Genomic DNA, 144,179 nt, shown 5'->3' with positions numbered 1-144,179 from the left:
CCTTTTCACCTGTGAAGAAGAAGCAGGTTTGTAGAGCAGCCACCTTGTGCAAAAGACAATATCGAAAACGCATTTAAAGACGTGAACACTTTGTGGGTACCTCTAGGCGTGTAATAAGCATATTTCCACATAAATTAAGGCTCACGCTATAAATCAAAGGCTATATATGTGTCCTGACCTCATGAATGGCAGCATAACATTATGAGAGAAACTGCATCTTTTAATGTTCCCTTTAAACACGTATGCAAGCGTGCACACAATCCAGGCAGGCAAACAACTTCATTAGAAATACTGTAAATGTTATGTGCGTGCACCGAGAAAACAAAGTGGTGCCTCAAAGTTCTGGTAGACACCTGGGCAGGAGGACTTAAGCACAGAATGTGTGAGCGAGGCTGATGTTAGATCTACAGGCCCTGTGCTCATTGGCTTACGAAACTGGAGGCCCCACCCTGCAAAGAACATGGAAGGCCTCACTCAGGAACTCTGGTGCTACTGTGCTGTGCTGAGGAGGACACCTGGAGCTAGCGTCGCCCCACCCCGTTGCACCGTGGGGGTTGCGTTGGCCTTTGTCACGCTACTTCCTGTGTTGCTTCTCCTTATGTACTGCATTTTTTCTTTCAACTGCTCGGTTTCTTCAGTTTTCTGGTTGCCACATTAACCTAAACACACTGCGCTTTTGTAAAAAGAGACCTCCTTGACCCTATCCACAAAAACTTCTCCTTGTTTCGGTTCCACCCACCTTTTCAGAAGCTGAGACTGGATAAGAAGCTGTGTCAGTCAATGAAAAGCTGGACGGGGTTCTGTGATACAGTACCCGATTCAGAATATTAGAATCTGAAGTCTTGACATCATTATTAATAATATTGCACTACACCAGTATGTGTTGAAAGCGACTGTACAGCATTCATCCCCACAGTCACACGTGTATCAATCTGCATTGAAAAATTAACAAATCCATGCCTGGGACTCGGCAACTATGGCACAGAAACTGCTTACAGCTCATTTTGTGTTTTTTGGGATTCCCATAAACGGCCTCATTCACAAAAAAATAAATACATTGTGGCAGCAATGCAGAAATGCCTCAAAAATTTTAATGCACGATACGACAGATCCTAATGATCCTAATGCTGTGCTCATGCGGAATTTACAAAATAGTGCACCATGGTGTTAGGATCCTTGCTGCACCGGAATAAAAAAATGAAGCTACTGATGAAAAGTGATGCTAGGCTGAATTGTGGCATGTAAGTTGACTGAAGACATCTTAGCATCACTTTTGAGCACCAAAAACATCAAAAAACAGTCAAAATACACACCTGTTTGTGCGTCAGTCCTTATTAAGTAAACATACAAAGGAGATGCAAATAGGCCGATGGACCTTTTGACTACGCTTTGAGTTTTTCCCACCACATATCCTGTACAGATACAGATCAATAACATCAACAATCAATAACATCAATAATCAATAATCAAATCAGTAATTTCCACTCTCCATGACCTCTCGGCAATGAATAACCACACCTTTATGTAAAAGTTAGAATGTTTCTTTCCCTATATTAACAATGCTAATGTCACATAACTTAGGGCCAGTTGTAGGAAGCAGTTTGCACCATGCAAAATGCCCCTCGCGATGCTCATTCACAATTTGCGAGTCGGTACCGACTCGCAAATTGTGAATGCGACTCGCAAATAGGAAGGGGTGTCCCCTTCCTATTTGCGACTCGCATAGCTATGCTAAATTGCTTTGTGACCTCGAATGCGGTCGCAAAGCAATTCGCAGTTACCACCAGTGTCACACTGGTGGTAACCCATTCGCAAAAGGGAAGGGGTCCCCATGGGACACCTTCCCCTCTGTGAATGTTGCCCAAAATGTTTTTTTAGAGCAGGCAGTGGTCCAATGGACCACTGCCTACTCTGAAAAAATGAAACCAAATGGTTTCGTTATTTTTTTTTATTTTGCAACTCGTTTTCCTTTAAGGAAAACGGGCTGCAAAATTAAAAAAAAAAAACTGCTTTATTTAAAAAGCAGTCACAGACATGGAGGTCTGCTGTCTTCAGCAGGCCACCATCCCTGTTACTGCCGGGACTCGCTATGGGGTCGCAAAATGCGACCCACCTCATTAATATTAATGAGGCGGGTCTTTGCGACCCCATAGCGAATCGCAGACGGTGTCTGAGACACCGTTCTGCATCCGATTTTGCGAATCGGATCTTCCTACATCTGGCCCTTAGTCTCAAAATGAAATAATAAACATACAAAAACAATACTGGCTGAGCAAAGTGGCAACAGAATTGCAATCTAATCAAAGCTTGAGCTACTACACATTCTAAAGTTACAGTACAAATTAATAGCAAGAATAACTGTGCAAATGATATAATATACATTTAGATTCACCAAAGAAAAGACGCCAACGGTTACTACATGTAGAGAACTTCATCAGGGAGAACGCTAACTAACATCAGATTAGAATAGCATGTTTGGGCTTCATGCAAAAATATTTAATCACACAAATTTGGTAAAACATCTAACTATGGCTCTATAAAAATAGCGGTTGGTACCTAGAAACAATAGCAAATAGACATAACAATTAGTAATGTCATTACAGTATATACATGTCCTCAATATGGTTCAGCAAGCTATGACAGTCTTCGTCAACAAGACATCAGTTCGGTGAGCAATACATCAGGATTCAGCATCAAAGTTCAGAAAAAGCAAAGTATTTTTAAGCATTGAAGTTAAAGACGTCTCTTCTCAGGACGGTCAAGAAAAAATAGCCTATCTTCTCTCTGTGCAGTCCGGCTAAGTTAGATTTCCTAAAACTACTTCCCACATCCTAATTGGTTAGGGGATCGCATGGTCACACTTAGTCCAATGAAACTAAATCCTCAAATCTACAATTTTACTACTACATGGTTCACATGTCGACGATTGGTTCCTCTTCTCCCGCTCCCGTCATTCAGCTCGTCAGGTATCAATATTGTTGCAGCTTATACTCTAGTCAGTGCATCCATTGTCTTCTCCTGGGAAGGCCAGTCTTACACGCATTACATTAAACATTGTTTCATTAGCAAGTACAGCATTTTCTAGCAAGCAGTTTCTCACGAGAAAGAACTTCAGCTACGAGCATGCGGTCAGTACAGCTGAAAATCCCAATATAATTCTTTAAGCATCCATTTCATAAAAAACCTACGAAATGCAGTTTGACATGAGACCGTGCAACTAGACCAAGACCTCGCTAACATAAGTCCTACAATTAATAAAGCTAATACATAATGCATAACCCTCAATATGACAGTAATCAAACATAGGCTCAACATTTCATATTAATAAGCCATTAATAAGTACACGTTGTGAACATTGACAGCCACTCTGGTAGGCACACCTTCAAATGTGTGCATTATTTTTCTCTAAGTTAATACCTTTTCTACGCAAATGCAACACTCAAAATACATGAATATTCATTAATAAATTAATTAATAACTCAGCGTTAACACACCCCTGAAGCCGACATGCAGAACACAGGAGACAAGAGACCCCAGCACAGCCTCAACAACCCCATTTCCAGTCAGGATGTCCAGACAGACTCCCAGGAGGAAAAGGGGAAGAGGAAGTGCAAGTTTAGTGAGAAGGAGAATATCATCCTGATCACTGAGGTGACGGAGTACCAACAACAGTTGCTTGTCACCTCAAAATTGCCTTTGGGAGGAAAGAGGCCTTATGGCAGTCCATTGTGGACAAGGTCAACAGTGTGACAGAAGTCAAGAGGACAGTCATCGACGGTAAAAAGTGCTGGCCTCATTGCAAGCTCAGGACAAAGGAGAAACTGACCAGCAACTGCAAGGCAGCATTGCAGGCTGGAGGTGGAAGTCCAGCACTCCAGGAGCACCTGGATGACTTCGAGGATATGGTGGCAGCCATCATCCCTGAGGAGTTGGTGATAGGAGTCCCAGGATATGAGGAGCAACAAGAACCACAAAGTAAGTCAGAGCGAGGGGCAATGTGGCAACTAGGCAATGTCATAAGGTGCAGGCAGCTATGTTCCAGTGCTGAACCTCATTGTCGGCAGGCCAAAGAGTAGTATGCTACCATGTATATGGTTAAACAGCAAAGACATTTAATGCACACTGACCACCCCCAATTTGCACATCCCAGTCCAGAACCGTCACCTTACTCCCTTCATTGTGTGAAGTGCAGCATCAGTGCATGTTTACCTTACTTTCTGTTCTGGCACTTGCAGTGCAATGTACAACAGTACTCACCACAACTACAACTCCCAGAATACACAGAAAAAACATAGACTGGAACAATACACCAAGTATGCACACTGCTACCTTGCACAACCTGACTGCTACTATGCAGGACATCATGCAACATGTAGCCACCTAGTCCCATTTGGGCCTATGCACACTAGTCTAGAATTTTAATCCTCAGAATGGAATGGCTGTGCCACATGGAAATCAACTCCTCAGAGAGGGGGGCCAGGTGTGGGCAATGAGAGTTATCCACACATAGAGATATGGCAAGATATATGCCTATCAGACACTGCAGAAACTATATTGCACCCAGCTGACCTGGCATGCAGGGTGAGTTCACACAGGTGTCAGCTGCCATGAAAGGGACCGCAGGAACTCCTCACAAATAATCATTTGGAAGAGGGGAATGTAAGAGATGCATACCACAGGACCATGTGTGTACAAACTAATGATGATGTGTGTCCATGGTCGGCCACTGCTACTGCTGTGCATCGTGGATGCTGACCATGCATGTTGAAATGAAATTCGGTTAGAATGGTGAGACTGTGCATACTGGGGAGGTGGAAATGGACATGTGTACTGCATTGTAGCTACACAAATACACATGCACTGCTGGGTCTGACTGTGCAACACTTGTGGTACACCTGAGGAGGGATGGTAGAGAACTGCCCATTGGGGGACTACAACCTACATGTCATGTGGACTGAAGGGAACATGTAGCACATTCCAGAAGGGAGTCTGATGCAACATTGTCTCACAGTGCCACATGGAAAACTTTGAGGATGTCAAACAGGGAGTTGACAAGGGATACCAAGAACAACTTAGCCATCACAAATGAGAGGACTCATGGAAGAACCCAAACTGAAGTGGGTGGGCCTATTGATGTGAGAATAATTTGTAGGTACTTGCCACTATTCACACCACACTAATACCATGTGGGGTGAGGCCTGACCAATAACTTTCCATAACAAAGCAACATGTAGTGCTATTGGATATGGTCATGCATAATCCACATGTGGTAGGCATGTGAGATGTAAAGTATGATCTGGGTAGGATCACTGTGTGGCACTTACCTGTATATCAGGGCCCAAATGTGGGTAATCAGAGGAGGCATGTACACATACAATGGTGTGGGCCTGAGTCACATGACGTGTGACAATCCTGGGACAAACAACTCTGATCATGATGAAATGGGGAATGTCAGTGAGCTGAATATACCCAGTGAAACATATGAATCAGCAACTTAGTACTTTTGTGAAATCTGTCTGCTACATCCTTCTCAATCAGCCTTTAGCGCAGAGCATAGTATTGAGTCTGCCATCCTTGGTGTAACAAAATATTTGCACTGTCAACTAGACAAAGGAGGCACAGTGGCACTGATCCTTAGATCTCAATGCTGCATTTGATACTGTTAATCATGCAATCTTGTTGTCTAGATTGAGTAAAGTAGGGATACAGGGAACAGCCCTAGGCTCTTCTCTATCTGGATGTTCCTTCCAGGTCCATTCACAACAGCAGAGGTCCAAATCACACCACTTACCTTATGGGATGCACAGGAGTCCAATCTAAGCCCTCTCTTCTTCAATCTTTATATGAGTCCACTAGCGGAAATTGTTGAATCCAATGGGCTTACCCTGTTTTCCTATGTAGGTGACACCTAAATTGTTGTATATTGAACTTCTCAGGACAAATATCAGAAAAAACCTCTAAACATCTGTCTTGACCAAGTGACAGGTTGGATGAATGCAAACTCATTACAATTAAATGGAGATAAGATGGAGGTTCTATTTATGGGCAACCATCCCAACTTCTGGGGTCTTCAACTGTGGGCAGACATCCTGGGTTGCACCCCATCACTGATATATGTTGTCAAAACCTGGAAGTGTGGATAGACAATAAACTGAATGTGGACCATCAAATCAATAAAGTTACTGGCACCTACTGTGGCATCTTGAAGTGGCTAAAGAAGATCCAACTGCGCAGACAACCTTGCTCCCCTCAGACGCACGCATCAACAGGCCACCACCAAAAAACCTCTCTGGTTCTCTGACACCCTCAAGAATCGAAGAAAACATGTCGCACCCTCGAGAAGGCCTGGCGCAAGGACCACACCGCTGACAACATGACCGCCCTCAAAAAGCACCTGATCCGCGCAGCCAAAAGGAACTTTTTCACCGACAGACTGGACAAAAACAGCCACAACAGCAGAGAACTTTTCAGCATCGTCAAAGAGTTCTCCAACCCCAACGCCAACGCCAACGCCGTCACGCCCTCACAAGACTTGTGCAACTCCCTCGCCACCTTCTTCCATCGCAAGATCAGCGACCTCCACGACAGCTTCGGACACCAGACCCAACCAATTATCACCGAACCCACACCCCCGGCCATCACCCTCAACGACTGGACCCACATCAACACTGAAGAAACCAAAACCACCATGAACTCTATCCACTCCGGCGCCCCATCGGACCCCTGCCCTCACTTCATCTTCAATAAAGCCGACGACATCATCGCCCCGCACCTCCAGGTCGTCATCAACTCTTCTTTTTCTTCTGCTACCTTCCCCGAAAGCTGGAAACATGCCGAAGTCAACGCCCTACTAAAGAAACCTACGGCTGACCCTAGCGACCTGAAAAACTTCCGCCCCATCTCGCTCCTCCCCTTCCCTGCCAAGGTAATAGAGAAGACCGTCAACAAACAGCTTACCACCTTCCTGGAAGACAACAACCTGCTCGACCCTTCACAAACCGGATTCCGAACCAACCACAGCACTGAAACCGCCCTCATCTCAGTCACAGATGACATCAGAACCCTGATGGACAACGGTGAAGCAGTCGCCCTCATCCTCCTCGACCTCTCGGCTGCCTTCGACACCGTCTGTCACCGCACCCTAATAACCCACCTCCGCTCCACCGGGATCCAAGGCCATGCCCTGGATTGTATTGCCTCCTTCCTCTCAAACCGATCTCAAAGAGTTTACCTCCCACCGTTTCGCTCAGACCCCACCAAGATCATCTGCGGCGTACCTCAAGGCTCATCGCTCAGCCCGACACTCTTCAATGTCTACATGAGCCCCCTCGCCGACATCGTACGCAAGCACGACATCATCATCACCTCCTACGCCGACGACACCCAACTTATACTCTCCCTCACCAAGGACCCTGCCAGCACCAAGACCAACCTACAAGAGGGCATGAAGGGACGTCGCAGATTGGATGAGGCTCAGCCGCCTAAAGCTGAACTCGGCCAAAACGGAAGTCCTCATCCTCGACAACACCCGTCCGCTTGGGACGTCTCCTGGTGGCCCACGTCCCTCGGCACCGCACCGACCCCCTCAGACCACGCCCGCAACCTCAGCTTCATATTGGACCCTCTTCTTACCATGACCAAGCAAGTCAACGCCGTGTCCTCCGCCTGCTTCCTCACCCTCCGCATGCTCCGCAAGATCTTCCGCTGGATCCCCGCCGACACTAGAAATACCGTGACCCACGCCCTCATCACGAGCCGCCTGGACTTCGGCAACACCCTCTATGCTGGGACCACCGGTAAACTCCAAAAACGCCTGCAAAGTATTCAAAACGCCTCGGCCCGCCTCATCCTCGACGTACCCCGCAACAGCCACATCTCCGCACACCTGAGACACCTGCATTGGCTCCCAGTCAGCAAAAGGATCACCTTCCGACTTCTCACCCACGCACACAAAGCCCTCCACAACAAGGGACCGGAATACCTCAACCGTCGCCTCAGCTTCTACGCCCCCACCCGTCTCATCCGATCCTCTGGCCTCGTGCTCGCTGCCGTCCCTCGCATCCGCCGCTCCACGGCGGGTGGGAGGTCCTTCTCCTTCCTGACAGCCAAGACCTGGAACACCCTCCCCACCAGCCTCAGGACCACCCAGGACCACTCCGCATTCCGGAGACTCCTCAAAACCTGGCTTTTCGAGCAGCAGTAACCCCCCCCTTCCCCCTAGCGCCTTGAGACCCGCACGGGTGAGTAGCGTGCTTTATAAATGTTAATGATTTGATTTGATCTTCCAGCCCCAGCTGAAAGAACGGTAGTCAAGCACTGGTAGTTTCCAGATTAAACTACAGCAACGCCCTTTACTTGAGCATTACAACATTTTTATTAAAACTACTAAAGACTGTTCAAATTGTGGCACCAAGGTTCCTCCTTCATCCTCCTAGATATACTTCTTCTGCCACTTTGCTTCATGCTCTTCACTGGCTGCCTGTTGAGCAGTGCATACAATTCAAAGCGCTTTGCTTTATGCATAAATGCATTTTTAACACAGACCCTTGTATATGTGTTCTCTGGTTTCATGGTATACCCCCAGTCATTCGCAATGATCTAGTTCTCAGGCCCTAACTAACGTCCCAAGAATCAAGAAAGCCTGCCAAGGCAGTCGGTCATTTGCTTTTCTGGGACCTAAGCTGTGGGACATTCTACCCTATTCTCTAAGAACTTGTAATTCCCCTACAGCCTTCCGCAAAGCTCTTAAAACCTGGCTGTTTCCTTTCCTTCCTCCACACTAGCTCCGGTGCTGAACACTTGGCAGGTCCTGTAAAGAGAGCAGCACTGGAAAACTTTGTTTGGTAGTCATGCACTTTATAAATTTCAAAATCAATCAACCAATCATTAGGACAGAGCCCATCCTTTTTGAGCAGGTACACAGTGCTTGTGAGAACAATGCAGTGATGCTGCCATTTGTAATGGAAATACTGTGAAATTTGGCATCAATACCCATGACAAATAGGATTTCTACACATCACTGTTGAACAGAGGGCCACATTTATGAGGAAATGATGCAGCGTGGTGCTGCAGCCCAGCTTTTCTGTGCAGCGCTGTGTCATTTTAAAAGTGCAGGGATGCATTGTATTTACAGATATACAACACATCCCTGTACTTTCCTTAGTGCTGGTGCACAATTTGATGCTTAGCGTCAACACAGGCACCCTTGCACCAGGGTGCAAGGGTGCCTGCGTTGAGGAATCATTGCATAAATAATCATTAATGGTGTCTTCCTCTTGCTGTTTGTGCTGCAGAATACAGCACTCGTAGAAAATGGTAAAAACTGGATGAAAATGATATTCCTTCCTGTTGCACTACTTTAACAACACCCCTGAGGTGATGTAGGAATCGGATGCATTCCCAGGCTTGTAAATCTGGAACACATTAGATTCCTTTGAATTCCATGGGAGTTGTGTGGGAACATCCATAGCAACACCCATGGAATGTACCTTTCACACGGTTTTATGAGTGAAAGGGTCCATTATTACGAGGCCATGAAAAGCCATGCAAGATGGCTTTGTGTGGTCTTGTAAATATGGGCTGGCACGCTGCACCACTGGAGTGTCAAAAACAATGAATGAATAAATGAGGCACTGAAAGTGCTACATCTGAAACCTTGAATGTCAACCTGATTACTCATGTCAACATCTAGCAGAGATCACCATTAACATATGAATCCATACCTACTGGCCAGCTGACTGTCCTGAACTTTTCTGATGATGTGGATGTCCATATGAAAACCATACATCTTTACACACCCAGCAAATGCTGACTGCCATCCAGACATGATCTCTGGTCGCAGGGAGGCTTGACAGTATTGTGGGGTCTCCAAGTGATCCACCCAATACACCTCCTGCCAGCCAACCCAGATTCCTGGACTGCCAGGAGCCAGAACTTACATTTCAATAGACTGCAGTAGGAGTCCAGCATGACCTGGTAGATCAGGTGTGGGTGGGGATTTAGACCATGGTGGGCACCCTAGGGGATGTCCATAGGTGAGTAAAGACAACTCAGCTGCTATAGGAAGCACCTACCCTCCGCTCTGTGGCCTCCAGCAGACCCTGGTTGATATCGCTGGTGTCATGAGGCAGAGGCATGAGCAAATGTCCTGCCAAAGTGGCACCAGCAAGGTTGACAGTAAGCTAGGGGCAATCTAAAACATCTTGGAATCCATAGAGCAGAAGCAGGACTCCCTCATTGCCACCATGGGTGCCTACCACCATGACGCTGCTGTTGTGTTGCAAAACCAGCAGGTCCTCCTTGCTGCTGTGCTGCCTTTTTACTTTCCACAGATGACAGCTAACGTGGACATGGGATCCACATCTTCAGCCCCTGATGTGTGTGTGCCTCCCTCTACTTTAACACCTACAACACCTCTGTTATGGGAGGCACCACATACATCAGAGGAAGAAAATGTGAAATGCACATCCTTCACCAGGAAATGCCACTGTAGCATTTCTCTGTAACACATACCCACTTTCTCCTTTTCTCTGTGCTTACAATCATGTCAGTGTGCCAAAAAGTTGGCACTGTCCTCAGTTTGATTCTCACAATGCTGACCTCTGACATTTGTGAACTGACATTGTGGCCAATCAACCCTAAGGGTAATGTGGTCGTCCTCCTCAGTGGAGCACTCCTCTCCTACATATGTCTCATGACATGTTCCGCCAATGGACTCAGTCTGGACATCCAATGGCTTGATATATCTGTTGAAGTTGCTGGCTCATGAAATGTACATCAGTACATCACATATTTTTGCACTTGTGTCTGAAGCTGGAACAATTTGAACATGTTGCATTGTGTGAAGTAAATATACTGACTACTTACCAAAGGGACATGTGTGGATTGGAGCCAGAGACAAAGCCACACATACTGAGCGAAACATATTTGATGACTTTGTATGCAGGTTGACTAGCAAGCAGTTTCTGATGCTCCCAAGTGTGTAGTGCAACAGGTATCATGCAGTCATTGAAAAAGCTGATGTAACTCACACTGCAAGTGGCTGGTCAAAGCTTGAAAATGAGCAACCAAACAACATTGCTGTAACAACCAATTGATGCAAGTATGAATCTGTGAGGGGCAGGCATCAGTGTGTGACTAAACAATCCTTTAACTAGGGTGAGTGCAATAACAACAACATTCCACCAATGCATGCCCCATAACTTACCTTGGCAGGTCAACTATATACGAATACCTGTGTTGTGTAGTGTGTCCATTTAAATCCAGATTGTCACAAGTACTGCTCAACGAGGTTTGTAGATAGCATATGTAATTCCAGGGTCCACCTGACAAGTACCTGCTCATAGGGAATTCACCTAGTCACACATGTAGCCAAATACTGCTGGCAAAGCCAAAGGCATGTACCCTAACATTACCAGACCAAACATGCTAATTCCTACACTGTAAATGATGATGGAGACTCATATGTAGCAAGTAACAAAATTTAATAAAACCTTAAATATATGTCACTAAAAATACCTAAACTACAAAACTCAACTAACTTAACCTAACCTACACTATATTATATTAATAAATACTTACAGCTATCTTAACTTAACCTACCTTATCCTATACATCGCCAGATTATAAACAACAACCTCCCACCCAACTTAAAACACATCTACAGACAAGGACAAGAGTAACTACAGCTATATATAGACTAACAAAACAGCTAAGCCTAAACAATGTATCTATCTATCTATCTATCTATCTATCTATCTATCTATCTATCTATCTATCTATCTATCTATCTATCTATCTATCTATCTATCTCTCTCTCTCTCTCTCTCTATATATATATATATATATATATATAAATATATATATATTATTTTTTGAGGAGGTTGTATTTTACAATGCAGAGTGCGAGGGGGCTGGATTTGGGTAAAAGGAAAGGAGGAGGTGGAGCCAGGAAGGAAGGGGACCCTGCTTACTCCCTGAGAAGTGGCAAGAGGAGTCCTAGCTCAAAGGGGTATCCGGTCTCTAAGACAGGGCCCCCCTCCACAAAAAAATTGGAAATCTATTAAATCTTCTGCTGTGCACACTCAGGAAATCCATGATAACGATAATAGCAGATATACAGGGTGGCTTCGCCGAATTCAAGATGCAGCAAATCTGCTTCTAGAAAGTCAAAGATTACTTCGTCTCTAAGGACATATTTTAAAGTTTTGCCTGGAACACGGGAAATGGGGATGGAGGGAAAGGGTCACGGGAATCCTGATTTAAGTTCAGAAAGGAGTGCAAAGGGTAGTCAGGTTTCACAAATAGAGTGCTCTCCTAATACGTTTCAAATGTTAGATGTGTAGAACTTGTACCAGATTATTAACAGTGGGGCTTCCAGTCAAGATGATGTGATGAACTTCACAAAAAGGGTCTCTATCAGCCATGAGCAGGAGTAGTTAGAGAATGAGGAGAGACAGGGTGGAGATAGAGACTTACAACAGCAGGAGGAGGGGCAGACCCCCCGGTGCAGGCATCGACAGAGGTAACTCTTACTCAGTCTATTGCAGGAATGACACGTGACCTGGTGGTGGAGGTTGGGGGTAGTTTCGAGATTTCAAACAGGACCCAGAAAGAGATAAGAGGTTTATGTGAAGCCTTTGGGCAGAAGTTTGATGATCTCGCAGAAAGGACGGCTGCTCTGGAAGTCAAAGTCTGTGATTTGAGGAGAACTACAGAGGATAACAGGGAGGCAATCCACCATGTGAAACTGGGAGAGAATAAGGTACAACTAAAGCTTGAGGTAATGGAGAATAAACTGAGGAGGAATAACTTGAGGTTTTTAAAAGTGCCAAAGGACTGGAACATGGGGATGTGAAGCGTATGGTGGTCCGCCTGATTAAACAAGGGGTTCAGGTCGATGAGGAAGAAGAAGACTTAGGAAAAGATAGTCAGAGGGTGCATAGTGATCCTTTTAGATAACCCCCCAGTAGGGACAAACCTAGAAAGATTCTGGTCTGCTTCCATACTTATGCCATTAAGGAGCGAATTTTAGCTGCTGCATAAAAAAAAAAAGACTTTAACGGCTGAGGGTATTAATTTTGAGATTAGATCTGATCTATCTAGCCATTAAACAAACAATGGGAATTGGGGAAAAGAATCAACTATTGAAGTGGTTAGGGTCCACAACCCAATTGAAATTCCCGGCTTCCTTGAGAGTGATGGCTAATAATAAAATGTATACCTTTAGTGATGCCAGAGAGGTAGATGTCTGATTAGGATGTTAGACAAGGGCAATAAGCCATTGGGCTAAGGAGCGTGGTTTCATTATTGTTGATACTGATGGACCTGGAGGAGCCCTACTAAGGCGATCTTGCCTAGTGAGGAGATAGGGTGGTTTCTCTCAGGGAAATGGAGGTTGGGTTAAGAGAGTGTAGAGGGGATTTGGGGGTTGGGGGGTGTACAGGGTGTGGAGCAAGGGGAAAAAGCAAAAAATATATATCCTTATTCTTATGTACTTGATACAATTTGTTTTTTGTCAATCTCTAGGGTGGTTGTGGGCAGATTGTGTGTAAATGCAGAAAATGAAGATGAAGGGTAATGAGGAGAGTATTAAGTTGTTTAAGCCGCATCAATGGATCCAGCATACTTTAAGTTCCATACACGCAGGGGGTAGTAGGGGGTTGGCTACATTAGTTAAAAATCACCCTGAATTTTTTTTTCAGGGAGGAACAGTGGATTAAGCAGGCAAGTGGGTAATAGGGAAGTTGGTGGCTTTCAATCAGGCGTTTACTTTAGTGGGTTATTATGGCCTGAATAGGGATGATGTTCAGCCCCTGCAAGAATTGTACCAGCACTTGTTACAATTTTCAGATCCAATAATATAGGCGGGAGATTTTAATACAGTGTTAAACTATGACCTAGAAAGGTCAGAGGGAAGTAGGGCGAAAATGAATGAGAAGATGCGATCTCAAGTATGATGTCTCATTTCGGGTTACATGGTATCTGGAGTGAGATGATGGGAACAAGGCAGGGGTACACATATAATAGTAAGAAGTATAGACATCAATCTAGGATTGATTATGTGTTAGTAGATGGGAGGTTGAAAGAGGGTGTTGAAGAAATTGCTCATGTTGGAGTGCACTTATCAGATCATTTAGCAGTAAGTGTGAGCTTTAGGCTCAGCGGGAACAATGCTTAGAGTAGGTGGACACTAGACAGAACCCTCCTTCTAGAGGAAGCTATTGTGGTAGGTTTGAAAACAGATACAGAAGAATTCCTTAAGTGGAACGCTGGCTCATTATCACGAGAGATGCTGTGGGATGCTTTTAAAGCTTTCTTGAGAGATAGATTGATTAGAGCAGCCTCCTTTAAGAGGAAAATATATAAAAATAAGATTAGCTCCTTGGAAAAATGTATGCAATCAGTGAAAAATGAGCTGATAGCCAAAAAGGGCCAGGTAGAAGAAACAGAAAGATTAGCTAGGGCACTACAAGAATTTCAAAATGAGCTTGCAGCTGAATCAGATAAGAGAGTTAAGGAAAGATGTGAAGCTAATAGGATGACTATTTTTGAATATGGGGAAAACTGGGGGAAATAATTAGCTTGGCAAATACAGTCAAAACAGGTGAGGAATAAGGTGGTGGAGAACCAGAGCAGGAACTTAGGGGATACCTGTAGGGAGAATGAGGAGACTGGAGAGTCGTTTTGAGATTTCTTTTCAGGATCTCTATACAGAGAGGGTAGGTCTGGAAATGGTTGAAAGGTGTAGATCTCACCACCCTGGGGGACGAGGATAAAAAAAATTTGAATGAAGGAATCGAGTGAGGTGAAGTGGAAGATGTGATTCGTTTTTGGAAAATAGGGAAGGTGCCAGGTCCAGATGGGTTACCCCTTGAAGTCTACAAAATTTTGGGGGACAGCATAACTAATGTTTTTGCAGGGCTATGTGACAATATGTGGATGGAGGGGGCCATACTTCCTCCCTCTTGGAGGGAGGCAACGACTACTCTAATATTAAAGTCAGGAAAAGACCCCACACGTTGGCAAATCTCGTTGTTGAATAGCGACTATAACATTTTTGTAAAAATTCTGATGAGAAGATTGGGTATGGTGCTGGGTAAATTGACCCATGTAGATCAAAAGGGGTTTATAAAGGATAGATACCTGCATGAGTTAACTCAAGGCTTGATAGGTGCAATAGATCTGGCAAGCACATGTAAGGCACCTTTAGCAGTGGTGATGATCGATGACGCTAAGGCATTTGATATGGTTAACTGGTCATATTTGACCACTCTTTGTGAGTCTCTCAACTTGGGAAGAAGGTTTATGAGGATATTACCGTCAATATATCATAACCCAGTGGCCAGAATTTTAGTTAATGGCTCCTTTAAAATTGGGAGAGGAACTAGACAGGGATGTCCATTATCCCCTCTATTATTTAACTTATATATCGAACGAACCCCTGGCTTGTAAAATCAGAAGTGAGACGATGATACTCCCATCCCAGTGTGGGAATTGGAATAGGAAAGTAGCCATATACGCATTCGACATGATAGTTTATACAAGCAATTTAAAACAATTTTTGCCTGTTTTGGAAGATTTGATGATGGAATTTGGGGAAATTGCGGGGGTATGTGGTTAATAAATGTAAAATAGAAGTCATGACTTGGAATATGCACGAGAATATGTCAGCGGGGAGTGTTACGAGCAACAGAGAGTTGAAATATTTGGGCATCACAATAACATGTGATATGGGGGAATCGCAGAAATACATTTTGAGATAGTTGTGACTGAGTCCTGTAAGCAGATGAAGAGCTGGGCCAATCTACCTCTTACGATCGTAGGAAGGGCTAACTTGGTTAAAATGATGATTCTACCGAAAATGTTATTTATTTTTAATGTACTACCTTTGAAATTTGATAAAGAATGGATGAGTACATTTCAAGGCAAGATTAGTAGTTTTATATGGGGCAACAAAGGAACATGTATAGCATGGAATAAGCTGAGGCAGAGGAAAGAGAAAGGTGGGTTAGCACTACCGGATATACAACTTTGTCTGTGGGCAACATTTATAGAAAATATGAGAGGGGCTTTGGGTGGGTCCACTATCTCTGAATTGAGGCAGATTCTAAAAGTAATGATGACATTTGAGAAGGTTTCAGAGGTGGGTTTTTGTATAAATTTGGAGATCCCAAATTTTTCAAGAAGGTGAGATTTAGATTATTGTATGACTCAGCAAAAATTTGGTATGAGGTGAGAAGGGTCACTAACTTGCCTTATTATTGTAAATATGCCCCCATATGGAATCCACTGAGCTCGTCAGAATGGACAAAAGATGTTCTATCTGTACCACTGAAGGAGGCCAGGTTTTGGAAATGGGGGCAATTGTGTAAAGCAGAGGGCTTGATTCCCTGTGAAGATCTTATTAGGGAATCAGCAGGAAATTATCTCTAAATTGAAATACTTGCAAATAAGGAGCTGGGTGAAAGAGATCAAAGGGGGAGTGGGTGGCTCGAACGAGGTGGAAAGGGTGCTTCAGAAGGTCGACATGGATAAAAAAGAACTATCGAGATTGTACTGGTCACTCCTGGACATGATAGACGGTGAATTCCTAATGCTAGAAGAAATCTGGAAAGAACATCTCCCAGGAGCACAGATAAGAGAGGTATGGCAAGTATCTATTGCTTTGGTGTACTCTACAGTTAAACCGGCCTGTTTAAGAAGGAATTGTTAGAAATTGAGTCTTTGGCTGGCAGTCAGGTTACCGCCTGTCCAAGCAAGGACCCTCACTCTAATAAGGGTAAAGGAGAATCATCCTAAGCTAACCCCCGCTCACCCCCTTGGTAGCTTGGCAGGAGCAGGCAGGCTTAGCTTCAGAGTGCTAGGTATAAAGTATTTGTACCAACACACACAGTAACTCAATGAAAACACTACTAAATGACACAAAACAGGCTTAGAAAAATAGAAAATGTTTATCTAAACAAAACAAGACCAAAACTACAAAAATTCAACTTACACAAGTCAAGTTATTAATTTTAAAAGCATAAGAGTCTTAAATCCTTGAGAAAATAGGCAAAGCACTGTTAGCGTTGAAATGTTCCTGGGCAGCATCAAAATGACAAAAATGTCGAAAAAGGTAAGCGGTGCGCCGATTTCTCACCCACAAGCGAGACCGTGCGCCTTTTCTCCTTCTCCGGTAGGGACGGCGTGCGTCGTTTTTCCTGTCCGCAGGAGAGTGATGCGTCGATCCAGGCAGCACTCGGGTCCGGGCAGCCTTTGGGTTGTTTTACCACGCCCAGCAAGGTTTGCCTCAAAAATCCTGCCACGCAGGATCAACAAAACCACGCAATGTGGCTTGCGACGTTAACAGCCTCCGTCAGTGGGTGTTGGCCGTCGTTCTTCCAGCTACGTGCGTCGATTTTCCAGCCGCGATGCCAGTGGAGCATCGATTTCTGCCACGAAGCAGAAGCACGTAGTTTTCCAGCCGAGTCTCCGAAGGTGTGTCGACATTTTCCCCGCACGGCGGTCTGTCCATGGATTTTCAGTCTTGGTCTGCCAGCTTCATCTGTCAAGGCCACAGGAACTAAATAAGGCACCACTTGGCAGGGCAGGAGTCTCAGGAGAGAGTCCAGGTGTTGGCAGGAGATGTCTTTGATAGCTCTGAGACTTCAACAACAGGAGGCAAGCTCAGGACAGGCCCTTGGAGATTTCTTCACAAGCAGGAAGGCACACAAAGTCCAGTCTTTGTCCCCTGGCACAGACAGAAGCAACACTGCAGGATAGCTCCACAAAGCACAGTCTCAGGCAGGGCAGTACTTTTCCTCAGCTCTTCTCCAAGCAGAGGTTCCTCTTGATGTCCAGATGTGATCTAAAGTCTGTGGTTTTGGGTGCCCTTCTTATACCCATTTTGCCCTTTGAAGTGGGTTTACTTCAAAGGAAAGGCTCTCTTGTTCGTGAAATCCTGCCTTGCCCAGGCCAGGCCCCAGACACACACCAGGGGGTTGGAGACTCCATTGTGTGAGGGCAGGCAAGGCAAGGCAGGCCTCTCTCACAGATGGCTCATCAGGATATCCGGGCTACACCACAGCTCCCTTTGTGCCACTGTCTAGAGAGAGGTGCAAACAGTCCAACTGTCAAACTGACCCAGACAGGGAATCCACCAACAGGCCGAGTCACAGAATGGATTAAGCAAGAAAATGCCAACTTCCTAAAAGTGGCATTTTGAAACACACAATCTTAAAACCAACTTTACTAAAAGATGTATTTTTAAATTGTGAGCTCAGAGACCCCAAACTCCAGATGTCTATCTGCTCCCAAAGGGAATCTACACTTTAATAATTTTAAAGGTAGCCCCCATGTTAACATATGAGAGAGATAGGCCTTGCAACAGTGAAAATCGAATTTAGCAGTATTTCACTGTGAGGACATATAAAACACATTAGTATATGTCCTATCTTAAACATACACTGCACCATGCCCATTGGGCTACTTGGGGCCTACCTTAGGGGTGTTTTACATGTAAGAAAAGAGACGGTTTAAGCTTGGCAAGTGGGTACACTTGCCAAGTCGAATTGGAAGTTAAAACTGCACACACTGTCATTGCAGTGGCAGGTCTGAGCCATGTTTACAGGGCTACTAATGTGGCTGGCACAATCAGTGCTGCAGGCCCACTAGTAGCATTTGATTTACAGGCCCTGGGCACCTCTAGTGCACTGTACTAGGGACTTACCAATAAACAAATATGCCAATCATAGAAAGCCAATTACATACACATTCTATACAGGAACACTTGCACGTTTGCATGGGATAGCAGTGGTAAAGTGCCCAGAGTAACAAAAACGGCAAAAACAGAGTCCAGCACACATCCACAACCTGGGAAACAGAGGCAAAAAGTTAGGGGAGACCACGCCAAGGACGAAAAATCTATCAGGAATCATCTGTTTTTAATCTACAGGGTTTTCTGGACCGCCGAGAAGTTAACAAGATTGAAGCCCAGTAATAGGGTTAGCTGCCAGAAATGTGGCTTGGAATCCGCAGGTGACTTGCATATGTTCTGGGAGTGTCCCCGTTTCAGCCAGTTTTAGAGCGAGGATGGTGATTGTATTAATAAGATTTTACCTATGAAGTGTAAAATAAGTCCCTCTCTGATCATCTTTGGTTGTACACAGGGAGACAACAAGGTAAAAAAAGATAGCGCCAAGTTGCTGTTTCATATTATACTGTTGGCTAGAAGAGAGATATACAGGAAATGGGCTAGTCCGACCCCCCCAACACTTGTGGAATGGAAAGACTCTTTAATGTACAACTTAGCATGCAATACAAAGGGGAAGGAAAGAACTGAGAAGAGATGTGAGTTCTGGGGACCGTTAATTAACTGGCTTGTAATGAAGTAGTGCCTGTCCTATGAAAAAAAAAGGAAGGGAAGAAAGGGTCCACTTGGCTCACCCTACCCCTCACTGTCTCTGCACCACCTGCTTGATTTCCTGGAGCAGGATGAACATGCTGTCCATCTTGTGCTCCAGGCTGGAGACACAAAACTTTAAGTCTGCAACTTCCTGTAGCATGTCCTGTTTCTGTTCAGTCATGGGACTGTGCTTGTGTTGGAGTATAGGAGACTGTTTGGCCATGTGACTGCTGGTGGAGGTAGATGGTCCTGCTCCTGCAGACCCACCCATTTCTGCACCCTGAGCATTGATGGTAGTAGCTGGTCCCATTGCAGGTATACCTTAGGGAAAGGCCCTCCAGAACACTGATGCCTCTTCCTTCTGAAAGGTATTGCCCATCTTCTTGAAGGCCTTGTGCACTTGCCGAATGTGCTTATAATATTCCTCCCTCAGCTGGTGCTGTTTTTCTCTGGGCTGGTTTCATGCTCCCAGTGTAATCAGAAAGAAAACATGTCATACAAAGGTTAACTTGGTAAACTGACATCAGGCATGCCATGGAAATACCATCTTCAGACATCACATGTTGCACTTTCCATATCCCAAATACATCTTAAAGGTCAAAGTGGTCCTACATTTGCACAATAGCCATCATCTCATAATTTACTATGGTCAAAGTACCAAGTCTAGGCTAATGTTGCATACTAGCATTGCACTGTCTGGAAACATCTAGGCATGACCATGTCAATATTGGGTATGCTTAGAAACAATGCTGTTTTGTGACCATGGTATGGCACACTTTTCATGTTGTGTTGATCATCAGTGTCCCTTCTGCATCCTGCAATGCCCTTAATTCCATTGGCACTAGCCACAGCAAGTTGAGCAAGCACTGTAAGTTACATGTATTGGGTCACAACATTGGGTGCCTGATATGGCAAGGACACATATCTGGACACATTGTTACATAGAATCCATATGTGCCAGGTATCATATGTGATAATGGAGGGTGGATAGCTCACTCACATCATACAGAGATATATGAAACAAGTCCTATATCAAAACCTCTTAGTACATGGTGGGCTGTGCCAAGACTTCCTGCATACTCCCCAAGTAACTGAATGAGTACATCTATGCAGCCCATTAGCTGTACATGTGTGTCTGATATTCATGTCACCTTGTTGCACACCAGCACTTAGCACAATCATTTGATGGGTCTGTACATGCATGGCCTACATCTCATCTGCACAGGGATCTTGGGATGGCAATGGCTAATACTGATCCTAGTACGATCTTGTTTGCAGTACATTTTAGAGACTCTAATAGCCAGCCCTATCTGAAGATGGATTGGGCATTGGCATGTTCCATGACAATAGGGTGCAGGTATCCCTCTGGTCCAACACACATTGCCATACCTGTGAAGATGACAAGGAATAGCAATGATGATCCATCCAACATAGAGTATGGGGCATCACACCACATGCATTGGCAATTCACCTGCAATACGAAGTGTGGAATGTTGACCTCTGTCCTGCTGCACTTAGAGCCTTTTTCACAAGTCCCTCAACCTTTTCTGTGATGCTCCTGTGACACACAGCAGGAACATAATTTTAAAACTACATGATGCCACCCTGCATGGATTGTTGGGATCCTGCAATTCTAGCACATGTCCTTACTGTCATTACTGTGTTGTGGCTCATCCCTCGTGTGGGTTAGACATACACATCGGACATAGATCGCACCATGAGTAACAACAGCCTATCTGTGCATCTGAAATCATTTGTTACGTATACCATTTCAAGTCATGTTCACCTACGAATCCACCCCAACACATGTTCACAGATCCTGGCACTGTGGTAATTGTTCTTTGTTCATGCTAGCAAACATGTGGCCCCTCAGTGCCAGCAATCAGACACTCCTTGCCATTAGTCAGAGGCAACTGCACATCCAGGACACAACCTCTACCTACCTGACCATATTTGTGTATAATATATGGAGTTTGATATGGAATAGATGCACTTTGAACATGGCATTGCACACAACATACAACATCACACACAACCCTTACACTAAATATTAGAAAAACAGAATGACACTCACTGGTAGCATTCGGGCCACTGAAGCTCTCAACCTCTCCAGTGGTGTAAGGCATGAGTCCACCTACAAAACATAACATGAGACATAGCACTGTGATTGTTGAAAAAAACACTGTGGTCAAATATTAAACATTACACTTGACTTGCAAATGGCCATAGAACCCTTAAATGGCTCAGTTGACATGGCTCGATGATATACACTGGTAGGGCAGGCTAACATGTACCCACATATGATGAAACTATACATGCATCTCTTAGGCGCATTGTTGAACTATTTCAAATGACTCACTAACCCAAAATTGTGCAAGGGTATTTGAGTTTAATGATAGACTGCACCAAAATGACACACACAAAACACTCAGCCAGGACTAGCAATACCCCTGGCTTACTCTATTCATCACATGTACATGACTATGCTACATGCATCACTAGTTAGACATCCTTGTACCCTCATTTTACGGATCTCAGATTCTGTCATTGCTGCATAGTCATTGACACCGAACATACATGTCATATCTATCCCCAAACCTTGATATTTTAAAATCAGACACACACACATGTGAGATTTATTCAGATGTATGCCAGTCAGCATGTTAGAACAGAGTCACATACATCATGCCTCATTTACATGAGACATGATCAAATGGAGTGTCACAAAATAAGACCGCTCCTGCAAAAACACGTACTCCAGGGCAGCACAAGTTAGCAAATGTCGTGGCAGCAGGCCATGTATTGTAAAGGTACACACTTCCCCAGGTTGGGTGCATGACAGCCCAGTATTCTAGAGCCTCTGTGTCATGCTTTGTTTATGAAAAATCTGTCTTGTGTTGTGATGGCATTTGCGCCCTGACATATATGAACAACTGACACTAGGGGCCTCATTTACAAACACAAACAGCACTCAGCACCACTGGAGCATCATTTTTTTGAAGTTTCAGTGAGCCTCCCCATAATTACAAGACTGGGAATGAATCAGATTCTTACACTGCCTCAGGAATGATGCCACAGTGGCACATTGGAAAGTAATTATATTATTTCTCCACATTTTTACTCCTCCTATGTGTGCGACATTCTACAGCACACATAGACAAAGAAAAATCCCATCAATGATTGTGAATGTGCAGGAAGGTGTCCCTTCCTACACATAAACAATCATCCCTATATACCATGCACCCTTGAACCATAGCACAAGGGTGCCTGCGTTGGTGCTCAGAAGCAGTTTGTGCACCAGCGTAGGGTACAAGGGCAGGAATGTTCCATATGTCATAGATATGATGCATTGCTGAACTTGTTGTTGGTGCAGGGCAGTGCAGCAACACAACTTATGGTCCTGCCCTGAATCCAAACTTAGTAAATGAGGCCCTATGGCCACCCGACATTTAAATGCAGGTGCAATCCAAATCATTATTCACAAAGTATGTGTACTTACCAACAGTTTCAATGACTTCTATTTCAAGGTAGTTGAGGATGTCATATTGCTTGCTGATAATGTCTACCCAGCAATGTTTCAGCTGTTGGATTGTCTGCTCCACCTCAAATATTGGCTTAATGTGGAGACAGACCTTCTCCCACCGCAGCTTGCGTACCTCCATCTTATACGCCTGTATAGCATGTCCTCCCATGACCACCACGTTTGGCAGATAGTGTGTCACCAGCCAGGGGAATCCTCCAAACTCCTGGGCACTCAGGTTTTCCACCCATCCCTTCCCCAACATCTCCCACCCCAAACGCACAATGAACAACCCACGCAAAACAACCCAAAACAACCCCCAATTACCCCTAAAAACTATAATACCCCAAAGACGAACACCCGGCAATGCACAGTACAATACAATACCAAGGAAAATTGAGACATGGGGGACACGAAAGGGACATCAGACAGCACAACAGATGTCAAAACCAGCACTCCTCTCTCAACCAACACCAAAACACAACCTCTCCCAAGCACAGGCACAAGGAATGTGACTTGTAGAGAAAGTGAAAGTAACTTCACAGTTTCTGATTTGCAGCATGGCTGATTATTGCATCACTTCCTGGGCGGATGCAGCATGTTTTCAGCCTATGATCATTTTGTTTGAAGCTTCAGGCCAATGCGTGGATTTAACAGATGGCATGACAAAGCACCATGAGGAAATTCTGATGCAATAGATAGAAAGCGTCATTTTTGGCTGACGCGATCGCTGAAAAAAACATGCATTGGGCCCATGCATCAATTGTTTTGATGCAATTAGGAAAATATGTGGATTTATGTATAGTGTGATGTGGAATGAATGTAAAAAGTTAAAGGGATTGTTGTGTTGCTTGTGAAGAGTCAGGTTACCTGCTTCCTGTCTTTCTATGTGTCCAATGTGTGTTGTTAGTGTACATATGTGAAAGTGCATGCACTATTAGGATCAGACTGTGCATAAGGCACATCAACTATGTTTGTGTAATGTTACACCTTAGAATGGTTGCTCCATGTGCCAACTATGTCTTGGCACCTGATTTCATTGCTTAAATTACCCCTAGAGATGCCGTTAACTTGAACTGGAATGGGATCAGAACACCCATATCTAGGACAGTGCAGCCATCTGCCAATCTGTGCTGTGTCCCAAAGTGCAGACAGCAGAGTGTCAGGCAACTGGGGATGTTACAATCTCCCACAGAGGCAAGTGTTGTGATAGCCTAGACACAGATGCAAAGGGATGTATGGATGGGGCCATATGCCCATGTTCCCCCCTCCAGAGGGCTCCCATCAGGGGATACACTGCCAGTGCATGTACGTAGATTGAATTTGACCCTGAACCCACATCTTACATGCAGTGTTCAGTCCAAATCAGAGTGGGGTTCTAATTAGCAGGTGCCTACGCACCTCCGCTCTAGAGAGTGAACCCATGTGTTGATGCCACAGCCACTGTGAGTCTCCCAATGCCACAGCTGTGTCATGAATGTCTGTACATACATGCACAGCACCTTGAGGCATTTCCAGGGACCCCTGGGAAACACAAAGTGTGTGCAAAGGTCTATTGTGCACCTGCAGTACTTATACACACATAACTTGGTGAGGATACTGCTGCACTTAAGGTGCCATTTCCCAATGAGGTAGCGTGTGAAGGTGCCCTGACTAGTCCGTTTCACATGATCTGCAGTGCACATGACTTTCACTCATGCTGCATTGTTACCACAGCATGCATGCCTTTGCGTGACCTGTGACATACTTAAGACAGCAGGGCAGCATACGTCAAACCATTACTACACTCTGCATCAAGGTGGTGTAGCTTTTGCATAGCAATCGGTGTACACATGCCATACCCATGTAGTTTAACACTGTGACAGGTAATGGGACTCACGTAGACCAGGCTCAGTCCCAAACATGCCAGACATAAACAAGGATATACCAATTGATGTGACCTTGGCCCATCTGTTTCAATATGTACTGCATTATGTAGCTCACATTGGACACGTTGAAATAGGCCATGGATGGTACATGTGCATGAAGGTGTTGAGTGAACTGTGATGCAAAAGATGACAGTAGATTGTGTCGATATGTGAGCCTCTTCTACAGCCCCATGTTGACATCTATATGTTTACATTGGTCTTCCAGGTTATCCATGTGAGTTGTCCAGCACTGATGCACCAACAATGTCCCTGCAATACACCCATCACACTGAGTGACACTTGAGAGCCTCTTGGGGTGAGTACAGTTACTCCATAGGTCTTAGTCCACGATGAGCCACACAGCTGGACTGTGCATGGCCTCATGGATAGTCCTGAGAGGTTTGTGCCAGCAGATGGTCCATGGGAGGGGTGACACCAGTGTCATTGGCCTGTCGTACCTAGGCTCATATCTATATGACTTGCCATCCTAGAAGAGGCCACTAGCAGCATGAGATTGGGCTTACAAGAAAGGAAGTCTCATTTGTTCTTTCCGGTATTAGTTATGATAAATTCAACAGTGGCAGGTTGATGGATTTCTCATTACAAATCTTTGGAGTCCTTTTATAACACATTTATCTGCTTCCTAGCAATATTTGTGCTTATGTGAGTTATTTCCATGTTAGTCTATAGAGCTACGTTTCTACATTGAGAAAAGCATTGATGTGCAGTTTTCCTCTCACCAGGGCATATCAAACATCTTTTGAATTGTCCCTGCTTTTAGATACAAGGAACGCCACCCCTGGGGCAACTAGGGGAATCCTTAAGGGGTGAATTGTATATAAAAATAAGATAGAATAATACTTTGGAAGTACAATTTCTTCTAAAGTCGATTTGGCACACATTTAACTTTTTGAAGACAGTGTGCAAGACTGGCTGCCTTCAAAAAGGACAGCAGGCAACACAGCAGTGCACACTCCAGTATCGGAAATCAACTCTAACCTTCCCTACCCTAATATATTCTAGAGACTCAGAGGTAGTTTGAATCCCCCTTGCCCTGTTAGCTACTGGGGACTTACAGGAGTCTGTCATTGGCAATTGTAATTGTACCACTTTACCATATACCTTTGATTCCAAGGACTGGCCCTGGGCCTGGCTAGCACACCCAGGATATAGTCAGGGTCAGTTACACCCAGTAGCAGTCATAAAAATTAGGGTGAACATGCTAAAAGGATGACTTTCCCACACTGTGACTGGGGAGGTAAGTTGCCTACACATTAGTTGTGCTTTTGTCATAATCTTGTGATATTGTGATAGGCATTCACACATGTGCCACAAAAATTTTCTACCATATGATGTATCAACCTTGATGCCACTAATGGTACATTTTGAGCTTGCTCCTCATCTTCCTCATCCTCATCGTCCAGTTCATCATGCACCTCGTCGTCATTGGGCTTGGGATATTTGGCCATGAACATATATTCTGCAATATGCAGCACACTAGTATTAGTTTAGTAACCATTGGTGGTGAGTTGAGTAATTGAACCCCAAACATATTCAGACTCCTGAAATAGTACTTGTGCACTCTGGAAGTCCCCTCCACAATGTACCAGGTCCTATTTAGGACATTAATGTGTGTCTGCTGGGCTTCCGTATGGGTGTATGTTAAAAATAGGACCTGTAGTGGGCAGTAATTTCCACCCTATCCAAGTAGGGACCCTCACATTGGTTAGGATAAGTGAGTTACACAGCTTACATATCCCCTGCTCACTCCTTTGGTAGCTTGGCTCAAACAGTCAAGCTTATCTCAGAGGCAATGTGTAAAGTATTTGTACACATACACACACAGTAACACAGTGAAAACACCATAAACGTCCTCAGGGTGGTTATATGTAGTGGTGTTGTCATGCACTTCTCCCAGTTATGATCACATGATATGTGAATCAAGCATGTGTCATGACATTTACAGGGGCCTGTACAATCAATCCATGTGTTGTCAAATGCAGTGTATGAGAAGATACATCATGCAATTAAACATCCTGACTGTCATATTTCTGCAGCAGATTTTGGTGGTGGCTATTTTCCATCATTCTAGTGCACTCAATGTTATGTGTTCACACTATATGTGTGGAGAGCCAGAATGTGGATGTTATTCTTTTTCGTAGGTCCTGCTTAGGTAGGTGATAACATACCAGATGTGGCTGACACAGACACGTGCATGGGCCCATGGTCATCCCCAGATTTTGGTGTTAACCTACATAACATTGGCTCAGGCCTTTGATTGCCCAATATTGTCCAGTCAAGGTGACATGATGTCATCTGCACAGTATGCACTCCTACATACCAACAGAGTGACATTGTGTCACAACTGCCATTTTCCGATCCATGGTTGCATGTCACAGTGGGGGAACATTGTGCACATGTGTGATCACATTGTGCCCAATTTGTGCACATAACACATGGATCCTGAAGATTTGTGAGTAGACCTCTGAAGTCCAGCTACACAACTCCCTGCACTGTATAACTTCTGTGAGAAGGGGAAATGGTACACAATAATTGGGGCCTACTGCACTTTATGGTCCCTTCTAACTAGACTTGCACACAAGCTACCTGGCAAGTATACATTCACACTTGCATCAGGGGCAGTAGGGGTTCTTCTTTGCTTGCAAGATTGCATTTGTATGTGAAGGTGAACCTTCCAGCCAAGGCTGCTGTCTCAGAGGCCTGGTGAGTGATGAATGTGTGTAGCATTACACATCATACATGTGATATGGGAGTGAATTTGTTGATCATTATACATCTGTACAGTTCCATGTCACCTTCCCATGAGCCATTCTTTGTCACTTTGCACCTAGTTCCTGGTGTGGAAGCCATGACACGGCTTCTGGCTTTGCATGTGAACACCCCTGAGTGGACATGGTTCACCTCACTTGCACATAGTGATGTTGGCCAGCTTTAATGCCTTGTTTGCTGTATGCCTTTACATCATGCACCATCTGCAAAACTGACTTGAGATGTATTCACATGTATGTCAGGATGATTTGCATTCCATATGTAAATTGAAGCAAGATGCATCTACGTGGAACCATCCTCATCCTGCAGTCCATGTCTGTGTAGGCAGACACTGAGCTGTGTATTGTGTCCCTCATATCTTTTGTTATTGTGTCTGTTAGGTACTTGCTGTTTGCATATCTACAAGTAGGCTATTCCCTTACTGTCCATCCTGGAATCATTGGTAGATGATGGAGTGCCGGAATAAAAATGCATCATGCACACTGCCGGGATATTTTGCCACCACATTTGTGATCAACCCACGATGGTCAACAGTGGCCTGGATGTTGATAGAGTGGCTATGTTTCCTGTTGTGGTATAGATGGACAGTTGAAGTAGGAGGAACAAGTTGCACATGCATGTAGTCCATTGCACCTAGCACGTGTGGGAAGCCAGTGATGGCATAGAATCTCAGTCTGATCTCCTGCTGCAGTTGCTGGATGTTGGGGAAGAGGGTGTGGCAGGGTTTGAGCCAGATGATGGCATCAAGGACAGAGGGTAGATTGATGAGAATGATGACTGTGAGAATCTGGCCACTGGGGCTGCGGTTGTCGGGAAGGACCCTGAGAGCAGCACGTGAGGCACAGCTATGAGCTTTGTCTGTGGTGGGATATTGGTGACCCTGTTGACTGTTGCCCGTAGTCTTGGCACAATCAGGTGTAGCAACTGTACGATGGACTCCCCCCTCACATGGTAATAGGTGATAGCCTCTTCCTCCCTGAGTCTAATTAGTGAGGTGCACTGTTGATATATGTGCACCCTTCTTTATTTTATTTTTTTAAATCTGTTTATTCAACGTAATTCAAAACATAATTCAAAAACAGCAGTACTTTCCACTTAACTTAGTGAGAGAATACACAACTCCTCTGCACATGTATATCCTTGCGTATTGGTAGTTTTTTGTACAATACGGGTACATTTTAGCATACTGGCATACAACTTAACATTGTGTAACTTTTAACACTAGTCATATCAATTATTATGCTTAGGTATATATATCGGTATCGGGAATAGTGATGGTAGCATTAGGCTATTTAGGCACGGGAGGCATCTATACTTTGCGTGTGCTTAGTGTGGTTAGTTAGTAATATCGGAACAGGGCTATCGAGTTAATGGTGTGCGAGCTCGGCGCTTCGGTTCACCTTTAGGTGAGGCTCCGTTTGATAATTGCTTTTATGTTTTGGTTGGGTATGACGGTATCCTGCCAATAATATGCAGAGGTATGGGGGATCGGGTGCTATGTTTACTGAGTGACAGACAGGGGATCCTCTTCCGGATGTCCTTTACTTTGGGCATCTCAGGGAGGGTACATGTCATCTCTGGATTCTATTTTTACTACTAAAAGATCCCAGCTTTCAATGCCTTCCTGTATCTGAACCTTACGTTGCAGTTGTCTTAATGTTTGAGCCTCTGCTAGTGTGTAGCTGTGCAAGTCTCTCAGCCAGGCAGAGTGAGGAGGGACATTTGGGGCCTTCCAGTGTGTGGCGATCATGCGCTTGTATATCACAAATGCCAAGTCTATAAACTTGTGGATGTGTTTATCTCCCTTAGCCCGGTGTCGTATGCCCAGCAGGCAGGATTCCGGAGTCGGGGTTAGCGCGTGATCTACTATGTCTGCTGTGGTTTCAATGATATGACACCAACCAGTATTTATTGAGTGACATTCCCAGATCATGTGTTAGAAATTAGCTGCAGGGGTGGCGCACCTTGGGCATATTGGTTTAGAGTTTGGGTATATTTTATTGATATGGACCGGGGAGCGATATGATTGGTGTATGTAATTAAATTGCGTATATCTTAGCCTAATGTTATGGGATACAGGCTTAATTGTGGCGAGGGCTGCTTCCTAAGATTTCTGGGTGGTGGGTGTATTAAGGACGGAGTCCCAGCGGTGTTTGACCAGAGTTAAGGCAGTGCAATTACTTGATAGGAGTATTTTATATAATTTAGTGATGACGCCCTTTGCGTTGCCCATGGAGAGTATTGAAGTAAATAGAGGGGATTCGTTAGGTTCATTGGGACTACATCCCCAGAGGTTGTGTAGTAGATTGGTGATGGCACTGAATGTCAAGAAGGCCCCAGGTTGCATTACATCGGCAGCCACCAATTCTGCGAACGTGCTTGCTTTGAAGCCCGAGTAAAGGTCTCCCAAGTTCAAGGTATTAGTCACGTGTATATCATGATAGGGGGAGAGAGCATATATGCCCGGCACTTGTGACAATGGTAGCAAAGGGGAATAAGAGGGGGTCAGTGTTCTGCTCTGTACATATCTCCACCAGCAGTGTCTGGCCGTTTCCAATAGAGGTGATTTATTTGCTGGATAAGGGGGTCCTGTTAGCAAAGATGTCAGTATCATTTGTGGTGCTGTGTAGGCAGTTATTGCTATACACTCTGGGGTGGTCGGTTCGTTAAGCCACATTGTGACCCATTGAAGTTGGGCTGCTGCGTAATATAGTTTGAGATTCGGCATGCCAAGTCTGCCTTCTTCTTGTGGGTATTGTGTGATGGCTAGTTCTACTCTGCGTCTATCCTTGCCCCAGAGTAAATCAGTCAATAATGAATGTACTTTGTGAAAAAATGAGCGTGGTAAGGATATCGGGAGCACATTGAAGTAATATAAGAATCTCGGTAGTATTAGTATCTTGGCTATGGCCGTCTGGCCCATGGGTGATAGAGGTAACGAGCTCCAGAATGATAGGGAGCCTCGGGTTGAGCGGAGTAGTCGGTCTAGGTTGCCTTCTCTAAGGTCTGACATAGAGTGATATATCTGAACGCCCAGGTATTTGATGCTCCGGTGTGCCCATGGTAGTTGGTGGATAGGAAGTGTCATTTGCTGTTCAACAGTTATACTAGTAAGAGGAAAGATACAGGATTTAGCCCAATTAACATGCAAGCCAGAGGTGAGAGCAAAAGTATCCAGGATTTGGATTACCCCCGTTAGGGAGGAAGTGTAATTGCACAGATATACCTGGGCATCATCTGCGTCTAAAGATATAATATGATATGCATTAAATTCTTGGATGCCCCATATTTGAGCATAGCTACGAAGCTTAACTGCAAGTAGTTCCATGGCTATTGGAAATAATAACGGAGAGAGCGGGCATCCTTGTCTGGTGCCTCTACCAATGGGGAATGCCTCCGATATTACTTGACCTGTTTTGACACGGGCTATTGGTTTGGAGTATAATGTTGCAATCCAGCTGATGAAGCCGCTCTGGAAGCCAAACGCTTTAAGAGTACGGAAGAGATAATCCCAACCGAGCGTATCAAATGCTTTTTCCATATCTAAAGACATGGCCACAGTTTCTGTTTCTGTGGTATTGTGCATGATGCGGATTAACCGTCTAATATTTAAGAAGGTATTCCTTCCCGGGATGAATCCTGATTGGTCCGGGTGTATGAGGTTCGGTAGATGGGGGAGTAATCTGTTTGCTAAGACCTTCCCTAAAAGTTTGCAGTCAGAGTTCAGAAGGGAGAGTGGCTGTAGGATCTGACATCCAGTGGGTCAAGGCCTGGTTTTGGTAGGACCACTATTAGTGCTTCACACATGGAGTCTGGCAGCTGTTTTCTATTGCGTGCTTCACTGAACACCTCGAGCAGGGGTTGCAGGAGGTGAGTGGCTTGTGAGTTATAGTGTTCTACTGGTAGTCTGTCTGATCCGGGGGTTTTGTCGCGTGCCATTTGAGAGAGAGACAAGCGGAGTTCCTCTATAGTGATGGGGCCGTCTAGTAGGTGTGCTTTGCTGGTAATGTTGTTGGTCTTTTGGGGTGGTGGTGGATTGATATAATGAACGGTAGTACATGTAGAAGGCCCTGTTTATGTCAACCTGAGTATTAACCACATCTCCTGATTGTAGCCTAATCGCACCAATTGGTAGAGATTGGGATGGTTGACGAACCAACCATGCTAACAGTTTGCCTGATCTGTTTCCTTCTGCATGCTGCCTCGCTTTAAAGTGTCTGTAGTCGTGCCGGCTAAGTCTATTATCAGCCTCTCTATATTTCGTCTTCAGTGAATTTAGTATTGCTAATGGGGTGTCACTTGTTGAGGCTTTGATCTCTGCCCTATGTATACTGGCTTCCAGCGTTACTAGCTCCTTAGTAAGCATTTTTTTCACCCCCACGGAGGCTGCCAAGCAGTGTCCCCTAATTACTGCTTTATGGGCATCCCATTCGGTGGCGCGTGTAGGTGTTGAGTTTTTGTTTAGAGAGAAATAGTCCGACAGACACTTGGTTATCTCAGCATTGAAAGGAGGGTCAGTTAGGGCATCTGGCTGTGAGCACCATGTTGGGATGCAAGTGTCTGTGTGGCCCCATAAGAAGGTAGCATAATGTGGATTATGGTCTGATATGGTGCAGGCCAGATAACCTGATGTGCTTATCTTTGGAATTATGTTGGTTGATGGGAAAAACATATCTATTCTGGTGTAAAGTTTGTGTACTGGTGAGTAGAAAGAATATTCACGTAATGTAGGGTGGCCGGTTCTCCAAATTTCACTTAGCCCATTGTTGGAAGCCCAATCTGCCAGGTCGAGCAACGCTCGTTTATCTGGGGCACTGGCTAGTGGGGTGATTGAGCGGTCTTTCTGAGTGTCTAAGACACAATTAAAATCACCTCCCCATAAGGCGTCTGATGCAGGGTCTCCGAGCTTACTAATGTTAAGTGACCAAAGGAATTCCTGCTGATTCACATTGGGAGTATATAGTGCTATTAGTGCTGTTGGGTTACCGTCTAATGTTCCTTCTACTATCACGTACCGTCCATTTGGATCACTTTGTACGTGGGACATAACATATGGGACCCCGTGGGCTATCCAAATTGCCACTCCTCGGGCATATGTTGAGAAGGTGGTGCCATATAATTGTCCTTTCCATTTTGTTTTTATATTTTCGAGCGAGGGCACGGCCAAGTGTGTTTCTTGCAGCATGGCGATATGTATTTGGTGTCTCCTGAGATGTGCATAGATCCGTTGCCGTTTACTTACGGATGCCATGCCTGTTATGTTCCATGTGAGTATTTTATAATGAGGGGTGTGTTGTTGATTTTGAGAAGCCATGGGGTGTAAGTGATTTTGCCCAGGTGCGTAACGATTTCGCGGACCTAACTCCACGTATGTTGATGATGTACTGCGTGCCTATTGTGCCTAGCCATTTTGCATTAGAATTACCTAGCATATTCCTTAAGTTTACATTGTGATGGACCGTCTTTCTAGTGACGTAGACCAACTTGTGTAACAGGGAAACGTCCCATTTAGTTATAACAATAACTTTTACTATACTGCACATTAACTGTGGTTGTGGCAAGAACAGGGTTGATACAGAACTTGCCAACCTGGTGTAACAGTCCATATGGAGTGGGGGGTGCTTCAGATTAATGGATACGAAATAGCGATGATCCCGGCCCATTTTGCTCTTGGTGGTGTTGCTACTGTCCGGGAGCGCTAGTCAACAAGGTGACATAGCTGGGAGAGATTATAACACAATGGTATGCCTCAGTGGCATTTAAACAGCAATATCAAGTGAGTTGTAATCCCGTAGGTGGGGCATAAACCAATGTATTATATTATTGAAGGAAAAGAAGGGGGGGAAGCTAACAGATATCATCTACTGTCCGTGGAGTGAGGTTGGGACCACAGGCGGAATCCGCAGAGCCAGAGTTTACCTCTAGGTCAGGGTCTACTTCCGATTGTGCAGACGTGGATGTTGGAGATGCATTGACAAATCGTGATGTAGTCTGTAACAGAGGTGAAGGTTCCTCGCGTGACTGCTCAGGGGTGGGCTTGGTGTCATGTTTTCTGAGGGGTCTACGTTTATCCTTCAGAGGAGGATTTATGTACGTGGGGTTTCTCGTGGATACCGGGTCAGCGAGGCCTTTTGCATGTAGCCATGTCCATGCATCTTCCGGAGTAGTAAAAAAGAGAGTACGGGTGTTATCTTGTATTCGGAGTTTGGCAGGGAACAATAGTGAGTATTTGATGTTGTGGTCTCTCAGACGTTCTTTGACTCGAAAAAATGAGTTGCGCTTTTTCTGTACCTCCACGATGAAGCCTGGGTAGGCTGAGATTTCTGCACTTTCGAAACGTATTGGGCCTGACTTCCGGAATAGTTGTAATATGAGGTCTCTATCGCAATATTTAAGGAGTCTTGCTATTAGGGGATGAGGTTGGGCACCAGGTGGGAAGGGCCTTCCAGGGACCCTATGGGCGCGTTCTATGGAAAAGAACTTTGGGACATTGCTCTTTAAAACCGTCTCAGTTAGCCATTGTTCGATGAACAATTCTGCACTGGGGCCTTCGGCTCGCTCGGGAAAACCCACAAAACGGATGTTGTTGCGGCGTGATCTGCCTTCAGCTTCTTCGGCTCTGCGCTTTAGTGCTTCCATCTCCACTGTTACGGCTCCCATCCATGACTGGAGTTCGAATATAGATGGTGTGAAGTGTGACAAGTCTTTTTCCAGCCCTGCAACTTTTTCAGCCAGTGCCTGCTGGTCTGTACGCAGCAGGTTAACATCCTCGATTACTGAGCCAATTTTTGCTTCCAAAGTAGTTTTAGTGTCTAGTATAGCCTGCAATACCTTTTCAAATTGTGCAGTATGTGTTTGTAGTGTTGCTTGCATGTTTTGTAGCGCCTGGTATGTGTCGGAGGCCCCTGCGGGTGGGGGCGATGCACCTGGGTCCATATCTCCTGGGGGCGCTCATGAGGTCTTTGGTTTGCCCATTGGTTGGCTGTCGTTCGTTGTTGTTGCTGATAGCTGAGTTTTACGCTGCGACGGTTGATTGGTGTTGCATTAATTTGACGTTTTTATGTGGGCACCTTGTTTAGAATGGTACGAGAAAGCTTTAGAGTGTTCTAGTTCTTGAGTGCAATGGTCAGCTGGATTAAGTATTATAACAGGAGCTCGATCTTTGTAAATATGTTTCCCTGAGTTTCGTGCATATATTTAAGCCTTTGAGGCACACAGTTCTGAGTAGGGATGCACGTTAGGGCAGCCCGCTGATTGCACAATACGTATCACACTGGGTGCTTAAGTTTTTTTTTGGGGGGGGTGATTAACACGTGATGGTTGCGTGTAATCCGCAATAATGCAAGCGTTTGTATTTCACCTGATTTGGGAGAGCTGTTTTCAGCTGGGATTCAATTTGCTGTCTGCACTTGCATACGTTAATGGAGGAGTCTTTGTCCTTTGTATGCACTGCGACTCGATTAATGTCGCCGGTAAAGCGCATTGAATGTGCCACTGTTTATAACTTTTCAGCTGTTATGTTGTACTGGGGGTGCAAACCCCCCCTTGTCTCCAATGTTGCCATTTGTTGCTTGTGATCTCAGCCGCCCGTTCACTGCTGCAAGGGATTTGCAGCGCTACAACTCAGCGCGCCGAAGGAAGTCCACAGCCGAGCCGCGGGGATCCGTCGCGACGCCCCGCGGCTCCTGCGATGGGTGCCTCAGGCACTCCGCGCCCCACAATGAGGCGCAAGGAGTTTGCAGTGTTCACGCGCGCCTCGTCAGAGTGCAGGCCGCACCTCCGGGCTGGCGTGGCCCAGCTGGAACAGGGCTTCGCAGCAGAAGTGGCAGCACAGTTTCTTACCTGCGCCACTGAGAGCAGCCTCATCCCGTGATGCGCGTCGTCCTCTGTACTCGCCGGAAGCTCGAGCCGGACCTCGGATTTTGCTTAGGTGGCGCGAAGGAGCCTCACGGTCCGGCGCCGCATCAAGGTAGGCCGCCTCCCATGCTGCATGGCTCGATTGCTCCCAAGTTGATTTGTGCGTTTCCTTGTATGAAGCAGCTCCCAGTGCGGTGCTTCATGTAGCGCTGGTGTCCCCTTTCACGGAGAGGACGCATCAGCCTCTCCAAGGGGTACAGGCACCTGGGTCAGGATATTTAGTTTGGGCCGGGATCGGAGCTGCGATTTATGCATCCGTCCCGGTCGCCATGTTGGCCACGCCCCCATGTGCACCCTTCTCATGCGCTGCCTCTGTGGTGCAGGTGGAGGTGATTGTGGTGGTGATGGTGGAGGTGGTGGCAATGGTGGTGGTAGTGGTGGTCTTCTTGGTGCTCGAGGTGAAGTAGAAGTACGTCCTTGGTGTTCTCTAGCTTGCCAGGGTGATTTGGTTATGTTCTCCTTATGTACCTGTGCCAATGCATCATTTTTACACCTGGTCCAACCATGCGTTACTTTTTTGACACATTGGAGACTCTGTGTGACTTTTGCAAAAGGTGCATAATTTTCCAAGAAGCTTGTAAGTAAGGCTGCATCAGTCCTCCATGATTTTTAAAGGGGGAACACCTACCTTGCATATCATTGTTGTTATCTGACGCAGCCAAATCTGAGGCTATGGCAAAATGACAAAAGGGGGAAAAAGTGACTCTAGAGGAGTCTAGCGTCACTTTGTAAATATGGAGTTGTTATTGCGCTGCCACTGTGCCAAAAAATGATGCAGCTGCAGTGCAAAGGGCGTGTAAATTGGGCCATGAGTGTGCTAGTTGGGGAGGCAGAGCCAAATAGTCCATTTGGATAGGATGCCACTCTGTGGCAGCACATAGCAGAAGGACAACAGAACTCATGCTTTTTTCCATCCACTGGTACATAACCGTTCTCCCCTTAATCAGGCTATAGCATTATAATATTCCATGAAGTGTACGTACCAGGATATTTAAAGATCTCAAATGCATAAATAAGTAAACAAATAAATAAATAAGTAAGATAAAATGCCTCATCCTTCACTTTCATAAGCTTAGGAAATTAATAAAAAGTTGGTGGGGTAGCTCATTAATACATCCTCCTTTCGATCTGGTATTTTAGAAAAATAACTTTTTCTGAGTTGTTGGAGCCCCACTGTGATAAAAGGCTTGCACTGATGTGAAGACATGTATTGCCTTTATTCTCTGATATTATTATGCACTGCTGAGCTATTGAAATACCTATTTTCAACAAAACAACAGGTGGTCTGCACCAAAAAAGACAATAAGCACGAATTTAAAATCAATTTACTCCAAGCAAGAAAAGTTGTGCCAGGCCTTTCTCGCTTTTTTCGAAGAGCTCAAGGGTTCATCTTGGATTTGACAGATAAAGTGATTTAATTTCGGTAAAGGTCAGATGAGTGTATCTCTGAGCGAAGATGAAGTGTGAACAACTGATGTGAAGTACTGCAATGGAGCTTAGAGAGCCAATGTAATTTACTAGCCTGCTGTGATATTGCAAGTTGCTGATAGACTAAAAGGGATTTCTGACAATAAAATCCAAATTGTTCCTGTTCTTCCTTTACCTCTGCCTTTTTTGTTATTGGAGTTATGTTGTCACAGTCAAGTGTTAGGTGAATATCCTGCCACATTCTGCCTTAATAGTTCCAGGTGCAGCGATATGCTAAAAGACGTACTGGAGCCATCCTGAGCTAAAAAATATTTGCAAGTGGTGATAATGTATGAAGGAAAGCAGGTCAGTCCTTAAACGATTCCAGGTATTCAAGAAATAAAAGCTACCTTTTTCACACCTGCCCATTGTGTTTGGAAGCTAACAAAACAGATTTATTGACATCGTTTTCAACTACTTTCATTGTAATGTAATTAGTTAAATAATTGAAGGTTACTTAGAGTAAATAATCAATATTCTAAAAAGCAAAGCTACTCCGCAATCATCGGCACGATTTTTTTAACCTAAAATTACTCTTACAATTTTATTCCTACAATTGCAGTCAATTAGTATCCGTTTATAATAGTTCCTGATTTCTTTTCTAGTCAGTCAAATTCGAACGCATATGCAGACACAAAGAGGGTATGTTTACGCATTACTAAATCGACTGCCAAGCTACACTTAGACTTGCTATTTAAAAAAAAAAAAAAAAAAGTGTTCTCAACAGGAAAATCATTTCCTCATATAGAAATCGCTTCCTATATGGCCAGGCGTTCCCTCCTGAAGCAACCGCTCCCCTGTCCTGGAAGCAGATTTCCTCATGCATATTTTTAAACCATATCGTGTGATATTATATGTGAGTAGAATGCATTGCAAAGGTAATTTTCTGTTTTGCAAATATAAACAATGAATTTAAACTCCCAACATGTGATACTTGCACGCATGCAACACTAAAATCAAACAACCTTTGTTCAGATTACTTGATCGGTAAAACATGTCTTCTTTGCATCACAATCAGCAAATCAAAGGAGATTTGTTGTAAACCTTAATTTAAAATATACTAGACTGTGATAAATGTATAAAATAAGGTTAAAAAATTCAGCACAATACTGAAAGCGCCAACTAGGCTTGTCATAAACTTGATCCAATCCCAAGTGTGTAAAATAAATATAAAATAAATAGATGCCATGACTGAAACTCTCATTCTTTGAAATACACCAGAGCAAAAGTGTGAGAAATAGTTAAACTTTCATATTCACTTAACTGTAGGCATTGAACCACACGCAATACATTGTAATGCACGTGAATTCCTATCGCACAAGGAACAACAGAACATCAATATTGATAAATCCAATTTACTGATCTTCGTCTGATGATCCGGCAGAATGTAAGAATAGAGAGGTGGCAAATATACAAAAGTTTGATTAGTCTGATAGACATATTTCAAGGGCCAACTTCAGTTCTCCTATACCTATATATTTTCGCATTAGCAACATCTTCACTCTCTCTTCCACATTATGACAATAATAACAGAATTTTGTTTTGTGAAAGGTAGAGTCCCATGAGTGAGTGATGGCAGCCGAGGGCAACAGCCTAGGTGGAAGTGTAATATATAACTCCTTGGCACAGTGAGGCCACTGGTAATCGATTCTGGTGAAAATTACACCTGGGAAAGACCGGTGGAAATCAATGATTTTCGAATATCTATTTGATCCATCAAAGGAGGTAAGCACCCATGTGTTTTAAAAAATGTTCTAAAGTATTTAGATAAGGACTTGTGCAAATATAATTAAGGTCGCGCTTTACAAGCGAGATTATGATTCTCAGACCTAATCACATGTATAAGAGAATGTTTGGCCGTCCTAGAAGTTTTATTTTTTTTAAATATGGTTCTCAGCAATGGCAATGAACTATACATTTATTTATCCCACAGTTCAGAACTGTACATTGTGGGAAATTGTGGCTGGGCTTTGTACACTTTTTATGGCCAACAAAATTGTTTTACCCCCACAACCTGTTAGTGAAACGAACCATTGCTCTTTGGCCTGCTACTACAATAACAATTAGATTTCACAAGTTGTTTATGCAGTCCTAACTGCATGCCCAGATAATCAATATCCAGGACATTAAAAACGGAAGAAAAAAAAAGGGTTGTTCTTGGAAGATTCATGCTGGTAACATACTTTACATTTCAATGTCGAGGTATTCATTGACAGCCCTATTCGAAGGCAAAAATTAGCAACCCTATTACAAATATTTTTCATGCCTTTTGAAATGTTAGACACCAACAAGTTGCAGTAAGCAAATAAAAATGTTAATACAATTTTGGGGTATTACATGGCAAAGGCTCTCCCAAATTGAGGGAGCCACACTTATAGTGGGCCTCGTCTGGCCAGAGCTGGGTGTCAGCGGCACTGTGCGCACTAGAGTAAGGCAGGTAGTGATTGGCCATTCCTGGGTGGTGGCATCGGATGCACTTCAAGTGCTTCCGAGTCACATGCAATTGGTCCGCGTGGTGGCCCCGCCCATAAAAGAGGCAGCAAGGCCGTAAGTGGGTTTTTCTCTCCCGCTTGCCGCCTTGTCCGGATTTCGCTTGCGATCTCCTGGAGAACTAGAAGAATTCACTTGTCCTATCCACCATCCCCAGAGCAACTGCTTTTGTGTTGTTTTGAGTTTACCAGGGTGATTGTCTTTTTTCTTGGTATATGTCATGTTAACCAGTTTTTTTCCCTTCTAGCAAATACTGGAATGTTGTATTTATTGTATGTTGCCTGGCAGGTGAGATCATGATTAGTGGGACAATTTGGGTCCATAATAAAAAACATAACAGTGATGTCATGGGGCCCTTCAAAGGGTGCTGGCAGGGACACGAATGGAGAAGTCAGGGGTGCAGGGGTTGCAAGTGAATGCTGCCATTTGGTCCTTCCGGTTCTTCTGGCCCACATGCATGTGCAGGGGGGCAAAAAGCTAGCAATGGTCCTCGGGGGGTAATGGTGGGTGTTGGGAGTGCCCGAGTCGGTATCCTGGCAGGCAGATGGGCCCACTGCACAGGTTGTACCCTGGGAGGGGGTGCAGGTGGATGAGGTCCTCCCTTAAGGAGGGACCCACAACAGGGAAAGAATAGGGTCTGGAGCAGAAGACACTAACGGGACCAATCATGATTTCACTCGAAGGCTTCAACTGTGAAACGAAGGAACACATTTTTAGATAGTGCTTGGAAATGTGATATATAGCGTCTCTGTTAAGGCTAGCCATCAACATTTGTAATAGAGCTGTAAATATGGAGCATTACTGCACATAAACATTGGAAATGTGTGTTTTTCCTAAATGCTAAAGTTTTTCTTTGTTATGTTTAATAAATAATTCCAGGGGTTTCACAACCTTTAATCCAAAAACTGTGTAATCTTTTGTCTAACCAGTAGAGTGTAGGGGAGGTGGTGATGGGAGAATGGTGTATTAGCAATGGGTGAGGCCTTGGCGTTACCGGGCCATAAAGAAAAGCCTCTAAAAAGACCACAACATGATTAAAGTATTAGATAAATAATGTTGGGGCCAAAACACAACTTTGACAAAGTCCATGGGTCTCATTGAAGGGTTGCATAGTTTTGCTACTGATGCACCAATGATTCCTGGCAAATGAACTCTAACAAATGTACTGGGAGGCACTAAGGGTGGTCATTACAACCCTGGCGGACGGTGTTAAAGCGGCGGTAACACCGCCAACAGGCCGGCGGTAAAAATTTTGGAATTACGACCGTGGCGGAAACCGCCAACAAAGACAGACACTTTAACACTCCGACCGCCACGGCGGTACAAACAAACAGCTCGGCGGTCACCGCCAACAGACAAGCAGAGGACAATGTATTGCCCACACTATTATGACAGGCCAATCCGCCACCTTTTCCGGGGTGGAATCACTGCGGATAAAAACACGGCGGAAACAGGCATTTCGAAGGAAAAACGCTCACCTCTACACACTCCACTCCATATTCTTCTTGCGATAGTCTTCCTGCTCCTGTACCAGGAGCACCAACTCCAGCGGTGAAGACCACGGTGAGTACTGCACCTACGACATAGGGGAGGGGGGGAGGCAAAAAACAGGGACACTCACACGCAACACCCCCACCCTCACCCACTACAACACACACACCAATGCATATCTAAACATTACAGTAACACCCCCCAAACCCCCTGGAAGAATGCAAAGACAAAAGGAAATGAGTGTAACCATTGTAATATATCAAAATTCAGTAAGCAAAAATATATATATATGTACACTATTAACAAAATATACACCACGATTAGTAGTCCAGGTATTGCACCATTAATAGTCCGTGGACCACTGGGCCCAAAATGCATGGGCGAGGCCCACACTCGAAACCAGATCAAAACAGAGAGAACACTGCTAGGACATCAGATAGAAATACAACAGGCAACTCAGGGGGAACGGAAGGGGGGCACCTCAGCCTGATGAGTGCACCACGCCAGATCCACAAGGGGGCTCCATGCTCATTGATGTATCCTGGGGAGTGCAAAGCCACAGTCTCACAAGTCTCTACAGTGGGTGGATTGCCCACTGTACCATCCTGGGGAGTGCAAAGCCAGAGTCTCACAAGTCTCTACAGTGGGTGGTTTGCCCACTGTTCCATCCTGGGGAGTGTAAAGCCACAGTCTCTCAAGTCTCTCCAGTGGGTGGTTTGCCCACTGCTGCATCCTGGGGAGTGCAAAGCCACAGTCTCTCAAGTCTCTACAGTGGGTGGTTTGCCCATTGATGTATCCTGGGGAGTGCAAAGCCACAGCCTCACAAGTCTCTACAGTGGGTGGATTGCCCACTGTACCATCCTGGGGAGTGCAAAGCCACAGTCTCACAAGTCTCTACAGTGGGTGGTTTGCCCACTGTACCATCCTGGGGATTGCAAAGCCACAGTCTCTCAAGTCTCTCCAGTGGGTGGTTTGCCCACTGCTGCATCCTGGGGAGTGCAAAGCCACAGTCTCTCAAGTCTTTACAGTGGGTGGTTTGCCCACTGTACCATCCTGGGGAGTGCAAAGCCACAGTCTCTCAAGTCTCAACAGCGGGTGGTTTGCCCACTGCTGCATCCTGGGGAGTGCAAAGCCACAGTCTCTCAAGTCTCTACAGTGGGTGGTTTGCCCACTGCTGCATCCTGGGGAGTGCAATGGCCACCGTCTCTCAAGTCTCTACAGTGGGTGGTTTGCCCACTGCTGCATCCTGGGGAGTGCAAAGCCACAGTCTCTCAAGTCTCTACAGTGTGTGGTTTGCCCACTGCTGCATCCTGGGGAGTGCAAAGCCACAGTCTCTCAAGTCTCTCCAGTGGGTGGTTTGCCCACTGTTGCATCCTGGGGAGTGCAAAGCCACAGTCTCTCAAGTGGATAACAGTGGGTGGTTTGCCCACTGCTGCATCCTGGGGAGTGCAAAGCCACAGTCTCTCAAGTGGATAACAGTCTCCAGTGGTTCTGGAGGGGGACTGGTGCCCAGAGTGCTTCATCCTGTGCAGGACAGAGGTAGTGGATGGATGTCTCCACTGGTTCTGGAGGGGGACTGGTGCCCAGAATGCTTCATCCTGTGCAGGACAGAGGTAGTGGATGGATGTCTCCACTGGTTCTGGAGGGGGACTGGTGCCCAGAGTGCTTCATCCTGTGCAGGACAGAGGTAGTGGATGCATGTCTCCACTGGTTCTGGAGGGGGACTGGTGCCCAGAGTGCATCACTCACCGCGTGATGGTCAAAGTTGCGTCAGTGCCCCTGCCGCTCATGGGCTAGCGGTGCTTGACTTGGCGGTCCTTGCCCTGTTCAGCGGTGCTTGCCCTGTTCAGCGCTGCTTGACTTGGCAGTCCTTGCCCTGTTCAGCGGTGCTTGCCCTGTTCAGCGGTGCTTGACTTGGGGGTCCTTGCCCTGTTCAGCGGTGCTTGACTTGACGGTCCTTGCCCTGTTCAGTGGTGCTTGACTTGGTGGTCCTTGCCCTGTTCAGTGGTGCTTGCCCTGTTCAGCGGTGCTTGACTTGGTGGTCCTTGCCCCGTTCAGCGGTGCATGCCCTGTTCAGCGGTGCTTGACTTGGCGGTCCTTGACCTGTTCAGCGGTGCTTGCCCTGTTCAGCGGTGCTTGACTTGGCAGTCCTTGCCCTGTTCAGCGGTGCTTGCCCTGTTCAGCGGTGCATGACTTGGCGGTCCTTCATTGCCCAGCTGGGCTGGGGCTGGCGGTCCTTCATTGATCAGATGGGCTGTGGCTGGCGGGGCCCTCCTGGGCAGCTGAGCTGTGGCTGGCGGGGCCTCCTGGGCAGCTGGGCTGTGGCTGGCGGGGCCCTCCTGGGCAGCTGGGCTGTGGCTGGTGGGGTCCTCCTGGGCAGCTGGGCTGTGGCCTCCTGGGCAGCGATGATGGGGCTGGCGGTGGCCTCCTGGGCAGCGACGATGGGGCTGGCGGTGGCCTCCTGGCCATCGGGGATGATGGCGGTGGCCTCCTGGCCAGCCGGGATGATGGCGGTCTTCTCCGCCGTGCTGCTCCTCCCAGACTGCGGGTTTCTTCTGCCCCTTCCCCACCTTGGGAGGAGTCACAGCTGAGTCCACACTCCCCCCGGGACCCCTGTGTGCGGCTTGGGTGGCTGGAGTCTTCCCCCTCTCGCGCCGGGCACTGGCCAACTTCTGGTGCTTCACAGGGGGGGACTGGCTGTGCTGTGGCTCCGTGACACACTGGCTGGCCTGGTGGCCGGTGCAATCCACATACCTGTGACAACAGGCACCACTGGTCCCGGAGATCTTGTGGCTGAGTGATAGTTCGGGAACTATGGGGCATATTTATACTCCGTTTGCGCCGAAATTGCGTCGTTTTTTTTGACACAATTTCGACGCAAAACTAACGCAAACTAACGCCATATTTATACTATGGCGTTAGAGGCGAATAGCGCCAAAGTTCCCGGAATGTGCGTCATTTTTTAGCGTGAACCCCTTCCTTGCGTTAATGATATGCAAGGGAGGCGTTCCCGTCTAAAAAATGACTCCCAGGCCTTTACGTGGTATTTATACTCCCGGGCAAAAGAGACGCCCGGGAGTGGGCGTTGCTAAAAACGGCGCATTTGCGCCGCTTTTTAACGCCTGGGTCAGGCATGGCGTTAAGGGACAAGTGGGCTCAAAATGAGCCCAGAGGTGCCCTCCCCTGCCCCCAGGGACCCCCCCTGCCACCCTTGCCCACCCCAGGAGGACACCCAAGGCTGGAGGGACCCACCCCAGGTAAGTTCAGGTAAGTATTTTTTTTTTTTATTTTAATAATTTTTTGTGGCATAGGGGGGCCTGATTTGTGCCCCCCTACATGCCACTATGCCCAATGACCATGCCCAGGGGACAGAAGTCCCCTGGGCATGGCCATTGGGCAAGGGGGCATGACTCCTATCTTTACAATGATAGGAGTCATGTTGATGGGGGATGGGCGTCGAAAATAAATGGCGCAAGTCGGGTTAAGACGATTTTTTCGACGTAACCTGACTTGCCCCATTTTAAGACGCCCATGCGCCATTTTCCCCCTACGCCGGCGATGTCTGGTCTACGTGGTTTTTTCCCACGCAAACCAGGCAGCGCCGGTCTGATTGCGCCGTCTAACGCCATTCCATAAATACGGCGCCCGCATGGCGCTTCAGAATGGCGTTAGACGGCGCAAAACTTTTTGACGCTAAACTGCGTTAGCGCAGTTTAGCGTCAAAAAGTATAAATATGGGCCTATGAGTTGGACGGGGTGGTGGGAAATAGGTTAAGGGTGGAAAGGAAAAGTTGTTTGGAGACACTGGGATGGGTAGGGGGTTTGGGAGTGGAGGAAGAGGTGGTGGTTGTAGGAGGTGTAAGTTTTGTGGCTTTGGGTGCAGGTGCATGCGCTGGAGGCTGTTGTGAGGTGGATGTATGTTGGGTGGGTGTGTGCCTGCGTTTGTGTATCTCCGGAGGGGGCATCACAGACACACTGGGAGAGGACACAGGGGACGTGTGAATGGCAGTGGGGGTGGTGAGTGCACGTGAGCGGGGTGTGGTGGTGGGTGTGCTGGTGTGGGACGTAGTGGCTGTAGAGGTAGTGCATGCAGGTGTGAGTGTAGACGAGACTGGGAGGGAGGAGGGAGATGAGGAGGAGGGGGACACAGCGGAGGCAGTGGATGTTGTTGTGTCTGTATGTGTGTGATGCTTGCGTGAGTGCCTGTGGGATGTGTGGTGCTTATGTTTGCCTGAGCTTCCCTTGTGTGGTGAGGTGTGTGCAGGCTGGTCTGATGGTGTGCTTGGGATAGGCAGAGGTACAGGGGATTGGGTCTGGGTGGAGGAAGTTGGAGGGGGGAGGCTAGACACAGGGACAATGGCTGCCATCAGTGCTGAAGCCAGAGTTTGAAAGGTACGATGAAGGGCCGCCTGACCAGAATGAATGCCCTCCAGGAATGCATTGGTTTGTTGCAACTGCCTTTCTACACCCTGGATGGCATTCAAAATGGTAGACTGCCCAACAGTGAGTGACCTGAGGAGGTCAATGGCCTCCTCACTGAGGGCAGCAGAGGTGACTGGGGCAGGGGCTGAGGTGCCTGGGACGAAGGTGATGCCCACCCTCCTGGGTGAGCGGGCACTGGGCGAAGGCTGAGGGGCTGCTGGGAGGGCGGTGCTGGTGGGGGGGTGGCCGCAGTACCTGTAGAAGTGGGGGGCACAGATGTAGCCACCACCACAAGGGAGCTCCCATCGGAGGACGAGTCCGTGTCGCTGGTTTCAGCTCCTGTCACCGCCGTGGTGCTCCCCTCGTCCCACTGGTGTATTCAGAGTCTGTAGTGTGGCCCTCCATGGCCATGTGGGATGCAGCTCCCTCTTGCTCCGGTGCCACTGCTCCTCCGATGATACTAATGCACACAAGAACAGGGAGACCGCAAAAAAAGGGGGGGGGGGAACAGAAGAAAGATAGGTTGAGTGCATGGCTTACCGCTACCGTTGGCAGACACAGCAGCCTCCTGCACTACGTCGCGCTGTTGGGCTCTACAGTGCAATTCCTGGGAAATGGCCTACAAGGCTATAGACGATATCTGCACACATAGATGACACAGGTGCATGAATAGCTGTACTTGGCACTCTACAGAGGTGGGGTGGGGGGCCAAAGGGCCATGCCTTACAAAGGGGCCTAGCCTACGGAACTCGCCCTGGCCTAGGGAAACCCACAGCCCTCCTCCCCCACCCAGACCCCTCCACTGCGCGCAAAGTCAGCTGAATGAGAGTGTACTCACCCCCTTGTGTCTGCTGTGATGCCCTCAAGCGCCCATCCAACTCCGGGTAGGCCACCGCCAGGATCCGGAACATCAGGGGGGGTCATGGTTCGACGGGCACCCCTCCCACGTTGGGAGGCCATCCCCAGCTGAGCCTCCGCCGTCTTCTTGCTCCAGCAGCGAATGTCCTCCCATCTTTTCCGGCAGTGGGTACTCCGTCTGTGGTGGACCCCCAGGGTCCGGACGTCCTTGGTGATGGCACGCCAAATATCCTCCTTCTGGTGGGCGCTGACCTACATGAAATGTACAGGGGAAGAATAGAAGTCATTACCAACTGCACCGTCAAAGTGAGTGCACATGCACCCACCGTCTTTCATGTACTCAGAACTCTGCCCCCTTCCTTCTAACAACCAGCCCTCTCCACACAGGCATGGCCCATACAACATGCTCCCTGTGTACTTACCTGTTGGTCCTGGAGGACCGTAGAGTACTGTGTACTGGGGGAGGACCCCATCGACGAGCTTCTCCAACTCCTCCGATGTGAAGGCAGGGGCCCTTTCCCCAGACGCACGAGCCATTGTCTCTTCCAGACCGATGTCACAGCAGCACTTGCAGTGTAGGTCCTCTCCTGTCGAAGATCAGGTATCGAGTGATTCAACAGATAGAAAATGGCGGTCACGTCCGCGGCGGTCACGTCCGCGGCGGTGCGTACCATCACCGCCGGCGTACATCGTCATTGGCTCCTGGGACCCATAGGGTCCAATGTTAACCAATGCAGCACTGCACCGCGGTCTTCGACCGCCTACCGCGACGGTGTACAACACCAGCGCAGTTACCTCACATCCCATTGTCCCACTTTAGAGGTCAGGCAGCCGCCATTTCAGGGGCCCACATGGCCTAATTACCAACTGCGTCACACATACCTAGGCCTACTCTCAACACACACACAGGCCAGATTTTGTGTATGAATGGTGTTCTGTGTAGACTGTGGGTACATACCTCTGAGTTGTTTGACTCTGTGCTCGCTGTTGTCCTTCATAGGCACCGTCCGCTGGGACATGTGAGGAGATGGCGGAATCCTCCGGTGTACCGACCGCTGGTGGACCTGTCGACAATGGAGGAAAGAAATTTGATAATCACCTACAGGTTTGACCGTGCCACAATCCAGGAACTGTGTACACAGTTGGAGCCAGACCTTATGTCAGCAATCCGCCATCCCACAGGAATCCCCCCTCAAGTGCAGGTGCTATCAGTGCTCCATTTCCTTGCAAGTGGGTCTTTTCAAACAACTGTGGCCATGGCATCAGGGATGTCCCAGCCTATGTTTTCCAACGTATTGTCCAGAGTGTTGTCTGCCCTGCTGAAACACATGCGGAGCTACATCGTTTTCCCTCAGGTGGAGGACATGCCTACAGTGAAAGGTGACTTCTATGCCCTTGGACATATCCCCAACATCATAGGTGCCATTGATGGGACCCATGTGGCTTTGGTCCCCCCCCACAGGAGTGAACAGGTGTACAGGAACTGGAAGAGTTATCATTCCATGAATGTACAGATGGTATGTTTGGCTGACCAGTACATCTCCCAGGTGAATGCCATGTTCCCTGGCTCAGTGCATGACGCCTACATCATGCGGAATAGCAGCATCCCTTATGTGATGGGTCAACTCCAGAGGCACCGTGTGTGGCTATTAGGTGACTCTGGTTACCCCAACCTGTCATGGCTACTGACCCCAGTGAGGAATCCCAGGACCAGGGCAGAGGAATGCTACAATGATGCCCATGGGCGAACTAGGAGGGTGATCGAGCGGCCCTTCGGCCTCCTGAAGGCCAGGTTTAGGTGCCTCCACATGACAGGTGAATCCCTATTCTACTCACCAAAGAAGGTGTGCCAGATCATCGTGGCCTGCTGTATGCTTCATAACTTGGCTTTGCAACGACAGGTGCCTTTTCTGCAGGAGGATGGTCCAGATGGCGGTGTTGTGGCTGCTGTGGAGCCTGTGGACAGTGATGAGGAGGAAGCAGAGGAAGAAGACATTGACAACAGGGACTCAGTCATCCAGCAATATTTCCAGTGAAACAGAGGTGAGAATACATTCCTGCCTACTACAAGTACTTTTACACTTCTACCTCTATCCTGTCTGTCGATTTCACCCAGTGTATGGTCACTGAGTTGTCACTTTCCCTTACGGTTTCACAGGTGTGGGTCCCAACGTGTGTCATCTGCTAAGATTCCTCATGGACTAGAGCTGTGTGACATAGGTATGTTGACATTACTATTTCCTGAAATTTTGTCACTGTAATTGCAAATAAACTATTTTGAAATCACAGGCAGACTCCAGATCTTTTGGTGCTTTAGGTGTGTTTATTTACATACAAAATATTGGAGGGGGAAGTTAAATGGTGAGGGGTGATGACGGAGGAGTGTCCATGGCAGAGTCCAGTCTATTGGTCTCACAGGTGCGTTGCCCACATGGGCATAGGAAGTGGAGCTGGGGCAGTTTCAATATGGACAGGGTGACAAAGTGGGACAGTGGGATGACAATCAGGGTGGTCTCATTTCTTGGCGGGTGTCTTGGCATCGTGCTCTGTCTTCTTCCTGGATCTCAGGGACCGTTTGCGGGGTGGTTCTCCGTCTGCAGGGGGTGGGGTGCAGGTGTGGTGGTCCTGTGGCGGTGCCTCCTGTCCACTAGCACCGGAGGAGGTGGTGGGCAGTTCATCGTCCATGCTAGTGTCAGGGGCCCCTTGTAGTGCCACAGTGCCCCTCCTGGTGTTGAGTATTTCCTTCAGCACCCCTACGATGGTGCCCAAGGCAGAGGTGATGGTTCTGAGTTCCTCCCTGAACCCCAAATACTGTTCCTCCTGCATGCGCTGGATCTCCTGAAACTTGGCCAGGACCGTTGCCATCGTCTCCTGGGAGTGGTGGTATGCTCCCATGATGGAGGAGAGGGCCTCGTGGAGAGTGGATTCCCTTGGCCTGTCTGCCCCCTGTCGCACAGCAGCCCTCCCAGTTCCCCTGTGTTCCTGGGCCTCTGTCCCCTGGACCGTGTGCCCACTGCCACTGCCCCCAGGTCCCTGTTGTTGTTGGGGTGGTGGGTTATCCTGGGTTCCCTGTAGTGGTGGACACACTGCTGATTGACATGTCCTGGGGATGGAGGTATGGGCCCGATGGGTGGGTGCTGTGCTGGTGTTACCAGAGGGGAGAAGGTCTGTGGTGGCCTGTGCCTGGGTGAGGGGAACCGACTGTCCCGAGGCCCAAAATGGTCCGGGCTGGTCATCTAGATCCAGGTGGGCAGAGGTGCTGTCATCACTGTGGGCCTCATCTGTGGGTGGAGTGGAGATGTCTGGACCCTCCTGTCTGGTGACGTTGGGTAGTGGTCCTGCAAGGGTGGAAAAGCATGATTATTGCAGCTGTGTGTGTCATGGTGTGCAATGGGTAGGTGAACGTGTACCCCAGTGCTGGCATTCCTGTGTGGGGGCTTGTGTGATGATGGTTTAGGGGGTTGTATGGGTATGTGCAGTGGGCATGCTTTAGTGATGGGTGTCCATGCGTTGGTGTTGCATGCAGGGCTTGGTGTTGGGATGTGTGGTTTGTGATATTGGTACATTTGTGAGGAGTTGGAGTGATATGGATGGGGGCGAGGGTGGGGGTATGTGATAGCATGCAGGTAGGGTGGGGATATGGTAGTTAAAGGTCTGACTTACCGGAGTCCATTCCTCCACCGACTCCTGCGAGGCCCTCAGGATGCAGAATCGCCAAGACCTGCTCCTCCCATGTTGTTAGTTGTGGGTGAGGAGGTGGGGGTCTGCCGCCAGTCCGCTGAACTGCCTGGTGGTGTCTTGAGGCCACAGAACGCACCTTCCCCCGTAGGTCGTTCCACCTCTTCCTGATGTTGTCCCAATTTCTTGGGTGTTGTCCCACTGCGTTGACCCTGTTGACTATTCTTCGCCATAGCTCCATCTTCCTTGCAATTGAGGTGTGCTGCACCTGTGCTCCAAACAGCTGTGGCTCTACCCGGACGATTTCCTCCACTATGACCCTGAGCTCCTCCTCCGAAAACCTGGGGTGTCTTTGCCGTGCCATGGGGTGGTGTAGGTGATGTGTGGGGTGGTGTGTGTGGTGATAAGTGTGGTGATATGTAGTGGTGTGTGGTGTTTTGTGTGTGGAAGTTGTGTGGGTGATGGTTTTGTGTGCCTGTGGCTGCTAGTTTGTGGATGGTGGTATGTCTCTCTGGCCTTCTCTCTGTAATAGTGGTCATAGGGGTTTGTGGGTGATGTGGGTGTGTGTTTTATTTAGCAATGGGTGTGTGGGAGTGGTGTGTGTATGTGTAGCAGGTGTGTGTATTTTGAATTGTCACATGTGGCGGTGTTTTGTAGAAGTGTGTGTATTTTGAGCGCGGCTGTGTGTACCGCCAATGGAATACCGAGGTTGAAAGACTGCCGCGTGGATTAGTGTGTCGTGATAGTGTGGGCGTATTTCTGTTGGCGTGACGGTGGAGTTTTTTTTTTTGCCAGTTTATCACTGACCTTTGGTGTGGCGGACTTGTGTGGGTGTCTGAATTTTGTCGGATTCCAAGATGTGGGTCATAATAGCTGTGGCGGAATTCCGCGGCCGCGGCGGTCTGTTGGTGGTCTTCTGCACGGCGGTAAGCGGCTTTTACCGCCAATGTTGTAATGACCCCCTAAGACTCCTAGTGTCCCAAAGCTGCTCCCCAGAGATATTGTCAAACATGAATTTTTATGTCTTAAGAAATTATATAAAGTGACATCTGTCCTGATTGTCTTTTTAACATCTGTTTACCAGTGACACATTATATGATTATCAGTCATGTATGTTTACAGTCTTGAGGATATCAACCTTACAAATATCGTTTGGGTGTGGTTGATGAGACTTATAAGTTAGTGTGTTTGATTCAACAGCACTTTAAAAAGTGGAGCTATCTCAAGGTGTCAGTCATGAAGGGTCAGTCAATATTCCTTGCATAATGGTGTGTGCTAACACTTTTGCATAACTACCCCAAAAGTTTAAAGAGGTCATTCGGTAATCTGTCTGGCCAGGGACCCTCCCATTTTTTGCAAACGCATAGCCTGCAAAATATCATAAATGAAAATAGTGCTACATGAGATTTCAGTGGCACTCCTGGTAACATACCATTCTCAATAAAGGAGACAAACGTCATACACTCATTGAATTTCACTTATCATGTGGGAAAATAGGCATGCCATGTCTCCTCTGTGTTTTTAGAGAAAGAACATTTTTGGCAAGATGGTTTAGTTACAATTTCATAGATTTCATTGTGTAGTTCAATATACATAGTAATATCCATATCACAAGTAAACAAAAGTTCAAATATTGGTAGAACCTGTTCATGTAATAAAATATGCAAAAAACATCTCAGGTGCAAAGATCATGTCCCATTTGAGCCATTTCCTATAATTTATTACTGTAAAACTTGCAGATAGTTTTACATCTTTCACTGCTCTGGGGTTAAAAGAAATGTCAAACGTCAGTACCAATAGCAATGACCCATAGTCACACTTGGGTCACCATGCAGGTCCCATATTACTCTAAAGGTTCCAATCATGCTGATTTATCACTGTGTAATCTATACAACTACAAAGATTATCTGAGTCAAACAAGAGGTGAAGTACTGAATCAGACCGAAACCTACATTTTCAAACTTGATGGTCATATAGTAAACTCCATCAGACTCTCGCATGGATTATTAGTTGAATAAGTGATCAGAAGATTGGTCATGAGAGGAACTTCCCAGGTGAAGTCTTCCTTGTTGATCAGAGGCTAATTAACTCTGATCAGTTCAAAAGTGATTTTAATGTTCTGAGTCAAAAGGAATATGGGCATGAGATAGTAGTACCAGATAGTAAATTATGCACTGTGAACAATATAGTAGATTCACTAGTAGATTTGACACCCCTGATGCATATGTTACAAACCATCCACCTGCGTTTTTTAAAATTAAGTGAAACATCCAAATGTTCAATTCATTAGTATTATTCTCTGTAATTTGGCAACTAAGGTCTGCTTTCATCCATATGATTTGATTTTTTGAGGTGGGTCTTTTTGGGTTCAGAATGGCCTCCACATACAAATGAGTGCTGGTCCTCATATAAACGGTGTTTGTGGACTAAACTCTTAAAATGCCCATATTTTGTTAATGCTAATAAATCACACTAGCACATATGGCCTAGTTTATGGGACAGACAAGCAATATTCCAAACTATGTGGTGAACAAAGATGAGATTGTGCACCCAAGAAATGGTGAATCCATAATTTCTAATATTTTCAAATGATTCTTTGTTATATTTTGAAGTTTTTCCATAAAAGCAGCTAAGACAACAGCCAACGCATTTAGTTCAAAAATATCAAACTTCCTCGGGGCTCATAATTACAAGTATTCCCCAATATCAATTTTCAAAAGTATTCCGGCTGCACAATATGTGCACTTTGATACTGCAACACAGCAGTCTTCCATATTGCAATGGGGTAATAGTGTTCCCCACAGTTGACACATGAATCTGTGTCTGCCATCTCTTTTCACATAGCCCGTGTATTATTAGGATATTGCAAGTCATCGAGGAGATCCATGACCACATAGAGAAACAAGGCTGTAGGTATATTTCGTATATAAGTTTATTGAACTCTGAAGTGACTTGCAATAGACATCAGGGTGTTCTTTAATCTTTATAATATGTGGTAATTTAATCACTTTTGCCACAAACCACTTAAATACTTGGGCCCATATTTATACTTTTTAACGTCGCATTTGCGCTGCTTTTTGACGCAAAAATGGCGCAAACTTACAAAATACAATTGTATTTTGCAAGTTTGCGACATTTTTGCGTCAAAAAATTACGCAAATGCAGCGCTAAAAAAGTATAAATATGGGCCTTGGTGCATAACCCTTCCATAAGAAAGAGAAAGCAAGCTTGTAAACATGAAGAGTAAAAATAGAATCTTTAATGCTAAATTAAACTCATCAAAAAGTGCTAGATATTTGTAGCTGAAATATCATACAATTCAGGCCAATATTTATGAAAAATGATGCAAAACTGTGCCTTTTTTAATCTCCGACGAACATCATTCCTTAGAGCCATCTTAGCGCAATATTTCTGAAATTATGCAAGATGGCACAAAGGAATGGCTAGCGTCTAAAGAAAAGACGCTAAATGGTTACGGATGGTGTTAGGGAAAATGGTGCTAGTGGATCTGAAATGACATTAGGCTGGTTAGCAGCAAAAAATTGGCCACTAACCAGCCTAACATCATTTTTTGATGCCCCAGGCAGACAAAAAATGACTCCTGTCTAAATGTAGACAGGAGTCATTACCACAACCCCAATGCCGCCACAGGGGACTAGTGTCCCCTGGGCAAGCTCAACATACCCAGTGCCAGGTAGGTGGGCCTTGTATAGTGCTGTAAATGGCACTTAAAAAAAGAAATTATACTTACTTAAACTTACTTGGGATGGGGTCCCTATCCTGTAGTGTCCCTGTGGTGTGGGTGGTGGTGTTCCTGGGTGTAGGGTGGGCATCTGGAACTGGGCCTACTTGCACCCTAATGCCTGGTCTTACCCAGACGTTAAATAATGGCCCTAAGTGGGCTTAGCACTATTATTTAGGCCCGCCTCCTCCTTGCATGTCGTTTCTGCACCTGGAGATAAATATGGTGCTAGGAGGTTAGCGTTGTGTTTAGTATGGGAACGCCTACCTTGCATCTCTTTCACGCAAGGTGATTTTGCACTACAAAATGTTGACACCAGATGGGTCTAGCACACAAATATAATTATGGAGTTAGGCTAGCACTGTTTTAGCGCCAAAATAAATGGCGCTAAAACTATGCTAACTATCCATAAATATGGGCCTCAGTTTTTTTTAAAAGGTGCAGTAGCTCGGAATGTGTAGAAGCATGTAAAAACATTTCAGCTGTCTATAATATCCTAAGGGGGTGAATAAATATGTTGCCATAAGTATCTCCTTTCTGCTTGTCTCTGTAGAGCTACAAAAACACAGCAGAAACACGGAAAGCTGTGTTTCATTTTCATCCTTTAATCATCTTCTTTAGTTATGCTCTATGACTTACATCCTTTTTCCTTTGGCTGCTGGCTCTGATAGCTGGCATTGTGATGCCTGAACTCAACTGTAACAAGTTATTATATCTGAGTGTGTACATCATTTCTTTGTATAGATGACTAGGTATATCACCTATTATCAAAAAAATGAGAGACAGGTTTTTATACAAGGATTGCAGAATCCCATTCATTATTACTTGGTTGAAGCAGAGTGAGAAATTATTATACAAATATGAGCCAGACTACTAAAGGGCATTTATGTTGATTGAACAGACCTGGTAACAGCTTGTTTAATACTAATATAACTCAGGGTTTTCACAACAAGGCACAGTCAATTCTCTTTTTTAGTCATATTGGCTTCCTAAAACCTCAGTAACACATCTGAAACATCTTGCATGTTGAAATTCTTTGGATGGTCTTGGTAACAACCACAATGTTCAAAAGTAATGCATTGATGTACTATCAAATGACCCAAACAATCACCAAGGATTATTGCATCAACAAGAGGAAAGCTATATATGATGGGATATTAGGATTAGAAAAATCATTGCCTGTTGTCAACATCTATTTTTTATTAGACATTTGTAAAAAGATTAATATTCATCCTAACCTTCAAAATTATACATCAACAATCTGATTTCTACATTGGAAACATAGAAATGTCCCCTAAATGTTCACAAGATACAAAGTGCATGTTTTAGCGGTAGACGGATTAGTTTCTCTATCACAAATATGACAGATAATCCATCACTATATCACAAGGGCAATTGGATATGATGCACATGTACATAGAGCGGACAAAACATCTGTCAAACACAAAGGGACTGATTTAGATATTGGCGGACAGGTTACTCTATTACAATGGTGATGGATATCCTGTCCGCCAAAATATAAATCCCATAGGAAATAATTGGATTTTTCATTCACATGGCGGGATATTCGTTGCATTGTGAACAAACACAATGAGGAACCCCAATAGCACATATAGAATACAAAAATATCAAATTCACAAAAACTCGGTTGCATAAATCAGTCCATGATGCAACCTGTAGATCTTAAAGTCACTCAGTGCAGATAATTTGATCAGTCCACAATTTATTGCGAATAGGATGTCACAAGAGTAATCAGCAATCCAAAGGAATTTGTGCTTCCAATTTTCCAGCCAACACGTGTTTCGTCTTTGGGAGTATTTACAATCCCTATACGACTTCTTCAGGGCTAGAAATCACAAATAACACACACGAGTTAAGACCAATATGGTCAATCGTCTAATACACATTAGAGTGTGCCAAAGCCCCAAGGGAGGTAAATATGAAAAACACCCACACACTGTGAAAAACCACAAATTTCAAGAAAAGTGAGAAACCTATCAAAACCAATGCACCAATGCCCACAAACATAAAGTGAGTGGGAAAACTTATACGCACGATATACGTGTTCAATCATCATAACACTCCATTGAAACCACCACTAAGTTACCAATAGTGCTCAGTAACTACTTAAATCACCAAAATTGTGACTCAACATAATACCTTTTAGATCCAGTAATAATTGGGAATAAATGATAGTATCAGTTAATCCAGCAACCGAAATGTTGCTGTGTAGATATTCTCCGAATGGAAGTTCAAAACACTGTTAATAAAGAACAGGTGTCACTCAAGAATAAAGTTTAAAAATATATACACCTCACAGCACCAGCAACTAAAATAGTCACAATCATATGCGTATCCATTGAGAGCACCTAAAGTGAGTATTTCGTCATATTATTACAACAAAATTCATCACATCCCTAACCAATACCAATTGAAGCTCCATCTCGAAATACGTGCATTCTAATATAATTCGTCGGAGAGAGACTCGGTTCCCGTCCTCAACCAACTAATACAGTCATCACATGCACTCACCAATTGTAATCTTGTGAAGAGACCACGTATTCAAAGAACGGCGCCTCCGTGTCATGGCGCCTCGCGAGTGCGCTAGTAACGCGCATGTGAACTCCAGAAGTTAAAGTATACTTCCGGGTTCATCCCTTTCGAACTCGGAGCAACTACAATAAATAACGGACAAACGCGCTGCCCGGTAATAATTATACGTCTCAACCGCACATTCACCCTTTATGCCACTAACTTTAAAACGAAATGATCAGCAACCATGTCATACGGAGGTGTGCCATAAATACCCCCTATTTCGCTAAACCGAGAAAATTATCTAAGTTGTAAAGATGAATGAAAAATGAAATCAATAACTAATACACACCAACATACACTTTTATTTAGTGTAATAAGGAAAACCTACCACCAATAAAGATGATCAACCCGATTTTAAGTAGATATAAACATACCAATTATCAAAAATTCCACATCTGAGATTAAATTGTAACGAACCCAATATAACTAAGCTGTCCTATTAATGCACAGCATAGGGAGGAAAAAAATGAAATAGTGAAAAAGTCTCAAGGATTAAGAGAACCCTCCAAATGAATACATTTCTGACGTTTGAGAATCTTGGCATGAAACTCGTATATACAGATGGAGCTTAACATCATTGAATAGAAATATACCACAGCACAACAATTAACAATACATGTGCAATATTCATACATTTAATACAATTGATGAAAAGCATAATAAAGCACATTGAAGTCAGGAATTAGTCCCCCCAAAAAAATTCCAATTCCCTATCAGTGTTCAACCCTGATTCCACAGCTCTTAATCTCATAATCCAAAGTGCCTCTTGTCTGCGTAAACGTAATTCTCTATTCCCACCCCTAGGGTCACGGGGGATATGCTCAAGTCCAAAAAATTCAAAGCTCTTGTAAGTTGATTGTGCTATACAGGAAACCATATGTGCCACTAAGGGATATCTCAGATCACCATTCTTAAGTACCGGCATATGTTCTCCTATTCTTATTCTAAGTGGTCGTATAGTACTTCCCACATAGATTCTAGAGCACTTGCAGCGTATTATATACACAAGAAAATTAGAATTGCAATCCATGGTATAACATATTGAATATGATTTACCCTCATGTGAATATTCCTTAAGCTTGTTACAAGCCCAGCGACACACTCCACACGAACCACATTTGGAAAAGCCCACTTCTCTCTTGGATAGCCAAGTTATCTTGGGGGAGCTAGTAGTAAAACTAGGACTTAACATAGTTCTAAGGGTTTTACCTTTACGAAACGATGTCACTACTGTTCCAGTAACTATATCCTTGAGTGATATATCCTGTGACAGTAAATTCCAATGTTTAACAATGAATTTTTTCAAAATCAAAGAAGCCATTATAAGCCTTACCACATTGGATGCCAAATCAGTCTTATTCTGTTCTTTAAGTTTCAATGTTGCATTTCTATCTATATACTTCACCTTATGTCTAGCTTTCTTTAATAACTTGTTTGAGTAGCCACGGATTACAAATCTCCTCTCCATGTCATTCATTTGGGCAACAAATTCGTCATTTATACTACAATTTCATCGTGCTCTTAAAAACTCTCCAAAAGGAATTGATGCCACCTGATGTCTGGGATGAGCACTATTAGCATGCAAAATCGAATTACAGGCAGTTGTTTTTCGATAAAGTCTGCTATGAATTTTATCATCCATAATAAAAAGTTCCACATCTAGAAATTCAGTCTTCACATTACTAAATTGATATGTAAATCTAACATTCATATTGTTTGAGTTTAGGAAATTACAGAATTCAATAAGTTTTTGTTCACCACCAGTCAAAATCATTAAGCAATCATCTATGTAACGACCCCAGAACAAGATATATGTATGCCAAGCAACAGCACCTGGGCCCCAAATCCATGTGTGTTCGAACCATCCCATGAATAAGTTTGCATAGGATGGAGAGAATTTGGAGCCCATAGCTACACCTTGTTTTTGTCGAAACCATGTGTCGTTGAACAAAAAGAAATTGTTGTTAGTAATCATGCTGGTCATGTCTAATAACATCTTGGTATGATCCCATAAATCTGCTGATCTTTTATTCAAAAAATATTTCAAGGCTACTAAGCCTAGATCATGTTTGATACAGGTATAAAGTGATACAACATCTAAGGTCACCAAAAGCATGTTACTGTCCCACTCAACATCACTCAAGATACTCAGAATATGTGTGGTGTCTCGAATAAAAGAGGGAAGGTTGTGCACCAATGGTTGCAGAAAATAGTCCACATATTCTGAGAGCTTTTCCGTGGGACCAAGTATACCTGACACAATGGGTCTCCCTGGTGGAAAAGGTAACCCTTTGTGTATTTTAGGTAAAGTATACATACAAGGATACCGGGGATGGTACACCTTCAAATAAAGGTGTTCTTCTTTATTCAATAACCCCTGCTGTTGCCATACCAATAAATTCTTATTAATCATAAGTGTAAGGTGTGGGATGGGATTGTATATAATCTTCTCATAACAAGACACATCATTCAATTGTGATAGAATTTCATGGTCATAATCCAACTTATTCATAATAACCACGTTTCCGCCTTTATCTGCTTGTCTGATAACAATGTCTTTATTAGATTTCAATTCATGTAGAGCAGCTAGTTCTGCTGTGTCTAAATTCATTGATAGTTGTCGTGATTTATTCTTAGCTAAATAATTATCAAAATCTTGGCAAACCACATCAAAAAATTTGTCTAAAGAGTTGGAAGCTAAAGACCTTGGAGTCCACCTAGATTTAATTTTGAGACCACTTGGCACGCTTCTGTTGGAAACAACCTCTAAATCATCTAATATTCTCGAGGTAATGCCAGTATCTTCGTCACATTCGGCTAAAGATAATAAGACTGCTGTATCATGAATATCCTCAATAGAGACAGTACTATAAGAGAAATCAATAGCATCAGAAGACATCACCCTTCCTGGATTATTATGAAAGTACTGTTTGAGTTTGAGTTTACGTATAAACTTAAATAGATCAATTTTAGATCTACATGGATCCCCAAAATTACTAGGACAGTAACTTAGACCTTTGGATAAAAGACTTTTGATCCCTGCTGTTAATACCAAACTCGATAGATTTACTATGTTGATAGATGATTCATCTCCACAATTTACATTTTCCTGTCTCGAGATCTCGTTTTGACACCTCCCACTTCGTTTGCAGTGTTGACCCGCACCTCTCCTACCTCTCCTAGTTTTTTTGTAAATGCCCCTTCCCTGTTTAGAGCATTCTTGCCTCGCCTCATCCGCCTCAATTCTAATAAAAAATTATTACCACTTGAGGTTTCTTGAACCGAAGTACTGGCTCCATCCTCCACCTCACTATCACTAGTTAACGAGGTACTTATGGAAGTAGAGTCAGAGAGCTTAGACAGACCTGAACCACTGGGGAGCCCCCCCGTGTGAAATAAGTGATCATATTTGTTAGAAAAAGTAAAAATTCTGCCTGACAAGTAGTCTCTCTCATCACGCTTCAATTTGCGTGCTTTCCTCTGCATGATTTCTTCTTGGTGTTTAAGTAATATTTCTTCCAGAATTTTGTAATTTTTCTCTGTGGCTTCTCTAAGGTTCAGACCATCAATTTCCTTTTCTAAAATATCGATTTCAATTTGCAACTGCCTCACTTTTCTTTCGGAGTTAATAATCAAAATATCCATAAGTTTCATAGAACTAGCTGTTAATTCCTTTTCCCAAAGTGCAAGTAAATCTTCATCTAGATCATCGTAAGTGGGAAATATCTGAGATCTAAGGCCTCGGGGAATACGGTTTAATTTTTTATATTGTTTTAACGTTGTTCCATCCCACCATTTGGATAATTCATTTTTCTTGATTTTCTCTAATTTGATAAATTTATTTCTGAGGCCTTCCTTTTGCAAGTTCCCACTGATTTTATTGTGAAAAGTGCCTCCCTTAGCTAGGTTGTCAAATAATTCTTCCGCTACTTTGCTTCTATCCATAATAAAGTAATGCAGTTAAATTGATATGGTTGCACCTAAGCAGCCTCCTCTCAAAACAAAGAAAACACAAGAATGGGGTGTAATATGAGGAATTGTGGCGCTCACGGTGCTAATTTACCACAGTAAATGTGGGGACCCCACTGGGGAAACCCCAACCCTCCGAGGTCAACCAACCTCACAACAAAGAACAAACACAATGAGGAACCCCAATAGCACATATAGAATACAAAAATATCAAATTCACAAAAACTTGGTTGCATAAATCAGTCCATGATGCAACCTGTAGATCTTAAAGTCACTCAGTGCAGATAATTTGATCAGTCCACAATTTATTGCAAATAGGATGTCACAAGAGTAATCAGCAATCCAAAGGAATTTGTGCTTCCAATTTTCCAGCCAACACGTGTTTCGTCTTTGGGAGTATTTACAATCCCTATACGACTTCTTCAGGGCTAGAAATCACAAATAACACACACAAGTTAAGACCAATATGCTCAATCGTCTAATACACATTAGAGTGTGCCAAAGCCCCAAGGGAGGTAAATATGAAAAACACCCACACACTGTGAAAAACCACAAATTTCAAGAAAAGTGAGAAACCTATCAAAACCAATGCACCAATGCCCACAAACATAAAGTGAGTGGGAAAACTCATACGCACGATATACGTGTTCAATCATCATAACACTCCATTGAAACCACCACTAAGTTACCAATAGTGCTCAGTAACTACTTAAATCACCAAAATTGTGACTCAACATAATACCTTTTAGATCCAGTAATAATTGGGAATAAATGATAGTATCAGTTAATCCAGCAACCGAAATGTTGCTGTGTAGATATTCTCCGAATGGAAGTTCAAAACACTGTTAATAAAGAACAGGTGTCACTCAAGAATAAAGTTTAAAAATATATACACCTCACAGCACCAGCAACTAAAAATAGTCACAATCATATGCGTATCCATTGAGAGCACCTAAAGTGAGTATTTCGTCATATTATTACAACAAAATTCATCACATCCCTAACCAATACCAATTGAAGCTCCATCTCGAAATACGTGCATTCTAATATAATTTGTTGGAGAGAGACTCGGTTCCCGTCCTCAACCAACTAATACAGTCATCACATGCACTCACCAATTGTAATCTTGTGAAGAGACCACGTATTCAAAGAACGGCGCCTCCGTGTCATGGTGCCTCGCGAGTGCGCTAGTAACGCGCATGTGAACTCCGGAAGTTAAAGTTTACTTCCGGGTTCATCCCTTTCGAACTCGGAGCAACTACAATAAATAATGGACAAACGCGCTGCCCGGTAATAATTATACGTCTCAACCGCACATTCACCCTTTATGCCACTAACTTTAAAACGAAATGATCAGCAACCATGTCATACGGAGGTGTGCCATAAATACCCCCTATTTCGCTAAACCGAGAAAATTATCTAAGTTGTAAAGATGAATGAAAAATGAAATCAATAACTAATACACACCAACATACACTTTTATTTAGTGTAATAAGGAAAACCTACCACCAATAAAGATGATCAACCCGACTTTAAGTAGATATAAACATACCAATTATCAAAAATTCCACATCTGAGATTAAATTGTAACGAACCCAATATAACTAAGCTGTCCTATTAATGCACAGCATAGGGAGGAAGAAAATGAAATAGTGAAAAAGTCTCAAGGATTAAGAGAACCCTCCAAATGAATACATTTCTGACGTTTGAGAATCTTGGCATGAAACTCGTATATACAGATGGAGCTTAACATCATTGAATAGAAATATACCACAGCACAACAATTAACAATACATGTGCAATATTCATACATTTAATACACTTGATGAAAAGCATAATAAAGCACATTGAAGTCAGGAATTAGTCCCCCCCAAAAAAATTCCAATTCCCTATCAGTGTTCAACCCTGATTCCACAGCTCTTAATCTCATAATCCAAAGTGCCTCTTGTCTGCGTAAACGTAATTCTCTATTCCCACCCCTAGGGTCACGGGGATATGCTCAAGTCCAAAAAATTCAAAGCTCTTGTAAGTTGATTGTGCTATACAGGAAACCATATGTGCCACTAAGGGATATCTCAGATCACCATTCTTAAGTGCCCGCATATGTTCTCCTATTCTTATTCTAAGTGGTCGTATAGTACTTCCCACATAGATTCTAGAGCACTTGCAGCGTATTATATACACAAGAAAATTAGAATTGCAATCCATGGTATAACATATTGAATATGATTTACCCTCATGTGAATATTCCTTAAGCTTGTTACAAGCCCAGCGACACACTCCACACGAACCACATTTGGAAAAGCCCACTTCTCTCTTGGATAGCCAAGTTATCTTGGGGGAGCTAGTAGTAAAACTAGGACTTAACATAGTTCTAAGGGTTTTACCTTTACGAAACGATGTCACTACTGTTCCAGAAACTATATCCTTGAGTGAAATATCCTGTGACAGTAAATTCCAATGTTTAACAATGAATTTTTTCAAAATCAAAGAAGCCTCATTATAATCCATTATAAGCCTTACCACATTGGATGCCAAATCAGTCTTATTCTGTTCTTTAAGTTTCAATGTTGCATTTCTATCTATATACTTCACCTTATGTCTAGCTTTCTTTAATAACTTGTTTGAGTAGCCACAGATTACAAATCTCCTCTCCATGTCATTCATTTGGGCAACAAATTAGTCATTTATACTACAATTTCGTCGTGCTCTTAAAAACTCTCCAAAAGGAATTGATGCCACCTGATGTCTGGGATGAGCACTATTAGCATGCAAAATCGAATTACAGGCAGTTGTTTTTCGATAAAGTCTGCTATGAATTTTATCATCCATAATAAAAAGTTCCACATCTAGAAATTCAGTCTTCACATTACTAAATTGATATGTAAATCTAACATTCATATTGTTTGAGTTTAGGAAATTACAGAATTCAATAAGTTTTTGTTCACCACCAGTCCAAAGCATTAAGCAATCATCTATGTAACGACCCCAGAACAAGATATATGTATGCCAAGCAACAGCACCTGGGCCCCAAATCCATGTGTGTTCGAACCATCCCATGAATAAGTTTGCATAGGATGGAGAGAATTTGGAGCCCATAGCTACACCTTGTTTTTGTCGAAACCATGTGTCGTTGAACAAAAAGAAATTGTTGTTAGTAATCATGCTGGTCATGTCTAATAACATCTTGGTATGATCCCATAAATCTGCTGATCTTTTATTCAAAAAATATTTCAAGGCTACTAAGCCTAGATCATATTCGTTGCATTGTGACAGTAAATCAGGCCCAAATTTCACAAAATGTAATTCTATTTGAATAATCCACTCTTTGTACTTCTAAGATGAAGGCTAATAAGATCATTCAATTTCACAATTGATTCAATGTAGAAGTGGTAATAAATTCCAAATGAAGCTGGTAATGTGTATGTCACTACAAATGAAAGATTTTTGAAGGGTAAGACGCTAACCATTGAACCGGGCAACACATGTTTCACAGGGTCCTGGATCTGTGGTGATTGATGAAATAAACCTATTTTCATTGGAAATCCTCAAGTTGAACTACCGTCTTTGTTTTGTGTTTGCTGGATTTGGACTTTTGCCAAGTTGCTCCTCTGGCTGCTATTCCTCCTCCCATGAGGATGAAGACACTTCTTTCTGAGGGGGGTGTCTCACAGGATGCTTCCTATCCCTCTTCCTCAAGGATTACTATATAAATCACATATTCAATCATACGCAGGTGCTATTAAGGTAGTGATGCCAATCTGTATTTCATACTTGATTCAGAGAAAAGAGGCTCAGAGTTCTTGGAGAGCTCAAATGATATAAAAAGAAATGATAAAATAATCCATGATGAAAGTCTGACTGTCATAAAATAAAGACACATAGTAGAGCAGCACACAAAGGTAAATGAAAACCTATTGCAGCACCAAGTAGTAACTCTACATTTTTTTCCACTTCACCATTTCTAAGTGTAAAAAGGATGTGCAGCCTACTAAAACAGGATTTATGAATGTAAAGTTACTAGTAACTTTTCACATATAGGTAGAGGTCTCTGCCATTGGGATGTAGATCTCTCTCCCTATGAAACATATTTGAATGTAAAATTAAAACGTAGATGAATTTAAATTAATACTATTTAACTATAAGCATAAAATGAAATGTTGCAGCACATTAACTCAATAAATTAAATATTTTAGAAATAATAAAAAATAAAATATATTTTTTTAAATAATTATTTCTTAAAATGGTTTAAACATCAAACCCTCACTAACATTTTCATATCAAACTATTGTTTAGTAAATAATTAACACATATGTATTTACTTAACTAAAATTACTATTAATGTTTAACTAAAAGTTTATTTTTTTCACAACATACATGAATTATTTCTATATATGAATTGAAGTTGCAAACAACAGTTCAGATACTGCCACATAAAAAGGGGTAGTAAATACTTTGCAAAGGGGAAGTGGTCCCCTTTGGATGCCTTAGCCTTTGTATATCTTAAAAATCAAGGACAATGTGGTTTCCTGACCATTGTAGGCCACCATGCCTGTGTTAAATGACATTGGTTCATAAATGTTGACCTGCCTAGTGAATATTAATCAGCCAGGCTGTTCTGCGACTTATTTGTATATAGGTTGCTTCACAATACACTATTCTGTTTGCAAAACAGATTTGCTTGTGAATATTGTTAGAAATTGGGTTTCTGGTTGACAGAGATGTCTGCCCAAGCAGAAACCACAATCCTAGCCAAGGTAAGTCAGATACCTACTATTAACTAATCTGTTCTCATCCTCTGGTAGCTTGGCACAGAGTGGGCAGGTTTACATTAAGAGGCAGTGTGTAAAGTATTTGTGCAACACTTCAAACGCTAACACAGTGAAAACACCACAAACTCCACACCAGATTAGAAAAGTAGACTAGATTTCTTTTTAACAAAACCAGACCAAACAAAGAAAATCCAATAAGTAGAAGTTGGGATATGAATTTTTTTTAAATAAACTTGTAGGGCTTAGAAGCATAAACCTGGGCCATCTAGGTGTGCTACAGTAGGTCATATTTAAAAAGTCAGACTGACTACAAGAACTAGCCTTGGACCGCTGAACCAGTCCCTTGGTTTGGAGTTGCTCTGAGGCTAAGACATGAGGAGCAAGGGAGGCAATGCATTGGCTATGATCCTGAAGATGAAGATGTAGATGATGCATCAACTCCGAGCCATGCAACTCGAAGATGTGTTGGGAATGGAGGCAATATGTTGCGCAGTTGGCAATGCGAGGTTCTTGATCCTTGCAGCAGCAGCTATGCACAAGTGTCTACGGCAATGCCCTTGATCCTCGCAGCAACAGCAATGCATCAATTGTGATGGAAATGCACCCGGTTTGACCAGCACCACAGCAGTGATGTGTGGATTTTAGACTGGAGCAGCACTTTATAACCACTTCCAAGTGCCCAGGACTGATTTGGCACCACTTGGCAGGGCATAACTCACAGATGGCAGAGACCACGTGCTATAGGTGATGGGTTGGAAGCCTTTTGTAACCCTGAGACTTTGGAAGAACAGGTGGCAAGCCAGGAAGCATTTGGAGTCACTCTGGTTCTGGGTTCAAGATTCCAGTCCTTCTACCCAGGCAAGGAGGGTAGCACGCAGCAGGACTGCACAGCTCAGCAAGAACGCAGTTCTTCCAGAGCAACAGTCCCTTAGAGTAGCAGTCCTTGTAACAACACAGCAGTCCTTCTTCTTGGCAGAGTATCCATAGGTCCAGTACTGAACTGTACTAAATTGGTAGGGTCAGAGGACCAGTACTTGTTCCTTTGAACTGGGGATGGCTTCAAAGAAGGGTCTTTGAACTGCAGAGAGGTACTTTCTTCCTGCCCTGACTCCAGACTTACTACAGGGTAGTATGCAGCCCTTAATGTGGGGCAGGACACTGCCTATTCAGGTGTGTCTGCTCCTCCCTTCAATCCTGCCCAGGATGTCCCATGAAAATGTTGATGGTCCATGAGTCATTATCTAAGCTTGCATTGTGTGTGGCTGTCTAGAGGGAATGCAGAAAGTCAAGCTGTCATACAACCCATATGTGTATTGGAGACAGGCTGTAAGCACACAGGGTTAAGAGCAGGAAAACTTTCTAAAAGTAAAAAGAAAAAAGAACAGATGATGGATAGAATGCTGAACAATGTAAAAATTCACAGTAGTTACAAAGATCTGGGCTTAATCCATTGTTTCTAGCTCCAATCATTTGAAAATCAGTCTTCACCCTGCTCCAAATGGGAAGAGTTCAGCCCGAACTGCCAAGCCAGGCCCTCCCTGGACAGGAAGCAAGCATCTTTTTTCTTTCAACTTTCTAAATGTGCCATTTTAAATATTGTAAAAATACATTTTACTTTGCCACTAAAGATGATTTACCATTACAATTCCATAAGTACCAAACATCACGGAGCTACCCTTTACCAATTAGGAATTACAGCTCATTAAATGTAATGAGGAATCCCCAATGTTATCCTATAAGAGGGGTAGGCTTCACAATAGTGAAAATAGTTTTTTCACTACTAGGACATGTAAAACTTAAAAGTATGTGTTCTCCCCTTTATTTACACAGCACTCTGCCCTATGGGCTACCTAGGTCCTTCCCTAGAGGTGACATATGTAATGAAAGGGGAGTTTAAGGCTTGGCAAGGGGGTTCAAATGTCAAGTCAACATGGCAGTGTAGCACTGCTATCAGGCTGCAATGGCAAGGCTGGGACATGTTTTAAAGTGCTACGTAAGTGGGTGGCATAATCATGCTGCAGGTCCACTAGTAGCACTAAATTTACAGGCCCTGGGCACATGTAGCGCACTTTACTAGTGACTTATAATTCAATTATTTATGCAAATTAGGTATATATACCAATCAAAACCATGTTTTAAGGAGAGAACCAATGCCAACAAAAACAAATTCAGCAAAAAGTGGAAGGAAAAAGCAACAGGTTTGTAGTTGACCCAGCAGAAAGGGTCAGGTCCATCAAATAAAATAATAGTAGCCAAGGCTCTATGTGTGAAAATAATTGCGTTTTTACAGTAGCACTTTTTCAATTTTAATGGAATGCACATATTCAGAACTCTTGTTTAGATAAAGTGTGAATGTATTTTTCATTCCAAAATACACCTTGTTCACTCTTGTGACATCTCTGAATTAGGGGCTGATTTAGATCTTCGAAGATGGAATACTCGGTCACCAACGTGATGGATAGCATGTCTACTGTATTATGATCTCCAGAGGATGTAATGGGATTGTAATACGGTGGACGGGATAGCATTCATGTTTTTGACAGAGTATTCCCCTCTGTCAAAACCTAAATCAGGCCCTAAGTCATTGCCAGCATAGCTTACAATGGACAGGAGGAGAATTGATTCTCACTTTCACAACGTGCAGACTAACAAGGGAAGGGCTTTTTAATTGGGCTCTCTGTCAATAACAAACCTACTTTTTATAAGCAAGATGGAAGTGAAAGGAGAGAAAAGAGAAGTGCAGGAAATAGAGAAGGCACAGGACAGTAGAGAAAAAAAGAGACTTGAAGACATCAGCGAAGAAAGATGGAAGGAGGAGTTGAGAAAGAAGGGGATATCAGAGACACATGCAAGGAAAGTTTGAGGAGCTAAAAGAGAAAGACAGAGGAGATTTGGCAATATGGAGTGAAAGAAGGAATAATTAGATATATCAGCAGAGATTACTGTTGAGTGTATTCCACACCTCCTACAGGCCAGTTAAGCAAACAGTTTTCATCATTCCGAAGGTGAGAAAAGACTACCAGTGTTGTTATAATAAGGCACATCTTTTGAGCATCAAATAGAGTTATATTATTGGTGTACCTTATATATATTCTGAATAATCATAATGGTGAGGAGGGATGCAAAATGGTAAGGAAGATAACAGAGAGAAAAAGGAGAAATATAAGAACTGTCTAAAGGAAAGAGTGATACAGAAGGAGAAAGGAGAATATACGGAATGGGACGATGAAGAAAGTGCCAGTGCACAGAGACAATATGCTGGAAAGAGACATTTGAGGAAAAGAAGAAGGTAAGTGAGGATTGTAAATAAAGTTGGTGACGATACAAATTCTTAGAAGTGACTAAGCTCATAGAGTGCCATAAGAACAATACTGTCTCTTGTTTACTTTTCTTGAACTCATTCATGGTATACAGCACTATGGGGCAGATTTAAGAGCCCGTAGTACCACAGCATAATTTTCTTGATGTTAAGGCAGCGCTAAGGTGGCATTTTTCCCATGCTATATTTACAAAGCGGCATAATGCATGCATTGTGCCACTTTGTTAACCCATGAGCCACATTATGCCTGCACCAGGCGTATGAAAGGGGGGCATTCCCCATTAGGGGGGACCGAAAAAATGGCACAAGGAAATGTAAGAGATTTCCTTGGCCCATTTTTTTGGCACTTTTAACGCCTGTTCAGAGCAGGCGTTAAAAGGGGCATACCGTTATTCATAATGGGCCCCTATGTACTCTGCAGGAGTAGAACCAAAACTTTGGCGCTACTCCTGCAGAGTACATCAGTAGCACAAATATGATGCTATTGCCCCCTGCCCTGTGCCATGGTGCACCGTGTTTTAAATCAATGCACATGTGGTGGAGGTAGGGGGCACCAAGGGGCACAAGAAAAAGGGCGCTGCACAAGGTGCAGCACCACTTTTCTTGAATCTGCCCCTATGTTTCCAATTGTTTAATAGCAAAATAAAAACAAAATAAAAAAATGTCAGAAAAACTATTCCTTTCTCATGAGACAATTGTTGCTTTTGTTCATTTTCTGAAAGGTCTCACATTGGTGTTTTACTATTAACATAGCGTAACACACTACGTAGCAGCATACTGCCACGCAGACTAGCTGTTATTGTTGTCCAATTTAATGATACTCAATTTACTGATTTTTGGACGATGGGAGACTTAGGGACAGATTTTGAGCTAAGCGGAGTGAGTTACTCTGCAACAAATGTGATTGATACCCTGTCCGCCATATTAAAATGCCATTATAGCGTATGGAAATTTTAGTACAGCAGATCAGATATCCATCACGTTTGTCATGTAGTGACCACTCTGCCAAACTCTGAAACAAACCGTAAGTCAGCTTTCCTGGGACATGAACATGTGAGCTTCAAATCACATCATGTTCAGCAATGTGTGTTCCACTTACAGAAAAATCCTGCCTGATTAAAGGGATTTATAAATCTTGCAGGTTAAAACCTGAACAATTCCCTGGATTCTAAAAAGCCGTCTTAGATGCCACAAACTTGTTTGCATTTAGTCTAGATGTTTGAGCAGTGCCATGTTTCAAATGCAACTACCATAGGTTGATTTTGCCAATCACTGCCTGTACTCACAATTTACAAAATATACGGTGACAGTTCAATTCCTGCACCTAGAACATCAGGGTTTAAGATGCTTACAATTCAAAGGGACATTAGGTGAAATGGTCACTTCACAGAGCAGTAGGGAACACTGCACAGGGTGATTTTCTGTAGCTGTTTCAAACTTCTTAAATACAATCTTGTTATTGAAAGGACTAAAAGTTGAAAACATGGAAAAACATAATGGGGTCTATTCACAAACTACATTTTGCAGTACAATTATCAGTACCACAGGAGTACTAAAAATGCTATTCACAGACCTGCAAGCGTAAATCTCCGCATAAACCTCTCCTATCTTCTCAGTGTAGATGTTCTCACGCATTTAAGTTTATGGTTTAATGGACATTTGGCAGAGAATGGGGCTGAAACAAGGTGCTTACTACTAAATGGGAGGGGTTTAGAGAGAAGTAAGAAGGGGTTTGGGGAGAGGTAGGGGGAGGAGTAGGAGGGACATGCTCCCTCCCACAAAAGAGTAAGTCCATTAATATGCACACAATGAACATCTAAACTTACTAAAGCCAAAAAGCAACCCAAATCAATGGTAAATTGCTCCAACTAAGAGTTGAAATAAGTCCAGTATTACACACCACCATCACTGGTACTTTTGTGAATAGCCCCAAATGATTCTAACTAAATGCATCTGTGACAGAACATACACACGTATGGATTAAAATAATATTGACATGCCAAACTATCACAAGTACTAATAATTTTGTAAATAATATAGAGAAAGGCAAAAGGAAAGATTAGTGCATGACTTTATTATTGTCACAAAAATATTGGCAGACACAAATACCATAAAGAAATTGTTGTGACAAGAATATCGTTGCACAGAATATTGAAGGTAAGAATACAATTTTGTAAAGGTTTAGTAAGATTTATTTAAATATAACTCTATATAATAATAATTTTCTATTTTTTTTAATGTTTTAAGTTTGGGAGTTTTAAATTGTTATGATCTTAACATTAGTGGTTGTTACTTCTTTTGGTAGTTGTTTTATTTTTTTGGTAGTATATTTTAAGTGTTGCTTTTGAGTTTATTTTTGTTTTAATTATTGACAGACTGTTCAGCTGGCAGGGGACTAGAATTGGAAGATATATTAATACATCTTAATAATATCTAAATACATCTTTTTACTATCAGTAACATTTAATTGTTTTATTAGATTAATTACATTATTTATGTTATATGATTAAAATTGTTATATAATATAACTTGTTAGTCATATGACAAACAATGCACATATATTACATATCAAAATATTTAATGCCTTTGACATTGTTAATCATGTTTTAATTTAATTGGGCAAGTACATTATTATTATGCAAATTATCTATTTGATTAAATAAATGCACTTGCATTTTAATGTGCTATGGTTTATTTTATTTTATTTTTTTGTTTTTTTTGGTGTTGTGCTATATTTATTTTTTAGTATCATTTCACATGTTTTGTTGGGATTGTAAGGTTGGGAATTGTTTTTACTGTAAATTCTGTTAGTGGTTTTAATTGGCAAATAATGTTTAAATTAGTATTTTGTTAATAGTAGCAAGCATTTTGTTATTGCAAGTTATTTGGCTGCCTATGGACACAGTTTTAAAAAATATAAAAGGTAACTTTGTGTGCTTTTTTTAATAATAAGTTTTATTATTGTGATATTTTAGATTTATATCATAATAGTTACTATAGTTTTTGTCAACACGTTCCCTACAGTAGTTTCAGCTGAAGTGAGAATATTAAATTTGACATCTCCATTTCCAATGTTTCCTTACTGTTGCTTAAATTGGATTGGGAATGGTAACCCTGACCCTTCCAATGCCATGCGCTTTCCCCACTAGTGTTCAGGCTACAGTGGGAATAGTAAATCTGCCATCGCAAGAGTCCAACGCTTTTCCCACTGTTGCTTAGATTGGAGTGAAAATGATGAAAATAATAGCCTGGGCCACTCCATAGTCCAATGCTGTCCCTACCGTTGCTTATGTTGGAGTGAGAATTGTAAAAATGATTCCTGCGAAGCCCAATTATTTCCTGAAGGTTTCCCAGTTTTGAGTAAGAATAGCAAATCTGTCCCCTTAATAATCCAGCCCTTTCCCTTTGGTTGCTTAGGTTGGAGGGGGAATTATAAATATGACTTCTCTTAGTTCAATACATTCACCATTGTTTCTAAGGTTAGAGTGAGAAACCCCCAAACCAAAAGTCAAACGCTTTCTCTATTGTTGCTTAGATTAATGTGGGCATAGTAAATCTGACCCCTTCAAAATCCAATGTGTTCCCTACTATTGCTATTGCTTAATTTAGTATCAGTAAATCTCATGCCTCCACACTCTAACACTTCCCTTTCTGTAGACTATGTTGGAGTGTGCATAGTTTATTTTATTGTTCAAAAGTAGAATACTTTCCCTATGTTTTCTAGGTTAAAGAGGGATTGTTGAATATTGTTTTTAAAATTTTAAAATAGCGGACACTCTATTGAGCCAGTGGGGCTGGAGAGGCAACACCGGACTACACACCCCATAACCTACACCTGGAGGTGGAGGAGGTGCCTTCAACAAAGAAGTACTGGGCACATTCCAGCTTCCCTCCTCACAACACATGCCAGGGGTAGCCCGGGTAATGACCAGATCAGTACCAAGCCCATCTGCTCCTGTCAAGGCCCAGAAGAGGCTAGGCCAGCCTCTTTGTTGTGGCATTAAAGTGATCAAATGGATAGGTTAGTACTTGTGGAATAGGTAAAAGACAAATAATGTTTTCTGTGGAGAAATTAACCTGTGTTCTCTACAGTAACATTTATTATAACTTAAATGTAAGCGTACAGTAGAGAAATTTATAACGTGGAAAAAAGACTGAAAATTACCAGTACACCAGATACATGAGATACAAGGGGTGGCATAAAGAGGGAAACCAATGGAATAACTGTGACTTGTAAGTCATGTGTAGCAATAAGTGAGGAGTACCCCTGTATTTAAAATGAACCATTAACAATTCTCCCTGTTTCTACCACATTTATAGTTGACCTCCTCTCACCAAAAGGTAAAAAATAACAGGACCCACTACATAATGCATGGTCAGTAAGACCAGACATAAAAATATAAACCCCGCAGGGTGAAGGTGGCATTGATATACTTAGGAGAGAGGACCTCTTCAACTTCCAATGGACAATAATTGACAAAATCTTGTGCTTATGACCACTCTTGAGTGGGGGATTTTTGACATAATGGATAGTATAGGCAATTGAACAAACGCAGAATATAATGTTAAAATGCTACTGGGCAGCCTAAGGGATCAAAATAACAACCTCTCGATTGGCATAAAAAAATGATAATTTCAATGTAGCAACAGAGTTGCATACTAATGGGGAGAGTAGTCAGAGGTTAAATGAGGTAAAGTGAGGTCATTCCAATTCTATTGCTGAGCTTGAGAGAGGATTCAGATTTATCAGAAAGAATGAGATGGATTCCGGTAAAGATATATTTCAGGAACTGAGGACATCTGTAACTGTTACAGTGGCAGGCTAATAATTATAGAGTTGCCACCTGGGGCCACTGCCTATGCTTTAGTATTGAAGAATGTTTCCCCTTCACTCAATCAAACTAAGAAAACTAGACACAGTTAAAAAATTGCGCTTTGTAGAGGAAATAGGGCATATGATCCTAATTTACTGTGTGATTCTGGTCCAGAGAGTGCTATGTATTGTGAGTAGGGCTAAATCAAGCAGGGTGGATTGTGTAGCTCTGACTTTTAGATCTAGTACCTTAGTAGAATCCCTACTGTCCAGCTTACACTGCAGAACAAGTTTGAACTTATATATTAGTGAAATTCCTTTTGGCTACTTTTATTAGCCATCAGCCCCTGACAGAAATTTTGATGTTGTAAACAACACCATCCCATAAAATTTCACATCATAGGAGTATTATGTGGAAACCAGTAACAGATTCCTACCTCTAGATGTGACTAGCTCTCACTGAAGTAGTAACTACTATAGACACCATGCAAAAATACCACTTCTGAAACCAACCAGTCGGATGAAAATCTTGTTCTGTGTGATGGTTGGTCTTATTAACAATTTTAACAACCAAGAGTGGGTTATCTTTATAAAAAGGTTTTTTTGTCATTCTCTGTCTCCAGGAGACCAGAGCCACAAGAAGTCCACATTTAAATGGAAATTGATATGAGATCTCTCACACCCCAGCAGAACCATCTACAGCAGAGTGTGCTAAAGGGGGCCTGCATATTTTTGTTTCTACTTTGTTGCTTGGTAAAGTAGTTTTATTTGTCATTGATGTCTAGTCTACCATATAATTGGGATATCGATAGTAAGGGACTTTTTAGTAGTTATTGCTAACTATTATTATAATCACTTAAAAAAGACTGTGTTATAGGCAAGACACAGAGACATACATCATATGCATTGGTGACTTAAATGCCCACCTCTGCCTCTTACACACTAAAGATGTATGTGACTTTCTTGGCTCAGTTGAGGTTGTTTAATGCCATGTTAGCCATGATAGATATGGGTAGGCAATACATCACTGCTTTTTGAAGAAAGTTTTTGCTTTTGTGAACGAGATATGTGAATCCCCTAGCTTCTTTTCAATACATTTGTATAGGCAGGAAGGAGGGGACCATGATTGACTATATTCTGATTAATTGTGTGAGTGACCACAATTCTCTAGGAACAGACAGTATTAGCACAAACAATTGATTTGAAAATATTTGAAGTGGGGACGATTAATGGTCCCTTGCTAAACTAGAACAAGATAAATCCTGATGTCCTCAAAAGTAATCTGGTAATGACTAATCCTGAGCATTTTAATATCTATCTTGATGGGGAAGAAGATGATTTAGAATTCCAGAAGGCCTTTGTTGAGATATCTAAAAGCATAAATAGGAGTTAACAACCAGATCTGTGGAGGATACAGGCAAACAGAGAGGTTGGTTTGAAAAAGGATACACCACACCACATTTGAAAGTTGATCCTTAGAACTAACAAAAGGAATAATACACTGGTCAACAAATCAAGGCAGTCATATAAGTCAGTGTTGGCTGCTAGAAAGGAAGCGATGAAGCAAAATGTGTGGGCTGCACTTATAGAGACCTGTGGGATGAGGGACAACATTATCTTTTGGTGGATGATCAACCCTACTTTAAGGAAATAGGGTCACCTTGCACAGAGGTAGTTATTTGGCTACAGGACGGAAACTATCATTTTAGCAGCATATCTGTATAGCCTTATCAGGCATCTCTGGCAGGTATTGAGGAATTACATAGGAGTCGCCCAGTGTAGTTTGTTAACAATGTTAGGTATCTGGTATTTGCAATTGAATAAGTTAGCCAAGCAATAATCTCCAGTTAAAGTGGAAAAGGGCCTGATCCAGATAGGATCCCAGTGTACCTCTTTAAAGAAAACTTTTGACACATCTATTGTATTCCATATACATCTGGGAGATATGTGGGCCCTTTCTCTTATAGTCCTAATTTTTTGCAAAGAAAATCATGGGGAGCTCAATTTGTACTGTTAGACATACTTGCTGGACCCGCTAATCAAGCAGCCATAGAAGATTTTATTAACCGCACTAGAATCATAAAAACATCAATATGAGTTTTGGAGCGAGCTAGACACTGTTAAACAGTGCCTAAAGGTTTGCTAAATAACTAATAGGTACACAGTGACCCGAAAAGTGGCATTTTACACGGCCTTTATGTACCATGTACCAAGTGCATTTGATTCTGTTAACCATTCTAAACTCTGGAGCTCGATGAGGGAGCTAGGCAATGACCAGGCAACTATAACCCTGCTGAGAACGATTTATGCAGGCACAGCAAAGGTGAGGTACAAAAACAAATAATTACTGTTCCGAGGCCTTTTGGGTTTTAGTGTCTGTAGGAGGGTGTGTGCTAGCATGCATCTTTTCTTAGTATTCCATATGTAAGCAAGTCAGAGATGGTGCTGATGGATGGAAGGAAAGATCTGACCACCACTCAATCCCAGCACTCCTACTACACTGTCAATACAGTGCTGATTGGCACGTATACCCAATGCTCTGCATCAAGTTTTGAACTCCTATGCTGGCCTTATGATAAATCTGAATTTGAATGTTAATTTCAGCATAACCTTTAGTATGTATTGCAACCCATCTAAGAGCAAATATAGTCCCATGACCCTCAATGATGCCCACTTAGGTTTAGTAGGGTAATTTGTTTACCTTGGTGTGCAGTTTGTTTCTAAGGGCACATGAAAGCAGTTAAACAAGGCAAGGTAAATTCAATATAATAAAATAATTACCTGTGTTCAGGTTGTCTCATAATTTAGGGAAAGAATCTGTTAAAAAAATATGATTCAAATCTACAAGGCAAAATGTGTTGCCGTGCTTATGCATGGGTGGGAGCCAGGGGTTGTGCTAACTTAACTGATATACAGGCTTCAGAAAATCACTTCTTAAGAAGACTTTTGGCAGTCCCGTTGTCCTGCTCCTAGTCCTCTTATGTAGCCTCTAGGAGCTGGGCGAGATTTTAGCATGATAATCTTTGTAAGATCTCATGCAGTTGTGCAACCTCCTGCCTCAAAACAGTGGACCTTAGATTTATTCCTGGAGATTCCCTGATTAAGGTTCTTTAAGACCTTTTGTAGAAAAGTGGCTAGACCAGAATTTTATGATCTCACAGAGAAGTTAAATGAGGTTAGTAAACATAACTTAATTTCTACAGAACTTCAAATGAATGCCTACATTTCATTGAGGAAAAAATGCTTATTTATTTGCATTTGAGTTTATTTGCCTACTTATGAAATTCATGCTGGAACTTTGTGAGATTAACCATGTACTAAATAAAGTTTTACTGACTGATTGATTGACCATTCTGTGAAAATTTTTGGTAAATTTAGTAATATTATCTTGTTTTATGATCATATTTAATTTTATATTAATAGAGCTAAATTGACGGTTTAAATTTATGTTTACTTTTTATGTTTATTACTTTGGAAGCACCATTATAATATTGTTTTAATTTTTGTTGGAATTGTCATTAGTAATTTTTCTTTATTTTAGCATTTTTTCAATATTTTAATTTTTGTTTTATGCTTATATTCTTCTTTAATGTTTGCATTATTTAATATATTTCTATAGGGGCAGGGCCATGCCAACTGCCAAGCTAGCTTTGCAGCAGTGAAGCTCCCACACCAAAAGCCCCAATATCCTACTTCAATGTGCAGCTTCTCCATATCCACTACCATTGGGGGGCTATGATCACTATTGGCAGTGTTTTAAAGACTCAGAAGAAGTGGAATGCTGAGATGGCATGGTGAAGCCAGCGTAAAATTACGTCATATGCAGTGCAACCTGGTCCTTGCCTCAGAGGCCTGACAGCAACAGAGACCATGGGCGAGCCAAACGCCGTGGTCTACCATGCATGTTAGGTTACATGATTTGCCTCTTACATGCTTTGAAATTGACTACAATTTAGCCAGCAGGCACATTTTCATCACTAGCAGTGATCTGGGCTCTGCGGGATCGGGACACAGAGGTGACGCTGTGTAGGCCGGAGTGGCTTCTGAGTGAGGAGATGGCCGAAAGCATACCTGACAGGCAGGTATGGCCCCACCTCCACTCATACAGTAAGGTGCAATATTTCTAACATGGGGGAGGACCGACTAGCACAGCTGCGGTGCCCTGGGAGGCATTATCACTGCAAGGAACTACACCAGCCCAGAGACCATGTGGAGAAACCTGAGCCCTTGCCCCTGCAGTGACTGATTGTGGTTGAGGAGGGCACTTACATGCTCCAGGCACAATACTGAGAACCTGCTGCCTGAATCATGTTATCTTTGGCATTCTTCTTGACTCCTGGCAGTCTTTCCACCTCTGTGGTAGACTCTCCCCTCTTTTGTGAACTGGGCCTTGCTGGGGAGTCCATCATCTCTCAACCCATGTATATTTACTTTGCTTCCTGTACCCTAATTACTAAGCTGATTTCTCGGGGACCCAGGTTCCCACACTGACCTTGAGACATGATCACTTGCTGCTATCTCTGGACCTGTTGCAATCATCTTCTCTGTCTGCCGCCCTCTCAACGCAACATCAACTTTGTTTGGTAAGACAACTACAATGCCTTGGCATGGCTGTACAACCAGGGCTGCCAGTGACCACACCTGCACTGCCAGTCCACTGCACCCTCACCCACCAATAACAGGTCTTGTGAAGCAAGTTCTCTGGATTGACCTTCTTTGACTAATGGGCACGGGGATCCCAAGTGACAGTAGTTCCCCTTTGAGCGTTGGAGATGCTGGGAGGTTGGGAGTGCTTGGCGACATTGAGAATGGGGCGGGTGAAGGTGCACTCCTCAGGCACAGCTGCTATCATGGCAGGGATCCACACTGGGTTTTGTTCTATAGATGCCTCATTTGATACCTGACAGACTGAGAGAGTGCCTGGATTGCCAGAATATTTGGCTGGATAGCGTGGAGGAGCACATTTCATTCTTGGAAGATGGAGTGTCGGTGGTATATAAGCGGCTTGAGAAAACCGAGTGTCTACCTAAAACGATCACCATCAAGAATGAAGATCTAGAGACCAGGTCACGCGCACAACAACCTGCCTGTACTGGGGTTTACAGAAACCACTGACGCTGGCTGAATAGACCTCTTTGTTGAGCACCTTCTTGCAGATCTCTTTATCCATCAAAGTTTCACCACCACATTCATTGTGGAAAATTCCCACCATTTCCTTGGACCAAGGGCATACCCTGGTGTGCCGCCATACCCCATCATTTTCCCTGTCTTGAATTTTGGGGACCCTGACACAGCACTTCTCTTTGAGTGCAAGATGGGGCTCAGGGACTCCCTGGGTGGTTTCTTGCCCAGCGTGAGTTGAGGATGGTAAGACAGAGTTGACAGGGGTTCTGTTTCTGTTTGTGACAATCCTCTTGGCAGAGCAGGGTCATATCTGATTGCATGGGCACATTTACAGATGATGTTTGGCATTCGAGGCACAGCAGTTAAACTTCCATTTCTATCCTGGAACATTGGGGGTCTAAACAAACCAACTAAGGGTAAACTGGTGATCCAATACCTCACACTCCATGGCATAAAAATAGCATTCTTGCAAGAGATTCACCTCCCCAGAAGGTCACACTCATTTGCCTCTTTGTGGGGCCCGCTTCAATACTTCTCCTATTACAGCACATATTTACAGGGATATGCATCTTAATTCACAGATCCATTCTGTTCTACCCCACAGCTCACCTCACTGATGATGAGGGCAGATATGTGGAACTCGTAGCCAGCATGATGGGCCAAACCATCCTGCTTCTCAATGTTTATGCCCTGAACCCAGACTTCCTGGAAATTATTCACACTCTGGTGCATTGAGGCAGATCATATCATCCTGGGGGGGCTTCAACCTATTAATGGACCCTCTTTTAGTTTTTAGGCCCTGCACAGCCTTCGCGGCACGCACGTTTTGAGGGAAAGTGGCGTTTCATCCATGTTACAACTCCTGGCTATACATTCCATTCCACCCCTGACAACATGGTTTTGCATTGGTTCCTATCGGCCACAGCTGCTCCATGGCTGCACAGTATTACCCATGTACAATCACAGATCACATCCATGTCCAGATGTTGTATGGTATACCTTTTTGGCGGGGAATTGAGTGGCGCTTCCCGCATGACGCTCTTCAAGATGAGTGGTTCAGATCAGAACTCTGTACTGCTATAACTGAATACTTCGAGCTGGACAAAGGCTCGGTCTCAACACAAACAACCCTCTTGGAAGCTTTTAAAGCATACATAGGAGTATATCCATCTCTAAAAATGAGGGCATGTTGCGCAATATTCACAACAGTCTAGCCCATGTCGAAACTGCCTATGCGTCAAGCTAGTGACCTTCAGATTAAACTCCATGAACGGCATTACCCACCAAAAGTTGTCAGCTTAGCTCGCAAGAGGGCAAGAAACAATAATCGGGACACCCTACTGGCGACGACGGCAAGGGTACGCGACACCCGCTTGACCTGTGTATCAACATATACTCCACTATCAAACAATATTAAAAATGTTATCAACAAACGATGGTCCACCCTAGTTAGTGGTGGTGTCAGCATTCTCAAACCACTGTTTGCATTCAAGAGGCCTTTTAACATCAAAGACATGGTGGTACCTACTCGCCCATTAACTGACCGGAGCAATTCCACACAAACGACTTTGGGGATCCTCCCTCCAGTGGTGGGGCATTATCCATGTGGCCAATGTAAGGTCTGCCCCCTGACCAAACACTTGGAGACGCTCGATTTGGAACCTATTGGAAGACGGTGTCTCACTAAACATACTAATTGTAACACTTGCAACTGTATCTATATGATCACTTGCCCCTGTGACTTACGTTACATTGGTATGACCACAAGACCAGTGAAAATAGGAATTAATGAACACCAGAGTAACATCAGGTGTGGGCGTGTCATGACCAAACTCCGCTCACATTTTGTAGAAGCTCCCCACAGCCCTGACGATCTATGGTGGGTGATTTTGGACGCTCCTAAATTTAAATCAGATAACTCACGCTCCTTATTTAGGCTTGAACAGCATTGGGTCTTTAAACTAAGGACTAGTATACATGGATTGAACGATGAAATACCATGGATTAGTCTTTCTCAGTAACTGATACCTGCCACATCCATCATTCTCATTTTTATTTTTCATATACATCACTTTGTTGTCCTTCTATAGTTACTTCTGACTGGTGAGAGATAATTGACCAGCCTCTCTCAGTATCCATTACTACAAATACTTACCACTTTTTAATCTCATTTACATAATTTTGTTATATTTGTGTAGTTACTTTCTGACTCAACCTCCAGTTATCATGATCCTTCAGCCTTAATGTGGACTGATATATATATATATATATATATATATATATATATTACATCATAAAGAAAAAAATACTTTTCTATTGGTGACAGTAAAAATAATGTTGAAATTTTTATTGTTATAACTGTATTTGGGCACTGTTTATTCATTGTCCCTTTACCCTCCACTGATTCCTATGTACAATGTGGCCTTTATATCGATATTTGCGCATCACTTATGTGCCATGACTTTCAATGGTGGGTCATCACTGTGTTTCCCTTTTCATACTAACACTACTAGCCTTTTTTTCCATGTTTATTGAATCAGACAGAGAGAGTTTCCCCCTCCCTCCGTCTTCTTCGTTGTTGGCCCTCCATACGCACGATTTGCTTCTGCTTACACCGCGTTTAAGCTGCTCCGACAGTGCTCTCAGTTTACGATTTGGGAGAACTGCCGGAGAGTAGGTCCTACAGCGCGGACCTGTTGTCAATTATGTGAGTACTTCAAAAAACATTTTACATTGAGCATCGCTGGTCACGTTATTTATTGTGAGGCCGGCTTCAACATACGAAGCCATTATAAGCGTGGTACTTTTGTTTTAATACATGTATTGCACCGATCTGTAAACTGCACATATCTTCATTAGTTCGAGCTACCTCTCCACTTTTCAGTGACTCATACTTATGAGTTTGTTATAATTTGGGTGCTTTCTGTCTTGACCTACTACCCCCTTATATAGGCTGATGACTATTGCATTATGTTGGTCACCCTTTTACTCATTATATTTGAGACCATATTTATTATGCAACAATTACAGAGGGTGTGTCTTACAGACCTTGTCTAGCAGTTAAGTGTATTTGTGTATATTCTGAAAAGTGCTGTCCAGACTGATATATAGATTTATGATGATTTTCAACTTCTGTTTATGGTTTCAATTCTTTATAATAGAAGCAACAGTCCTAGGCGGGTGTTTTCCCAAGGAGCCTTATACCAGAATCGGGGATGGTAAGCTTCTTAGCAGTTCCCACTACCACAGAGCACTGTCTCCTCCCTTTTTTGCACCATTTGCCACATTGGGTAAATAACATCACGTAACTTTGTCTAGATGCATACTAAACAAATTATTGTTTTACAGGGTGACCTTCATTTTTAGTTTGACCAGACATACAGTACGCTTAATGTAAGTGACTGTTCCCTAGGATATTGACTAGTGAGACTTATTGGTGTCTGTAAAAAATTACAGTTGATATCGGAGAAGTCATTTTTTGTTCCTGATGAAGTGTCAATGGATCTGGCTGGACCACCAGACATGAAACATGTTGACCCACGGTTAGAGGTTCTGTGATAATTTCCGTCCTCTTATTATTTTTTCAGAGAGTGACTGCGCATGATTTCTCAAACATCACTTTCGATTTGCTTTTAACCTTGGCCTACACCTTAGATGAGCTGAATGAAACTGGTGATGTTTTTTGAGGTTTAGAGCCAATTTCAGATTTTCCCTCTCCTGTTTATTTAGTGTCTACATGTAGGCATTGTCCATAAATATATTCTATTACGGCAGTCACTATTAAAGATCTCCAGCAAAGAGCCCCCTTTTGGGGAGCCCGTCAGACATTGCAGTGCCAGTCTGACGGGGAGCATCCCCGCTGATGAAGCATGTCATCCGATTGGATGTGTGAGGGCTCTTGCTCCTAAATATTTAGGTTTCCCTGCTTCTCACCCTTGGAACAGTGTGCTCTATGTTTTTGTGATTAACTTCATTGGGAGACTGTACACTGGACCATTAACCTCCCTGTCCCTTTCTTTGATGTTGAAACACATACACCACATCCAGTGCCCTAGCAAAGATAGATCATTCAGGATCATCCAACAGTCCAAAGCGCCATTCAGTGGATTCTGACTTTGCACACTTGACATGGTCCTGTGGCATTGTGGACAGCTATTGGAGTTCAGATTTCACACAACTTTCCCTGATTATTGGGGCTGACTTGGAGGCAGATCCAATCCTTGCCTTGCTGGGGTATGTTGAAAATATACCATATGGAGCCTGTAGATTCACAGAGATAGCTCTTCTGCTGGCAAAATGAGAAATTGCCATTCACTGGGGCAGCCGCTGTGCCCCTTCAGCCTCTGACTGGTTAAAAAGTATGATAAAGTGCAATACCACTAGTAAAATATATGCCGCACTCCAATCCCCCACATCCATCCCAAAAGACATATGGCAATCGCTCCGAGACTACTTATTGTTACAGGAACCCCAGAACTCAGACTAAACTGACTTTTTCTTACTCAACTTTCCTTTTCCCATTTGTCATATCTGTGTTGTCAGAGCTGTGCTCAACTGCTGCCCCCCTCATTATTTGATGGATCCCTCTCTATTACTCAATGTATCCACATACCTATTTTTATTGAACAACCCATCCGACCATTGTAGCTTGCAAAGGTACGTTGCTTTTTAGTAAACCCTTCCATGAGCCGAACTTCCTTGTGTGTTTTTCTTTTTTTTTATTCTTTCAAAATGATAAATAAAAAACAAACAAAATCGATTTTTTAAGACTTTACCTTTCAGTACATTAGTTTTGTAACTTATTTAATTTAGAAACCTGTTATTAATATTGTTTTTATTAAGTATTTTGAAAATGTAATGATCCTTACATATTATTTGTACTATATATTGTACAATTTGATCTTAAATATATTTTTAATTATACATGTATATTATAAACATGTTGCGTTTTGACCATTTTCTAGTTATTAGTATTTATTTCACTTTTTTGTTAAGAAATACATGCAATTATATCTCTATTTACTTTTAATTTACATTTATTTATACAAATAAGTTTTTTTTTTAAATGTATAAGCTTTATCTTTGAATTATATACTATCTATAACTAAGTCTATTTCTAGATAGAGAGATAGAAAGATGGATGACTAAATACAGGCATTAAAATGGGTTATGGTAATAAGATCATAGCTTATGTTAACAAAAGAAGCCTAGATTGTTATAGTTAAGTATTAAATTAACTTAGCAAATAATGCCAAAAAACAAAAATCACTGAAATTCAGTAGTTACAGGTCAGAGAACTAATTAGAACTTGCGGTCACACCATGCACTGCTTATGATTTCTCACAATACATCACTCATTCACATATTAGATGACATCATCAATGATATTTTTGATCACATCTCTAATTACATCATTGATGACATCACCTGTGGGAGCATCCAATGAAAATGATGGTTTTCAAACCGGAAGGTGTATTAAGATTGCACCTAGCTGCAGTTGTATAGCACCTCTTGCGATAGTGGGCATACCCTTTTGCAGCAAGAAGGGCATAAAGCATATCTGTGACACCGCATACATTTAGTAGAGATTATGCTCTTTTTTTTACTGATATTCTGATGTGTAAGAAAAATAATGGCCTTGTAGAGATTAATGACAGTCAGAATTTTCTTATATGTGAAATATCGTTCAAAAATGTGTTTGGTCACTAACCACCTTATTGAAATTTACCTGTGAGATACCTAATCTGACATAGAATTTGTAGTCAACAGCTTCATATCTATGATTTATACATGGGTATGATTTATACATGGGTAAGGCATGTTTGTGAATGTACCTTCCACATAATCTGGAAATGGGCAGAATACAGTACACACTTTAACAACAATTGCAATCATTCAGCAACTTGAAATCTTTGTAAATTAACCAGCCATAAGTTATACTTTCTTCAACAAAGTATGACGTCTTAGTATTTTCACCACCAAACAATTAAGAGAGAAACCCCCTATGCCAATAAAGGGAGGGGGTAAATATATATCCAAAGCTCCCTTAATGGGCAATTCAGTATATTACCTTACAAATGTGTTGCTGACACTTTTCTAACATATACCAAATATGGTATTATACTTGTGTTTACAGCTGTGTTTAAACCTTTAATACAATAATAATCACCTCTCTTAAGCTCTTTTCTTATTTTCACTAAATATTTCATTTATTCATATACTCATATATGTATAATAAATATACACATATTTATACAATACCTTCTAAAAATGTGTTAAAATATTCTTGCTTTAATTTCAATAAAACCTTATTCATAAACCCCAAATACACAGACCTTCTGAACAATAAAAAAAATATTTATACAATCATTAATACAGAAATATCTATATAAAAGTCCTTTATGAAAAGTGTTGATGCAGCGTTTCGTTTGTCTCTTCAATGGATCACCCAACCTTCTTCAGGACATAAAATGCTCTAAATGTGACAAATCATGATTTATTGTTTTAACACCTTCGCTGCCAAGCCTTTTCCCCCTCAGGTGCCATGCCTTTTTTTGGCTATTTGGGGCAGGGCGCGCTTAAGCCCTCTTAACTTTTTGTCCACATAAGCTACCCACGCCAAATTTGCGTCCTTTTTTTCCAACATCCTAGGGATTCTAGAGGTACCCTAGACTTTGTGGGTTCCACTGAAGGGGGCCAAGAAATTAGCCAAAATACAGTGAAAATTTCGTTTTTTTTTTAAAAATGGGGAAAAAGGGATGCAGAAGAAGGCTTGTGTTTTTTCCCTGAAAATGGCATCAACAAAGGGTTTGCAGTGTTAACAGCTTCCCAGCTTTCAGGAACAGGCAGACTTGAATCAGAAAACCCAATTTTTCAACAGAATTTTGGCATTTTACTGGGACATACCCCATTTTTACGATTTTTTGTGCTTTCAGCCTCCTTCCAGTCAGTGACAGAAATGGGCGTGAAACCAATGCTGGATCCCAGAAACCTAAACATTTCTGAAAAGTTGACAAAATGTTGAATTCAGAAATTGGTAGTTTGTGTAGATCCTACAAGGGTTTCCTACACAACTGAAATAGAAAAATATGGAAATTGAGGTAAAAAAACAGCAATTTCTTTCTACGTTTTACTATGTAACTTTTTCCTGCGATGTCAGATTTTTGAAAGCAATATACCGTTATGTCTGCTGGGGATATATAGGGCTTGTAGGTTCATCAAGAACCCTAGGTACCCAGAGCCAATAAATGAGCTGCATTCTGCAGTGGGTTTTCATTCTATACCGGGTATACAGCAATTCATTTGCTGAAATATAAAGATTGAAAATTAGGTATCAAGAAAACCTTTTTATTTCCAAAATGGGCACAGGGTGTTGAGGAGGAGTGGTTATTTGCACATCTCTGAATTCTGGGGTGCCCATACTAGCAAGTGAATTACAGGGCATTTCTCAAATGGATGTCTTTTTTACACACTCTCTTATCTTTGGAAGGACAAAATGTAGAGAAAGACAAGGGGCAATAACACTTGTTTTGCTATTCTATGTTCCCCCAAGACTCCTGATAAAAATGATATCTCACTTGTGTGGGAAGGCCTAGTGCCCGCAACAGGAAATGCCCCAAAACACAACGTGGACACATCACATTTTCCCAAAGAAAACAGAGGTGTTTTTTTGCAAAGTGCCTACCTGTCGATTTTGGCCTCTAGCTCAGCCGGCACCTAGGGAAACCTACCAAACCTGTGCATTGTTGAAAACTAGAGACCTAGAGGAATCCATGAAGGGGTGACTTGTGGGGCTCTCACCAGGTTCTGTTACCCATAATCCTTTGCAAACCTCAAAATTTGGCCAAAAAAAAAACATTTTCCACACATTTCGGTGACAGAAAGTTCTTGAATCTGAGAGGAGCCACAAATTTCCCTCCACCCAGCATTCCCCCAAGTCTCCCAATAAAAAATATACCTCACTTGTGTGGGTAGGCCTAGTGCCCACGACAGAAAAAGGCCAAAAACTTGTAGAGATTGAGGGGATAGCACAGCGAGTTGATAAGCATTTATTCTTCTTTATACATCTTTAGGCTGACTCTGCTTTGAGGACCCACACAGGTGAGGTGTCATTTTACTTGGGATACTGGGGGGAACGCTGGGGAGTAGGAATTTTGTGCTTGAGCAGTGATCCTACTAAGAAAAGTCTGGAAAATATGCTCTTTTAAGCAAATTTTGAGGTTTGCAGAGGAGTCTGGGTAAGAAAATGTTGGGGATCCACGCAAGCCACACCTCCCTGGACTCCTTGGGTGTCTAGTTTAAAAAAATAGCTGGGTTTGGTAGGTTTTCCTAGATGAAGGCCACACCTAGGACCAAAAACATAGGTGCCCCCTCCACCCCAAACACAGGTAGTTTTGCAATATATCATTTTGATGTGTCCACATACGTCTGTGATGTGCCAAACACTAAAATTGTGAAAAGCAATGCACTTAGGTTATGTGAAAAAGACCCCTCACCCACCAACCAAGTTGGTGGCATGCTTCATCATCGGGGTCCCACCTGAGACACCTAGCGTGTCACAAGTGTGCTGTGACGCCTGATTACAGTGGAGCAGGTTTTGTCATTTGTACCACACATACTGGTTGGATTTGGCACAAGGGTGTGTGATGGTTCAGTAGATCAAATTTTATTGACAAGAGATTTCACAAAAGTGAAATGCACTGTTAATAACTGAAAGGCCACAAAACTGAACCAATGACTCACAGCTTGTGAGCTGTAAAGCCGCGTCAAGGCACCAACCGTTTTACAGTCCATTCACACACCTTTCATACATGACATGCACAAGACCATTCACGCCGCCAGCCAAGGGCCCATCACATTACAACACTCACATCGACAACAAACAGCGCCACTCAAGGGCCCATCACTTACATACGACCACATGCCTGATACAGCAGTCACACTAGCTGATGAAGCGCCACCCCACCCACACTGCCAGCCAAGCGCCACCCCACCCACACCGCCAGCCAAGCGCCACCCCACGCACACGGCCATCACTTTTTTTTGTTTATAAACAACAAAGAAACCACTAACTAATTATAAAATAAGTACAAAACTACAAACACAAAAGCTCTAACTAAATACATGACCGTAATGCCAACCATGAAATTGAACATATGAAAATATAAAATAGGCAGTTTACGCTCACTGTATTTCCCCCAATTTTTTTTTTTTGGGTGGTAACTTCTAAAACAGCCGGCCACACACAGCCCAGGCTTTGAAGGGCAATGAGACAGTACATCAGGCTCTCCCTCCACATAAATTTTCGGGCACATACTCTAAATTTCTTCGTGGGCAAGTCTTTTTTGGGAGTGGGAGGAATGTGATCTGGAAAGTGGCGATCTTTCAATCTAGCCACATCCTCCACCACTGCTACTCTAGCAACTCTTACCTGTTCCACCACAATAAGGCTCTCTATCACCGACTCCTGAAATTTCACAAAGTTCATCCTTCACGCAGGTGTATAATCCTTGAACACAATAAAAGCATTAAAAGTTGCCAAATGAAATCAATGTAGGGCCAACATTGTATACCACACGTAAGACTTACGAAGAGCAGTGTAAGGTTCAAACCTCTGATCTACTCTATCAACACCACCTATGTGCCTATTGTAGTCCAAAATGCACGCAGGTTTGCGCACTTCGGCAACCTGACCCAAACAGTCACAGGGGAAGTACTCTCATCATGGATAGTAGATAGCATGTACACATCCCTCCTGTCTGAAAATTTCAGAGCTAGCAGCTCATTATTCAGCAAGGCACTGCAATGTCCCCTCTCAAGTTTTTTACAGACAAACTCCCTTTGGATAGCCTTTCCGGTTAGAATGGATTGTGCCACAAGCAACAGTGCCCACTCTAAACAACTCCTTGACCAACTGCACTCCAGTGCAGAAATGATCTACATACAAATGGTGACCTTTGTTAAACAGTCGTCTACCAAGTTCCCACACAATTGTTTCGCTAACTCCAAAAGTGGCCGGACAACCAAGAGGGTCAATACTGGATTCCCTACCAGTGTAGACCCGGAAATTATACACGTATCCTATACTGCTTTCTGACAGCATATACAATTTAATCTCATACCGTGCCCTCTTACTAGGAATGTACTGCTTAAAAACTAAACGCCCCTTGAAAAGGACCAAAGACTCGTCCACACTTATCTCTTTGCCTGGAACATAGACCTCTGAAAACCGATCTACAAAATAATCAAGGACAGGCCTAATCTTAAAAAGACAGTGACAATCTTGTGGCAAGGCTAAAGCATTGTCTTCAAAATGCAACATATGAAGAAGAAGCAAATAGTGATTATGGGGGTCATTCTGACCCCCGTGGGCGGCGCAAGCCGCCCACCTGGCGGGAACCGCCAGAAGACCGTACCGCGGTCAAAAGACCGCAGCGGTCATTCTGACTTTCCCGCTGGGCTGGCGGGCGACCGCCAAAAGGCCGCCCGCCCGCCCAGCGGGAAAGCCCCAGCAACGAGGAAGCCGGCTCCGAATGGAGCCGGCGGAGTTGCTGGTGTGCGACGGGTGCAATTGCACCCGTCGCGATTTTCAGTGTCTGCCAAGCAGACACTGAAAATCTTAATGGGGCCCTGTTAGGGGGCCCCACAACACCCGTTCCCGCCATCCTGTTTCTGGTGGTGAAAACCGCCAGAAACAGGATGGCGGGAAGGGGGTCGGAATCCCCATGGCGGCGCTGCTTGCAGTGCCGCCGTGGAGGATTCCCTGGGGCAGCGGGAAACCGGCGGGAAACAGCCGGTTTCCCTTTTCTGACCGTGGCTTTACAGCCGCGGTCAGAATGGCCCCAGAAGCACCGCCAGCCTGTTGGCGGTGCTTCCGCGGTCGTTGGCCCTGGCGGTCCATGACCGCCAGGGTCAGAATGACCCCCTATGTGTCATAGTTGCAGAAAATATAGCCGTTGCCATCAAGGGTCTAGTAGACCAATAAGAAGCCAGTGACGGCTTCCTTATAAACCCCATCAAAAAAGTCAAACCTAAAAACCTTTTCATCTCTTCCAGATATGTGGGATCCCACTGAGTAGCTCTAGACTGAGGACTAAGGGGGTCACTCTGACAGGCTGGCAGTGCTTCCTGGGCCATTCTGACCGCGGCGGTAAAGCCGCGGTCAGAAAAGGGGAACCAGGGAATCCTCCATGGCGGCTCTGCTTGCAGCGCCGCCATGGGGATTCCAACCCCCTTCCCGCCATCCTGTTCCTGGCGGTTTTTACCGCCAGGAACAGGATGGTGGGAACGGGTGTCGTGGGGCCCCCTAACAGGGCCACTGCACCCGTCGCACCCCTGCAAATCCGCCGGCTCCATTCGGAGCCGGCTTCCTCTTTGCAGGGGCTTTCCCGCTGGGCCGGCGGGCGATCTCTTGGAGATAGCCCGCCGGCCCAGCGGGAAAGTCAGAATGACCGCCGCGGTCATTTGACCGCGGTGCGGTCTTTTGGCGGTCTCCGCCCGGCGGGCGGTGCCCGCCGCCCGCCGGGGTCGGAATGACCCCCTAAGTCTGGCTGCGTTGTCCCTCAAATATTGCTCCACATACAAATTAGTCTGCTCCACAATCTCTTCCAAAAATACATTGTCCATAAACAAGTGAAAGAAATTGACAGGCAAAAAGTTTTCCGTATTGATTCTACACCCTGGGAGACCAGTAAATTCAGGTAACTGTGGCTGCTCCATGTTTGGGGCAATCCAGGTGTCAGGTCTTCTAATGGGAAACCCTTCAGCCCCAGGCTGCTGCACTCTTGGCACATCAATGTCCTCCTCTAAAACAGGCCCTTCATCTGCACTGAGAGTGGCTTCCTCATCAGAAGAATCCTCTCTGACAGAAAACTCACTGCCAGAATCTCTCACTTCCTCCTCTGCCTCAGATGCAGAGTCAGTGTCGTAATCATGGTCTGAAGACGGTCTCACTCTGCGGCTAGCCATGATCCTCATTAACAGCAAATGGATTGCCAACAACAACTAGCAATAAAATAAGTAATAAACAAACTGTAGCTTTATCACAAAGAGTTATGTACTAAAAAACTATACCACTCACTTGCCTGAAAAAGCTACTCACCAGCAACTACCCTGCACAGACACAGCAATCACCAATGATATTCCACTAAAAAGAAAAAAGAAACAAGCAAATTAGATATATGATAACACAAATATCATTGTGCTCAAATCTAAGGACAATTTCACACACAACACTGCATTTAGTACACCACCTACAAACATGTCATTCATGCATGTCAACAATACTCCTTTGGAGTAAATTGCTTTCACTTACTTAAAATATGCAACTATGCAAACCCCAACACAACTACTGCCAAACCCGCGAGGATCCACAGCAAAGGAAGCAAAAGCTTTGAACTACAACAAAAAGAAGAAATAAACTGTTATAATCACAAATACAAATACTTCACCAGTTGACAAACACCCCGCCACCAAGAACTTAGAAATTGTCCCTGGTGCCTAAGTGGCTTCTGCCCCCGTTGGGGGCAGACGGGCCTAAAAAAAGTAGGCTGATCTGCCCCCAAGGGGGCAGAAATGGCCAACAGCTCTGTACCCTGTTTGGCGGGGTGACTCTTGCCAAAGGGGACGAATGGGGGGTGCCCCCAGCACAAAAAAAACTAAGAGGAGCAAAAAAAAAGAAAATCCCCTCATGTCTTGGTGGCTTCTGCCTTCTCCCAAGGGGAGCAGAAATGGTCATCAGTAATGTGACCCCCTTTGGGGAGTGACGCCTGCCAAAGAGGCCGCCCCCCCACCCACACAAAACACACACACACAAACACAAGATCCCTGTGTCTAAGTGGATTCTGACCCCCTTGGGGGCAGATGGGCCTAAAAAAATAGGCAAATCTGCCCCCAAGGGGGGCAGAAATGGCCAACAGCTCTGTGTACCCTTCGGGGGGTGACCCTTGTCAAAGGGGGTACCCCCAGCACACAAAAAACAAAGGGAACAAAACTAAAACTCTGACATCTTGGTGCCTTCTGCTCCCCTTGGGGGCAGATGGGCCTAAAAAAAAAATAGGCTGATCTGCCTCCAAGGTGGGCAGAAATGGCCATCAGTAACGTGCCCCCTTTGGGGAACAACGCTTGACAAAGGGGCTGCCACCCCACGCACAGAAAACACACCCACACATAAGATCCCTGGTGCCTAAGTGGTTTCGGCCCCCCTTGGGGGCAGATGGGCATACAAAAATTGGTTGATCTGCCCCCATGGGGGGCAGAAATGTCCAACAGCTCTTTGCCCCCTTTAGGGGGCGACGCTTGACAAAGGGGGCACCCCAGCACAAAACAAAAAAAAGGGAAAAAAAATAAAAATCCCTGGCATATTGGTGGTTTCTGCCCTCCCAAGGGGTGCCCCCAAACACACAAAACACACACACACACAATCCCTGGCGCCTAGTGGGTTTCTACACCCCCAGGGGCGAGATCGGCCAAAAACATGGCCGATCTGGCCCCAGCGGGGGCTGAAACATATAAAAAAATATTGTCTCCGGGGTAGAGACCCTTGCCTAAAGGGTTGCTGCCCAAAAACATAAGGTAAACATAATCCCTGGTGGTCTAGTAGTTTTCGATCCCACCGGGGGCAGATCAGCCAAAAAACGGCTGATCTGCCCCCAGGGGGGGCTGAAATAGGATTATTTATGGCCCCCAAGGGGAGCGACCCTTTCCCAAGGGGTCGCTTCCCAAAAAATCATAAAGAAAATAAAATCCCTGGTCTTGTGGTTTTCTACACCCCTGGGGGCAGATCGGCCGAAAAAGCGGCTGATCTGCCCACGGGGGGGGCAGAAATATGATAAAAAATAGCCCCCTATGGGAGCGACCCTTGCCCAAGGGGTCGCTCCCAAAAATAAATATGAAAATAAATCCCTGGTGCCTAGTGGGGATTCCTGGTCCACGATCGCGGGCCCGCCCGCAATCGTGGACAAGGAATCCACTGAAAACAGGCACAGGGGGGAAGGAAAAACTCTTTCCTTTCCCCTGTGTCTGTTTTCTCCCCCAAAACCCCCCAAAGGAGAGAGACTCACCGTTGAAGTCCTCTCCTGCCGACGCGCTGGAAACAAATGGCTTCCAGCACGTCCTCAGCAGCTTCTGATGATGTTGGCGCGCTGTGAGCGCGCTGACATCATCAGATTGCCGAGGGGGGGTCGGGGGTGGAAGGAGAAGGGATTCCCCTTCCATCCTCGACTTGGGGATGTGGGGCCCATGGGGGGAGCGCTGGCGCTTCCCCCTTGGGCCCGATGCAGGACGAGGTGGTCTCATCCCAGGCACACCGGAACCGTGTCCAAGGCACCATAGGCGTTAATGATGGTCCTGATTTTCAAATTATTCTCTGCCATCCATCTTATCCTCTACTCCTACTTTTCCTATTAACTCCTACTATTTAATTGGCCATACTGTATAGTTGACACACATATATCGGTATGATTCTACCTGCATCAAAAATCACACATCCATGATGATTGTAGGAATTGAGTACATGGTCAAAAACCTTCCCTGATCACAACCCTCTCTTAATTTACAATGTCGGACACCACCAACCAGCATACCTACTTGGTGGCTTCAACCTACTACTGTACTTATTGATGGAATTTCTGCACTTTTTTTACATAAATGTAAGCTCCACTAAACAAAAGGGAAAACTGAATATTTTTAACATATTTGTATTGAAAGATCAGCAGGCATGTAGACAGCAATACATAAACAATTGTGTGCACTTGAAACTCATAAGCACCATCTAGAAATAACACTCTGGGGGTCATTAAAACATTGGCTGTAAAAGCCGCTTACCGCCGTGCAGAAGACTGCTAACACACCACCGCGGCAGCGGAATTCCGCCACAGCTATTATGACCCACATCTCGGAATCCGACACCCACACAAGTCCGCCACACCAAAGGTCAGTGATAAACTGGCGAAAACAAAACCTCCACCGTCACGCCAACAGAAATACACCCACACTATCACGACACACGAATCCACGCGGTGGTCTTTCAACTGCGGTATTCCATTGGCGGTACACACCGCGCTCAAAATACACACACATTTACAAAACACAACCACATTGGACAATTTGAAATACACACACCTGATACACATGCCGACACCACTCCCACACACCCAATACAATATAAAACACACACCCACATCACCCACAAACCCCTACGACCACAATTCACGACCGAAGGCCAGAGAGAGACACCACCATCAACAAACTAGCATCCACAGGCACACAACATCCATCACCCACACAACTTCCACGCACCTCACACAACACACCACTACATATCACCATACTTATCACCACACACACCACCCCACACATCACCTACACCACCCCATGGCACGGCAAAGACAGCCCAGGTTCTCGGAGGAGGCGCTCAGGGTCATGGTGGAAGAAATTGTGCGGGTAGAGCCACAGCTATTTGGAGCACAGGTGCAGCACACCTCAATTGCAAGGAAGATGGAGCTATGGTGAAGAATAGTCGACAGGGTCAATGCAGTGGGACAACACCCAAGAAATAAGGAAGACATCAGGAAAAGGTGGAACGACCTACGGGGGAAAGTGCATTCCGTGGTCTCAAGACACCACCAGGCGGTTCAGCGGACTGGCGGCGGTCCCCCACCTCCTCACCCTTAACTAACAACATGGGAGGAGCAGGTCTTGGCGATTCTGCATCCTGAGGGCCTCGCAGGAGTCAGTGGAGGAATGGACTCTGGTAAGTCAAATCTTAACTATTACATCCCCCACCCTACCTGTATGCCATCACATACCCCCACCCTCGCCCTCACCCCTATCACTCCCACTCCTCACAAATGTACCAACATCACAAATCACATATCCCAACACCAAGCCCTGCATGCAACAACAAAGCATGGACACCCATCACTAAAGCATGCCCACTGCATATACCCGTACACCCCCCTAAACCATCATCACACAAGCTCACACACAGGAATGCCAGCACTGGGGTACACGGTCACCCACCCATTGCACACTATGACACACACAGATGCACTAATCATGCCTTTCCACCCCTGCAGGACCACTATCCAACATCACCAGACAGGAGGGTCCAGACATGTCCACTCACCCACAGAAGAGGCCCACAGTGATGACAGCACCTTTGTCCAACTGGATCTAGATGACCAGCCCGGACCATCGTGGGACCCGGGACAGTTGGTTCCCCTCACACAGGCACAGGCCACCACAGACCTTCCCCCCTCTGGAAACACCAGCACAGCACCCACCCAGCGGGCCCATACCTCCGTTCCCAGGACACGTCAATCAGCTGTGTGTCCACCACTACAGGGAACCCAGGATAACCCACCACCCCAACAACAACAGGGACCTGGGGGCAGTGGCAGTGGGCACACGGTCCAGGGGACAGAGGCCCAGGAACACAGGGGAACTGGGAAGGCTTCTGTGCGACAGGGGGCGGACAGGCCAAGGGAACCCACTCTCCACGAGGCCCTCTCCTCCATCATGGGAGCATACCACCACTCACAGGAGACGATGGCAATGGTACTGGCCAAGTTTCAGGAGACCCAGCGCCTGCAGGAGGAACAGTATTTGGGGTTCAGGGAGGAACTCAGAACCATCAGCTCCACCCTGGGCACCATCGTAGGGGTGCTGAAGGAAGTGCTCAACACCAGGAGGGACACTGTGGCACTACAAGGGCCCCCTGACACTAGCATGGACGATGAACTGCCCACCACCTCCGCCGGCGCTAGTGGACAGGACGCCCCGCCACAGGACCAGCACCCCACCCCATGCAGAGGGAGAACCACCCCGCAAATGGTCCCTGAGATCCAGGAACAAGACAGAGAACGATGCCAAGACCCCGCCAAGAAATGAGACCACCCTGATTGTCATCCCACTGTCCCACGTTGTCACCCTGTCCATATTGAAACTGCCCCAGCTCCACTTCCTATGCCCATATGGGCAATGCACCTGTGAGACTAATAGACTGGACTCTGCCATGGACATTCCTCCGCCATCACCCCTCACCATTTAACTTCCCCCTCCAATATTTTATATTTAAATAAACACACCTAAAGCACCAAAAGATCTGGAGTCTGTCTGTGATTTCGAAATAGTGTATTAGCAATTACAGTGACAAAATGTTCTTGAAATAGTAATGTCAACATACCTATGTCACACAGCTCTAGTCCATGAGGAATCTAAGCAGATGAGACAAGTTGGGACCCACACCTGTGAAACCGTAAGGGAAAGTGACAACTCAATGACCATACACTGGGTGAAAACGACAGACAGGATAGAGGTAGAAGTGTAAAAGTACATGTAGTAGGCAGGAATGTATTCTCACCTGTGTTTCACTGGAAATATTGCTGGATGACTGAGTCCCTGTTCTGCATGTCTTCTTCCTCTGCTTCATCCTCATCACTGTCCACAGGCTCCACAGGTGCCACAACACCGCCATCTGGACCATCCTCCTGCAGAAAAGGCACCTGTCATCGCAAAGCCCAGTTGTGAAGCATACAGCAGGCCACAATGATCTGGCACACCTTCTTTGGTGAGTAGAATAGGGATCCACCTGTCATATGCAGACACCTGAACCTGGCCTTCAGGAGGCCGAAGGTCCGCTCAATCACCCTCCTAGTTCGCCATGGGCCTCATTGTAGCGTTCCTCTGCCCTTGTCCTGGGATTCCTCCCTGGGGTCAGTAGCCATGACAGGTTGGGGTAACCAGAGTCACCTAATAGCCACACACTGTGCCTCTGGAGTTGACCCATCACATAAGGGATGCTGCTATTCCGCAGGATGTAGGCGTCATGCACTGAACCAGGGAACATGGCATTCACATGGGAGATGTACCGGTCAGCCAAACATACCATCTGTACATTCATCGAATGATAACTCTTCCGGTTTCTGTACACCTGTTCACTCCTGTGGGGGGGGACCAGAGCCACATGGGTCCCATTAATGGCACCTATGATGTCGGGGATATGTCCAAGGGCATAGAAGTCACCTTTCACTGTAGGCAAATCCTCCACCTGAGGGAAAACGATGTAGCTCCGCATGTGTTTCAGAAGGGCAGACAACACTCTGGACAATACATTGGAAAACATAGGCTGAGACATCCCTGATGCCATGGCCACAGTTGTTTGAAAAGACCCACTTGCAAAGAAATGGAGCACTGATAGCAACTGCACTTGTGGGGGGATTTCTGTGGGATGGCGGATTGCTGACATCAGGTCTGGCTCCAACTGGGTACACAGTTCCTGGATTGTGGCACAGTCAAACCTGTAGGTGATGATCAAATTTCTTTCCTCAATTGTCGATAGGTCCACCAGCGGTCGGTACACCGGAGGATTCCGCCATCTCCTCACATGTCCCAGCGGACGGTGCCTATGAAGGACAACAGCGAGCAAACAACTCAGAGGTATGTACCCACAGTCTACACAGAACACCAATCATGCACAAAATGTGGCCTGTATGTGTGTTGAGACTAGGCCTAGGTATGTGTGATGCATGTGGAAATTAGGCCATGTGGGCCCCTGAAATGGCGGCTGCCTGACCTCTAAAGTGGGACAATGGGATGTGAGGTAACTGCGCTGGCGTTGTGCACCGTCGCGGTAGGCGGTCGAAGACCGCGGCGCAATGCTGCATTGGTTAACATTGTACCCTATGGGTCCCAGGAGCCAATGACGATGTACGCCAGCGGTGATGGTACGCACCGCCGCGGACATGACCGCCAATTTCTATCTGTATAATCACTCGATACCTGATCTTCGACAGGAGAGGACCTACACTGCAAGTGCTGCTGTGACCTCAGTCTGGAAGAGACAATGGCCTGTGCGTCTGGGGAAAGGGCCCCTGCCTTCACATCGGAGGAGTTGGAGAAGCTCGTCGATGGGGTCCTCCCCCAGTACATGCTACTCTACGGTCCTCCAGACCAACAGGTAAGTACACATGGAGCATTTTGTATGGGCTATGTCTGTGTGGAGAGGGCTGGTTGTATGAAGGAAGGGGGCAGAGTTCTGCCTGCATGAAAGACGGTGGGTGCATGTGCCACATGGCAAGGATAGGGATGGGGGCCACTCACTTTGACGGCACAGTTGGTAATGACTTCTCTTCTTCCCCTGCACATTTCATTTAGGTCAGCGCCCACCAGAAGAAGGATATTTGGCGTGCCATCGCCAAGGACGTCCGGACCCTGGGGGTCCACCACAGACAGAGCACCCACTGCCGGAAAAGATGGGAGGACATTCGCCGCTGGAGCAAGAAGATGGCGAAGGCTCAGCTGGGGATGGCCTCCCAACGTGGGAGGGGTGCCCGTCGAACCATGACCCCCCTGATATTCCAGATCCTGGCGGTGGCCTACCCGGAGTTGGATGGGCACTTGAGGGCATCACAGCAGACACAAGGGAGTGAGTACACTCTCATTCAGCTGTCTTTGTGCGCAGTGGAGGTGTCTGGGTGGGGGAGGAGGGCTGTGGGTTTCCCTAGGCCAGGGCGAGTTCCGTAGGCTAGGCCCCTCCGTAAGGCATGGCCCTGTGGCCCACCACCCCACCGCTGTAGAGTTCCAAGTACAGCTATTCATGCACCTGTGTCATCTATGTGTGCAGATGTCGTCCATAGCCTTGTAGGCCATTTCCCATGAATTGCACTGTAGAGGCCAAGAGCGCGATGTAGTGCAGGGGGCTTCTGTGTCTGTCTTGTCCGCCTACGGTAGAGGTAATCCATGCACTCAACATGTCTTTCTTCTGTTCCCCCCACTTTTTTGTGGTCTCCCTTTTCTTGTGCGCATTAGCATCCTCAGGCGGAGGAGCAGTGGCACCAGAGCACGAGGGAGCTGCATCCCATATGGCCATGGAGGGCCACACTACGGACTCAGAATTCACCAGTGGGACGGAGGGCGAGGGGAGCAACACGGCGGGGACAGGAGCTGAAACCAGCGACACAGACTCGTCCTCTGATGGGAGCTCCCTTGTGGTGGTGGCAACATCTGTGCCCCCTGCATCTACAGGTACAGCCGCCACCCCCCCTACCAGCACCACACTCCCAGCAGCCCCTCAGCCTTCGCCCCGTGCCCGCTCTCCCAGGAGGGTGGGCATCACCTTCGCCCCAGGCACCTCAGGCCCTGCCCCAGTCACCCCTGCTGCCCTCAGTGAGGAGGCCATTGACCTCCTCAGGTCACTCACTGTTGGGCAGTCTACCATTTTGAATGCCATCGAGGGTGTAGAAAGGCAGTTGCAACAAACCAATGCATTCCTGGAGGACATTCATTCTGGTCAGGCGGCCCTTCACCGAGCCTTTCAAACTATGGCCTCAGCACTGATGGCAGCCATTGTCCCTGTGTCTAGCCTCCCCCCTCCAACGTCCTCCACCCAGACCCAATCCCCTGTACCTCTGCCTATCCCAAGCACACCATCAGACCAGCCTGCACACACCTCACCACACAAGGGAAGCTCAGGCAAACAAAGCACCACACATCCCACAGGCACTCACGCAAGCATCACACACATAAAGACACACCAACATCCACTACCTTCACTGTGTCCCCCTCCTCGTAGTCTCCCTCCTCCTCCCTCCCAGTCTCCTCTACACTCACACCTGCATGCACTACCTCTACAGCCACTATGTCCCTCACCAGCACACCCACCACCACACCCCGCTCAAGTGTAGTCACCACCCCCACTACCATACACACGTCCCCTGTGTCCTCTACCAGTGTGTCTGTGACGCCCGCTCCCAAGATACACGACAGCCTCCAGCGCATGCACCTGCACCCAAAGCCAGAAAACGTACACCTCCTACAACCACCACCTCTTCCTCCACTCCCAAACCCCCTCCAGCTACCCATCCCAGTGAGTCCAAACAACTTTTCCTGTACAGCCTTGACCTATTTCCCACCCCCCTGTCCAACTCATAGGTCCCGAACTAGCACCTCAGCCACAACATCTCCGGGACCAGTGGTGCCTGTTGTCACAGGTTTGTGGAGTGCACCGGCCACCAGGACAGCCAGTGTGTCACGGAGCCACAGCACAGCCAGTCCCCCCCTGTGAAGCACCAGAAGTTGGCCAGTGCCAGGCGGGAGAGGGGGAAGACTCCAGCCACCCAAGCCGCTCACAGGGGTCCCGGTGGGAGTGTGGTCTCAGCTTTGACTCCTCCCAAGGTGGGGAAGGGCCACAAGAAACCCGGCAAGTCTGGGAGGAGCAGCACGGCGGAGAAGACCGTCATCATCCCCGCTGCCCAGGAGGGCCCCGTCAGCCAAATCATCGCTGCCCAGGAGGGCCCCACCAGCCCAATCGTCGCTGCCCAGGAGGGCCCCGCCAGCCCCATCGTCGCTGCCCAGGAGGGCCCCGCCAGCCCCATCGTCGCTGCCCTGGAGGCCACCGCCAGCCCCATCGTCGCTGCCCAGGAGGCCACCGCCACCACCAGCCCCATCGTCGCTGCCCAGGAGGCCACCGCCAGCCCCATCGTCACTGTCCAGGAGGGCCCCACCAGCCACAGCCCAGCTGCCCAGGAGGGCCCGCCAGCCACAGCCCAGCTGACCAATGAAGGACCCCCAGCCCCAGCCCAGCTGGGCAATGAAGGACCGCCAACTCAAGCACCGCTGAACAGGGCAAGGACCGCCAACTCAAGCACCGCTGAACAGGGCAAGGACCGCCAACTCAAGCACCGCTGAACAGGGCAAGCACCGCTGAACAGGGCAACGACCGCCAACTCAAGCACCGCTGAACAGGGCAAGGACCGCTGAACAGGGCAAGCACTGCTGAACAGGGCAAGGACCGCCAACTCAAGCACCGCTGAACAGGGCAAGCACCGCTGAACAGGGCAAGGACCGCCAACTCAAGCACCGCCGAACAGGGCAAGGACCGCCAACTCAAGCACCGTTGAACAGGGCAAGCACCGCTGAACAGGGCAAGGACCGCCAACTCAAGCACCGCTGAACAGGGCAAGGACCGTCAACTCAAGCACCGCTGAACAGGACAAACACCGCTGAACAGGGCAAGGACCGCCAACTCAAGCACCGCTGAAAAGGGCAAGCACCGCTGAACAGGGAAAGGACCGCCAACTCAAGCACCTCTGAACAGGGCAAGCACCGCCAGCTCAAGCACCGCTAGCCCATGAGCGGCAGGGGCACTGATGCAACAGGGACCTTCACGGGTTGAGTGATGCACTCTGGGCACCAGTCCCCCTCCAGAACCAGTGGAGACATGCATCCATTCCGTCTGTCCTTCCCAGGATGAAGCACTCTGGGCACCAGTCCCCCTCCAGAACCAGTGGAGACTGTTATCCACTTGAGAGACTGTGGCCTTGCACTCCTAAGGATAAAGCAGTGGGCAAACCACCCACTGAAAAGACTTGAGAGACTGTGGCTTTGCACTCCCCAGGATACATCAATGGGCTTGGAGGCCCCTCGTGGATCTGGCGTCGTGCACTCATCCGGCTGAGGTGCCCCCCCTTCCCTTCCCCCTGAGGTGCCTGTTGTATTTCTATCTGATGCCCCTGCAGTGTTCTCTCTGTTTTGATCTGGCATCGTGTGTGGGCCTCGCCCATGCATTTTGGGCCCAGTGGTCCACGGACTATGAATGGTACAATACCTGGACTACTATTCTTGGTGTATATTTTGTTAATAGTGTATATATGTATATTTATGCTTACTGAATTTTGATATATTACATTTCCTTTTGTCTTTGCATTCTTCCGGGGGGGGTTGGGGGGTGTAACTATAATGTATAGATATGTATTAGTGTGTGTGTTGTAGTGGGTGAGGGTGGGGGTGGGGGTGTTGCGTGCTGCGTGTGTGTGTCCCTGTTTTTTCCCTCCTCCCTCCCCTGTGTGGTAGGTGCAGTACTCACCGTGGTCTTCTCTGCCGGCGTTGGTGCTCCTGGTACAGGAGCAGGAAGACTATCGCAGGGAGAATTTGGAGTTCCTGGTCCATGGTGTCTTCCTTCCTTGTGGAGTGTGTAGAGGTGAGCGTTTTCGCTTCGAAATTCCGGTTTCCGCTGTGTTTTTATCCGCAGTGAATCCGCCCCGGAAAAGGTGGCGGATTGGCCTGTCATAATAGTGTGGGCGGTACATTGTCCTCCGCCTGTCTGTTGGCGGTGACCGCCGAGCTGTTTGTTTGTACCACCATGGCGGTCGAAGTGATAAAGTGGCTGTCTTTGTTGGCGGTTTCCGCCACAGTCGTAATTCCAACATTTTTACCGCCGGCCTGTTGGAGGTCTTACCGCCGCTTTAACACCATCCGCCAGGATTGTAATGACCACCTCTATGTCCTATTGGCTGATCTCACTATCCTTCGACAAAAGAGATGGCAATATGAAGAGGTGGTACGCTTCAAAATGAGTTGTCATGATTATAAGAAACGTATAGCTCTGCAACATTTAGATCAGGATAAAACAGGTAACCTGCTACCAGGTTAGTGGAGTTCAAAGAAACCCATTAGAAAATTATATACTGCTTTCTCATTGGTATTTACTGCAGAATACTATGAAACACAGAACAATATGTCACTACATGTTTGAGCCTTATAACTCTACTAAACTAATTTAGATCTACTACCACAAAGGACCCAATCCTCCTATTAAACTATATTATTTCAAAATTTCATCTACCTTCATTCAGGTGGTCTCCCACTATTCCACCTTACTCCACTCAACTCTACACCACTCTACGTCACTTCACTCAATCAATCAATCAATCAATCAGTCGCATTTATAAAGCGCGCTACTCACCCGTAAGGGTCTCAAGGCACTGTGGGGGGGGGGGTCAATGCTCGAAGAGCCAGGTCTTGAGCTGCCGTCTGAAGTGAAGGTGGTCTTGTATGGCGCGAAGGTGGCTGGGAAGGGAGTTCCAGGTCTTCGCTGCTAGGTAAGAGAAGGACCTGCCTCCGGCAGTGGCTTTGCGAATGCGTGGTATGGCTGCCAGGGCTTGTCCGGTCGAGCGTAGGGTGCGAGGAGGAGTGTAGAAGGAGATGCGGTGGTTGATGAGTTCTGGTCCGCGGTTGTGCAGGGCTTTGTGTGCGTGGGTGAGGAGTCTGAAGGTTATCCTCTTGTTGACTGGGAGCCAGTGGAGTTTCCTCAGGTGTCCGGAGATGTGGTTGTGGCGGGGTATGTTCAGGATAAGTCGTGCAGCAGCGTTCTGGATTCGTTGAAGTTTCCTGTGCAGCTTGATGGTGATGCCGGCGTACAGAGCGTTCCCATAGTCCAATCGACTGGTGACGAGGGCTTGGGTGACGGTCTTCCTGGTGTCGGTGGGGACCAGCGGAAGATCTTGCGGAGCATGCGGAGGGTGTTGAAGCATTCTGAGGTCACCGAGTTGACCTGTCTGGTCATGGAGAGGGAAGAGTCCAGGATGAAACCAAGGTTGCGTGCGTGGTCGGTGGGTTGGGGAGTGCTGCCTAGGGCGGGAGGCCACCAGGAGTCGTCCCAGGCGGTAGGTGTAGGGCCGAGGATGAGGACCTCCGTTTTCTCTGTATTCAGTTTAAGCCGGCTGTCTGTCATCCAGTTCGCTACTTCCTTCATGCCTTCGTGTAGTCTGGTTCTTGCTGAGGTGGGGTCGTTGGTGAGGGATAGGATGAGCTGGGTGTCGTCTGCGTAGGATATGAGGTTGAGTCCGTGTTTGCGTGCGATGTTCGCCAGGGGGGTCATGTAGATGTTGAAGAGGATGGGGCTGAGGGAGGATCCCTGGGGGACGCCGCAGATGATCTCCGTAGCCGTGGATCTGAAGGGGGGGAGGCGGACTCTCTGAGTTCTTCCGGAGAGGAAGGAGGTGATCCATTCCAGGGCCTTGCCTCTGATGCCGGCGTTGCTTAGGCGACGTATCAGGGTGCGGTGGCAGACCGTGTCGAATGCTGCAGAGAGGTCCAGGAGTATGAGGGCCACGGTTTCTCCTTTGTCGGTCAGGGATCGGATGTCGTCCGTGGCTGCGATGAGGGCGGTCTCGGTGCTGTGGTTAGCTCTGAAGCCGAACTGTGAGGGGTTGAGTGAGTCGTTGGTTTCCAGGGCGGTGGTGAGTTGACCGTTGATGATTTTCTCGATCACTTTGGCGGGGAACGGTAGGAGCGAGATGGGCCGGAAGTTTTTGAGTTCGGTGGGGTCTGCTGTTTGTTTCTTTAGGAGGGCGTGCAGTTCAGCGTGCTTCCAGTTCTCCGGGAAGGTGGCGGTGGAAAAAGATGTGTTGATGACGTCTCGGAAGTGGGGTGCGATGATGTTGTCGGCTTTGTTGAAGATGTGGTGCGGACAGGGGTCGGATGGTGATCCTGAGTGGATGGAGTTCATGACGCGGGTGGTTTCCTCAGTGGAGGTTGGGTTCCAGGTGTGGATGGTGGTGTTGTCGGTGGCGGGTTCCGGTGGAGGGTTCGAGTTGGTTGTGGTGAAGCTGTTGTAGATGTCGGTGATCTTGTGGTGGAAGAAAGCTGCGAGGGAGTCGCAGAGGTCCTGTGAGGGAGGGATGGAGTTGTTTTCGGCGTCGGGGTTGGAGAGCTCTTTGACAATGCCAAATAGTTCCTTGCTGTTGTGGGCGTTGCTGTCTAGTCTGTTCTGGAAGGCTGATTTTCGTGCTGCGCGGAGGAGTTGGTGGTGTTTGCGGGTGGCGTTTTTGAGAGCAGACATGTTTTCGTCGGTCTGGTTGAGGCGCCAAGTCTTCTCGAGGGTGCGGCATTCTTTTTTGCAGTCCTTGAGGTCGGGGGTAAACCAGGAATTTTTCTTGTGGCTGTTTCTGTTTGCTTGGGTCTTCAAGGGGGCCAGGAGGTTGGCGCAGTCTGAGATCCAGCTCGTGAGGTTGTTGGCGGCTTCGTTGGGGTCTGTAGTGCTAGTGGGTGGGTTCTGAGAGAGGGTCGATGTGAGTTGTTCCGAGGAGATTCGGTTCCACTGTCTTCTTGGTGGTTGTTGGGCGTGGTGGTGTACGTTGGTTTTCTTGAAGCTGAAGTGGACACAGCTGTGGTCTGTCCAGGAGAGTACAGTGGTGTGGCTAAAAGAGATGTGTTTGCTGGAGGAGAAGATGGGGTCCAGCGTGTGTCCGGCGTAGTGGGTGGGGGTGTTGACTAGTTGTTTCAGTCCCAGGTTGGCGAGGTTGTCCAATAAGGCGGTGGTGTTGTTGTCGGTGCGATTCTCCAGGTGGAAGTTGAGGTCCCCTAGGAGGATGTAGTTGGTGGACGGGAGTGCGTGTGGGCTGATGAAGTCTGCGATGTCTTCGCTGAACTTTGTGCGTGGTCCTGGTGGTCTGTATATGAGGGTGCCTCTGAGGGTGGTCTTGGGGTCGCTGTTGATTGAGAAGTGGAGGTGCTCGGTGTCGGGCAGTGAGTTGTCGGTGTAGGTTGAGATGCGGATGGAGCTCTTGTGGGCGATGGTGATGCCTCCTCCGGTGCGGTTGGTGCGGTCTTTCCTGATGATTTTGTAGCCGTCGGGGATGGCTATGGCGATGTCGGGTGCCGAGGAGGGGTTCATCCAGGTCTCGGTGAGGAAGGCGATGTCCGGGTTTGTAGAGTCGATGAGGTTCCACAGTTCGATGGCGTACCTGTGGACGGATCTGGTGTTGACCAGGATGCAGTTGAGGTTGTTTCTGGGCGAGTCGTTCCTGTTGGGTGTAGTATGAGTTCGTAGGCAGGTGAAATGGCAGTTGCGGCAGGTGAAGGGTCCGTGGGTCCGCTTCGGGGTGGCGCAGCAGCAGGCCGGCGTGCGGCCGGGGTTGAGAGCGGTGAGGAAGGCGGAATTGTGGGTCAGGCGGGGGAGGTGGGGGTCGCGGGGGCCAGGGGTTGTGGCGCTAGGCGCGGTCCAGGCGCGGACGGGCGCAGACGGGCGCGCCTTCAGCGCACCAGCAGCGCACCCGCTGCGCGGCCTCGCAGCGGCCGCCATTTAAGGGTAGCCGGGGAGGAGGGGTCAGCTGGGAGGCGGGAGGCGGGCGGGCGGGCGGGGGAATCTGGAGGCGGGAAAAAGAAAAAAGCGGCGAAAAAGGCGGCAAAAGAACGGCGGCAAAAAACGGCGAGAAGGCCAGGTAAAACTCTTAAGGGAGGGTCTGAGAATGAGGAAGAACGGCAGGAGGGGGCACACGGCACTCAGGGGGACACGCACGGGATACACGGGAAAAAAAGAGGATTCCGGTCAGTCAGTCAGCACAAGCACTCGGGGTACACGGGTAAGGAGGGGGCACACTCGCACACACTCACAGGATGAGAACGGTGAGGAGGGCAGTCAGGGACTGGTGGCGCTGCGTGAGCAGGGGAGCGACCTACCCGAGGGTCAGTGGTCGCTACCTCTGCCTCGCAGCGGCCGCCATTTAAGGGTAGCCGGGGAGGAGGGGTCAGCTGGGAGGCGGGATGCGGGCGGGCGGGGGAATCCGGAGGCGGGAAAAACAAAAAAGCGGCGAAAAAGGTGGCAAAAGAACGGCGGCAAAAAACGGCGAGAAGGCCAGGTAAAACTCTAAAGGGAGGGGCTGAGAATGAGGAAGAACGGCAGGAGGGGGCACATGGCACTCAGGGGGACACGCACGGGATACACGGGAAAAAAAGAGGATTCCGGTCAGTCAGTCAGCACAAGCACTCGGGGTACACGGGTAAGGAGGGGGCACACTCGCACACACTCACAGGATGAGAACGGTGAGGAGGACAGTCAGGGACTGGTGGCGCTGCGTGAGCAGGGGAGCGACCTACCCGAGGGTCAGTGGTCGCTACCTCTGCCTCGCAGCGGCCGCCATTTAAGGGTAGCCGGGGAGGAGGGGTCAGCTGGGAGGCGGGAGGCGGGCGGGCGGGGGAATCTGGAGGCGGGAAAAAGAAAAAAGCGGCGAAAAAGGCGGCAAAAGAACGGCGGCAAAAAACGGCGAGAAGGCCAGGTAAAACTCTAAAGGGAGGGGCTGAGAATGAGGAAGAATGGCAGAAGGGGGCACACGGCACTCAGGGGGACACGCACGGGATACACGGGAAAAGAAGAGGATTCCGGTCAGTCAGTCAGCACAAGCACTCGGGGTACACGGGTAAGGAGGGGGCACACTCGCACACACTCACAGGATGAGAACGGTGAGGAGGGCAGTCAGGGACTGGTGGCGCTGCGTGAGCAGGGGAGCGACCTACCCGAGGGTCAGTGGTCGCTACCTCTGCCTCGCAGCGGCCGCCATTTAAGGGTAGCCGGGGAGGAGGGGTCAGCTGGGAGGCGGGAGGCGGGCGGGCGGGGGAATCTGGAGGCGGGAAAAAGAAAAAAGCGGCGAAAAAGGCGGCAAAAGAACGGCGGCAAAAAACGGCGAGAAGGCCAGGTAAAACTCTAAAGGGAGGGGCTGAGAATGAGGAAGAACGGCAGGAAGGGGCACACGGCACTCAGGGGGACACGCACGGGATACACGGGAAAAAAAGAGGATTCCGGTCAGTCAGTCAGCACAAGCACTCGGGGTACACGGGTAAGGAGGGGGCACATTCTCACACACTCACAGGATGAGAACGATGAGGAGGGCAGTCAGGGACTGGTGGCGCTGCGTGAGCAGGGGAGCGACCTACCCGAGGGTCAATGGTCGCTACCTCTGCCTCGCAGCGGCCGCCATTTAAGGGTAGCCGGGGAGGAGGGGTCAGCTGGGAGGCGGGAGGCAGGCGGGCGGGGGAATCTGGAGGCGGGAAAAATAAAAAAGCGGCGAAAAAGGCTGCAAAAGAACGGCGGCAAAAAACGGCGAGAAGGCCAGGTAAAACTCTAAAGGGAGGGGCTGAGAATGAGGAAGAACGCAGGAGGGGGCACACGGCACTCAGGGGGACACGCACGGGATACACGGGAAAAAAAGAGGATTCCGGTCAGTCAGTCAGCACAAGCACTCGGGGTACACGGGTAAGGAGGGGGCACACTCGCACACACTCACAGGATGAGAACGGTGAGGAGGGCAGTCAGGGACTGGTGGCGCTGCGTGAGCAGGGGAGCGACCTACCCGAGCGTCAGTGGTCGCTACCTCTGCCTCCCAGCGGCCGCCATTTAAGGGTAGCCGGGGAGGAGGGGTCAGCTGGGAGGCGGGAGGCGGGCGGGCGGGGGAATCTGGAGGCGGGAAAAAGAAAAAAGCGGCGAAAAAGGTGGCAAAAGAACGGCGGCAAAAAACGGCGAGAAGGCCAGGTAAAACTCTAAAGGGAGGGGCTGAGAATGAGGAAGAACGGCAGGAGGGGGCACACGGCACTCAGGGGGACACGCACGGGATACACGGGAAAAAAAGAGGATTCCGGTCAGTCAGTCAGCACAAGCACTCGGGGTACACGGGTAAGGAGGGGGCACACTCGCACACACTCACAGGATGAGAACGGTGAGGAGGGCAGTCAGGGACTGTTGGCGCTGCGTGAGCAGGGGAGCGACCTACCCGAGGGTCAGTGGTCGCTACCTCTACCTCGCAGCGGCCGCCATTTAAGGGTAGCCGGGGAGGAGGGGTCAGCTGGGAGGCGGGCGGGCGGGGGAATCTGGAGGCGGGAAAAAGAGAAAAGCAGCGAAAAAGGCGGCAAAAGAACGGCGGCAAAAAACGGCGAGAAGGCCAGGTAAAACTCTAAAGGGAGGGGCTGAGAATGAGGAAGAACGGCAGGAGGGGGCACACGGCACTCAGGGGGACACGCACGGGATACACGGGAAAAAAAGAGGATTCCGGTCAGTCAGTCAGCACAAGCACTCGGGGTACACGGGTAAGGAGGGGGCACACTCGCACACACTCACAGGATGACAACGGTGAGGAGGGCAGTCAGGGACTTGTGGCGCTGCGTGAGCAGGGGAGCGACCTACCCGAGGGTCAGTGGTCGCTACCTCTGCCTCCCAGCGGCCGCCATCCAACTCAATGCTATCCAACTCTATGCCACTCTATGATACCCCACTTTACAGTATTCTACTCTGTGCCACTTCACTCTATACCACTCCACTCTACTCCATTGCAGGACACTCTACTGTACAAAACTACACTTTACAACACTTAAATATATGATATTAAAGACCTTTTGAGTAAAAAATTAAACACATTTTTACAAAAGGTTAGTTATAGTTGGGAAATCTTTACTTATTCTTCCTATACAAACCAAACTTTAACTACACAAAAATCAGAAAATCTAAAGTTGTAGTTACACCTTTAATTTATAATTTACACACCACCTTCAAATGACTATAATTTCATTGATTCTTTCTATACAAACCAAACATAAACACATAGACATTACAAATTCTAAAGTTATAGTTTTACTCAGCATGCTTTCAAACCCACCCACACCGCTGAACATCTGTTGGACACATTCAGTTTCAGTATGTCTATTCTACACCACCACATACCATCCACTACTGGAACCACTCACCGCCGCTAGAAAAGCATCACAAGAATGGAATTTCACCCTCTCCACGCACCAACCAAATCACACTGACTGCTTGTCAAAATCCATCAGGAACCACAGCAACTGGATCACTGCATGTGCCAACACCCTGGCTCCACTCAAGAGCAACTCAATGGCAAAATCCTGCCCACGGACTAGCTGATACAGAAGAACTCTACTGGCAAAACTCTACTGCAAGCAATTGTAGCACAAATGGAGAACATGTTCAAATCAGCCCTAAAACACTACCACAGGCAGATACGGAGCACCAAGCACACAACAGATAGGGAACACCATGTGCACGGTTCAAGCAGATTATAGCAATACCAGCACTAACAGCAGCATTATCATCAAGGATTTCACTGCAGCTCCTTCTGCCTGCCGGAACATCACCCCCTCACAAGATCTTTTCAACAAGCTCTCAGAATTCTTCTATAACAAAATCCCCTCCATGTACTGAAAATTGGACCCTCAACTGGGCCCCGTCACTGTTGCAGCTCAAGTTCCTATCATGGCCCAAGAACAAATACTGACCTTGAGGCCTTTACTCACTACTGTCTGACCTTTGACCCCCATATCGCCTTCACCAAAAGACTCCTACTGATCAGCAAAGCATTAATATACCATCTTTAATGGCTCCATTGGCTAGGCCACATTCCAGGACACCTGGAAATATGACATCATGATACCACTGCTCAAGAATTAATCCGCTGACACTGACACTCTTTCCAAGTACAGAACCATCTCCCTCCTAACATAACATGCCTCACTGACCACCTCAGCCAACATCAGCTGATTGCATCCAGATTCAGGTCCAAACACAGTACAGAAACAGCACATGAGCCTTGACAGAGGAGACATGGCAGCCCTCATTCTCTTGGACCCCTCTGCAGCATTTGGCACAGTGGCATACCCCACCCTCATCAGCACACCCTGTCAGCCTGGCATCTATCTTCTTAGGACCCCACAAATTCATCTGCAGAGTGCCTCAAGGTTCATCAATCTGCCCTATCCTCTTCAATTCATGCATGTTCCCTCTAGCCTGTGTCATCCATGCACACTACATCAACATCCTCTATGCGGATGACATTCAACTCATTCTCTCCCTCTCTAAGAAGACCTATAACAAAAAAACAAATTCACTACCTGCATGACCGAAGTTGCTTACTGTATGAATTGCAACTGCCTCAAGCTCAACACTGACAACACAGGAGTAGGGATCTTTGGCAAAAAAAAAACTCACCATAGGACTCCAAAATATGCCTGGTTGTACTCAGACGCACACCTACACCAAACACACACAACAGGAACCTCAGATTAATGATCAACAGCAAACTGGACATGACCACAAAAGCCAATTTGTTACTGTGCCCTGCTTCCACACCCTGAACATGCTGTGGAAGAATTTTGAATGTCTCCATGGTTAAAGTCGAAAAACTGTCACTGATGACCCAGTTAAGAGCAAGTTGGACTATGGAAACACCTTTGCCAGAATCACAGAGAAACTCACTAGAAGGCTACAAGCCATTCAGGGGTCAGGAGCCAGACTCAACCTCCTGAGGAGAACTCACATCACACCTCAAGGCTAGAAACTACACTGGCCCAAATACAAAAACATGCTTGTTTCAAGTTCCTCACATACACAAACATTCAAAGCATTAAAGAAATTAGGCCTCACACACCAGAACAGCTGCATCTCCTTCCACCAATCACCCAGACACCTTTGCTCAGCAGAAATCCTACTAGCACATATCCCACACATAAGCAGAACCAGATCAGGAGAATGGGTGTTCTCCTTACAAAACTCCTAAAACATGGAACAGTCTCCCACTCCACATAGGAGTCTACTCCTCTCCTCTTGAATTCCATAAGAAGATGAAGACCTGTCTTTTCAATGAACTAACCTACCATAGGCAGGGCAAGGCACACAAACATGCTCAGCAATGGGATACCATCAAGGGTAATAGTGCTCACCCACAATAGTATCCTACAAAGACATAATACACATAACATACTCACCTCCTGCAGGAACTGTTTGTGCACAGTTATGCTATCCAGTTCTGTGTCTACTGACTATAACTGATAACTAATCAAAAACCAGATGTCATTCTGCTTGGCTGGTGGGCATGCATCTGTAGCAGTTGCATAGGCTGCATGCCAAAACCATACTGAAGCAGTTAACCATCATGACACTGCCGCTCACTCATTAAGGGGTTGGCTAGCTCTGCTCAGATTTGCATTCTTAAAGAAAAAAGTAAAAAATAAATAACTTTTCTAGTCAACAGTTATGATGGCTCTGAGGAATTGGACTAATCACTTTATCAGGGAGCCCTTGATAAGTGAGGCAGAGGGCAATTGCCCCATTCATCCATGTATTAAAACCTTCCTGGACAAAGATATATTAAAGGGGGTATTAAACAACGTGGTGGCCTGTTAATGGGGCCTTGAGAAAAATAACCACATTGAAAGTAGCCACTGTACTTAGTTTCCAGTAGACTCAGCAGGGATTTAGAATTTACTGGATTGAGGACTTGGTGATCATTGTGGTGTCTCTGGGCTAAGTTCAAGTGAAAGTAAATATCAAGTGGTTGATGAGTGAGGACAATGATAGCTATCAGAGCAAAAGTGATGGAGGGCTTACACCGAACTCTGCAGTAGACATAAACATTTAAAAGCAAAAGAGAATTAACAGTGTGAAAAACAGTGAGTTGTCATAAATTAGCGTACTGTGGGTAAGTGTGATGGTGGCAGCTTTCAGAGCATTAGAATTAGGGATTCACTGCACTGGGCAGTCATCTTCAATTAGGGAGTTCCCTCAATATTTCAACATGCTGTAAGTAAAAACATGCAAAGTGCTCAAAATTCCAAGCAAGACAGTCAGCAGTATTGGAGTGGCTCTCCATAGTGTAAGTAATGTTATGTTCAGCTAGAGGTTATGGGCGAAGTCCTAAAGTTCTAAAGATAACCATAGCTCATATTAATTTGATACACAGATTTGAAAAACAAGCAATGAAGTGAAATTAGGTGCCAGAGGCTAGCAAATATATGCATAATCAACAGCTGCTAAAAGGTATGTGCAAACCTCAGACAGGGACAAAAAACTGATTTGTATGAGTATCAATAGACTCTAACAAATGTATGGTTTTATCACTAAGTTCGTCATAAAAGAGAAGTGTTACTCTGGTATGGTCTCATACCCAGTCAAGATTGCATGATATGAGGAGGAAAGCACTGGAACCTTCTTTTGAGAGTGTAAGAAGAACCATAAACTGCTGTCAAATTTAAGGTTATCATCCAGTAGCAAGGGGAGACATGAACCTGAGAGTGGTAAAGTATTTCTATAAGATCAACGAAGCACCACTCAACAGTGATTGTCAAAATATTGATGATTCTTAAAAAAAAATTCATGAACACTTTGGCCCTCATTACAACCCTGGCAGTCGGTGATAAAGTGGTGGTAATACCGTCAACAGGCTGGCAGTAACTACCGCAAAAATATGACCATGGCAATGGTATCTCAGATAGACAGCCACTTTACCACACCGACCGCCAGGGCGGAAACAACAACCACCACGAAAATGTTCCGCCCACCGTATTAAGACACAGGAAACCGCCACCTTTTCCAGGGGGGTACCAACGACATCAAAAGCCTGGTGGAAACATTGCACAGAAGGGTAAAGACTCACCTTTGGAGACACAGGGAACAACCACGCCGCCATGGAGCCTGAGCTGCATGTCTTCCCAATGCTCTTCTATGTCCTGCTCCACTACGAACACCAATGGTGGCAAAGACGATGACGGTGAGTACAGCCGTCTTGCAAAGGGGGGAGGGTGGGAGGAAAAAGAGAGTGACACAGACGCACAATAACCCCCCACCCCCAACACCATACACACAATCAGCTGCAGTAATACAACATATTTACCCCGTACCCCTGATGAATAATGCAAGGACAACAGGAATGTACGAAAGTGAGTGTAATAAGATCAACACAGTAGAAATAAGAAAATGCAATGTAACTGTTATATACATATGTACAATTCATGAGACACTGCCCAGTCCTCAATGCGCGTGGGCCACAGGGCCACAGGCCAAAGTCCAAGGCCCCACTTGTCACCTGCAGCAACATGGAGAGAACACTGCAGGGGCATCAGTTGGAAAATAGTCAGAGGAGGGGGCAACATGCCCTGTGCTTGGTCCTGGGGAGTGCAAAGCCACAGTCTCTCAAGTGGGTGGCTTGCCCACATGCGCTGGTGGGGGCAACATGCCCTGTGCTTTGTCCTGGGGAGTGCAAGGCCACAGTCTCTCAAGTGGGTGACTTGCCCACATGCTCTGGTGGGGGAAACATGCCCTGTGCTTAGTCCTGGGGAGTGCAAGGCTACAGTCTCTCGAGTGGGTGTCTTCCCCACTGGTTTTGGAGGGGGCATCGTACCCTGTGGTCTTGATCTGGGGAGGCTGGGGTCGGTGGGTGTCTTACCCACTGGTTCAGGAGGGGGCATTGTGCCCTGTGCTCTTGATCCTGGGGAGCCTGGGGTTGGTGGGTGTCTTAGCCACTGGGTCTGGATGGGGCATCGTGCCTGTGCTCTTGATCCTGGGGATGCTGGGGTTGGTGGGTGTCTTACCCACTGGTTCTGGAGGGGGCATCGTGTTCTGTGATCTTGATCTGGGGAGGCTGGGGTTGGTGGGTGTCTTACCCACTGGTTTTGGAGGGGGCATTGGGAGAGCAAGGTCACAGTCTCTCAGGTGAGTGCCATACCCACTGGATTTGCAGGGGGCAGGCCGCACAGCAGCCCATGGACGCAGGACTACATACCATCGTCTGGCGGTGAAGGCCACTCAGTGGTGGTAGTGCTGGTGCTGCAGCCGCTGGTGGGGGGAGGCTCCAGCCCATCCCCTGTAGCCTTGGACGGCTGCCCACTGGTGGTGGTGGTGGTGCTGCTGCTGCTGCAGCTGCTGGGGGAAGCTCCTGCCCATCCCCTGCAGCCTTGGACAGCTGCCTACTGGTGGTGGTGCTGCTACTTCTGCTGCTGCTGGGGGGAAGCTCCTGCCCATCCCCTGCAGCCTCAGATGGCTGCCCACTGGTGGTGGTGCTGCTGCTGGTGGGAGGAAGCTGCTGCCCATCCCTTGCAGCCTCGGACGGCTGCAAAACCATGGTTGGTGGTGGGGGCTCCGTCATAGTCCCTGCCCCTGGCTCCTTGCCCTTCCTAGCAGCAGCTGGGGCTGGCTCCTTGCCCTTCCTGGCAGCAGCTGGGTCTGGGTCCTTGTCCTTCTTGGCGGCAGCTGCGGTTGGCTCCTTGCCCTTCCTGGCAGCAGCTGGGGCTGGCTCCTTGCCCATCTGGGCAGCAGTTTGGGCTGGCTCCTTGCCCTTCCAGACAGCTGCTGGGGCTGGCTCCTTGCCCTTCCGGGCAGCAGCTGGGGCTGGCACCATTTCCTTGAGGCTGCCTGGTGCAGGCTCCTTCACCCTCTGCATAGGTGCCCTGGATCCTTTCCCAACATGATTGGATGTGGAGACTACTGGGCCCATGGACTGGGTGGCTGAGGTGCTTGCCTGGGTTTTTGCCACCCTGGTCAGACATGAAGGACAGGGGGGAGGGGTAGGGAAGAAGTCAATGGTGGAGAGGAAATACTTCTTAGGTACATTTGGGCAGGAAGAGGGAGAAGGTTTGGGAGTGGAGGAAGAGGGAGTGGTTCTAGGAGGTGCATGTCTGCTGATTTAGGGTGCAGGTTCATGGGCTGGATGCTGTTGTGAGGTGGGGGGTAGGGGAGGAGGAGGAGGGGGAGACAGTGGAGATTGTGGATGTTGGTATGTCTGCATCAGAATCGTGTTTGTTTGAGTGCCTGTGGGATGATGTGTGGTGCTTGTGTTTGCCTGTGACACTCTTTTGTGTTGTCTTGTGTGCATGCTTGTCTGCCTGTGTGCTTGGGATAGGTTGAGGTTGAGGGGAATTGGATTGGGAAGAGGAAGTTGGAGGGGGGAGGGTAGACACAGGGACAATGGCTGCCATCAGACAGGAGGCCAGAGCCTGAATTGATCTCTGTTGGGTCTCCAAGCCAGTGTGAATGCCCTCCTGGAATGCATTAGTCTGTTGCATTTGAGCTGCCAGCCCCTTGATGGCATTCACAATGGTTGACTGCCCTACAGAGATGGATCTCATGAGGTTAATATCCTCCTCACTCAGGGCAGCAGGGCTCACAGGGACAGGCCCTGAGGTGCCTGGGGTGAAGGAGATGCCCACCCTCCTGGTTGAGCGGGAACGGGAAACTTGATGAATGGCTGCTGGGAGGGCAGAGCTGGTACAGGGGTGGCAGTGGTACCTGTAGCTGGGGTGGTCACAGATGTGTCTGCCACCACAAGGGAGCTTCCATCGGCGGAGGTATCTGTGTCCGAACTGTCGTCTTCAGTCTCTGCCGTGGTGCTCCCCTCGCTCTCCGTCCCACTGGTGCCTTCACCGTTGGTGAACTCTGCCTCCTGGGTCCTGTGGGATGCAGCTCCCTCTGTCACCGGTGCCTCTGCTCCTCTGCCAGGGACAGGGTGACAAAACAAAAGGGGGGGGGAGAGACAAAGGATACACTTGGTCAATGGCTGCACCAACACCACTGTTGGTGTACACACCAATCCCACACACAGGGAACAGCCCTACACACTATGCATTGTACTACAAGTTATATTGCTAGCCACCAAGGCATGGGGAGGGGCACACACCACCAAATGCTCCACACCTGGGACCCACAAAGCACTGACCAGTAGTGGATGCCTATGAGCTAGGTAGCACGTTGATCACTTCAGAACCCTGGCCACCATGGGACCTACTCCGCAATGTCAGGCCTGGACTAGGGAAACCCACTGACACACATCCCCCACCCAGATACCACCCTACCATGCGTAAGTAGTAATGATGGGAACTGTACTCACCCCCTTGTGGCTGTTGTGATGCCCTCAAGTGCCCATCCAGCTCTGGATAGGCTACCGCCAGTATGCGGGCAATCGGGGGGGGTGGTCACGGTTCGACATGCACCCCTTTCTCGTTGCGAGGCCATCCCCAGCTGGGCCTCCCCCATCTTCTGTGCCCAGCGTCTGAGGTCTTCCCACTGTTTCCGACAGTGGGTGCTTTGCCTGGCGTAGACCCCCGGGGTCTGCACGTCCTTGGCGATGGCACACCATATTCCCTTTTTTGATGGGTGCTGAGCTGCAGAGGAAATACACACAGGAGAATAGTATCAGTCAGACAGTCCTGCCTGTTACACTTTTGGCCCACCATACCCCTTCACATAACCATTTACACACACATGGCCAAGCACACAAACTGTATGCCACCCAGGGGACTTCCACCAACCCCCCCTACATGAGGCCTTCATGCATTCATGCCACATGCATCGCACCCACAGTGTACTCACATGTTGGTCTGGAGGCCCATACAGCTGTCCATACTAGGGTAAAACCCCATCCACCAGTCGCTCCAACTCCGCTGAGGTGAAGGCATGGGCCCTTCCCCAGTCACACGGGCCATGGTAGGTTCCAGACACAGGTCACAGCAGCACATGCAGTGTAGGTCCTCTCCTGTTGAAGGTAAGGTAGCAAGTAAGTGATCAGATAGAAAATGCGGTCACGTCCGTGGCGGTGCATACCGTCACCGCCGGCCTACATCACCATTGGTCACTGTAACCCATAGGGCCCAATGTTAAACAATGAGGAGTTGCACGGCGGTTCCCGACCACCTCCTGCAGCCTCTGGATAATAACTGCGTCACATTTGAAATTTGGACATACAGGACAAATCCCACTTACCCATTACAAATTAACATCATGCATTGTACTGTTGTGGCTCCAATGTTCAATTTCTGGCCGCCTCCCCATTCTTTTGTCCCTTAGACTGCTACCACTGCAGATGAATAGGAGATAGAGACATACCCCCCGTACAGCCCCATTGTGGACTTGGCAACAATGGAGGACAGGCACATTACTTGAGACTTGACAGGGCCACAATCACAGAGCTGTGTGCCCAATTGGAGCCTGACTTGATATCTGCTATCCGTTATCCCACTGGGATCCCTCCTCTTGTGCAAGTCCTATCTGTGCTCCATTTCCTGGCAACTGGTTCTTTCCAAGTGTCAGTGGGCTTAGCAGCAGGAATGTCACAGCCAATGTTCTCAATAGTACAGCCCAGAGTTGTGTCTGCCCTGATCAAACACATGTGCAGCTACATTGTTTTCCCCCAAGAAGAGGATTTGGCCACAGTGAAGGCTGACTTCTATGCATATCCCCAGCATAATTGATAGAGCTCATATTACATTTGCTCTGCCCCGCCAGAATGAACAAGTGTTCAGAAATCAAAAGAGTTTCCACTCCATGAATGTCCAGATGGTGTGCTTGGTGGACCAGTACTTCTCTCAGGCCAATTCTAAGTATCCAGGGTCTGTGCATGATGCCTTTATCCTGAGGAATAGCAGCATCCCAAGTGTGATGGCCCAACTACAGAGGCAAGGGGTGTGGCTAATAGGTGATCCCTGGTTCCCACCCATTAGATGTTGGTGTATGGGTATGATGTGGCCATATGGGATCGTGTGTGGCTAAATGTTGGCCCTCGATATTTGCAAGTGTCTCAGCTTACCCCAACCTATCATGGCTATTGACCCCTGTGAGGAATGCCACAACAAGGGCAGAAGAACGTTACAATGAGGCACATGGCCGAACCAGAAGGATAATCGAAAGAACCTTTGGCCTCCTGAAGTCCAGGTTGTGGTGCCTCCATCTAACAGGCGGATCCCTGTGCTACTCACCCAAGAAGGTCTGCCAGATAATCATGGCATGCTGCATGTTGCACAACCTTGCCTTGAGACGCCATGTGCCTTTTCTGCAGGAAGAGGAGGCTGGAGATGCCCCTGTGGCAGTAGTGGACCCTATGGACAGTGAGGATGAGAAGGCAGAGGATGAGGATAAGGACAACAGAACAGCAGTGATACAACAATACTTCCAATGACACACAGGTAAGACAATGTTACTTCACATTTCATTGTCATTATTTAGGATAACTTTGGCACTGGCATGCTGTTTTTTCCCACGTCTATGCCCACTTACTGTACCCTTTGGCAATTCATTTTGCAGATGTTGGTGCCCCACTATCGCTCATGGTGTGATCACTGCAGGAAACTACAGGTCTTTCCTATTTGAACAATTACTGTACGGATAAATTGCAATGTTTGAACCTGGTTAAACGAATACATACTTTAAAAATGGAACATACTCCATACTTTTTTTCAAAGGGTGTTTATTATAGTGCTAATATATAGAGGGGAAAGTGCAATGGGATGGGGTGATGATGGAGGAAAGTCCAGGGTATTGTTCCACTCTATTTGTAGCACAAGTGCATAGTCCAAGGGGACATAGGAAGGGGTGCAATGGCAGTTCAAGGTTGACAGGGTGACAGAGTGAGACACAAGGGTGATAATCAGGAGAGTGTCATTTCCTGGTGCGGGTCTTGGCAATAGTCTCTGGCTTCTGCTTGGTTCGCAGGGAACGTTTGCAGAGTGGTTCACCTTCTGCAGGGGGATGGGTGCTGGTGGCCTGTTGGTCCTGTGGCGGGGCCTTTTGTCCACTAGCAGCAGCAGAGGTTGAAGGCAGTTCAGATGTCTGGCTATTGGCAGGGGCCCGCTGTTGTGAGACTGCCTCCCTCATAATCTTGGCTATGTCTGCTAGCACCCCTGCAATGGAGACCAGGGAGGTGTTAATGGCCTTCAAGTCCTTCCTGATCCCCTGGTACTGTACCTCCAGCAGCCGCCTGTTGTCCTGCATATTGTCCAGGATCTGGCCCATCATATCCTGGAAATATTGGTAGGCTCCCAGGATCTCAGTGAGTGCCTCCTGAAGAGTCAGTTCCCTGTGCCTGTCCTCCTGGCACACAGCAGTCCTCCCAGTTTCCCTGTTTTCCTGTGCCTCTGTCCCCTAAACCGTGTGCCCACTGCCACTGACACCAGTTCCCTGATTGTCATGGGTATGAGGTGTGCCCTGGGGGTCCCTGTAGAGGTGGACACACTGCTGATTGATGTGTCCTGGGGACAGAGGTATGGGTATGCTGTGTGGGTGCTGTGGTGGTGTTCCCAGATGGGTGAGGCTCTGTGGTTGTCTGTGACTGGGTGCGGGTAACCGACTGTCCAGAGTTCCCTGATGGGCCAGGTTGGTCATCCAGATCCAGGCGACCAGAGTTGCTGTCATCACTCTGGGCCTCTTCAGTTGGGGGACTGGATAGTGCTGGCACCTCTTCTCCACTGACATTGGCTGGGATACCTGTGGGGATTTAAATGCTGTGTTATTGTTTCTGTGTGTGACATATTGTACATCGGTGGGTTGCCCTCTTTGGTTGTATTTGCCCTGGCAGTTTTAACTTGTATAAGTTGGTATGTGGTGGCTAGCTGATTCTCTCTAGTGTGCATGCTTTGGTCATAGGTGTCCATGCAGGACTGTGAGTGATGTCCATGCATTGGTGGTGCATGCAGGGCTTAGCATTGGGATGGGTGGGAGGTGATGATGGGTTGTGTGGGAGGTGTTGGAGTGATGGGAGTGAAGTTGAGGGTGGGAGTATGTGATGGCATGCAGGTAGGTGGTGATAGTAGTATAGAGTTGACTTACCAGATTCCAGTCCTCCTCTTACTCCGGCCAGGTCCTCAGGATGCATGATTGCCAAGACTTGCTCCTCCCATGTTGTTAGTTGTGGGGGAGGAGGCGGGGGGCCACCACCAGTCCTCTGGATAGTGAACTTGTGTCTTGCTGCTATGGAACGCACTTCCCCCCGTAGGTCGTTCCACCTCTTCCTGATGTCATCCCTGGTTCTTGGGTGCTGTCCCACGGCAATCCTATGATAGATACCTCCTTTAATATTATGAGCTGGGATGTAGCAGACTTAGCCAACAAGCAAGCGAACAATAGGTGGCTGAGCTTATAAAAGAAATTTCACATCATGGGACTGCAGGAGACCTGGGACACTGGCACAACTTTTTAATTAGATGGGATGTGTTCTTTTTTTTGCCAGCCATTTTGTCGGCCAGAGGCAGAGTCTAGGGTGGCTTTATCATTCTGATTTCCCAGGATACCCCATGCAAAGTGGCCCAGATTATACGGGCTCTCAGTTTCTCCTATTAGTCACACAAACATTTAAATTTTCACCCAGTGTTTTAGTTTTACATTTTTATAATTCCTATTCTCAGGACTCCCCAAATGAACACTCAAAGGTTTTAAATCTATTTCTGGGTGGGTTTTAGGATAAACCACACGCTGCATCAGGGGTGATCTTGATGGGGGATTTTAATATCCATTTATGCTCATAGCCCTGTCTAAGAGGTAAGGCACTGCTCCCAGAAGGTTACTCTCATTTTGAACACAATGGTCACCCACAGGTCAAGGCAAATTTCTAGATAACATTGTGGCTGACAATAATTTGCTACTCCCCAACTATATTAAAAGTGATATCACTTCTGAATCTGACATTCCTATATTTGTTGGGTGACTTTGTCATTCCACAATGATTTATATTTTGCTTTTGTCTAATTTAGTTTATCTTGTCAAACAGTATGGTGCAACGTGGAGCCACTTAAGCAATCATAATCCTTTGTGTTTGGTCCTTGGCCATAGCAAGTGATTGAACATGAATATCAAAAAGTGCTCTGTTGGGTGGGATTTCAAGCCCATAAGTCAGCAGCGGAGATTGAAGTGGTGTAAGGTGGTCCCAGCAAATGTACTTTCTATTTGAGGTCAGGATATATATATATATATTTGTTTAGAGGATCCCTCTACACCAAGTGGTATTACTTTCCTTAAGATATGTAAATTTATCCAGGAGTCCCTTAATTTGGGAAGTACAAATCGGTAGCACATACGGTCAGATAGTTTCTCAAATCCTACACCAAAGCATATCAGAATCTGCATATTGCTTTAAAAAAAAAAAAGCTCACACTTAAGAAAGGTGTCAGCTTCTAGAAAAATGTATAAGACTGTAGTAACTACCCAATTTTGAGAGATAGTAAAATTACACTTATTTTACAGGGGACATAAACAGTAAGTTGGAGTGCCATATTTCTCCTGAAAACTTGAGTGGAGCATTTTCAAGCCATTTATGGGTTGGATTCCGTTGAAGATCTAGGGCCCATTACGATGGCCATGGGGGGTCAATCAAATCTTATTTTTCAAGAAGGGAACTCAAGACTGCCTTTGAGGGTATATCCAAAATCTTAAACTCCTGATCCAAACCGCAGACTCCTTTAAAACTGCCCCAGAGAAATGGGGCAAAATTGTGACCAAAATGTTGAATGCTGATGTGGCTGACGGTATTCCACAATCATTGACTAGGTCCATTATTGTACATATCTCTACAAAAGGGGCAAGAAATTACCTGTGTTATTACAGAGCCATATCTTTAATAGATTCAGTAGTTAAAATTATGGGGAAGGGTATTCTTACTAGGACAACTGATTGGCTGGATAAAAATAAAGCCCTGAGTGACTCTTCGAGTGGGTAGAAGCACTTTGGACCAGGTCTTAAATCTACAGCTGATTATTGATAAAAACACCATTGCCAATAAGGGTCATGTACATCTGGCATTTACGGTCCTTTTGTTGGCCTTTCATAAGGTCAACAGATGTAAATTATGGTCCATTTTAAAAATTATGGATCTGGATAAAGACATTGTGTACTATCTGCATGACTAGCACATGGATTTGGAGGCACTCATAAGATACAATCATTATGGAAGTATCACAGCACCTTTTAAAGTTCACTGTGGAGTTAGACATGGTTGCATTTTGGCAGCATTGTTATTTACCCTCTATATAAATGATCTGGGGGAAACACTTTGTAGATATTCAATGAGCTGGCACTCATAGAATCCCAGCACTCCTGTTCACCGACAATGCGGTCCTATTGTCAAGGACCACGGTTAGGTTCCAAATTATGTTAAACACCTTTGCCAGCTTTATGAGTAAGTGTCAACACCTGGACAGTGCGCGCTCTACGGGCATCTAGAATGCAAAAACCCAACACTTGCAAGATAAAGTAATTTATGCATTGTGATGATATGTTATTGTTTAACCTTTTGCATTGCAGAATTCCATCCAAAAGATTCATTTTTAAGGTGCTTATAAATACTGTACATTTACAATGTATTGCTGCAGACATTTAGAGTGTGTTAGGGTGTGGTCCCTATCCAGGGCCTTCTGGAGACTTTCCCTGCAACATGCCTGGGCGTGGTTCTAGGCTGGGCCAAGACTCTATAAAAGAGAGTCAGCCCAACTTCCAGTGCTCACTATTCAGAGGTCCCGGTGCAGAGCAGCAGCTTCTTCCTGAGCTCCTGTCCCGGCGGCCTATTTGGATTTTCCAGTCTTCTGCACTCATCTCTCATTGGTGATCACAGTTTCCAGGCGGTAAGACGGTGTTTGGACATTTCCCAACACCGTAATTGAGAATCTTCATATTCTTGATTTTAATTCTTAAATGAATAACAGATTACTTGTGCGCTGCCATTTTTTGACATTTGTATAGTGGTTTGCAAATAGGGAGGACGCGCAATTTATTCCATGAAGATTTGACTTCGTTATTACATTATTGTTCATTGCGCGCTGATATTTCTTGACATTTACATGATGTTTTACGAGTTGGCAAGACGTGCAACTCGTTTCATGAGCATTTAACTTTGTTGTTCATTGCGCGCTATCTTTTCTTGACATTTACATGGTGGCATTCGAATCGGCGAAACGCGCGATTCACTTCTCGTGTGTAATTCATGCTGTTCATTGTGCGCTATCATTTTCTGGCATTTACATGGTGGCATTCGAATCGGCAACACGCGCGATTCTTTCCTTGAGTGTTTTTTCATGTTGTTCATTGTGTGCTACTATTTCTTGCCATTTGTTTGGTGGCATTTGAATCGACAAGGCGCGCGATTCTTTCCCTGAGTGCTTTTCATGCTGTTCATTGTGTGCTACTATTTCTTGGCATTTGTATGGTGGCATTTGAATCGGCAAGACGCGCAATTCTTTCCTCGTGTATAAATAATGTAAGTTACTGTGCGCTTCCATTATAAGACATTTTCTTGGTAGCATTTCAAGTTGACACGTCGCGTGATTTATTCCTTGAATCTACGTTGTGTGATTTCATGGTGCACAAACCTTTATGGTGTTTAATACTCATATAAAAATCTGCAATGTGCGCAATTTACTTCCAAATGTTTTTTCTGAGATGAACACAATAATACCAGAATTTTAGATGTAATGCTGTGTGTTCCTGATATGTATTCATAAAAGGAGATTCATATGGTTGTTTAGAAATTGCTCAGAGTGTTTCCTGATTCTCATGCTAAAGAAAGTACTTGAATCTGAAAGTCCTATTTAACTTTTCCTGTTTCCTCCTCAGGTATTTGGTCATCTAAAGCCTAGTCAGTTTTAGGATTATTCCAGGGTTGTTCATGTTTTTTCGGAAAAGACGAAGCTTAGAGTTGTAGCATGGTACTGATTTCATGAGATGTAATTTTGATGTTGTGTTTTAACCTTTTGCTTCTTACAGGTCTCCTTCCCATCTGTTCCCGTCCTAATCCCCTTTTCCCCACTTGGACTCTCTTGGACTCTGTGATAAATCTAATCAGAGTATTGGAGCTGTCTTGTGGTGGAAGTGTTGGGAACGTGCACGGACCCCGAGGATCTGGTGACTCTGACAGTAAGTTGGATTTATGCACCCACTTTAGTAAGTCTCACACCATGGTGGTGGGGAGAGGCAGCAAGGGACAGAGAACCTATACCCTAGCAGGGGCCGAGATCTCAGGGGTTAGTGTTTTTTCTTCCATAGGGGTTCTTTTCAACAAAAAGAGCACTTGGTCCCCTCCCCTAGAGGCCAAATGAATGTGTTACCAGGACAGTGACATCAGTGTTTGATTTTTTTCATGTTGCCTTGGGACAAAACCTATTAAGGTCCTTAGCCAAATTTATCAATCAAACTTAACATCCTCGCCTCATATGGTAGTGACATCAGGGATATATAACTCCCCCTGGTGTCCAGGTAATTGAGAACACATTCTTGAGACACTTTCTTGCTGTATGTCATTGTACAGTTATGTGTGGGCTTCATATCTGATCTGTTGTTGATCCACCCTTTGTTAAGATGGATCTCAATCTGGACCAACCCTGCATTGGAGCTAAGCGGGTCATTTTGGGGGATTGTTAGTATCTGGATAAAGTTAAAATAATCCCATGGCTGAACTGCTATGAGGAATTGGGTCGCCCAGAATTATACGATCAGCCTGAAAATATTGTGAGAGGCAACCTGATGTAGGTTGAAAAACACTTTTGTGCCAGAGCTCAGCTCGCAAGAGAAAGCAGGAGATTAGCTCTCAGTTTGTGCTTATTGTTTCTACCTCTGGCCTTGCCCTAATTCACCTTTGTCACTAATTCTGAACATTATTTTTAGTTGACATGATTTAGGTTGGACTTACTGCATTTGCTTCTGGTAGATCCTTTAGGCTGGAATAAAGTTGAGAATGTAGCTCCATGCTGCCGTAACAATTTCTCTGACCAGGATCCTATGCACTTTACCCTATTCCTTGAATTTTATAATGGTCCCCCTCTGCCAATTTACTTCCCCCTTTTAAGAGGAAAGCAATTTAGTCAGGCAAGACCAGCATTAATTTTCTTACAAATGTCATATAATTAATATGTTTGTCTTAATGTTGTAAGGTTTCTAAAAAGCACAATTCAGATAAGAAAAAGAAGGGGCTGATTTTTTTTTATTGCATATTATACCCTCCCCGGTAATTCTTCTTTGATATTCTTTATATTTTTAATTCGCTTGTTCTGTATTGTATATCAACTGCTGTTTTGGATTTTTAATTGTAACATTAATTTAGTCTTTGATGTACTGTATGAATATTGAATGGTTATAATTAACTGATTAAAGATTATTTTTTTGACTGGGAAAGCGTACTTGTTATATCCTACCTCTGCTCCATTTAGGTTAGCCTGAAATTGTGACTATGTCCCTGTCAGCCATGAACTGTTGTTTCACAATGGCGTTTTACTTTTTCTATGTGATTTTCTCTTTAAACATTAAAAATTCCCATCTTTTTTTACCTTAACTTATTGTACTGATGTTTGTCCCTTTTTGTTCATTCAATTTTTCACTATTTTGCTAAATTGGTTTGGGAATTCTATGTTATTGTGCTCTTTAAAATAAAATTGTTGGTAAATCCTTAGCACAATTCTTTGGGGTTTGCCTGATACTTCTGTTATAGCTACCAGAATTTGAGCAGAGGTTGTCTATCATTGCATTTTGCCCAGACCAGACTTTGTTTATTATGTTGGTATCAGTCACCCATGTTAAATTCATGACCCAAATCTAGACAGTGTTTTTTAATCCGTTGATAATGACATGTTTGTTATTTTTTAAGAAAATACATCTGTTACGCTCACATTTTGACAATGTGTGTGTATGTCTGCAATGTCAAAAATTATCTGACAATGTTTTATATGAATCTTATTTCTAGCTTTTATGATTTTTAAAATATTGTTATCATTTTTGGTTGAAGGGTGTACTATGTTATTTGACAGTTTTATAAAATTATATGTGTCTCTTTCATTTTTCATATCTTTATAACATAATTTTGAGGTGCAGTGCCTAAATTGTGTGACCCATTTTCTTGTATTTGTTTCACTTTTAATTGTAGGTCCCCAGGTGTGGTTCGAATAGATCTGACCCTGCTTGGGCTGTAGTACTACTGGAGATGTGCGTGGCAGGTTTGAAAACCTGAGTCACTACGTTTGCCAATATCACTTTACTCAGCTCCCTGTGGTTTATAGTAGGGGTGGGTGATAAACACCGCTCTGTCTGTAGATTTCACTAAGTTTTGAGCTTGGAGTTTGACAAAAACTCCTCCACCCATGGCTTGGTGTGGTAAAGTTTACTAGTATCACCCCTCTTTAAGCACCAAGGGCCTAGGTTAAAGTGCTGTATTTTCTGGGCGCACTCCCCACTATTGGTGTTTGGACTGAAGTGTGCTTTGTGCGTTTCATTATGGTAGCTGACCCACTTTGCTCCAGTGGCAGCACCAACATTATTGGAGCAGAGAGGTTGCCTTCCCTTCCTGTTCTCTCGGGCACTGGTGCACAATCCTGGCCAGCAGCCATAGCTGAGTGCTGTGCCTTTGGACAGAAGAAGATCAGCAGGTAAAGCCTGAGTCATTCAAGGTAGACATAGGTTTGAATGTCTAAAATGTAAGTCATGTCTACTTTTAATAAAAGGGGTTCCCCTCCGTTTTCCCTCTTCTGACAGAGGTATAAGTGAAAGGTAATCTGAGCTTCTGAATTTCTCTGTCCACGGTATGCCATTTTTTATTTGTATTTCATCGGTCGGACACAAACCTCATTATTTCTTGAGTCTTTTCACACAGTCAAAATTAAATAGTGCAAGATGCGGGAACAATCATTTCTGAACCTTATTCAAATACAGTTTTATCATGTTCCTGTGGTATTGACCTTACGGTGGGAGATCTCTATTTGTAGTTCTCAAGCAGGGCTCTGAGGAACCCAGTGCTGTCAAGTTTTCTGTGGCATTCACTGCTGCCACTCTGAATGCAGCCTTGAGTGGCACGTGTCAGCCAGTACAGGGAGTGACATTTCAGTGGTTAATAGGCCTAGTGTGTAAGTGTGAAATGCTTCACACCAGGTGCACATGTCCAGGAATCAGCCATCTCAAAAAGAGCAGTAAGTGTTCTTCTCCAGGCTTTATTGTTAAGATATGAGAAAGAACAGAGGGATGTTATAAGTGGAGCATTGGCTTGGAGTCCTGTTTTTTTTTCCTGGACACTAATGATTGCAATATGTATGGAAGAGATTATCTTGATCCTAAAACAGGGAAAGTTTCTGGTTTACTTCACCAAGCAATCAGAGACCCTACCTGTTCATGAACTAAAGGTCAGTTCTTTGAAAGGTGCTCACAGGCAGCCTGTGCAGGCAGCTTGCAACAAGTGTCTGCTGCAAGGTGCCTGATGGTGCACACTGGAAGCTTGTGCTATTTTTCATGCACAGCTGACTGCTTTGGGAAGAGGGCAGGCTGGAGGAGAGTGGCTGCAGACTGCTCGGTCTGACTGGCCAGTAGACAGGCCCCACCTACGGATAGAAGTGGATGATGTGCCGCCTCCTAAAAAATGAAGATCAAATTCACACGTCCATGCAGCTTTGGAACTGCTAACGTTATGAACAGGGGTCCTCTCACATGGAACCACCGGTCCACTCTAGCCTGCCATACATTGGTGGGTCTGGACTTATATTTTAGAAAACCATTATTGCAGAATCAATCGATCAGCCACCACCCTAGTGGTTCCCGACAGATATGTACTGGGTCTGATTAGGGGTAGGCAAAACCTGCAGGATCTCAGAGAGTTTTTATGTAGCTTAACAGAATTCTGCAGAATAAAACTTACGCCCACCCCTAGTTTGTCACAGAAGGCTTAGGGAGTCTTCTAGAGAGAGAGAAAGAGTGGGAGTTAGGGTAAAGATAGAAAGAAAACAGTCAGAGAGGAAGTAGAGAGAAAGGAGAGGACAGAGAGAGAATTGATGGATGGATGGAAGGAGAGACATGGTGTGATAAGAGTTCTTTCATTCACAGTCCTCTTCCTCACGATGTGCCAGGTGCATGTCATATCTAATTATCACAATGGTTTCAAAGCTGTCAAAGAGAAGGAGGAACATATTTGAAGAAGAGTAAAACAGTGCGTTGAACTACTTAATTAACTGCTTTGGTATGCTCTAAATTATTCCTTTCATAATTTTCATTACTGGTTTTGCATGCATTTAGTTCAAACATGTGACAAAAATGGTGAGTGTTCTAGGTGGGTGGATGTACTGTGCAAGAGATTAAGAAGAGGTAGCAGATTTACAAGAAGTGTTTGAACAAGAATTTCACCTGAACAAATATGGCAGCTGCAAATATATATATTTTTTTATTTACTTCTGTAGTTGTGGTTTATTACACCTGGGCAGTGACTGACTGCTAAGCAGTTCTTCATTATCTTTATTGTTCCCTTAAAATGGTAATCACTGGCCTATATTAATTGACATATTTTATATTTGTAAATCAGCCATGCATTTGCACAAACCACACACATTGTGTGAAATAGAAATAACACTCAACTGTGAAGCAAAAATGACTATAGGGCTAACAGCGGCATGCTTCAGGCAGGATTCTGAGTTAAAGTGCAAAATCAACCTGTGTTTTTAAAATACTAAGGTGCTCATTGAGAGTTTGGTGGTAACCGAACCGCCACGCCGATGGCGGTTTTGTGATCGCTGGCAGGATGGTGGTGCAGACTGCCAAATAACAAGTAAGGCGGTGAACCCAACGCAATACAGACAACTCACTGCCAGCCCTGAAACTGCCGACGAGCAGCATCCGCCGGCGGAAGACAACTTCAGGCAGGAGGCAGCCAAGGTCCCACCCTCCATAGTCTGAGTAACCACTCCGCCAGGATATCCTGTAGGGCCTTACCACCATAAAAAAACCTGGCGGAAACAGAAAGTATAAATGGAAACACCCACCTCCAGGCACAGATACGCCGCCGTGGCTGCCATGGTAAATGAATTGCTAGTCTTCCCAGAGTTGTATCTCGCCATACACCTTCAGGACCACCGACGAAGAAGACAACCATAAGTATACCTAGCACAGAGTGGAGGAAAATGGAAGTGATACACTCCCACGCAGAACACACAAACCCCACACACACAGTGAAGGCCACACACATGCACACACAACATACGTCAATGTCAAATACCCAATACACACACAAAGCCATGCAGATACATGCCAAACATACAGCACAACGCACAACAATACCACCAACACACCCCATAACCAAACAACAACAACTACCCACAAACACCTCAACAATGGCATAGATGGGCACGTTGTGTGACACCACGCACACACACACACCATGAACTCCATGTACAATGACACACAATCAATAGCTGGGAACGCCTATCCAAACAATCATACAGGTGACACAACACGTACAACCAACAATCAAGGACATACACACATGCAACACTAGACACATGGACACACACAATAGCCCATACAAACACACAAGCAAGCAGAAACACACATCACAACATCCCCATGGCCCAAACCATCTACCAAGTGCATGCAACAACACCGACACAATCCACACACTGACCTCACACACCTTTGCACACAGATGTCACACTACCATGTAGAAGGAAACCAGGACAAGCATAATATCTTGCCAACCACAACAATGTGGGCAGTTGTATTCAAACAATAAACTATATACAAAAAGTGCCAATGGCAAGTCCAATGTCCACTTTAGGAAGGACACATTGTCCATTTATATGGCCCAACTTGACTCCTGATTGAAGCTAGGCCTCTGCTTCATAGGGGCAGCAATGGGCCAGGCAGGCACCTCAGGGGTCTGGGGGTGGTGGGGGAGGCTTGGATGTGGAAGGGGTATGTTTCGGCTTGGGCTTGGGAGGGGTGACCTTGGCATTGGGATGGGTGGCTTTTTTGCTGGGAAGAGGAGCAGGGGAAACACCAGAGAGGGGACCCAAGGAATGGGAGGAGGAAGGGCCTGAGATGCGCTGGGAGACACGCTGTTTACGGGGAAGATAGAGTAGGGGAGGAGCAGGGAAGAGGCCAAGGGCAGCAAGGAAAACTCTCTTAGGTACACTGGGCGGTCACATGACTGAGGGTTGGGAGTGGAGGTAGAGGGAGTGCTCGTCTGACGTGCCTGTGTGCTGTAAGTGGATGCTGGTGTATGCAGTATCTGGATGTTTGTGGTGGCTGAATGTTGGGTGGGTACGTATGCATTTCTTTGGAGGGGCAGAGATGCAGGGAGAGGGAATGGGTGACGTGTGAGTGAATGTTGTGGTGGTGTGTGCAAGTGAGTTGGATGTGCTGCAGGTGGCAGAGACGGTAGTCATGGTGAGTGTGGATTTGGTGTGTGGGGTGTGTGACTGTGAGTCTGCTGCTCTGGTGATTGAGGGGATGACAGGAATGACAGTTGAACCAGTGTGAGATGATGCTGTGCTGGCAGGTATGAGTGGAGATGTGACTGTACGGGAGGAGGTGGTGGGAGAAGTGTCTGTTTTTTGTGTCTGCAGATGTGTGTTGCGTGTGTGCATGCCTGTGTGAACAATTGTGATGCCCATGTCTGTCTTTGCGCACCTTGTCTGTTGTGCTGGGTGTGTGCGTGTGTGTTGGTGTGCCATGAACAGGTATAGGGAGAGGGCTTGTGGATTGGGAACAGGTAGCTGGAGGGGGGACGGAAGATGAAGGAACACTGGCTGCCGTCAACAAGGAGGCCTGAGCCTGAAATGATCTCTGGAGGCCAGACAAGGCACAGTGAATGCCTTCCATGGCCGCATTGGTCTGCTGCATCTGGGATGCCGGTCCCTGGATGGCATTCATGATCGTTGTCTGCTCCACAGAGATGGACCTCAGGAGGTCAATAGCCTCCTCATTGAGGGCAGCAGGGCTGACTGGGGCAGAGGCAGAGGTGCCTGCAGTGAAGGAGATGCCCACGGGCAACTGGGTGGGGTGCTACAGGGAGGGCGGTGCTTGAAAGGGGGGTAGTGGACAACGATGGTGTTGATGTGGTACCAGAAGGGTCCACCACTACCAGAGAGCCACCATCGGAGGAGGTATCTGAGTCAGATGTTGTAGTAGCTCCAGGCTCCCCGTGGTACTCCTCTCGCCTTCCGTCTCACTGGTCCCCTTGGCTTCACTGGTGGATGCCTACTGGGTCCCTTTGGGCTGCAGCATACCTACTCACCTGTGCCCTTCCTCCCTCGCCTGATGATGCTAAAGCACACATAGACAGAGGAAGAGAGAAAAGGAGGGTGGTAGAAACATAAAGGGAGGAAAATATTAGAACCCACACATCCACTTCACATACACAAAATGCAGATAACAGTCACTGCCTGCAAAACAATAGACCAATTAGCAGTCTTCCCCAAAAAGAGTCATGCAAGCTATGTCCAAACCCATCCCAACCCTGCAGACCAAACTCCTGCATGAAGACAACTACATGCCCATGAATGCCAAAATGACTACTCCTTGAATCAAGCCCAGGACTATGCCCAACCACATATCATCTGTTACAGGATGATACTAATCTAAGCAGAGAGGGACTCAGGACACTAACTAACTAATAGGAATGTGAGGAGTACATGTGGTACAGAGGATCCATTGATGTAGGAAGTGATGCAACTGCAACCTTGACATAACATGCCGGTCATTACCAATATACAGTGCCATCATGACCACTTCAAACTACTACAGTACACGCAGAACTGGAGGATGCAGCCATTGACATGATAGCAGACTTGAGAGACCCATACCTACAACTGAACATGTGTCACTGTATCACCACTACTCATCCTACATGGCTCAACATAGCGACCATCACACACTCCTACTTGATGGGTGTGGCAACCAGGACTGTACATTCCCTAAATCACATCTGACTACGTTCATTGCAAGTCCAAGGAGGGTGACAGTGCACAACCATGCAGTATTGACCTGACAGTCAACACTTACCCCCTTGTGACTGCTGTGCTGCCATGAAGCACCCATCCAAATCAGGGTACTCCACCGCCAGCATGCGGGCCATTAGGGGGGTCAGTGTCCGATGTGCACCCCTCCCACATTGGGAGGCCGTCCCCAGCTGGGCCTCTGCGGTGTTCCGGGCCTAGCGTCACAGGTCCTCCCACTGCTTCCTGCAGTGGTTGCTCTGCTGGCAATGGGCCCCCGGGGTCCGCACTTTCTTGGCGAAGGCTTGTCAGAACCCTTTCTTCTGGTGGGCGCTAACTTGATTGGGAAATAGTGAGAAAAGGGGGGACAAGATGTAAATGATACCAATCCAGCGGTAAGCTTTGGCAACACAAAACGAACACTGCTCATGCACACTGGCAATATCTCACACATATCATGTGTATGCTACAGACCTGATCAGTCATGGCATGTCAATGTGCACACACACACATTGTCAAACAACACCCAACTTGTGGGACCAAGGGCGTTGTACTGACCTGTTGTCTTGGAGCTCCGTACAACTGCCCATACAAGGGGAGGACCCCCTTCCACCAGTTTTTCCAGCTCCTCTGTTAAGAAGGCTGGGGGCCTTTCCCCTACAGTGCATGCCATCGTTGCTCCAAGAGACAGGATACAGCAGCACACAAAGTGGAGGTCTGTCTAGCCCGAATTCCAGGAGCCAAGTGAGCTGTCCCACACAAAATGGCAGTTACGACCGCAGCGGTCATGGCCGTCAATGCCGGCGGTGATCGTCATTGGTCCCAGTCTCCCATTGACATCAATGTTAACCAACGAGGAGCTGCACGGCAGTTCTGACCGCACTCCGCCATGACAACTTCTGCCGGCGGAATGAGGTTACTTCCGGCAGTACAATGCGTGCCAGACACATGGATGCCATTTTAGTTTGTGACATTACTGTCCTGAGTTCACACAGCGTAACTACCTGCCTGTCGTCACATATACATACTTCAGGTCTGATATGGTGAATATAGACACATGTAGTGCCTGTCTAGTGACATGTACAGACTTTTCACAACAATTTCAGCATATTTGATCAGTATAGTAAAACACAGGGAAGGTGTAGGTGTGCATGTACTGTATATGTCCATTCACACAGGAATCATGTGCCATTGTCTTGTTAGGTACAGAGAGTAGAGTAATTTGTACCCACACATTACAGACAACATGCACGACTGTTACATAATGACTGTTCTGTGTCATACTGTATTGTATAGCCTACATTGTGACAGATACCCTGATTGTTGTTTGTTTCTCCGCACAGATTTGGCCACAATGGAGTGATGATCAATGCACCAAATTTACCAGCCATTCGTAGATCTTGAAACCATGGAAGAGCGCCACATCATCATGACCTATCGACTGAACCGTTTGTGCATCAGGGAACTGGTTGCCCAGTTGAAGGCAACCCTCCTGCTGGGTTTGAGGAATCCCCATGCCATCCCTCCAGCAGTCCATGTGTTGTCAGTCCTGCATTTCCTGATGAGTGGCTCTTTTCAGAGCACAGTGGGACTGGCTGCAGGATTTTTGCAGCCCAAATTCTGTAAGGTGTTGCAGGATGTGTTGGATGGCCTACTGAAGCATGTGCACAGGTACATTAGGTTCCCACTACCTCCAAATGTTCCCACTGTGAAAGCAGCATTCTACAACATCTCAAATGTCCTACATGTAATTGGGGCCACTGATGGGACTCACATTGCCCTGGTACCTCCAAGGATCAATGTACAGGTCTACAGAAACAGGAAAAGTATATATTCACTCAATGTACAAGTGGTGTGTCTTGCAGATCAATACATTACACATGTGAATGCTAAATTCCCAGGATCAGTAATTGATTCCTAAATCCTGAGGAGCAGCAGTGTCCCTGCAATGATGTCACAGCTACAGGGACAAAGGGCCTAGATCATAGGTATGTGTACTGCTCTCCATGTCAGGCGTCTATACCCCTCATGACACAGTCAGCACTCGGCCTAGCAAGGTTACCCATGGCCATGTTTCCTTTTCCACACAGGTGACTCCGGATACCCCAACCTGCCCTGGCTCCTGACAACTGTGAGACATCCAACTACATTAGGGGAGAACAGGTACAATGAGGCACATGGCTGGACGAGGCGTGTGATTGAACGTACTTTCGGTCTCTTGAAAGCCAGATTTCGTTGTCTACATGTGTCTGGTGGTGCACTACAGTACAATCTACGGAAAGTCTGCAAAATCATTGTTGCATGCTGCATGCTCCATAATCTGGCCCTCAGAAGGCACATCCCACTTTTAGAGGAGAGGGACGATAATGCTGGAGCTGTGTTTGTGGCTGGTGACTCTGATGCTGAGAGGGAGGCTGACGAGGATGAGGCACATGACAACAGGACTGACATGATTCATCAATACTTTCCTTGATGTACAGGTATGTCTGCATTACATATCATCTGCGCATGGGAGATGTATTGCTGAAGCCAATCTGTAGCCAGTGTTTGCAAGCATCAAGGTATGTGTGGGGACTGGAGCCTTAAACATTGGGGAATGACCTTGAAGGGTAGGTGACTCACCATGAGAGGCAGTGGAAATGCATAGCTGCTAAGTTCATTTGTGGAATGCTGGTGCCATTGCAGTACAGCCTTTTAATTGTACTAAAGGTTTAGGGTCCTCAGGCTGCCTATTTGGGGATATGTTAGGGAGACTTATCTTCTGCTGCGTAGGCATATCATGCATTGTCATCTGCTGGGTGTCAAGTACCTGTTAATGACTACTCAGGGAGTTGTGCAATTGAGGATGTTACCTATGTTTCATCTTTCCTGTCCCACACATTCGTGAATGCCAATGCAGTCCCTTACATGTGGTGTAACATAGCTGCTGGGACACACATCCTGTGTTTGTGTTCAACTTCTATTGATGTATGACTGTGGATTCCTTACAGCATTGTACCTCATTCCATATATCTATCCCTCTTCAAGTGACATCTCTGTTTGCAGTCTGCTTGCTGATTTGCCTGTTGGCATAGTTGACAGTGGATGTTAAAACAAAATGGATGTACTTACACACCTGCTGGAGTATCCCACTACATCTGTAACTTGGACATTTAGGTTGTGTAGACCTGTGTATTATTTTGTTGTTCTTCAACATATTTGGCAGTACTAACAATAAAGAGACATGCACCATGACTTGTGATAAAAAGTGTTTAGTGTAGAATTTCACAGTCCATAGCAGTGGGGTAGTGCTCTCTGTGATGAACAGAGGGGGTGGTCCAGCTGTTAGGTTCATAGGTCCTGTGTCCTTTTGCCTCGGAATGATGTGACCTTGGTATTGGACAACCAACAGGATGTAACAGTGGCACACAAGGGTGACATTTCAGAAGAGGGATCACTTACTGGTGGGGGGATTGGTCTTGGCCTAGGGTCCTGCAGGATGTCTGGATGGGTGACCTTTTTTACGGGGGGTAATCAGCTGCAGTGGAAGGGGTGCTGTTTTCCTGTGGGTCCTCCTGCTGTGTCTCCATTCCAGTAGCAGGTGCTGATGTTTAGGGCAGTGGTGTTGACTGACTACTGGATGGGGCCTGCTGTTGGGTGGAAAATGTCTGTAGGATGCAGTTGAGTTCCTTGAACTCAACTAATATGGAGGCCATGGTGACATTGTGTGCCTGCCACTGCTGCCTGGCCTCCTGGTAGTATTCCTCCTGCAGCCTTTGTGTGTCTTGCAAGGTGTTGAGTATCTGGCCCAACTGGTCCTGGGTTTGTTGGTAGGCTCCCAGGACCCTGGAGACGGCCTCCTGGCCAGTCATTTCCTGTACCTGCCTCGTCCCTTGGCCCACGATTGTCCTCCCACTGGCCCTTGCCCCCTGTGCCGGTGCCCCTGGTGCAGTGTGCCCGCTCCGACTGACACCAGGACCGTCATTGTCTTGGGTTTGCACCTTTGACTCCTGCCCCTGTCCTGTGATGCACACTGATAATTGATGTGACCTTGGGACACAGGTATGGGAAGGTGGGCTCTGCTGTCCACTGGCTGCCACAGGGGAGGTGGTTTGAGTTGTGGGCAGGGTGAGGCTGGTGGTGGTCGGCTGACTACTCCTGCCTGATGGGCCAGGTTAATTCTCCAAATCCAGACTTGCATGTCAATCCTCCCCTATTGGTGCTGCATCCAGGCCTGGGCTTCCTGTCACTGGACTCTCCTGCTGTGTGTCAGTACTTGGGAGACCTGTGAGATGAGAGGTATTGTGACAGATGATGGTATTTTTGCGGTGACACATATGGTTGTATTCCCTCATTCACTGTATTTGCAGGGCAGTAATGGCATTGACAGTTTCCAGTCCACTGCTTGTGTTTCCATCAGTGGAAGGTTGCAATGGCCCTAATTTGCAGTACAGTCTACATTTGTCTTTCTACTGTCATTGTCATGTACTGATGTGCATTCCTACCACATATTGCAAAGATGTGATATGGACATAGCAGTCAGGCAAGGGTAGGGAGTGTTGGATTGTGGTAGTTTTGTTATTTTCTGCTGTGTGGGGCATACATGCATTAGGTTGGGCTGTGAGGGAATGGCATCAGTGGGGGGATTGGGCATGCAAGTGTGGGTATAGGGCCAATGATGGGATTCCGCACGTTCGAGGAGCTTGATGGGGTCAGAAGGTGGTGGGGGTAAATGCTGGGCCCAAGGACATGGTGGCTAGTGAATACAGTGCCCCGTCTAGTAGCAAGTCCCGTCATCCCTTACGGATGTAGTATGGCAAGGACCATCTCCTCCCAAGGTGCCATTTCTGGGGAGGTGGCAGGGGTCCTCCATCAGCCCTCATGACGGCCACTTGGTGCCTGGAAGCCATGGTCCATACCTGCCTCCTAAGGTCATTCCACCTCATCCTAATGTCCGCCCTTGTGCATGGATGGTTCCCCACTGCATTCACCCTGTTGACTATCCTCTGCCATATGTCATGCTTCTTGGCTATGGATGTCTGCTGGACCAGTGCTCCAAACAGTCGCGGCTCCACTTTGACTATTTCCTCAGCCAATAACATGAGCTACTCTTCTGTGAAGCTAGGGTTTTTTGTGGTGCCATGGTGGTTGTGTTGTAGGTGAGGGTGCATGATGTGCAGGGATTCTGTGTGTGATGTCTGTAGTTGTGAATATGTGTAATGGTATTTGTGTGTGCTCTGTTGTGTTTGTGTGCAGTGGTGGTGTATTGTGTGATGTGTGCCTAGTATGATGGTGCATGTGGTATCTAGGTGCAGTGCCTCCTTTCAGTGTGTCCTCTCCCTCTGTCAGAGGGAGAAGGACACACTGGGCATGTGTGGGGGTGTGTTTTGTAGTGCTGTGGACAGGTGTGTGTATGTGTTTCAGGTGTTGCTACTGGTGTTATCCCATCTGGTACCGTGTTGCTGCAGTGGTGGCAACTTTTTTTCCCATGGCGGTTTGGACCGCCAATGGATTACCGCTGTGTTGGTTTCTGCTATGTTGATTTGTGAATCAGAATTTGGCAGTGGTATTTTCTCAGTGTGGCGGTGATGGTGGTGCAACCGCCTCCTTCATGGGCCGACGGTGTTGTGTTTTCAGTCACAATTTGGCGGTGTTATGTTGGTCACTCGTAATGCAACGGGCTTCGCTCTGCAAAACTTACTAGCTTAGATGGATTGTTATTTTATGTGGTACAAGAATAGCACATATATGTTTACTATTTTCCATCCATGAGTTTGTTTGTATGGTGCCTTTTTAATCCCTAACAGTCTCCCTCAGGACAAAAGACTACCTGCACTCCAGACACTCTTATGTTTGACAACCATCTGTCAAAAGTAACTTGGCCTGATCAAAGGTCTGCTCAAAGAAGGGCTACGATTCTGTCAGTGCACTCTGTCTTAGCGCTTCAGACTGTCATGTTGTTGCGACTTGAACTTAGGGTTTCACTTAGACCTCCTTAACAGGGATCTACATTTAAGAGGGCCTCGTGCATCCTTGCGCCACATTAGCATAATTTCTTTACACTAATGTGACCCAAGGCCAAAATCGCTGCACTAGATTTATACAGTGGCACAATGCATGCATTGCACCATTTTGTATCCCCTTGCACCACATTATGCCTGCGCCAGGCATAGTGTATTGAAGGGAGGCGTTAACCCATTAGGAGGGCTAAAAAATATTGCAAAGAAATCTCTAAGCCACTGGAATGGAATTTTGATAAGAATGATGTTCAAGAGAGTGTCGATCCATGTGCCCATTTTGTCGCTGACACCATCAGTTTCCGGTGCAGGGAGGACCTGGCGTGGAAGTTCGGGCTTGACTGCTCCCATGGGGCGCAGGGTCAAGACTAATTTGCATATGACTGGGGACAAACTGGAATGGCATGGGTAGCAAAAAAACTATGGATTTAGGCCCAGATCTCTGTACTGGGGGTGAATGTTTGACACTGTTTAGCATCCCGCCTATCTCTTGTTCTTTTTTGCTGATGTGACAATGAGGCCAGAAAGTGCAAGCTGAAGTGCACAAAATCTCAGAAATTTGTACAAGTAAAGGAAAATGGTTAAAGGAGTGGGAATAATGCAACCTAGAGTATAGGTGTAGAAATACGTAGAAATATGGCACTCTCCTCCCTCTCTCTAGTGCTTTCACAGAAATGTGCTGCCCTTCCAGTACAAAGTACTATGCTTAGACTAACTTTAACACTTTTCCCACCTTGTATGTGTGTTGTACAGTGCAGCACACATGAAAATTCAGAAAAAAGGAGAAATAAAAGCATTTCTACATGATAGTGCCTATTTAAAATGGGTGCTATTTTTTTACGCAAAACCCTGTTTACTTTTTTTAGTAAATAGAATTTTGCATCAAAAGTCTTGGGTGGTTGCCTGGGAATGCCCATGCACCACCCACTGGATGCTCCATGGCGCTAAGTAATGTAAAGCAGCACTGTGCACTGATTTGCACTATTGGCAAGTGATTGTCCAGGACTATCCAGCGCAAAACAAGTTTTATGCTGGAAAGTAAATTCATAAAAAACAATTTTGCATCGATTTGCCTCACTTATGTGACACAAACATGGCACAAAATCTTAGTAAATATATCCCATAGACTTGTAAACAGCCACTAGTTCCTTTATAGGCGTTGCCCCCAATTTAGATGGGAATCTAAACAGAGCCTCTGTACTCCCAGAAAACGCAACTCTCTTAAAAAAAATTTAAGACTTCCAAGTACATAAATTGTCAAACTGAACCCAAAGGTACAGAAATGTGGGGACCTTCCTGATACTGTTTTTGCTGATGGTACACGTTCATCATGCTTTCATATATTATCTTAGGGCCACAGACCATTACGTGGGGTTTTGATTGATTATCATTAAGATGTAATTGCAGATAAAGCTAGAAAATGGTTCAAACAGTCTTGTAACCCACTGGGCCATAGCTAGGAGGTCTGCATCACTAATGTTTAATAGAGCCAGAATTGAACGAGACCCAACCACAGACAAGTCATTGCAAGCTTCAATCAGATATTTTGCAAACCCATTAAATATATTAAAGCTTAAATAAAAATGGGGCAAGAATACAGCCCTGCTGTGCACCGCTGTGGTGTCTCCACTGAGGCCACATCTCACAGTGAGGGGGGGTAACATCACATTGAAGCTGTCTAAGAAAACACACTACAGGCTTGATTCACAAGGCTAACTTACAAGTAGTTAAGTTATGAGTGTGAAGCCTCCTACACTTGTGGCAGAATCTCTGCACCTGGGGCAGAATCTCCACACTGTGTATTATCTGCATTATACAAGTAATAGGGAGAAAAGTGTGCAAGTACACATTTTGATGCTAACTTAAAAGAAAGCATACACAGGGCTTTGCAAATAAAGATGTAGCAAAACAACATTGCATGAGGAGATAGCTGATGTAAAAACATGAATATGAATAAATTCTTCTGATAGGTTTGCTAAGAAATACATGGCAAAAAAGGGAAACATATGAGTAAATCTACAGACAAAATACATCCAATGAAAATGAGAAGTAATTCTAACAAAGTGCACTACAATGCATGCACAATTCATCTGTGAACAGTGATTTACTACCCTGAGAGTATTATACTGGTAATCTCTGATTATTAAAAAAGTTATGTACAGAATAGGCTGCCCTTCTGAGCAAAATCTCCTTGCCCAGCTTGATACAGGTCATCTAGATACTAGAATAGAGGTTGATTGTGACACTCTAGATTTACTTATCATGAGCAGTGAAATTGAAAGACCTATTACTGCACTGCCTGTGGAAAAAGTGACCAGAGATGATGGAATACCACTGGAATTTGTCAAGAAACTTCTGCGTCTTATGACATTTTTATCTTCATGTTTCTGAAGGGATACAACAAAAATGAATTGTTCCTGAATCTTGGGCTCTGATGAACACTATATTATTTCTGACAAACTATAAAACTCCACCAGATCCGACACTATGCAGACTAATTTCATTGAGAGATATTGAGTTTAGTCTGTTCTAAAATATGAGCCTTTGGATTGAGTAGCATCTTTGATGAGGAGGTCTTACTAGAGCAACACAGCTTTGTTGCAGGTAAAAGTACTACGGATCATACTAACAAAGGAATTATGTTCTGTTGTTCTGTGATATTGTTAAAGAATTGAAAAACTTCCCTCAATGACTATTTTTGCACTGATTCAGCAAAAGTTTGAACTATCTAAACATTCAATCAATCAATCACTTCTCTTTATTCGGTCGAAATTTAGACCATTAAAGTACAATCATCCATACATTAATACATAAAAAGAGAAAATATATACAAGTGACTGATAAAACTCTAAATGAATATTAAGAACGGGGACAACCCGACTTCTTTACGAATGATAGCAAGAAACCTTCATGCCTGCTTAAACCAATCAACAGCACATTAAATCAAAGTCCTACTCGAGGCTAATAGATTCCCATTCACATCTATTAAAATGTGATGTACTTTAAACCAATGATACATGTATGAAAATGTAATAGAATTAAAACTTTAATGTAAGAATAATTTCAGATCTACTAATCTAGGTTTCAATATACCATTTTCTATAAAGGAATACATTTTGTAACCACAGCCGTTCATATTGAAAAATTCTAATACTAACAATCCACAGTGCAGTATACTATCCTACAATGAGTAAAATTATGAAAAAATACTATAATCTAATCATAACAGTCTAAAGTGCAATGTGCTGATATACAATAAATAGATTGATAAATAGGTGCTTTGTCTCAACCATTGACCTTAAAAGCTAAGAATAATAGAAACAGATACTTTTATTATTGTAATGTTGTCTCTGTAAATTGCACTAAAACTGATAAAAGAGTTTCTTCTCTGTAACCAATGCGTAAAAACAGGGAAGAGAGAAAAAAACATTAAAAAAAAAGTACCAACAATTTTTCCCTGTTATTCCTACTATGTGACTCAGCATTAAAAAAACAGGCACTGAGAGTAGTCCTATTACGGATGGACCAAGCCGTTGTCAAAAATGTTGCAACTGCACTTACAACCAATACAGATTAATCATATTTACAAATTCTATAGGCATTAGCACGGTCATATAGTAACAAAAGTTTGCACAATGGGATGATCCATTTTTCCCAGGGTCTCTTGTATAGGGGGCAAAAAAACAAAGGTGTTCAATCGATTCCTCCAATGTATTACATTTTAGACACTTATTTGCCTCAGGACTATTCTTCGACCATCGAGCAGTAAAACTGTTGACTGGTAAAGTTCCATATCTAAACTGGAGAAATAAAACACGGACATAAGCAGGTATTGGGAGATCAAAAAATTGCTCAGGCCAAGGTTCTTGTTTTACAAGCAGGAACTCAGAAGTTAGTCGACCTACTCCATTATTATGGAGGATCTCTGCATTGGCCTTTTCCCAATATCGTTGTTTTACTAGTAGAGTAGCATTAGAGGGAATTGACTCGGGTTTCTCCCAAAACTGGGGGAGAGCCAATTCATCCCAGGCCAATTTCATCTCCCTCAACCAACTGATCTTTTTCCAGTTATGCTGGGTCTTTAGAAGATCTTTTATTGCCTCTCGGAAAGGTTCCAGTTCTTCCATTTTCCATAGACAAATCCAATATAAGAGAGGTCTTAAGCCCGCTACATATTTAATACTATTTGTTCTGAGATCAAGTCTGAGGGGGATCAGTGGTGTAGCCTTCCCCAACCTAGTTATATACCTAAAAAAGTAGTTCTCTTTAATTTGGATGGCATCCAACTGCCTTTGGGAAGCCTATAACTCTGCCCCATACAGTGCAGCACCTCGGATTTGGACTTTATATATTTCCAGAATAGGATTCAAAAGTGGACTAACTACAGTCGTAGCTTTACGTCCGAGGGTCCCCCCTCTTTGGCATATAATATGGGCCCCTTTTCTGATAGCTGCAGCCCAGCTACCCGAATCCATTAATCGGATCCCCAAGTAATCGTACTCAGTGACCCTTTCCAAATGAATAGAATTCATTGAAATGGTCACCTTTGCTTTTATTTTCTTCGAACTATATCTCATAAGCTTGGTTTAACATTAACTTCCAAGCTGAAATCTTTGCAGAACAAGCAGAATTGGTCAGCCAAATTTTGCAATCCCATAGGAGTTTTAGCTAATAGGATGGTATCATCTGCATACAATAGACCTGGAATTTTCTTAACTGCCAACTTAGATGAGTCATTGTTGCAATTGGTTAAATATTTGATACAGTTGTTTATATATAAAAGAGGGAGGGTAGGTGCTAAAACACAGCCTTGCCTAACTCCTCTTTCAATAGCAACTGGGTCAGATAATTCACCATCCTTGCCACTCCTAATTTGGGCAAAAGTACCTTCGTGGAGTCGAATTATGAGGTTTAGAAGACCTTTGGGGACACCTACATATAGGTTCCCACCTCCAACATCCACTGTCTTCCATTTAATTGCTAAGAACCTCAGGACCTGATCTATTGTGTTGACCGCAGGTCTGAACCCTGCCTGTAAATCAGAGACTACCTAAACATTCATTTTCAACTATTTTCAGATTAGGTATTATATTGACAATTTTTCAAGATAACTTTAATCTAAAGCTCATCTCTGTTTTTGGCATGGTTTTCAAAAAAAATATTTTCAAAGACAAAGATCCTAGTATTCAATTTTATCTGAAAATTGTAAAATTGTCGTGTTGCAAACGGGGCATTGGAACACTAAATAGAATTTTGATATTACAATGCATATGTTTCATCATTCATTTGAATTGGCAGATAAATCTCTAATTTCAGCTCGTCTTAAGATACTTCATGAGAAAACCATTATATTATACACCGAATAATTATGTAAATGGAGATGATCCACTAGCTCTCTGTCAATCTAAGTGTGCTGATAGGCATATGTTTGTTTAAAGATGTTTGGAGACAGCTCTTGCAGATACTAGCAGAGAACGATCATGCAACTGTTTCGAATCATTACATTTGGCATTGATCACAATCAGGATCACTTTAGTTTTAAGCTTAATCTCTATTTGCAGTGATTATTAATGCTAGATTCCGTAAAAATCACTACTCAACAGGAGCCGTTGCGTGCACCAGTCTGTAGTTGTAACCAAAACAAAGACAACAGAACAATTCTACAGGTGATATACATTATATACACTTAGTCAATCAGGACAGCAAAAGAACACTTACTATCACATGAATAAATCAGTGTCCAGATTATCTTTAAAGAAGTATGCATAAAACATTTACAGAAATAATACTGCAGTATTTAAAAAGTATATTGCATACATGTTTGTAGGGAAACAAGCTAATGCTCAGAGCTCCCGTAATCACACAGTGCAGTGGTGATTGGTGAAAAACTGTGTATGGCAAATGAAGGACTGGCTCAGTATATAGTCCCTTTTAGAATATGATCATATAAAGGTAACCAAATGGAAAAATTATTCAGCAGCTAATTGCCACTTTTGTGAGAGCAGTTTCAATCCTATATATATTCTGGGACCATCATCATCAGGATAGAACTGTGAGAGGAGTCAAACACATCAGTCAGATAGTTGTAGAGCCAATTAGGGTAAATGGGACTGGTCAAACCTGTAAGTATCAAAATACAGGATATGCATTTAAACAGAAGGCCACAAAATGTTTGATCTAAGGAATTAACCTTTGCAACTTCAGAAATGTATCCATCAATGAAATCTATGTTGGAGCATTAAACAAGCTATTAATGAAAATATTAACTTGGGGAGAGTGGAGAAGGACAGCTGTCTGAAAGAGTGACATGAAGCAATTGATAATTAATGCTGAGTAGGCTGCAGAGGGCCTGCAGTTTAGGGAACCACAGGGTAGGCCAGGTTGATTTTCAGATTAAATCATAGCCACAGGAACTCAGTAATATGTTTTGAGTAGACTTTAGTATGAATGAATTGCACTCCAGGGGTATATATGTATTGAACCACTTTGGTCGCTCTTCAACACAGCCACCCCTCGCCTCCCACCCATGGCTAAATTGGGAATTTAAAAGGACAGCTCAAAGTATGATACTGAGAATGGTGTGCTGTGAGATAATTTGCTGTGTGACAAACAGAATATGTTGCAAAATTTGGAAGGTTAGTTCTGGGAAACATTTTTTTTTTTTATATAAACACATTTTTATTGTTTTAAAAAGAAAAAGAAAAGTGCAAGACAGAAGGCACAGACGGTACAAGGAGCTCCAATTTCAAACCATCATTGACAATTGACAGTAGCGCGTTCCAGGAGACAAACATCGATTCAGTTCTTAGTACAACACTCAAAGTCGTGACCCCACCCTGGCCTATGGCAACAATCCCAACCACCGTCCCCATATCTTCTCATATTTTCAAGGGCATCCCCTGGATTCGTATGCAAGTTTTTCTTGGCTTGCGCACCAGTCCCCACCCGTTCTCCACTTTCGGAAGGACGGACCCGCAGAAGAGTTCCAGGCGGCAGCAGTGTCTCTTTTCGTGACACGCATGGCCGTAGCCACGAGGGTGTGCTTCGCCTGCGCTCCTCCCATTTCCTCCATCACACCCAACAAGACTAACTTTGCGGACATCTGCA

Source organism: Pleurodeles waltl, chromosome 5, assembly GCF_031143425.1.
Source record: "Pleurodeles waltl isolate 20211129_DDA chromosome 5, aPleWal1.hap1.20221129, whole genome shotgun sequence".
In the NCBI taxonomy this organism is placed as follows: domain Eukaryota; kingdom Metazoa; phylum Chordata; class Amphibia; order Caudata; family Salamandridae; genus Pleurodeles; species Pleurodeles waltl.
This window is presented reverse-complemented; position numbering follows the sequence as displayed.